The sequence below is a fragment of the Camelus ferus genome, chromosome 9, assembly GCF_009834535.1.
Source record: "Camelus ferus isolate YT-003-E chromosome 9, BCGSAC_Cfer_1.0, whole genome shotgun sequence".
Taxonomy (NCBI): Eukaryota; Metazoa; Chordata; class Mammalia; order Artiodactyla; family Camelidae; genus Camelus; species Camelus ferus.
Window position 1 is genome coordinate 20,208,647 of NC_045704.1, and position 144,179 is coordinate 20,352,825.

At 40.8% G+C, this 144,179-nt stretch overlaps 4 protein-coding genes and 1 long non-coding RNA gene across 11 annotated transcripts in view; 2 read left to right on the forward strand and 3 right to left on the reverse strand.

Moving 5' to 3' along the window:
* The first annotated feature begins 2,111 nt into the window (after window positions 1-2,111).
* LOC102512190 (zinc finger protein 27) lies at window positions 2,112-67,818 on the forward strand. The gene is given in 12 exon segments (XM_032487410.1): window positions 2,112-2,294; window positions 4,654-4,869; window positions 13,605-13,731; window positions 17,688-17,780; window positions 19,040-21,399; window positions 46,622-46,794; window positions 46,898-47,111; window positions 48,480-48,525; window positions 51,471-51,586; window positions 61,818-61,947; window positions 62,461-62,556; window positions 65,641-67,818. Coding segments are annotated over 11 exon segments (4,389 nt in total). The 5' UTR covers window positions 2,112-2,294; window positions 4,654-4,791; the 3' UTR covers window positions 66,597-67,818.
* On the reverse strand, window positions 43,818-46,978 carry LOC116666051. The gene is made up of 2 exons (XR_004322907.1): window positions 46,721-46,978; window positions 43,818-46,617 (listed from the first exon to the last, which is right to left on the reverse strand). It is a non-coding gene; the product is annotated as an uncharacterized LOC116666051 (long non-coding RNA).
* Window positions 67,819-68,662: 844 nt separating the features above from the next.
* LOC102511950 (probable G-protein coupled receptor 158) lies at window positions 68,663-94,786 on the reverse strand. Of its 5 annotated transcripts, XM_032488036.1 has the most exons (5): window positions 94,484-94,784; window positions 93,372-94,273; window positions 90,297-90,320; window positions 80,189-80,494; window positions 79,297-79,424 (listed from the first exon to the last, which is right to left on the reverse strand). In XM_032488036.1, the coding sequence occupies exons 1-4, from the start codon at window positions 94,499-94,501 to the stop codon at window positions 80,458-80,460; spliced, it is 981 nt and encodes a 326-aa protein (XP_032343927.1). In that variant the 5' UTR covers window positions 94,502-94,784; the 3' UTR covers window positions 79,297-79,424; window positions 80,189-80,457. The 5 variants fall into 5 exon arrangements, with proteins under 5 accessions (XP_032343924.1, XP_032343925.1, XP_032343927.1 ...); XM_032488033.1 differs by lacking the exons at window positions 80,189-80,494; window positions 90,297-90,320 and adding an exon at window positions 68,663-69,531 and having other exon boundaries at window positions 78,808-79,424; window positions 94,484-94,786; XM_032488037.1 differs by lacking the exon at window positions 90,297-90,320.
* LOC116666050 (ADP-ribosylation factor-like protein 5B) lies at window positions 84,234-91,108 on the forward strand. The gene is made up of 3 exons (XM_032488048.1): window positions 84,234-84,411; window positions 86,922-87,005; window positions 90,902-91,108. Exons 1-3 carry the CDS (start codon window positions 84,268-84,270, stop codon window positions 90,974-90,976), a joined length of 303 nt encoding a protein of 100 aa, XP_032343939.1. The 5' UTR covers window positions 84,234-84,267; the 3' UTR covers window positions 90,977-91,108.
* An 11,503-nt stretch (window positions 94,787-106,289) lies between the features above and the next one.
* The window catches only part of LOC106731228 (ankyrin repeat domain-containing protein 26-like), a 42,229-nt gene continuing 4,339 nt past the window's right edge, over window positions 106,290-144,179 (reverse strand). Inside the window, exons 3-14 of one of the 3 annotated variants that reach the window (XM_032487981.1) lie at window positions 143,033-143,066; window positions 142,611-142,752; window positions 140,231-140,444; window positions 139,012-139,114; window positions 137,866-138,366; window positions 136,247-136,402; window positions 129,511-129,876; window positions 128,733-128,938; window positions 126,972-127,149; window positions 122,784-122,829; window positions 121,464-121,642; window positions 106,290-106,441 (exon numbers count right to left, since the gene is read on the reverse strand). In XM_032487981.1, coding sequence (XP_032343872.1) covers window positions 121,488-121,642; window positions 122,784-122,829; window positions 126,972-127,149; window positions 128,733-128,938; window positions 129,511-129,876; window positions 136,247-136,402; window positions 137,866-138,366; window positions 139,012-139,114; window positions 140,231-140,444; window positions 142,611-142,752; window positions 143,033-143,066 — 2,101 coding nt within the window. In that variant the 3' untranslated portion in view covers window positions 106,290-106,441; window positions 121,464-121,487. Of the gene's footprint in view, window positions 106,442-121,463; window positions 121,643-122,783; window positions 122,830-126,950; window positions 127,150-128,732; window positions 128,939-129,510; window positions 129,877-136,246; window positions 136,403-137,865; window positions 138,367-139,011; window positions 139,115-140,230; window positions 140,445-142,610; window positions 142,753-143,032; window positions 143,067-144,179 lie in introns of those variants that run through there. The other 2 variants (XM_032487980.1, XM_032487983.1) reach the window with 2 other exon arrangements.

The following is a 144,179-nucleotide window of genomic DNA, read 5'->3' on the forward strand; positions in this document are numbered from 1 at the left end:
CCTTCATTCTAATTCCTTTTCCTAACCCTTCATCATTCAATAGTTACTTAATTGAACACCTGTTATATGGTAGACATTGTGCTATAAGCTGATTAAACAGCAGTGAGTTAAACAGACATGGCCCATCCCTTAGATTTTCGATACGTTGTACTATTATTTCCCTCTTCATCCTAAATAATTTGTAATATCCCTTGTTATGCTGTCCTTAACCCACGAATTACTCAGGTGTGTATATTTTAATGCCCAGGCATTTGGAACATTTCATTATCTGCCTGTTGTTACTTTCTATTTTCATTTTGATGTGGTCTGAGAATATGACTTATGAGATATAAATCTGGGAGCTTTGTAATTTCTTTTTTGGCCTACTTTGTGGAGAATTTTTATGAGTGTTCTATCTATGTTTGGGGAAAAAATGTTCATTCTCCGGTTAAAAAATTTTTTCAATGTAGATGAGTGATATACCAAGCAAACTATTTATATTATCCCAATACAGCCTAAATCCTCACCTTTCTTCTGTTTGATCTGTTTCTGAGAGATGTGTTAATATGCTACTGTGATTGTAGCTTCCTTAAAATGTCCCTGTTCTATCAGTTTTTCCCATATTACAGAACTATATTGTGCAATAAATGTTAGAAGTGTTGTATGCTCATGGTAGCTGCATCTTTTTAAAATATGGAATATCTTTATTAACATTGTTTGCTTATGGCTGTATTATTTAATTCTGTCAACACACCTGCTTTCTTCTTCATAATATTTCTTTGAAAATGTTTTAAAAATGCCTTTCCTTTCTAGTTAAATTTTACTGTGAAAGTTTCATACAAATACTAAAGAAGAGAACGTTATACTAAACTCCATGTACCCATCATCCCCTGCTTCAACATTTATCATCATTCTGTTACTCTTGTTTCATTCATCTACCCCTCTCCAGTGAAGTTTTTAAAGCTAATATTTCACCCATAAATACTTCCATATGAATCTCTAAAAGATAAACTTTTTTTTTTAACATAACCACATTACCAACAAAATTAACAGTAATTCTTAGGCCTCTGATAAAAATGTATGTTCACTAATGGACTTTCACAGGGTTTTCCTTAAATCAGGCTTTGGGAAAAGAAAGAGAACCTGGCATAAGCAGAGTCCAACCCTCTAACTTGTCCTATTTTTAAGCTGAATCCCAGAAGGGGACACAACTGGCCTGAAGATACCCAGGATGTCCACATCAGAGCCCAGGCCCAGTTCCCTCAAAACATCTTCCCCATCTCCTGGGACTGAAACAACACCTTAAGTAGGACATAGAAACTCTTACCATCATCAGGTGGAAGAACATTCTGGAAGAGGCAATATTTAAGCTGGGTTTTGAAGACTATCTAGGAGCCCACCAGATGAAAAGACTTGTCTTTACAACTCCCACTCATAGCCCCCCAGAGTGGGGAACTGGGGGTGGGGAGAGTGTTAGCTGCTCCAGAATTTCCATATAGGAGAAGCTAAGGGAGGAGTCAGAGACTGGACTTAAAGTTTCATTTCTCGTGTTAAAGACTGCACCATCCTTCCTGTAGCGGATTGCTCGTTCTGATATTTCTCTGTCTTGCTGAATATTTTCGGCCCAGGAGCGGACTCCATTCTAAACTCTCCACACTCTCCCTGAGTACTTTCTCCAAAAAATGGATTGTACCATCCTGACCTGACATCCTGATCATCCCCCGGTGATTTCTCCCAGAATCCAGCCGTGGAATATAAGACATCTGTCTTTCTCCTTTGGTGATTTTTCCTCCCTGGCTCCCTACTTCCCGGGTGGTTTCTCCAAGCAGGCAATTGCCCTCCGCACTGTGCTGTATCCCGAGGGGCATTGCAGGTTTTCTATTACATAACATGAAGCTCCGGACCGCATCTCCAATAACTTCCTCCTCCCGGAAGCCTACCTAGCCAAGACCACACTCCCGTATTCTGTGTGGTAACCCCTGCCTACCTGTATGAAAACCGGCAGGAGGCCTATTTCCCCAGTGCACGGAATGGACACGCTTCCCAAGATGGCGCCCCGCAAGCCGAAGCGCCGTTGGGCGCAGCCATGTTCTCTGCCCGACAGCGCCTCTTACGGACACTGCACAAGGTCCCTAGCAACGGATCTTCGCCGGGTTGACTGTTGGCAGAACGCCGCTTCCAAGGTAACTCAGAGCATGCGCAATACCAACAGTCCGTTAGGGGCGGTGCTAGAGGAAGCGGAAGTGGCCCTCGGAGTCGTTTTTGCTGTTTGTTTCAAGAGAATCTTCACATTTTAATTCCGAGAGGTCTCTGAGGTGATTTTGGCTGGTCTTGATTAGGAATCTGTGGGGTCAGTGATGGAAGGATTGTCCGTGGAGTTAGTGATGATGGTTTTGGGGTTCAGCATGAGGGGCGGGGTCTGTGGCGTCGGTTGATGGATGTCAGAGGGGTCAGTGATAGGGTTCTCTCTGGGCAATGAGGATCTTTGAGATGAGTAATTGGGATTTCAGGGCCCAGTGATGAGGGTCTCTGGTGAGTGACAGGGTCTGTGGCGTCAGCATGGGGATCTCGGGTCTGTGACGAGCTTGCTTTATAAATATTCACAAGCTTAGGTGTGTAGCATTTTCTTTACTGCTCACGTCTGAGTGTTGGGGTTTTGTTTTTGTCTTTTTTTTGAATTTCAGTTATTTTTTTTCTTTGACGCATGAATTATTTAGAAGTGCATTCTCTATTTCAAATAATACCTCTGGGTGATGATCAAGTGTAAAAATTGCTTTATGGCCCAGCTCACGGTCTGTTTTCCTAAATGTCATTATCTATTACGTAAAAACAATGTGTTCTCTACTAATTGTATTGTATTGTTTCAGAAATATATTACACAGATTGTTTTGTCTGTTTCATTATAAAGATACACTCACACTGGAAAGGTGATTTGTCCACTTGCCCTTCCTTCTATCTGTTTTTGCTTTATATATTTGAAACTATTATTAGGAACGGTTATGTGTATTTTTAATAATAGATACGACTGAATAATTCAGAAGATATAGCAATTTAAGCTTCCACCAACAATTTATAAGAGAGTTCATTTTCCCAAATGCTTTCCACCATTTTTTTTAAAAGGCTTTTACAATTCTGAGGGAAAATTATATCTAGTTGCCTTAATGCATTTTCCTGTTAATAAAGTTAGCATCTTTTTCTTTAATTGCCATCTAAATTGCCTTTTCTTTGAATTTGCATATCCTTTGTTTTTTTTCTGGGCATTTTTTTTTTCTGTTTGCTAGATTTTTTAACATTAGGGATAACCTATCATCACATATTGAAAAAATCTTTTATATGTGTATCTTGATTTTTATTTTTAAGGTGTATTTTAACATAGAATTAAGAAATATTTGTTTTTTCTTTTGTAGTTTCTGGGTTTTCTCTCATGTGTAATAAGATCCCTCCTACCCCACCACAGTGTTATACAAATGTATACTCTAAATTTTATTTTAATATTCTTTGAGATTTTTTAATTACATAAACTTAAAATGTTTGTTCCTGTTGGAATTCAGTCTAACGTGTAGTGTGGGATGGGGATCTTGTTTGTTTTCTTCCAAGTGGATAGCCAGTTATGTCAGCACCATCTATGCAAAGAATGTCTTGTGTACACTGAATTGAATGTCACTTTGGTCGCGTATATAAATCAGTATTGTCTAGTCTATTGCTTTACTTGCTTTTTATATTTTTATATTAAATTTTAATATCCAGTAGTGCATGGTGGTGGCTGATATTTATTGCATGCTGCTTGCGTTCCAGGGAGGTGATGAGTGCTTTGCAAGCACCAGCTCATTTAATGTTCATAACTCTTTGAGGTCGGCACTTTCATCCTCATTTTTGAAACTGAAGCTGAAATAGCTTCTTCATTTTCTCATAGCCGAAAAGTAGCAGAGCTGCAATTCAAATCTGCGATAACATTACTCTGTATCTCATGATTTTCCCCGTATTTTACCATGACTATCACAGGTTTTTGTTAAACGTGTTCTCCACAGCACTGGTTCTCAAAGTGTGGTTCCTGGAATAGCAGCTTTAGCATCACCTGGGTACTAGTTAGAAATGCAAATTCTTGGGCCCTGCTGTGGTCTAAATGTTTGCCCCCCAACCCCAAATTCATATATTGGAATCCTAACACCCAAAAGTATGGTATTAGAAGGTTGGACCTTTGCGGGATGATTAGGTTTTGAAGGTACAACCCTCATGAGTGGGATTAGTGCTTTTATAAAAGAGATCCCATAGAGCCCCAAGCCCCTTCTACCATGTGAAGATACGACTAGAAGGTGCTGGCTATGAACCAAGAAGGCCTTCACCAAAACATGATCATGCTGGCACCTTGATCTTGGACTTCTCAGCTTCCAGAACTGTGAGCAATAAATTTCCATTGTTTATACGCTCCCTAATCTGTGGTATTTTGTTAGAGTAGCCCAAATAGACAGCCCCTACCCTAGACCTACAGCATCAGAGACTGTCAGAGTGAGTCTGAGAATTTTTAACTGTGTTTTAACAAACCCTTCAGGTGATTTGAATGCACACTCAAATCTGAGAGCCACTGCTTTGTGGTGTCTAGCTCAGGAAACTACATCTTGGTGTTCCCTGGAAATGTTTCTGTGATGACTGACCATGTGGACATTGTCTTTTCAGGTTTCTTGGCGTCTCTGGGGAGCCACTGGGCCAGATCTTCCTCCAGACCCCAGCTCACCTCTCCCCAGCACCTCTGCTGGAGTTCACAGATGTCCACCAAACTTTAGGCTTCTGAGAGAATAAAGGTTGAGACCCAACATGACCATGCCAGCTAATTGGTCCTCTCCCCAGAAATCCCTGGGCCTGGCTCCAGAGGAACATAGCAGCTCATGTGAGGTGAGGAGGAGGAGTCCCGGGGGTGGGAATTCGTCCTGGGAGCACCAGAGCCTGAGGACGGAGGGAGTTGGGCCGCAGGAAGCAGCCAGACTCTCCTCTGCTCCTGAAACATCTTGATCTTTCTGCCGAGAATGAGCAACGTGCAGGTCATGTGTCCACATCTAGAGGCCAATAGTATGACAGTGGAGAGGTATGATGTCAAGGAAAACTCTCCTTTGTTTTGACCTCATGCTATATTGATCTTTTGGCTGAAGATGAAATTCTTGGTTAGAAATCAGTTACGTGCAAGACTTTGAAAGCATTTCTCTATTTCTTCCTAAACTGTTTCCCCTACACAAATACTTTCTCTATTCTCTCTCTGAAATTTGGTTCTCCGTGTTTTTCTATTTATTTATTACTTCTTATTCTGCTAAACTTAATCAACTTTGTCTTCCAGCCCTTCTATTGAGTTCCTCATTACTGCTATCAACATTTTAATTCGGAGTTTTAATTTTCAAAAACTCTAGTTGGTTTTATAAATGATTCTTTTTATTAGCATCCTGTTCTTATTTCACAGATGTAATCTTATTTCTTATCTGAAAATATTGTAATAATTTATTCGGAATGGTTTAATTTTTTGAGTAGATAATACAGACACTTCAGAAATTAAAAAAAATATACAAAGCAGTACAATTGAAAGGCATAATGAAAGAAATTCTGGGAAAGGTCAGGACTGTGGTTGGTGCATCTCTGTCCCCTGCTTGCCCAGGTTGCCCCAATACAAATGACCAGTTTTATTAGTTTTGACTGCTTAGTTTCTTCCTTCCTTCCTTTCTTTCTTTCTTTCTTCATTTTTGGTGGGAGGTAATTAGGTTTATTTATTTATTTAATGGAGGGACTGGGGATTGAACCCAGGACCTCGTGCTTGCTAGGCATGCACTGTACCACTGAGCTAGACCCTCCCTGTGACTGCTTAGTTTCTTTATGTAAATAAAAACAATTATAAACTTTTTTCCTTTCCATTTCACAAAAAGTGGCATACTAGACGCATTTCTGCACTTTTTTTTCAACAACTGATAAAATTCAACACTGTATGGTACAATATCGTGAACAATGTGGCAGGGTAATTCTCGTCTTATCCTCCCTTTCTGTTGTATATATAAGAAGCAGTGGAATACCAGTGCAGGCAGTGCAGATGCAGTGAATCTCAGCTGAATCTCAGTGAACGTCCACTTCCATTGCTGTTGGGCAGTTCTGTGACTGGGCATCTTTATCTAGAAGGTAGGAAGAATGGAGCGAGTCAAAAGCAGCAGTCACTTGTATTAGCTAGAACAAGGGGATGTTTGGTCACTTTTGTGGTTTGAACAATGTTCTGATTTTTGTCTGTGCTCAGACATGATTACAGAGTGGTCTTGGTTTTGTCTTGCGCCATCATGGTCAGAGAGTGGTCCTGTTTGATGTTGGTGTTCTGTGTTTTTTGTGTAACTGGAGAGCACCGTGACCTGGCTGATCCTGCCTGGCCAGCTCCTAGCAACACCCAAGTCTAAACAATAGTGCCAGGCAAGTTCTCAGCACTCAAGGGTTGCTTTTCTCCTTGTTTAAAAATAAAGGAATGGAAAAATTGACTCAGAAACAAAAGCCAAAAGAAAGCTAAGGCTGCAGGTTTAGAAACAGATCAAAAGGAATTTAAGATGAAAAATATCCAAAGGGAGGGAGAGGCCTGGTTCAAACTTACAAAAGTAATAATATACCAAAAAGAATTGTCAATATTTGTTTAATTAATAGTATATATCTTTGAACTATATTAAGTAAAAATGAACAGAAATCATTAAATATACCATTGACCATTTTATCAACTACTCTCAAAAACTTCATGATCAAAGCAGACAAAAAATACCTACCTTTGCTATAATGTTGATTTTATTTTCTGAGCAAGAGCATTATTCTATTATATAGAAAGCAAAAGGCTTTTACACAACATTGTGAGTGGACTTAATGCCACTTAAAATTTCTTTCTTCATAAATATTCTTTAAAAGAAAAATCACGAAATGTCTTCTTACAAAATTCTTTGAGTTGAAGTTTAATAAATACAGTACTAGATCTTAAAGTTGTGTGGTGAAGCTAAACCATGAACATAGGGGAAAATATAGTTTTAAATGCTTTTTGAGGAATCCTGGGAGTCTGGGGAAAAAGGAAACAAAACCTATGGTATGAGTTATACTTTCAACTGAAGAAGTTAGAAAAAGAACTCAACAAATATGAGATAACAATGAGGACTAAAAAAAGAGAAGAAATCAGTCACAAAAAGAATGAAATAATTGATAAAAATAATGGCAGAAGCGCATTTCTGTGTGAAGGTGATCAAAAGGAGTAGAGATACATAGAAAATATGTAATAAAACAGAGACAGTTACTGCTATATCAAATATTAAAATAATCATGAATGTTATATAAAATCATACACAAAAACATGAAAACCTAAACAAAAAGGATAAAATTTTCCAAAAAGTAAATGTCAAAATGGCAAATACAAATGGTTCAGAAGCCTTTGAAGAAATTAAAATGTTGATCAGACACCTCCAACACAGTCAAAAATGTTGGAAAACGTCGTGTGGTTTTACAGTTTGATCTTTACAACAAAGTTTTGGGTCAAGATGGTATGTCAACTTATTCCCAATCTTGTTTTTGGTGTTTGTTTTATTTTGTTTACTATGTTAATCTTGATGCTCAAACCAGTCAACGGCAGTAAAAAAAAACTAGAAATTGTGAACATAGATTCAAAAGTCAAGTGTATCAACTATTTACAGCAAAACAATGCTCAAAAATAATCTAGAAAAATAATTTATCTCAAAGAAATAAAATTTAAAACCTAGCTTAAATGGATAAATTTCTAGGAACATTAAACTTCCAATGAAACCTTTAATTACCATTTACTACATTTTCACTTGTAGGTGTTAAGATTTTTACTTAAAAAATTCTGCTTTTAATTAAATTAAGATTGCATCTTTGGAGAGATTTATTTGCATTGATTTTATTCTACTTTTGGAATACTAACGTGTGTGTGTGCAAGTTTTATGTTTAATATTTCTCAATGTACATAGGCACTTGAATGTTTCTAGATACCAACTTTTTTACAATAAGATACATAGTTATGAGATTTTTACAATATAGCTTTTATTTTCCACTTTATCTTCTTGAGCCAAGAGATACTATTTAAAGTTTTCCATCACGAATATATTTCTATCTGTATTTGCCTGTAGTTTCTGTTTATACATTTTGATGCTATGTAATTTGGTGCAGTGACAGTAATGACATCTAAATTCTTTTTGTCCTTGTCACATTTACTGTTTTTTCCTTAGAATTCAGCTCTGTCTGATGTTTGGATAGAGGCTCTTGTTTCCTTTCTGTTGGTGGATTCAGATGTGCTTTTTGCTTATTCTTTTACTGTCATCCTTTGGATCACAAAGAAATAAACTGTAATCTCTGAACACAATTAAATAAAAAGATAGCTTTCAAGTATCATAATTTTAAACATTAAAAACTGCAAGTATCTTTAATACTTTCTCTATCCTGTCCTTCCTGCACGTTCATTCCTTCCCCTGAATTCAGTGACCTGCTTTGTATATACAACTCCCAAATCTTCAACTCCATACTAGCTCTCTCTCCACCTGCCTAGTATGCAGCCTTGTATATTTCTTATTGCCTAAATCTCACTATTTACAAAATTTATTATTTCTGGTCTTCTTTCTCCTCCTCTAGTTTGTAAACTCATCTGTGACATCGAACCTACAGCAACACAAAACTGATTAACTGAGACTTATATGAGTCCTTTTTCGCACTTTCAACTCAGTATCAGTTTTACCTCCTTAATTATTAACAGCGATCTCTCCTGTAGCCTTACCACAGCCTTACTTTAGGTGAGTAAGAATTTTGTATTCTCTCACATGAATTGTGCAGTGCTTCTTGGGACTGACTTTCCTGTCTTGCCCATTTCAGAATACTCTGTTTCGAGGATAATCTTTCTTCAGTATATTTTTTCAAATTTTTAATTTATTTTGAAATACTTATAGAGTCAAAGGCATTGCAAAATATACTACCGAGAGTTCTCCCATAAATTCCATTTTATTGAGGTACATGGCTCTTTTTATTCATTGCTGGATCTGGTTTGCCAGCATTTTCTTTAGGATTTTTGCATCTAAGTTCACAAGAGGTATTAGTCTGTAGTTTTCTTTCTGGTACTGTCTTTGCACTGTTTTGGTATTGGGGTAATAATACTGGTCCCATAAAATTAGTTGGGAAGTATTTCCTACTCTTCTATTTTCTGGATGAGATTATGTAAAAATGAGACTAACTCTTTGTTAAAAGTTTAGTAGAATTCTCTGGTAAAACTATCTGGGCCTGGAGATTTCTTTTTCAGGAGCTTTTACATTATGAATTTAATTTAATTTAATGGTTGTAGGGTTATTATCACCTTTTCTATTTCATCATGTTAAGTTTTGGTAGTTTGTGATTTTGGAGTTATTGGTCCATTTCTTTTAACTTATTGACTCTGTTAGCACAGTTTTTGTATTCCCTCATTTTTCTTTTAATGGCTGCTGCATCTGTAATTATACTCCTGTTTCATTCTTGGCATTGGTGATTTGTATCTTCTTTTTATCCTTGTCAGTCTGGTTGACTGCTAGGACAGTCAGCAAGGTTTATTAATGTCATTGATTTTTTTTCCCCAAAATAACTACATTGTGTTTTATTGACTTTTCCCCAGTTTTTTTAAAAAAAATGTGTTTTCAATTTCATTGATACATACTCTTTATTATTTTTTTCTTTTTTCTTGCTTTGGGTTTATTTTGCTTTTCTTTCTCTAGTTTCTTGAGGTAGGAATTTAGATTATTGATTTGAGAACTTTCCTCTTCCATTTAAAAAAAAATTGATATATAATTGATGTTTAACACATTAGTTTCAGGTATACAATATTATTTGATGTCTGTATATATTGTGAAATGGTCACCACAATAAATCTAGTTAACATCCATCACCATACATAGTTAACAATCTTTTTTTCTTGTGTTGAGAACCTTCAAGATTTCTCTTAGCAATTTTCAAAAATACAATACAGTATTAACTATAGTTACTATTGCTGTATATTGCATCCCATAACTTACTTATTTTGTACCTGGAAGCCTATACTTTTGACCACCTTCGCCCATTTTGCCCACCATCTACCCTCTGCTTCTGGCAGCCACCAATCTCTTCGCTGTATCTGTGAGTTCAGTTCCTGTTTTTGGATTTTTTTTTTAACATTCTGCATAAAAGGAGATCATACAGTATTTTTCCTTCTCTGTCTGACTTATTTCACTTACCATATGCCCTCGAGGTCTACCCATGCTGTTGAAAATGGCAAGATTTCCTTCTTTTTTATGGCTGAATAATTTTCCATTGCATACATAAATACCACGTTTTCTTTATCCATTCATCCATCATTAGACACTTAAGTTGCCTCCATGTCTTGGCTACTGTAGATAATGCTGCAATGAATGTGAGGGTGCATATATCTTTTCAAGTTAGTGTTTTCATTTCCTTTGAAAAAGTATCCAGAAGTGGAATTGCTAGACAATTTGACAGTTCTAGTTTTAATTTTTTGAGGAAACTCCATAGTGTTTTCCATAGTGGTTGCACCAATTTACATTCTGCCAGTAGTGCACAAGGGTTCCTTTTTCCCCACATCTTTGCCAGCACTTGTTGTTTCTTATATTTCTGGGGGTATTTGTTTTTTGTTTTTATAACAGCCATTCTAGCAGGTGTAAGGTGATGTCTCTTTGTGGATTTGATTTGTATTTCCCTGATCATTAGTGATGTTGAACACATTTTCATGTACTTGCTGGCAATCTGTATATTTTCTTTGGAAAAAAATGCCTTATTCCAATCCTCTGCCCATTTTTTATTTGGATTGTTTGTTTCCATTTTTCTAATGTAATCATTTAATGCTATAAATTTTCCTTTCAACATTTTTATCTGCATCCCACAGATTTTGATATGTTATATTCTCACTTTCTTTCAGTTCTGTGTATTTTCTAAATTTCTTTTGAGGATTCTTCTTTGACTTACAAGTTATTTAGAAGTGTGTTGTTTAGTTTTCAGATATTTTGTAACTTTCCAGATAGCTTTTGTTATTATTTTCTAATATAATTTCTTCAGAGATTTTTCTGTTATTTTTGTTACTGATTTTTAGTGTGATTCCATTATGGTCAGAGAACATACTTTGGATTATTTCAGTTCTTTTCAGTTGTTGAGGTTTGTTTCGCAGCCTAGGATATGGTCTGTCTTAGTCATTGTTCTATGGATGCTTGAAAAAGTTGTGTATTCTGCTGCTGTTGGTTGAAATATTCTAAATATTGATTAGATCCTGTTGTTTGTTCTTCTATATCATTGATGATACTCTAACTATTTTTATAATTTGCTGAATGTGGACTGTTCAAGTCCCTATAATGCCTTTTTTAAGTGTTTATGATTCAAGATGAAAATAGCCATTCCTTCAATTATGCATTTCCAGATTAGATTTTTTTAATATCATGTTTTTAAAAAATAACATTAAAAAAACATTTTATTATGAATTAAATGTAAATGTATTCAAGAGTAAAGAGAATAGTATAAGGAGCCCTTATATCTATTGTGCCTGTCACTCGGCTTTGGTGGCCATCAGTGTTCTATCATCCTTATAATATCTAAAATCACCCTCCTCCCCAGCTGCTGGATTATTTTAAAGTAAATCCCAAACACCATTTTATCTCTGAATACTTCAGTGTGTATTTCTAAGAGATAAAAATTCTTGTTTTCTTCCTTTTTTGTTTAACGTAAGCAGTAAGCAGTGATCACACCTAAAACATAACAGTAATTCCTAGATATCATCTAATACCCAGTTATTGTTTGAATTTCTCTAAACATGTGATAAGTACCTTTTTAATGTTGGTTTGCTTTAATTAAGGGCTGAACAAAGTCTGTAAGTTGCATTTCGTTGGTATGACTCTGACGTCTCTTTTAATAAAAGATTTCCCTCCATGTTTTTTCTGTTGTAGTTTAATTTTTGGAGAAACTGATCATTTGCTGCTTTATGGATTTAACTGATGTTTTGGTCTTGATACTGTTTACTATGTTCCTCTATCCTTCAATTACCTATGAATGATTTGTTAGATCTGGAGGCTTAATGAGATTCAGGCTGGATTTTTTTTTAATATATTTGGCGAAAATACTTAATGGGTGATAGAATGAAATTAATTACTGTATCATGTCAGGAGGCACATTCTTTCTGGTTATCTCTCTTTTTGTGATGTTAAAACACATTGATCAGTGGGTGCAGATGTTGCTAGCTGATTCATACATTTTAAACTTCTCTTCAGCCTTTCACCTCAAACAGTTGAGCAACCCTTAATGATTATTGTCTAAACCCATTATTTCACTAGGAGTTATGAAATGATGTTATTCTAATTCTATCCTAACTTCTAGGATAGATTAGTGAGCAATCATTCTGTATAGAACTTTTCCTCTTTATTTGGTTATTCTGCAATACAGATCTTACAGGGAAATGTATTAATATAAATCTGATTATTACCTTTACTTAAAGTGAAACATTCATACTTGTTCTATAAGCAAACTGCTTTTCCCATAACCACCTTCCTATCATATTGTGCAGACTTCTCTCCACTTGCATAGATCTGTTTGCTGTTCTTCAAATTCACTGTGTGTTTTCCTGTATCCACACCTTTGCTTTCATCTTCTCTGGCCTCCCTCACAACCCCATTCTGTATTACACTTCTCATCTTCCAACTTAAATTCCTCACCTAATATAAACTTACACCCCCATGTAGAATGGACTTTTTCCTGTTTGGGGACCTCAGTGTGTTCCACATGGAGATTTACTTTTTGACACTTTAGTGAACTTGTGTCTTCTTTTTCTTTTCTTTTAAACCTTAGATCTTATTTATTTTCTAGTTCTTTTAAGTTGCTAGAACATTGGAAACATAAATAATTCATTTTTGTGTTTCCACAACTAGCATAATGGCTAGTTCTAAATTGCTCAGAAATTGTATCACAGGTCATTCATCCAGTTGCTAGAAGAATAAGAGAGTCTAGTTCAATCTTCAGTTTTGAAAAACAAATAATTGACTTAGAACCGTATAGAACAAAGCAGAAATTCTTTATTTGATGTCTATCTTCCATAAAATATTATGTAAAACTAGATATTTAATATACACCCTATATGAAATCTTATTTTTAAAAGTTCCTGGGTTATACAGGTGTGTGCATTTGTCAAAACTTCAAATGGTATACCAAGGATTTGTGCATTTCATTATATGTAAATCTTACCTTAAAAAGGTAAACTATACTCTAGTTAGTGATTTGCATTCTGAAGTATTTATGAGGAAGTGTACTGGCATCTGTAGTTTACTTTGAAATGCACTAGAAAGTAAGATGGATTAATGGATGGATAAAAGGATGAGTGACTGTGTGGTAAAACAAGTATAGTACATGTTAGTGATAGATTCTAAGTGGTAGTCATATAGGTTTTCACTATAAAATTCTTCTAAATTTTCTGTACGTTTATAAAATTGCATAATAAAATGTTAGGGAAATGATGGGAGGTGATTTTTTAAAAAGAGGAAGTGTATTAACAGCAGCAAATCCCAAGTTTCATATTTCTAAATAGAGTCTCTCCATTCCCCCAAAGCTAATTATTCATGCTGAACAGGAATGTGCCCTTACAGGGATCAGTGTCCTTCAGGGATGTGGCTGTAGATTTCAGCAGAGAAGAGTGGCAGCAACTAGACCTTGATCAGAAAAACCTGTACCGGGATGTGATGCTGGAGACCTACAGCCACCTGCTCTCAGTAGGTAAGCACAGTCACCTGCATGGCTAAGGGAAGGCCCACTGAGATTGTTTTCTTTCTCAGTTGCTGAATACTGTGAGATATCTGATTTATATGATGGTTTTGTCCTTTATTTGTTCAGGATTCTTTAGCCCTTTGGGGCACTCTGAATATTACAGTTGACCCTTGAACAACACAGAGGTTAGAGGCACCAACCCCCTGCACAGTTGAAAATCCATGTATAACTTTTGACTCCCCAGACACTTAACTGCTAATAGCCTGCTGTTGACTGGAAGCTTTACCAATAATATAAACAGTCGGTTGATACATATTTTGTATGTTACATGTATTATATACTGTATTCTTGCAATAAAGTAAGCTAGAGAACAGAAAATGTTATTAAGAAAATCATAAGGAAGAGAAAATACATTTACAGTACTATACTGTATTTATCGGTACCATAAGTTTACATCATTTACAAGGTGAATCGTCTTCTTTCAGTACCTACATCAATATTGTCTTAAGTGATGCAAAACACTGTAGATGTTATATGTATTACAACACTAGACATCAAAAATGAAAAGATAATGTGAAAAAGAAATTCGTATTATAGGTATAATGAACAATTCACTTATTGGTGATGAAGAAGCAGCAGTGTGATGGCTACACGGTAGCTGACCCTATACACTAATGGACGAAGTGCTGTACAGTTTTTATGGAATATGGTATTACAGTCAGATTCATAATACAGTATTGGAAACAGTTACATTAAAAAAAAATCACTATCTGTGATGATAGGCTGATATGCAGTTTCTCCAGTTACAAGAGAGGCATACCATATGGTAATGCAATTCTTTAAAAGTGAAGTTACAAAACAAGAAAACAAACACATTATTAATTTTATATTAAATATCACTCACCTTATGCCTATGTAAGGATAAGCTGTCGACTTTAATACAAATCTTGCACACGGTGTTCTACATGATGCATCCTTGATGATCATGATGATGATGATACAAAAAACATCTCATCCCTTTCTTGCTGCCATACAGTCACTAAATTTTCACAGGAAGACACATGCACACACAACAGGTAAGTTTATTAACTGTACAGCACGGTGATTATTTACTACTCATCAAACGGCAGTGGAGCATCATAAAGGTCTTCATCCTCATCATCCTCACGTTGAGTAAGCTGAGGAGGAGGAGGAAGAGGAGGCATTGGTCTTACTGTCTCAGGGGTGGCAGAGATGGAAGAAGTGGAGGAGGTGGAGGTGGAAGGGGGAGCAGGCGAGGCAGGCCCACTGGTGTAACTTTACAGAAATACACTGTAATTTCTGTCTGACCATTTTCTTGATTTTTCATTTCTCTAAAAATGTTCCTATGTGGTACCAATCCTTCTTCCACCATTTGCTTCAGTTTCAGTGCCCATATCACAGAAAAGCCCGTGTCGTAAAAGAAGTCAGAAGGAGTCTTAAATAATCAGAACCTTTCTGGTGGATTATCTAACGTCAGTTTGTTCTCTGGCACTGCTGCTTCTGTGTCTTCTTCCTCATCATCTGGCGCTGATTCAGAAGCGCTCATCTTCATCAAGCCGTCTTCTGTTACTTCCTCTGGTGTGACGTCTGTTAGCTCTTGAATTTTTCCAAGATCCATATCTTAAAAACCTTCACCCACCTTTTTTTCCTTATTCACAATGTCTTTCATGGTTTCCCTCATTAGCTTTGTTGTAAATCCTATGAAGTCGTGCACAACATCTGGACACAGTTTCTCCAGCAGGAATTTGTTTCAGGTTTGATGGCTTTCACAGCATTTTCTCTAACAACGGTGGCATCTTCAGTAGTGTAATTCTTTTAGTTTGTCATAGTGTTCTCTCTTGAGGCTCTCTTCCATAGTGTTGACAGCCCTTACCATAGAGTACCGTGTGTAATAAGCCTTAATGGTCCTTGTGATCTAGGGGCTGAATTAGAGATGTTGTGTTTGGGGGCAAGTAGACCATTTGACAGCTTTGGTGGGGGTTCTGGGTGGCCAGTGGCATTGTCCAAATACAAAAGAACTTAAAAGGCATTCCCTTACTGGCAAGGTACTTTCTGACTTCAAGGACAAAGCCTCAGTGGAACCAATCTAAAAAGGTTCTTGTTATCCAGGCCTTCTTGTTTTGTAACCAAGATTGGCAGCTGGTGTTTATCTTTTCCCTTCAAGGCTTGGGGTTAGCCGCTTTACAAACAGATAAAGTCACTCCTGATCATTAACCCTACTGCATTTGCACAAAAACAGTAGAGTTAGTTAGGATTTAAGTTCCTGCCTTAAATCCTGGTGCTCACTTCTCTTCTTTAGTAATAAATGTCTTCTGTGGCTTTTTTTTTTTTTTCCAGAATAGAGCACTTTCATCTGCATTAAAAACCTATTCAGGCAGATATCCATTCTCCTCAGTGATTTTCTTAATGGCGTCTAGGAACTCATCTACTGCCTCCTGGTCAGCAGAGCTGCTTCTCCTATTATCTTGATATTTTTTAGGTTGAACCTCTTTCTAAAATTATTAAACCATCTTCTACTGGCATTAAATTCTCTAGTGTTAGATCCGTCACCTTCCTTTTGCTTTTTTTTAAACACCTTTTTTGTGGTATGGTTCCTGTACAGTAAACTACACATATTTCAGTTGTACAATTTGATGAATTTTGATAAATGTATACACCTATGAAACCACCACCACAGTCAAGATTAGCTAACATTTCCATCACTCCCCAAGAGGTGCAATTTTCAAATTCCCAATTTATCCCTTCCCAACCCCTTTACCCCCGATAACCATAAGTTCACAAATGAACTTACCTACAAAAAGAAACAAATTCACAGACATAGAGAATAAACTTATGGTTACCTTTTACTTTAAGTTATAATGACTTCACTTTTTCTCAAATCATGTTAGAGTCTCTGGTTATGCTTTTCTTATAGCAATCCTGCACCCACATTAAAAACTACATTTTTAGTACAAGATTAAAAAAAAGTATTTCTCAAAAAATGCAAGGTTTTCATGCCTGCTGGTGTAGCTGCAGTGACGCTTCATGAATTTCCTTTCCTTTTCTTTTTTTTTTTAAACAATAGTCCTTATGCTGGACTCATTTATCTTGAAATGGCCGGCAACCGCAGCTGCAGACCTCAATCTATGGGATGAGCAAGCAATTCAAATTTCTCTTGTAATGTCATGGCTTCTCTGCTCTTGGGAGCACTTCCAGCATCACTAGTGGCACCAGTATGGGTCCCATGATGTTATTCTGGGTTTATCATATTGCACTGAACAAAAAGTACATGAGAACCCGGAGAGATCCCTTTTTACTGTTGTACGCAATTTGCTGGAGAGAGGGACTGCTCACATGATGAGGGTATTTTAAGTGGATACTCACAGCACTTGAGCTCACTGCAGTAGAATAGGAGGTGGCTACAAAATTACGGTAGTACAGTACACACTACAGTTAATTTTATGCAGTTAGGATTTAATACCTCATCTTTACATTTGTTTACATTTCTCCACTGTGAATGGTGCCATGTAGGGTCTGTAAGTTTTTGTGGGGGTGAGTTTTGATAAATTTTAACTTTTTATAATAGATTTGTGTATATTCCATGGTAGTAAATGATAAAATAGACTAGTATCTACATGTATTTTATGCATTCATGACATCTCTTTTTCTTAAATTTTTTTGATATTTCTAGGCTATGCAGTTTGTCCGTATTTTCAAATTCTCACAAATCTCCAAAAGATTTTCCGGTATTTTCAGTAAATATAGTTATTGAAAAGAGTCCACAGATAAGTGGACCCATGCAGTTCAACAGTCCCCTGTTGTTCAAGGGACAACTGTACTCTGTTCTCAGAGATATACTATTACTTTCCTAAAGAACAAAGCCTCACTGAATGACAGAACTTTATTGATGGGTCCCTGAAACACAATTAGCTGGACCAAGACTTTTTGTCATGTCTCACAAACAGGGTATCAAGTTCCTGAACCAGAGGTTTTCATGTTGGAGCAAGGAAAGGAGCCATGGGCAATGCAGAGTGAGAGCCTGCGTCAGAGCTGTCCAGGTGAGTGGGACCTGGGCTGATGGGAGACAGGAGAGTAAATCTCAGCTATCTTGAGAAAGCCTGGCATTCTGTAACGCTGTAAAGATGGCTCTTCTCGAGGGTTCTAATTTTTTTGTGTTACTTGAGAACCCTTGACATTGGCCTCTCAAATAACTAAAAGCCTTCTACATAAATGCCTTTGTCATTTCCGTCTTCTTCCTTGGCTTTTTTGGAGTCTGGATCACATGCCGGTTTGCCTCATTAAATATTTACTTTTTTTCTTGGTTCTGCTCCATTTGTCTAACATTCTTTTATCTTTCTGCCTTCCCCGTTATCTGAGATCTTCTTTATGTATCTTTAAGATCTGCTTTCTTTCAAAGTTACTATATGTAAGACACTCCACTCCTACTAGTCCTCTTTCATTTCTCTCTCTCTCACTGTGAGATGCTTTTGAACTTTACCTCCAATCATGCTCTCTTTCTGTTTCCTCCATAGTCACTGACATAAAATTTCTCACTTCCCCGTTCCCTATGCCTTTTCTCCAGCTGATGACTTAGGGGTCGCTGTTGCTTAGCCTTTGGGAGTACCATTCGGACTTTTCCTTCTTATGGTGCTTGAGAATTTACACTGACTAGGGGCTTTCTGCCTGGCTGGCTGATTTTTGTAATTGCTTTATTTCTGTACTTCGCATGGGGTTTGAATTTAATCATGTCTTCATTCAGGACTATCATCATCAGTATGGGTAAGGATTCTCTATTTATTTTTTGATTTATTCCCTTTTCCTTCTTTTCCCCACACTCATCTCACTTCCCATCACAGGCAATTGTTTTATATGATGGAAACATACTTTTAAATTCATATATGTTCTTTTAAAATTTAAAGTAACTTGGGGTATGTATTATTAGTTTATATAAATGTTATTCTGATGTATATCTTATTCTTTGCCTTACTTTTTTCACTTAAGTGCGTAGTGCATTGTCTTCATAAATTTTCCTAAATAAACTGAATTGTATCCCAGAATGTTTCCTGTCACCACTGTCACCGAGCCTTAGCCAATGAGTCACCTCACCCTTTTCCCTGTGTTCAACCTGGATGAGCCATATGACCCTCCCCTCTTGCCTCTGCTAGCTGCTCTTTGAGCTAAAATCATCTCCTCATTCTCCTTTGAGAAGGAGAGTTTGAGTTTCAAACTTCACAGCAGAGAATTTCTGAAAAAGCTTCTTTCTACATTGAGAGGGAAAGTGATGCTACAAGTGACATTTTGTTGTATTTTATTCTAGAAGAATTTTGGCAGATTGGTGACCAGATAGAGAGCTATCAGCAAAGAGAAAAGAAATCTTTAAGAGATGTTGCTTTCATCAAGAAAACACTGACTATAAAGAGAGATTATGAATATAAGGACATTAGAAAAATAATCCATGGGAGCCAAAACATTCCTTCCCCAAAAAGACCCCATCAGTGTGACTTATTTGGAAATGCCTTGAAGCATAATTTAGATTTACACAGTCATAATAGAAACAGTGGGTCAAGGAACATTAATAAGATTACTGAACGTGGTAAAATTTCTTCCTCTACTGGCCGTCAGTGTACTCCAGCAGGGGAGAAATTGTGGGACCATAATCAATGTGGAAAAACCCTCAGCTATAAGCAAGCATCCTCTCAACACCAGAAAATTCACATTGGGGAAAAATCTTACGAATGTGCTGAATTTGGAAACATCTTTACCCAGAAGTCACAACTCAAGGTACATCTGAAAGTTCATACAGGAGAGAAACTCTATGTATGTATTGACTGTGGGAAGGCTTTTGTACAGAAACCAGAATTCATTACACATCAGAGGACCCATACTAGAGAGAAGCCCTATAAGTGTGGTGACTGTGGGAAAGCATTTTTCCAGGTATCTTCTCTTTTCAGGCATCAGAGAATTCATACTGGAGAAAAACTCTATGAATGCAGTGAATGTGGGAAAGGCTTCTCTTATAACTCAGATCTTAGTATACATCAGAAAATTCATACTGGAGAGAGACACCATGAATGCAGTGATTGTGGCAAAGCATTCACACAAAAGTCCACACTCAAGATGCATCAGAAAATTCATACAGGCGAGAGATCCTATATATGTATCATATGTGGACAGGCCTTCATCCAGAAGACACACTTGATTGCACACCGAAGAATTCATACTGGAGAAAAACCATATGAGTGCAGTAACTGTGGGAAGTCCTTCATTTCTAAGTCACAACTTCAGGTACATCAACGAACTCACACAAGAATGAGACCCTTTATATGCAACGAATATGGGAAGCTTTTCAACAGTAGTTCCAACCTCAATACACATAAGAAAGTTCAAATTAGAGAGAAATCTTCCGTATGTAATGAATGTGGTAAGGCCTTTACCTACAGGTCAGAGTTGATTATACATCAGAGAATTCACACCGGAGAAAAACCTTATGAATGCGGTGATTGTGGAAAAGCCTTTACTCAGAAGTCAGCACTCACAGTGCATCAAAGAATTCACACAGGAGAAAAGTCATATGTATGCATGAAATGTGGGCTAGCCTTCATCCAAAAGGCACACTTGATTGCCCATCAAATAATTCATACCGGAGAGAAACCTTATAAATGTGGTCATTGTGGGAAATCCTTTACTTCCAAGTCACAACTCCATGTGCACAAACGTATTCACACAGGAGAGAAACCCTATATGTGCACTAAGTGTGGGAAGGCATTCACCAACAGGTCAAATCTCATTACTCATCAGAAAACTCATACAGGAGAGAAATCCTATGTATGTTCCAAATGTGGCAAGGCCTTCACACAAAGGTCAGACTTGATTACACATCAGAGAATTCATACTGGGGAGAAACCTTATGAATGTAGTACCTGTGGAAAAGCCTTCACCCAGAAATCACACCTCAATATACACCAGAAAATTCACACTGGAGAGAGACAGTATGAATGTCATGAATGTGGAAAAGCCTTCAACCAGAAATCAATACTTATTGTGCATCAGAAAATTCATACAGGAGAGAAACCCTATGTGTGCACTGAGTGTGGAAGAGCCTTCATCCGGAAGTCAAACTTCATTACTCACCAGAGGATCCACACTGGAGAGAAACCTTATGAATGCAGTGATTGTGGGAAATCCTTCACCTCTAAATCTCAGCTCCTGGTGCATCAACCAATTCACACAGGAGAAAAACCATATGTGTGTGCTGTGTGTGGGAAAGCCTTTAGTGGCAGGTCAAATCTCAGTAAACACCAGAAAACTCATACTGGAGAAAAGCCCTACATCTGCTCTGAATGTGGGAAGACCTTCAGACAAAAGTCAGAGCTGATTATACATCATAGAATTCATACTGGAGAGAAACCTTATGAATGCAGTGACTGTGGCAAATCTTTCACTAAGAAATCACAACTCCAAGTGCATCAGCGAATTCACACAGGGGAGAAGCCTTATGTGTGTGCTGAGTGTGGGAAGGCCTTCACTGACAGGTCGAATTTGAATAAACACCAGACAACACACACTGGAGACAAACCCTATAAGTGTGTAGTCTGTGGGAAAGGCTTCGTTCAGAAATCAGTGCTCAATGTGCATCGGAGTATTCACACTTGAGAGGAACAGAATGAGAAAACCTCAGTGAGATCAGATCTGGCTTTACATCACTGAATTCATGCAACAGAAAACATGCATATTATCGTAAGCAGAAATACTGCATCAGAATGTCACACTACAGAAGAGGACCTCTGGAAGGGCCCTGAGTGAGGTGAGCCCCTTCCCACATTGTCACCAGTCTCAGCAAACCTTGGGGCTTTCATATTGAGAAGGAACTTGGTCAATTTGGTACCTTAGAAAAAGCCTTCTCATGAAAAATATAATGGAACACTGTTACCAAATTCTGCATATGAAGCATTACGTGAAGTCATGTTGATGATAATCCTGTTTACTCTGGAGTGGGTAAAGTGCCAACAGTTGAATGGTAGAGTGACACAATATATATGAGAGTGATAAACCCTCAGTTCTGTGAGGTGTTTGTTGCAGAACACAATGTCTAACTGAATTTTGGATGTTATTCTTCTGTTGAGTCTAACATGGTTTTGCGTATCCAGTCCCCTGCTGAATATTTTTATCAAGAAAGAGATGCCACAATAAAAAATTATTTATGTATACAGACATAAACCTCGGAGTGTGTGTTGCCTCCTCCGCTATCCTCTAGCACCATGAGTGGCAGCCACCTTCTAAGCCACCAGTAGAGTGTAGTGTCTTCAGCTCTCATACAGCACGTTGTCTTCTGAGCCCTGTAACAGCATTGTGACTGCCCGTTAGTGCTAAACACCACCTCTGCTCACTACCCGTATCTCCCAGACTCGCTGAGCCTCATTTAGCCCCCAGCTTAGGGTCTTATTGGACTCCCACTACCTTCAGGAAAGCTTCTAAAGAGAGACTGTTCAGGTCACCTCCATCAACTCCTCACCTCAGTCTCCCTTTTACTGTCGTGGTTCTTCCAGCCCATCTGCCTTCCTTAATGACCTGACCTTCATGATGATAGTAACAAATTGAAAGCAAAACTCATCGAAAACAAATTCCAACATGCCTTCATTGTCTTCTCTCCATCTTCATGCCATGCACTCCACAAGGACCTTCTCCCCCATTTGCCTCAAACACATCGTTAGGTCCTGCCTCGGGGCCTTTGCAATTGCCGTGCCCTCTTCAAAGAGCACAGTTCTTCATTATATCTTTGTGGTTTCCTCCTTCGTATTTTTCTTCCAGCGGCATCTCTTCACAGAGGCCTTTCCTGCCCTTCCCTGCCCTTCCCTGCCTACCTGGCTTAAAATTCCAGCCCCCTCCCCTTCCTCCTTTATCCTTCTCCATAGCACTTATTACCATGACACCCTGTATATTTAACTTATTTGTCTGTGATTTCCACTCTAGAATGTTTTTCCCTCTTTTGTCCCCACTGTGGACCTAGATCTATGCCTGACATACAGCAGTCATTCCATGATGCACATTGTGGAGTGTTGACCTTACTCGTCCCTTGACTTCCCTTTGATCCTTTCTACATTGCAGCATAAAATGCTCCAATGAGGAAAACCAAATTGCCTAAAACACACCAGGTTTTTCCACCCCCAGTCTTTACCTGGCCTGTGCCTCCTTCCTGGCCTGAAAGTTGTAACATAATTGTAAACCTTTTGGCCTGGTGCCAACTCATATAAAGAAAGGAGAACTGTGGCACAGGAAATCCCATATAGATGTTTGATGTTCCAGGATTCCCTTCAGTGATTCTGAAATACCACAGTCAGCTTCAAAGTGACCACAAAAGAGCCCCCTCACTCTGCCCCAGCACACAAGTCCTGCCCTACCCTACTTGCACCTTGACAGGCTCTTGCCCACCCCATGCCCACCTACAGACCTGCTTATCATGCTCTGACAGGTACACCCAAAGCCAATAATATAAAAAAGGTCAAGAGCAGGGAGAGGTTTGCCTTCCTTGGAAGTTTGGTGCTCAACCAAGAGTTGGGCAGCAGTGGCCTCACAGATGTGTGAGAGGATCTGATTGAATGTTCAGCTGCTGGGTGGACAAACTGGCACCAGCAAAGTGGTTCCTCCAGGTCAGTCCATTGGCACAAGTTCTTATAAAGTTAATTATATCCTTGCCTACAACACAGCAATCCCAATCGAGGATGGTGACAACCGGGTTGAGGGGACAGGACTAAAGATTCTCCTGTAATCGGCTCACCCAAATTGGGCAGTGTGTAATGACATATCCCGTTACCACACCTTAGCTCCACGTCTAATCCATCGTCAGCTCCCCTTTCTCTCACCCCTTCACAGTATCTGGTGAACCACCGTATGCCCTTCCCTGTCTTAGAACACTATGGTGACCCACTACCCACTTTTCCCTCATTTGGCACTGCAGCTTCAGTTAATGTCTTGTGACCCACCACTATCCCCCAGCTTAGGACAGTGTTAGCTGACCCCTCAGGAGAGTCTGGAGACTGCTCCATTACCCTCTTCTTAACCCACCCCAGCACAAGGTCTGGACACCCTCCATTATCCCCCTTTTACCTGACTCCATCACTATGTTTATCATTCCTTATTAATTCCAAGAAGTAGTGTCTAGAGATCTGACATACGGCTTCTACAGTTACCTCCAGCATAGTGTATGTTACTTTACCTAACTTGTAAAACAGTCTTGTCACCTCCATACTCCCCATTTATTCCCACTTCCACCTAACTAGTGACTAATGACCACTTATTACAATCCTCGGAGTAGGGAACCATGGTATATATACCCCACCTAATCCAGCTTTTAATATCTCCTGATACTTCCATTAAACCTCTAGCAGGATGACTTGCGTCTCCCTCCATTAGCTGTCCGTCACAATGATCGTTTCCAGTTATCTTCCATGACCCCACCTAGCTGTGTTTGTAACCATCCCCAACACGGTATGTGGTGGTGCCCCCAGTCCTCTCTCTGAACACTGGTGTGTGCCGTTAACCTGCTTCCCCTCTCCCCAGGTAAGGGCAATGATTGATAAGGCACCATAAACTCCACATTAGCCATCTGTGTAAGACTCATTAACAACCCACAAAGCCTTTTGATGCCCATTACCCACTAATACAATATCTGTGGCTCTTCCATTAAATCCTGGTAATATCTGCTATTTCCCTATTGGCCCTCACTAACACAGTGTCTGCTGATTGCCGTTGGCCCACATTGCTTCATGAGGCCACTCAGTGTGGCTACTGCAAGTCCCCCAGCATTGCTTCTCCAAGTCCCCACCATTTGCATGGTCAGGAACCTTGGGGGATGGAGAAGGGATGCGGATAGGGTCGTAGCCTCAGAGACACACTCCAGGGAATTATTGGTCTGGAGTAGGCTGGGCAGGATCTGGGGTCCCAGGAGATCACAAACTGAGCTTCCCGTTTACTCCATGAGGAGTGATACAAGCAGAATAGTGAGGGCTGTTGACATGGATTAAAATCCTGGTGCCAGCCCTGATGCCCAGCAACCTTTCTCGAGCCTCAGCTGCTTCACCTGTAAAATAGAATTAAGGAGGATGAAGTGATTTACTATGAGTCACTTGAGGGGAGCGGACTAGTGGAGACCGATGACAGTGTCCTGTCGTTAATAAGATTACTAGTTATAGGTGGACGTGAGCATCAGACCCTCTCTGTATGACTTTGCCCAAACCCCACAGAGGGAAACATATTATCTTACAGTAAATTACTTCCCATTATTTCTCTTTTATATTTATTATGATATAATATCATAGTACTGAGATATTTTAAGTCAGATTTATTGAGGTATAATTTACATACAGTAATAGTCACTCTTAGAGTGTACAGTTCTGAGTTTTGACAACTGCATACAATCATGTAATCAACACCACAATCAAGAGAACAGTTCCTTCACTCCCCTAAATTCCCTCCTATCCCTTTTTAGCCATTCTCTGTACCCACTCTCAACCCCTCGAAATCACTGATCTGTTTCCTGTGTCTATAATTTTGCTGTTTTCATGTGTCATATAAATGTATGTATCCAAATATATGTAAGTATGTATCTCTTTCTGAGTCTGACTTCTTTCATTTAATGTGATGTATTTGAGATTCATCCATATGACTGTATGAGATACACATGGAAAATAAGTTGATGAAAAGACACTCAACATCATTAATCATGAAAATGCAAATTAAAACCATAATGACATACTACCACACACCTATTAGAACAGCAGTCAGTCACGTAGTACCAAAACCTGGCAAGGATGCAGAGCAATGCACAGTTCTGTGCATTGCTGGTGGGAAGGTAAAATAGTATATCCACTCCAGACGAAAGTTGCACAAGTTCTTATAAAGTTAATTATATCCTTGCCTACAACACAGCAATCCCACACTTAGGTATTTACTGTAGAGAAATGAGAAATCATGTATATACTCAAGTGTTCACAGAAACTTCACTCATGATCACAAAAAGATTGGAAACAATCCATATGTCCATCAGTGGGTGAGTAATTAAACAAATTGTAGTACATCTCTACAATGGAATACTACTCAGCCATAAATATGCTGATTTATGACACCATAAAAAGGAAATATTCTGGGGGAACGATATAGCCCAAGTGGTAGAGTGCATTCTTAGCATGCACCAGGTCCTGGGTTCAATCCCCAGTAACTCCTCTAAAAATAAATAAATAAACCTAATTACTACCCCCGCCAAAATGAAATATTCATTGGCACAAGCTACAACATGGATGAATCTCAAAAGTACTATGTTTTACTATGTGATAAATTATGTTTGCTAAAAGATTATTTATTAGATGTTAGGTTATAAATATCTATACATAATTAGGTTTGTACATTAGTTATAATTTTATATTGCATATCATTATATACTATAGTAATATTGTGTATTTATAATATATAGTACATTATAATATCATTATTGTATTTTCCTTATTACAATAAAATAAGATTTCAATTTTATATGATATATATACTATATGATTATATATTAGATTATGTATTTTTTATATTTTGTATCCCAGCTTTTTACATAAAATTTCAGTTATTTGTATTTTTACGTGTCTACATTTAATGTTTTTAGTGAAAAGATATAACTAAAATAAAAGGGGATGTAGGGTCTGGAGAACCAGCAGTTGGAGCTGGTCAACATTTTTATTATTTGTCAAACAAGCCCAGTTCTGGCTATTCTTAACATCAAGGAAGCTTGTTCCCCTTTGGGCCTTTGCCTGGAGAGACTTACCTAGCATACCCCACTTCACCTCACCCCACTTTCCGTACCATACGCCATGCCACACCACTTACTGTTTTACTTAATTCCACAATTAACCTATTCTTATTGATTTGAAGTATAAGTAACACAATTATAATTTATAACTAATATCATAATCCTTGCCATTATTTATCGTACGCCTCTGATTACTAAAGACAACATGAATAACTTCCACTCAGATGCTAAGAAATCCTGTGTCTCTTCTGCTTCTGCCACCTTCTGGTTGTTGTTTGCATTATATTAACACAACAATAGCCTCGCTTCTAGGGGCAGTGTTTTGTTTTTTTTTTTACCTCTGTGAAATCAGCACAATTTAGATTACTCTTTTATTAATATTATTATTGTGCTATTTTAATATTTATTATAATAATGGGCTTTGCTTGTGTTCTCTGTAGACATCTATGAAACAGGAAAATGTAAGCACCACATTAATATAATCATTTGAATTATATTAAATTTATGATTATCATTAATGCCAATTCTGAGAACACAGGGTGGGTTCCACTGCACTGTGGAAAACAGCATATCTATAATACATTGCTGAGTACATTAGCAATCTATTGCTATGTAACAAATTACCCAAAACTTAATGGCTTAAAACAACAGGAAACATTTATTTTCTTACAGTTTCAGAGGGCCAGAAATCTGGGAACAGCTTAGCTGGGTGGTTCTGGCTCAAGAACTCTCATGAGGTTGTAGTCAAGATGCTGGCCAGAGCTATGCAGTCCTCTGAAGGCTGACTGGGGCTTGTGGGCTCTGATTCCAAGTTAACTTATATGACTATTGGCAGGAGACTTTTAAATACCTTACCATGTGGGCCCCTTAAGGCTTCTTGTGTGTATTTAAATATGGTGGCTGGATTGGTTACACTGGTCAACCCTATTCATTATAAGAAAGGACTACACAGAAGTTTGAATACTAGGAGGCAAGATTCATTAAGGGAAATCTTGGAGGCTGGCTGCCATGCTGACATTGTGATTATTTGCATTTATGTTAATATTATCATTATAATTGATACCTCTATTAGGAATGATGACAATCTTGTAAAATCAGAGGGAAATGATCCACACATTACAAAGTCTCTGTGAGGTTTAAATGGCATAGAACCCAGTACACAGTGCTAATAGTGATGATTATGATGATGATGATGATAAGCAAATTTTGTTGAGTGCACCAGTCCCTGTTCCAGGGACTTTAAATCTATAAGCTCATTTCAATCCACACAGTAATGCTTAATACTGGCTCAACTATTATTCCCATTTCACAGATGAGCATCTGAGTCATTAAGAATTAAAGAGCTTGAGGCTGGGGGTATAGCTCAGTAGTAGAGCGTATGCTTGGCATGCACAAGTTCCTGGGTTCAATCCCCAGTGCCTCCACTAAGGGGAAAAAAAAAATCGAGGAACTTGCTCAAAGTCACAAAGCCAGTAAACAGCTCAAGGGAATTCAAACCCAGGCCAGCTGACTACAACGTCTATTATATTAACCCTCATGCAATGCTGTCTCTGAAAGGTCATTATTAGTATGATCACTTATAGTCTTAGTTATAGTGTTGTATACAATTATGCTCCAGTTAGAGTAGTTACAGTGTGGTTGTAAAACTTCTCTCTGAAAAGACTGGTTATTCCTATACCCCTACCCTTCCCCCACCCCATAGAAACATATATTATTAACATCATCATTATTATCTATTATAATCATGCCTAGTATAAGAGTGAGTAACATCTTTATATGGTGTGGCTTCATTTTTTAGTTTATTTTTACCTAGGAGTCTTTTCCTATCCAAGCTTTATATCAGCACTTGGGGGCCATGAAGTCAATGAAGAGCTCCATGGAATCCTATCTAATCAAAATACCATAGACTGGGTGGCTTAAACAGAAATTTATTTTCTTACAGTTCTGGAGCCTGGCAAGTTCAAGATCAAGGTGTCAGCCTGGGTGGGTTCTGATGAGGGCTGACTTCCTGCCTGGCCACCTCCGTGCCATTCTCACGTGGCCTTTCCTTGGTGCACGTGCATGGAGTGAGAGAACGATCTTCCATTTCTCTTCTTATTTCTCTATTGGATTAGGGCTCCACCCTTATGACCTCATTTAATCATAATTACCTCCTAAAAGCCTTATGTCCAGATACAGTCACACTGAAGCACCAGGGCTTCAACATGTGAATTTGGGGGTGACACAATTCAGTTCATAGCACCCTGCAAAGGACACTGTCTTTTGAAATCTGTGGTGTTAACCACAACCATCAGGGGGTGGACCTTGTCTCTGACTGTACAGCTTCAGCATCAGAGTCTGGAGTTGCCTTTGGTTCAGGAAGCCCCCTGTGGTTCTTGTAGAGGCAAGCCCCTCTGGCTTTCAAAGCTGGAGATTTGGGGACCTCATCTTTCAGGTACAGGTCTTAAAAACTAGGATGCTAGATGTGGAGTTCAAACCCTTCACTCCTCAGGGAGAAGCTCCAGTTTGTCAGTCCCTCCTGACTGTGGGTCACTGTGCCAGAGGAGGTCTCTGTGGCAAGACTGTGTCTCAGCCTCTCCTACCTGTTTCAATGTGGATTTTTATTCATTCACTCAACGTGTACGAGTCACTCAGCTAGTTCTGGGGTTTCTTACAGAGGAAATTGTTCTGTATGTAGCTGTAGATTTATTGTATCCATGGGAGGAGGTGGGTTCATGGCCCTCTAATTGGCCATTTTGAACCCTACTAGTTATCTTTTCCTGTGATGTCTTTGACTTTGGTATCAGGGTAAAGATGGAAGTTTACCCTCCTCTTCAAATTTTGAAAGAGTTTGAGAAGGATTGGCATTAATTCTTCTGTCAATGTTTGATAGAATTCACCAGTAGAGCCATCTGTTACTGGGATTTTCCTTCTTGGGAGGATTTGGATTACTAATTCAAACTCCTTAGTACTTACACATCTATTCAAACTTTCTATTTCTTCTTCATTCTGTCTTGGTAACTTGTATGTTTTTAGGAATTTATTCATTTCTTCTAGGTTACCCAGTTTGCTGGTGTATAAGTATAGTAATCTCTTATGAGCCTTTTTATTTCTGTGGCATCAGTTATAATGTCTCCTCTTTCCTTTATATTTTATTTAATTTTATTTATTATCTGTGCTGCCAAAATGTCCAACTTTTAATTTCCTTGATTTTTCTATTCTCTATTTCTAAAAAATTTCTGCTCTAATCTTTATTATTTCCATCCTTCTTCTAACTTTGGGCTTTGTTTTTCATTGTCTAATTCCTTGAAGTGTAAACCTAGGTTTTATTCTGGAGATATTACCTCTCTACTAATATAAGCATTTATTGCTATAAACTTACCTCTTAGCCTGTTTTTGCAGCATCTCATGATTTTGATATTTTGTATTTTTTGTTTGTCTTGAGATAATTTTTGATTTCCCTTTTGATTTCTTCTTTGACTCCCTGGTTTTTCAAAAGTGTGTTTTAAAATTTCCACATAGTGAATTTTCCATTTTCCTTCTGCTATTGGTTTCTACTTTCAATCTATTGTCAGGGGGAAAAAACCCCCAAATCTTACCTAACCATAATGCAAACATCAGGTACAGGAAAGTAACTTTGACACAACCTTCTTAACTCAACTGCAGATCTTATGGCAAATCCACTGTTTTTCCACTAATGTCTTGTTCTCTGCTCCTAGATAAGCATAGGAGTAGGAAGGAATTTCTCCTCAGCTGCCCCCAGCCTCTAAAATTTCAATATCTTCTTGTCTTTCATGGCCTCAAATGGTATTGATTTGGCATAATTAAGAAGAAGGTCTCCTAATGAAAGAATGTCAATGCCAAGCTTCTGTGGAATCAGTTACATCAGTTTTCCTTCTCAGCATATATTTCTGAACGTCTAGGCAGGTGTCTGCATTGACATTCTTGCTACATATAACGTACCTTGACTTTCATTCCAAATCACAGGACAATCTGTACATTGTGAGATGTATATACTACACCTAGACTGTACTTGTCCTTCTAATTCATCATTCTGAGTATTTCATCTGCAATTGCCTTTCCACTCTTCAGTGGTAGATTTACAATTCCAGTTTACCTGCATGTTCTTATTCATGCACACTTAATCTGGCTTCAACTGTTCTCACTGAGAAGTTAAACTTCAGGGCTGCTTGGGATGAGGTTTGCTCCTTTGAAATCACTCCTTTACTGCTTTTTCTCCTCACACTGCCCCCCCTCCCAGCCTCTCGGATCTTGGGTTGGCCTTCAGAGCATTTCCTCTTGTGGACCTGGTTATGGTTTTCATTCATGACAATTGTTGGGGTTCTTTTTGGGGTTCAAAGCATGGCTTGGGGTCATTGTTGGTCCAAGGAGCCTCAAACCTGCCTCTGAAGCACAGTTTTTCCTCTCCATTTTCCATTCTCTCTAGGATGGATATGTCAGACTTACATTTCTGTACCTCCTGCATGTGTTCTTCTTCATTATATTCCTATTGTCCTGGTCCCAGGAGGAAGGTGCCAGGAAAATGGTGTGCCCCACCTGGCAGGAAGTAGTGCCCTCCACGGCCTGACCCTCCGGCCATGCCCAGGAGGTGGTGGGGGTGGTGAACAGGCCAGGAGGGGGAACGTCGAACAATCTCCTGGAAGGTGCTGAGACAGGCAGAGAGCTGTCCCCTGGAATATAGCGCCGAGGCAGGGGCCTCCTCTGTCCACAACTAGGGGAGGTACTGGTACCAGGGAAAACAGATTTTCAGTGGATACCATCATTTCCAGCGGGGACTCGGGGAAATTAATCACCATCAATTCACCATATTCCAGCCCTCCCCGCTCCATCTGACAGCATTCGCATCCACCCTGACCCAAAAATGAGTCCAAAGAGGTGCCCGGTGTGTCTGTGTTTAGTCACCAAGTCCAGCCTCCACCAGGGTGGTGGAGATGCTGGTGTTGGTGGCAGGAGCAGCAGCAATTCAGATGTGTGAGATCTCGGTAACCTGAGTAGAAGAAGGTGGGCACAGGGCCCTCCCTACCCACACATCCCCCCGTTCTCTCCCCAGCACCACCACTTCACCCAGCGTCCCAGGGTCGCACCTGGCCTGGAACTGCGCATGTGCAGGCAAAGAGCGCTGTGTGCATCACAGTGATCACCAGGGTGACTAAGCTGGAGTCCTCCAGGCGCTGGGGGTGCGGGATCGCCCTCCCGCGGAGGCCAGGGGCAGGCGAAAGCTGTGAAAGTTTCTCCGGGGGGTCCAGTCCAGTGAATGAATGGGAGGACAGATATATGGATGGAAAGATAGAAGGATGGACAGATGGATATTTAGGGCTCCTGAAAGTGGAGGAAAGCCGGGTCAGGTTGACTAAACAGGTTCAGAAGCCTAGCAACAGTGTCTCTCCTCCGGATGGTGTTAAGGGTATCCCTGGGGCTGTCTTGGAGAGGTACTGGTCTCAGTGTCCATGGATTTTCGGTTCACACAACCATCACTTTAGTGGAGTCTTGGGGACCTTCATTCCCCCCACCTTGCTAGATTTCATCACCCACCCCCCCGATTTGACACCTTTCCCACCCACCCTGATCTGAATTTGGACATACCCCATTTCCATTTCCTTGGTTTGTTCTGTTTTGTTTTTAACTTTATCGATGAGATTTCATTCCCGTCCAGACTAAGCATTTCCCTCTGTGTCTATGATGAATGTGTGTTTGTACCTCCCCTGTACCTATCAATGAACTGCCTTGTGGCATGATCCACATCAAATGAAAGGTACTGCTTTTCCCTTTTGGTCTGATGAGTTTTAGCAGATGTACCAGGAGGTGGGTGCTGCCACCACCAGGACCTGGGACATGGGGGGGGACAGAGCCTGGCAAGCCTTTGAAAAAACTGATAGTGAGAATCACCGGGGCCTGGAATAAACTGCTTCTTCTTCACTTTAGTTCCTTCAAGAACCATTAGAGCCCTTTCCTGATAATCACCACTGCAGAGGTGACAATGGCTTGACACAGAATTTTAGTCAGTGACCCAAGTGCCCACCAGTGGTATATGTCTGAGCCAACATTCAGAAACAGCTGGCTTCAAAGTCCGGAATCCTGGCAATTTACCAAGCTCTTCTGTCTGTCTTAAGGCACAGTAAAGACTAAGATGCCTTGCCTGGAAATCAACACAGCCAGGCCAACCCCCAGACATACTTAATTCTTACTACAGCATTGGACATATGTCTTTCCTCCAGATACTGCTGCCTCTTGCCCTGAACACCAGGCCTTCAGACACAGCCGATTACCTCATGTGCCCACCTCTCCAAATGATGCCCAGGGTACTTCTAGACAGAAATAAGGGGCTCCGACTGGGCCCTGCTTGCCAACTCCTGTCTGGAGAGAATCAAGGGCATCTCTTAGCTGGCTGGTTCAATGCAGGCCTCATTTCTTCCTCAACAAAACATGGCCTCATATCATGGCTTGGATGTTTCCCTCCAGGAGGGGTAGGATAGGATAGGAGGCCAAGAAAGACTTGCCCAATAAATATGACCACACCAGGCAGGCCACCTAGGGAATGGGGAGCCCACTGGGCAGGCTCTTCCATCAGCAAGTCAAACTCATGTCTCAGGACCTTCCTGTAGGATGAAGACCAGATTTCCTGCTCCCTAGGGCACTTGACTGGGGAGAAATACACGAGTAGGGCAGGAGAAAGGCATCAGGAGACTAGCCACCACGGACAGCAGGAATTTAGAACAAGCCCTCCCCTGGCCCTCTCCCTGAGTCCAGATGTAGGGCAGAAGGAGAGAAGCACCACACGGCTTCCCTGCTTTGTCAGAGGGAGGCCAGCCATGGGGGGGACAAGACAAAGAGGGACAGGAATCTGTCAGTGGGACAACTACTGAGGAAAGAGCCCTGAGTCCTGGGACACTTTGCGGAAGCATCATCACCTCTGTCCAAGGAGGAAGGTTCTCCCACACAGAGGAGGAAGCACCCTCAACATCTCGGCCAGATACTCCAGGGAATGTCCTTTGGGTGATAGTGATGGTGGAGGTGAAGGGATGGGGGAGAATGGTTGGGGAGCTGAGGAGGAAAACGGTGAGAAGGGACTTTGAACAGATTTCTGGAAGGCACTGGGAGAGGCAGGGACCATACCCAATGTGGGTCCAGGGCATGGGCCTCCTCTGCCCACGTCCAGGGGAGGTACCGCTCTCAGGGGTCAATGGATTTTCCAGCGATACAACTATCACTTCCAGTAGATATTGAGAGATCTTCATCACTGCCTGCCTCACCAGATTTCATCCCCTTTCTCCTCCCGTTTGACACAATTCCCACTCATCACGATGCGGATTTATGTCCACAGAGGCACCTGGCAGTGTCTGCATCTCGCCACTAGGTCTAGCCACTGCCGCAGAGATCTGGGACGTCGGTAACCTGAAGAGAGGAAGACTGGCGCACCCTCTCTACCTACCACCACCTCCCTCTGTCCTCTCCCTCTTCCTCCCTGAAAACCCACGGCGCTGGAGTTGACCCCACCCTCCAGCTGCGCAAGCGCCGGACTAAGCACGGCTGGAGCGAGGATGCTAGCGGTTGGAAGGCGCGGGTGAAAGCTGCGTCCCACGCTTTTTGAAAGGGCCTGTGGCCTGGCTTCCAGAGGTCCAGCGAAAAGACGGAAGGATAAATGGATGGGTCAATGGATGGATGACTGGAAAATTGGATTGTTGGGCTCCCGAAAGTAGAGGAAAGCCCGGCCAGGCCAGGTTTGCCAAGCAGGATTAAAGGAGGTAGGGAGAGAGGCTGGTGGGCGCGGGAGGAAGAACCGCTGGGGGAAGGCGCTTCCAGCTGACTCCCGGAAGGCACTGGAAGAGGCAGAGACCCCCAACCCGTGTGGCGCCAGGGCCTGGGCCTTTTCTGCGCTTGTGTAGGGGAGGTGCAGCTCTCAAGGGTCAATGAATTTTCGGGCGACAGAGACCATAACTTAGAGCAGGAACTAGGGATCTTCATCGCACCAGATTTTATTCCCCTGCCTCCCATTTGACACCATAACCACACACCCCAATCTGGGTTTGTGTCCACAGAGTGTCTCACCACCCCAAGTCCAGCCACCTCCCTACCTCCCAGCACTTCCCCTCTGTCTTCTTCTCCCCGCTGCCCCTTCCCCCAAACCCAGCTTCCCAGAGTTGAAGACCTCTCACTAACTGCGCGCGAGCTGGCAACTGGCTTCACAGTGACAAGCCCGGCTGCTGTGCGATACGTTGTCGGCTAGGCTTTGGCAGAACCGAGTGCAGTTTGGCGGTTGGCAGGGTTAGGCGAAGGCTGTGCCCAATGCACTATTAAGGGCTTGGGGCCTGTGTCTTCTAGTTGTCCAGCGGATAGATGGAGGGGTAAATGGATGGATGGATGGATGGAAAGATGGATGGATGAATAGTTGGATTGTTGAGGCTCCCTGCCAGGCCAGGCTTACCAAGCCAAGATTAAGGGGGGTGGGGAAGAGATGTTGTAGGGCAGGGGAGGAAGAATGGCTGGGAGTAGGGGCTTTCAACAGATTCCTGGAAGTCACTGAGAGAAGCAGGCACCCCCCACCTCTTCTGGCCCCAGGGCATGGGCCTTCTCTGCCCATGTCTAGGGGAGGTACCACCCTCGGGAGTCAATGGATTTTCAGGCAACAGGGACCATCACTTCAAGCTGGGACTAGGGGTTTTCTTCACCGTCCTCTGCACCAGATTTCATGACCTGCCCCCGATGTCCCCACTTCTGCCCATTTGACAGCATTCCCACCAACCCAGATCTGAATTTGAGCCTACAGAGCATCTGGCCACCAGGTCCAGCTGCCATTGTGACAGTGGTGGTGTCAGTGCAGGCGGCATTAAAGATGGCGACATCCAGAGAGATCTGGGATGTCGGTAACATGGGAAAAGGATGGCTGATGCACCCTACCTACCTCTCATCAACTCCCCTCTGTTCCCCGGGCCCTCTCGCCTCAGACTACCCAGACTGGTAGAGTTGAAGAGCGCCTTCCAACTGCTACTGTGCGGGACCTGAGCACAACACGGCAGGTTGCTATGCGACAGGTCGACTAGGTTCTGGTGCAAAGGGAGCGCCTCTCGGCAATTGACTGGCCTAGGCCAAGACTGTGTCCAGTGCTCTATAAAGGGTCTGTGGCCTGTGTTTTCTTGTGGTCCAGTGCATGGATGGAAGGATGGACGGATGGATAAACGGACAAGTGGATGGATCGATGGACGGATGTATTGTTGGGTCTCCCAAGAGTAAGAAAGCCAGGCCAGGATTACCAAGCAGAATTAGAGTGGGGGAGAGAAGTTGGGGGGCTGGGAGGAAGAATGACAGAGAGAAGGGGCTTTCAATAGAATCTGGGGAGGCACTGGGAGGGGCAGCGTCCCCCACCCCGTGTGGCGTAGGGCATGGGCTTCCTCTGCCCACTAGCATAGGAACCACTCTCGAGGTCAAAGGATTTTCAGGCGACATGACCCTTGTTTTGAACGGGGATTTGGGGATCTTCATCGCCGCCCGCCACACCAGATTTCATCCTCCCTCTCCCCACCCCCTGTTGAATCCATTACCATCCACCTAGATCTGGATTTGAGTCTAGTTTGTGTCTCGCCACTTCAGCTGCTACTGCCGCTGTGGTGGTGTCAAAGATGGTGTACATATTCAGAGATCTGGGTTATTGGTAACCGGAGGAGAGAAATTCTGGCTCACCTTTCTTCCTACCTCCCATCATCTTCCTAGTATCCTCTCCCTCTTCTCATCTAACAACCCAGTTTGTCAGAGTTGAAACCCACCCTCCCACTGCTCCTGGGCGATGCACAGAGGGCAGCTAGCTTGATAATCACAAGCACAGTTGCCATTGGAAGGTAACCTGGGTTGTAGGGGAGCCCGAGCGCCATTTGGCGGTTGGCAGACGCAGGTGAAGGCTGTGTCTTGTGCTCTATTAAGGGCCAGTGGCCTGTGTCTTCCCGTGGTCCAGCAGACAGGTGGAAGGATACTGTAAATAGTGCTTCTATAAATTTTGGGGTGAGTGTATCTTTTCGAATTAGAGTTTTCGTCTTTTCTGGATATATGCCCAGGAATGGGATTGCCACATCATATGGTAACTCTATTTTTAGTTTTTTAAGGAACCTCCATACTGTTCTCAGTAGTGGCTGCGCCAATTTGCATTCCCACCAACAGTGTAGGAGGGCTTCCTTTTATTATTTTCTCTACAGCCTTTATTTTTTGTAGACTTTTTGATGATGGCCATTTGACTGGTGTGAGGCAGTACCTCACTGTAGTTTTGAATGGCATTTCTCTAATAATTAGCAACGATAAGCATCTTTCCATGTGCCTGTTATTCATCTGTCTTCCTTGGAGAAATGTCTATTTAGGTCTTCTGCTTATTTTTTTGATTGGGTTTTTTTTTTTTTTATTATATTGAGCTGTTTGCATATTTTGGAAATTAAGCCTTTGTCGGTCACATCATTTGCAAATATTTTCTCCCATTCCATAGGTTGTCTTTTTGTTTTGTTTATGGTTTTCCTTGCTATGCAAAATCTTCTAAGTTTGATTAGGTCCCATTTGTTTATTTTTGCTTTTATTTCTTTTGCCTTGGGAGACTGACCTAAGAAAACACTGCTACAATTTATGTCAGAGAATGCTTTGCCTATATTCTCTTCCAGGAGATTTATGGTGTCCTGTTTTATGTTTAAGTCTTTAAGCCATTTTGAGTTTATTTTTGTGTATGGTGTGAGGGAGTGTTCTAGCTTCATTGATTTACAAGCTGCTGTCCAGCTTTCCCAACACCACTTGCTGAAGAGACTGTCTTTTCTCCATTGTATTCTTGCCTCCTTTGTCGAAGATTAGTTGACCATAAGTGCTTGGGTTTATTTCTGGACTCTCTACTCTGTTCCATTGATCCATATGTCTGTTTTTTTGTGCCAATACCATACTGTTTTGACTACTGTAGCTCTATAGTATTGTCTGAAGTCTGGGAGGGTTATGCCTCCAGCTTTGTTCTTTTTCCTCAGGATTGCTTTGGCAATTCTGGGTCTTTTGTGGTTGCATATAAATTTTAGGACTATTTGTTCTAGTTCAGAATCATACAAGTAATTTCTACTTCTTCAACTACATTACCACCTTTTAACATACTTTATACTTATTGCCCAAATCCAGAAAATAAGGTAGGCTTATATTTTCTTTTGTCTCTGTGTGTGATTTAAAAAAAAAGATTCAGAAGTCCTTGTCTGTAGACATGACATGACAAATACATAATATTCTGGCATGACAAGTATACCTGAGAGTTTGGCCCATTTTTGGCAAATCTATTAATCACCCATAGCCCATCACTTTTTTACCACTCCTCTGTAACAAGGAGGAAAGTGACAGAAATTACTTCAACATGAAAGCATAATCAGTTACGTTATGGGCTGGGCTGCTCAGAACACATTAGATAACCTGTTCTATCACTCAGTGATACTTACTCCTTGAGATGTAATAGGCAAGGTGGAAAGAGCATAAATGGTCCTATATAAAGTTATGGGCCCACTCTTAAACTGTACATCTGTGAACTAATCAGCTATCATGGAAGCAGTAGAACCCATATATGAGGATTCAGGGCAGGAAAATAGAAATATCTCTAGGTATCCTAGGTATTTCAAACAGAAGATTTAATATAGGGGATTAGATGCTTCCAAATCTTTGGAATGGCTAGAGGGCCAAGCATCAGGAGATTGCCACTGGTTTTAAAATCACACTAATCAACCTGTAATTTGGAGGTCAGAAATTACAGGAAACTGTAATTTGCTAGTATTTGATGAGTTAGAAGCCTGCATCTGCTGAAATCTGTATATCAAGTAGAAAGGCCTCTACCTCCCTTCTTACTTTATCTTATATGAAAGCATCTCATTGGCAGTAACTAAATTATAGTCAGCGCTGTAGTGGCAAGTAGTCTAGAAAATGAAATTCTTAGATTTCCAGCCCCTGAGACACAGGAGAGGGCATTAAAAAAATAAGTGGTAATTAGAGTGGTGGGGTATAGCTCAATAGTAGAGTGTGTGTTTAGCATGCACGAGGTCCTGGGTTCAATCCCCAGGACCTCCATTAACAACAAAAAGAAAAAGGTGGAAATTAATACTGATTAGAAGTAAACAATATCTAACACTACATCTACATATAGAGGATAGAGTGGGAAAATGAACCCCATAATCCAAACAGGAACAACTGCAATAAAGACCTGAGGTGGGGTAGGGTTTATGGGAAGTAACTGGTACAGTGTTATCTACCTACCAGTGACAAACAGGGCTAGCTATCACTGTAATGTATGGATTCATATTGCCTGAAGATCTCACAGTTGAGGGCTTCTAGAAATAGAAAGGGAATTGCTATTAAGAATCCCTTTGGACAACGAAACCACAACTGAATGCTAAACAACCATCAAAAAACAAGACTGGAACCTAGCAAAAAAGACCTTCTGCGACTGGAAACATAAAGAGGGAGCCACAGCAGGATGGTAGGAGGGGTGTGCTCGCGATATAATTAGGCCACATACCCCTGGGGTGGGTGACTCACAAGCTGAAGATTTGTTAAGTTGCAGAGGCCCTCCCACAGGAGTGAAAGCTCTAAGCCCCATGTCAGGCTCCCCAACTCGGGTCCCTGGCATTGGGAAAAGGAGACTCCAGGACATCTGTTTTTGAAGGCCAGAGGGGCTTGGCTTTGGGAGCCTCACAGGACTGGGGCAAATGGAGTCTCCATTTGCTTGGGAAACATACACGGAAACTCATGTGCATGAGGTCCAAGAGCAGAGGCAGTGATTTCATAGGAACCTGGACCAGACCTGCCTGCTGGATTTGGAGGGTCTCCTGGGGACGTAGGGGATGGCTGCAGCTCACTCAGAGGACATAGAAGCTGGTGGCGGACATTCTGGGAATGTTAGTCTACAGGAGCTTTCCTGGAGGCTGACATCCTGATTGGATCATTAGGATCAAGACCTACCCCGACCCAACAGCCTGTAGGGAAGCCTCAGGCCAAACAACATACAGGGTGGGAACACAGCCACAGCCATCAGCAGACTTGCTAAGCCACAAAGGCCTCTAGACACAGCCCTACCTACCAGAGGTCCAGGACGAAGCTTCACGCAGCAGTGGGCAGGCATTGGCCTCTCCTGCCAGGAAACCTGCATAAGCCTCTAGTCCAGCCTCATCCACCAGGGGCAGATACTAGAAATAAGGAAACAATCCCAAAGCCTATGGAAGGAATCCACAAACACACAGAAAGACAGACGATATGAGGTGGCAAAGGAATATATCCCAGGCTAAGGCAAAAGATAAAATCCCAGAAGAAGAAATAAGTGATGAGGAGATAGGTAATTTATCTGAGAGTTTAAAGTAATGATGGCCAAAATGTTCAGAGAACTCAAGATGTACAAAATGAAGTTTTTAGCAAAGAGATGGAAAATATAAAGGATACCCAAACAAAGTTGAAGAATAAAATCACTGAAATGAACAATACACTAGAAGAAACCAAGAATAGACTAAAGGAGGCAAAAGAACGGATTAGTGAGCTGGAAGACAGATTACTGGAAATCACCACTTCAGAAAAGAAAAAAGAATGAAAAGAAATGAGGATAGTTTAAGAGAACTCTGGGACAACGTGAAGCACACTAATATTCGCATTATAGAAGTCCCAGAAAGAGAAGAGAGAGAGAGAGAGGACCTGAGAAAATTTTTGGAGAGATAAGCACCAAAAACTTCCCCAACTTGGGAAAGGAAACAGTCACGCAAGTCCAGGAAGCGCAGAGAGTACCACACAGGATCAACCAGAAGAGGAAAACACCAAGGCACATAGTCATCAAATTGACAACAATTAAGGATGAGGAGGAAATATTAAAATTAGCAAGAGAAAAGCAAAAATAACAAATAAGGGAACTCCCATTAGGTTATCAGCGATTTTTCAGCAGAAACTCTACAGGCCAGAAGGGAGTGGCATGATATATTTAAAATGATGCAAGGGGGAAACTTAAAACCAAGAATACTCTATCCAGCAAGGATTCTCATTCAGACTTGATGGAGAAATCAAAAGCTTCACAGATAAACAAAAGCTAAAAGATTTCAGCACCACCAAACCAGCTTTATAACAAATGTTAAAGGATCGTCTCTAGTTATCAAACCACAAGGAAAGAGAACAAAAAGAAGAAAGAGAAAAAAAGAGAGACCTACAAAAGATTGCTTTGGCTGTTCAGGGTCTTTTGTGGTTCCTATAAATTTTGGAATCATTTGTTCTAGTTCTGTGAGGAATGTCATGAGTATTTTGATGGGTGTTGTGTTGGATCTGTGGATTGCTTTGGGTAATGTGGCCATTTTGATAGTGTTGATTCTTCCAATCCAAGAGCACAAGAAATCTTTCCATTTCTCTGTGTCATTTCAGCTTTTGGAGTATAGACAACCTCCTCGGTTAGGTTTATTTCTAGGTATTTTGTTGTTTTTGATGTAATGGAAATGTCTCTGCCAGTTATAACATTCCGATTTTTGAAATGAAAAAAAAAAAAGTGAATGAAGGGCCACAAACGGCAAAATGCCCTTCGTTTTTATGGGTACGTTGTATTCCATTATATATATATGCTGCATCTTCATTATCTATTCAACTATTGATATGCACTTAGGATGCTTCCATATCTTGGCAATTATAAATAATGTTGCTGTTTATAGCAGGGTATATGTATATTTTTGAATTAATTCTTATTCTGTGGTTGGCTTTATTCCTTTGATAACTATGTAAGTTTAAAAAGCTAAAACTCTAAATGTTCTTAGAAAAAATGAACAGTACATATATGTAAATTAAAAATATATGTGCAGTTAAAAAAAAATCTATCAAGCCATGAAAGACATGGAAGAAACTTAAAAGACATATTACTAAATGAAAGAAGCCAGTCTGAAAAGGCTATAAATTGTACGATTCCAACCAAATGACATTCTGGAAAAGGCACAGCTACAGAAACAATAAAAAGATCATGGTTTCCAGGGGCTTGGGGAGAGGGAGGGAGGGAGGGAGGAATGAATAAATTGGGCACATGGGACTTTTAGGGCAATGAAATTATTCTGTATGATACTATAGTGGTGGCTACATGTCATTATGCATTTGTCAGAACCCATAGAATGTACAACATCAAGAATGAACCCTAATGTAAACTATGGACTTTGGTTGATAATAATGTGCCCATGTTGATCCATCGATTGTACCAAATATGCCACACTGATGAGGGATGTTGAGGATAGGGCAGTATATATGTGTCGGTGGGGAGGGCTATGTGCGAACTCTGTATTTTCTGCTCAGTTCTGCTGTGAACCTGAAACTGCTCTAAAAGAATAAAGTCTATTAAAAAAAAAATCCCGTGGGCTGAACACAGACCAAAGCGACATCTCTAGTCCAAAGCTACTCTGTTTAGATGGATCTGCTTATAGTGACTATTGTTTCTGCAGGGTCTTGCTCATGTGGTTCTGTTCCCTTGTGTGACTGATTATCTGTGACAGCTTGCTGGTCATTGTCCCTGAAAAATTATGTGTGGAGGCCTAGGCATAAGATAGGTATGCCCTCCTTCAGGGTGTATTCTCATTCGCCCTGCAAGGTATTACCCATCCAGCCCACCTCAAACCAAGTTCATAATATGAAGTTTCTTAATTGATTTAGGTTGTGTGTCCACAATGTCCCAAATCTGGTAAACTTTAAAAATAAAAAAGAACCTTACCCCAGGAAAACCACACCAGAACTGCTGAGAGTGGATCCCAAGCATTGGATTTTTAAAATCTGACTGAATTTAAGATGTAGTTAGAATTGAGAGTTCCTGGACTTGAGAGATGGGCAGAGTTTGGGATGAAGTCATAAAAGAGAAACATCTTTACACTTAAATATGATGTCTAAACATGCTCTTAAGCTGTGGCCACTGGTACATGGCACTGACCATAAGCAAAAGACCAGAATCTACTGGGTTTTTTTTTAAAAAAAAATTTTAATGTAGGGGGGAAAGCAAACATACACAAAAATAGAAAAGATTGATTAATCACCATGTATTCATTACTCAGATTCAATAATTACCAACACTTTGTCAATTTTGTGTTAAGAAAAATGATCAAAAACTGGGAAAGAAGGAAACAATACTGTGTTATCTTGTGTGCCTTTTCAAAGTCATACTCGAGCATACTCTAAAAACCCCACCCAAAGACTAACAAATCATTTTAGAGAAAGATTTCCTAAACTCAGCACTGTTCACATTTTGGGCCAGATAATTCTTTGTTGTGCCAGGTTGTCCTCTGCATGGTTGGAAGCATCCCTGGCCTCTACCCACCACGTGTCAGTAGCATCCCCCTTCCCCACAAACTGTCTCCACAGATTGTCTAATGTCCCCTGGAGATTAAAACTGCACCAGTTTGAGAACCCAATGCTCTAGTAGAATGTGCCTTGTTTGACTGGCTTTTTACTACTAATTAGGATGAAGACTATATAGATAAATTTTACTTGGAGACAATTGGTACATTTCATATATTTTTTATAGACACAAACTGATTCTGTGGAGAAAAGATAACCTTACAGGTCATGGTTTTATTGCTCTGTAGGACATTAGTTTTGTATCTAACTTTGCAGTCTTATTTCAAGATTCTTTATTCCACTGACTATATACCTGTTTACTCTGAACCAAAATTCCAATCCTGCTAATTCCCTCATTATTAAGTTAAATGAATCTCTGAATATCTGTAAGAGTTCTAATTTTTAACTTTTTGGAAAGTATACTTTAAGACTTGTGTCACCAATTACCACCTCCACCCCTAGTTCAAGACAGGACAGGATGGGGTGTGGCCTCTGCTCATGCCAGACTACTCTCTAGATCTACCTTGATCCGGGGGGACAGTCTCATCCCACTGAGATCCAGAACAGTCTTCACTCATACAAGGGCAAAGGCCTATTTCTACTCAGGCCAGGGCACAGTCCTTTCTGCTCCAGAGTAGGAAAGGGCTGTGCCTCCTTATAGGCCAAATTTGGGGCCCAGTATCCCTTTAAATGATGACAGTGTGGAGGGCCACCACAACTGGTTCAATAGGCTGAGACCTGTCAACCCAGGGAGTAAATAAGAGCTGATGGTCACTACGGCTGGGTTAGCCCAGAGCCTTTAATTCGCCAAACCATGAATCCTTGGGGTTCCTTTCTCTCACCCCTCTGCCCAGAGCGGGCACTGTCACAAGCCATAGTGCTGATGATGGCCTTGCCTGGGTCCCATCTTTCCACAGATGATGGTAAAGTTGTGTGACTTCTTTCACATGTCTCACTTTTCCCTAGCCTACACGATCACTCAATAATCTTGACACTCTTTTTCTTCAAAAAATTGAGTTTTAATGTACATAAAATAAATGCACAAATCATAAGTCTTAACTTTGATGAGTCTTGACAATTATATAGACGCACAAAACCACCACCCAAAACAATATATAGAACATTTTCATTACTCCAAGAAATTCTCTTCAGAGTCAACAACTGCTAGAGTCAATTGCTTTCTGATTTATAACTCAATAGATTTGTTTTGCCTGTTCCTGAGCTTCACATACAGTGTGTATGTACTCTTTTGTAAAAACTCTTCTTTTATCTGTTTTCTCTCTCCACCTGTACTCCTCCTCCCCCGCCCCCCCCCCCCCAAGACCTCAGCATCTTGAGTCTCTTTATTTTTACTGGAGACCTCAGTCTTCTCTTTGTTCCCTAATTCATTGCCTTAGATACATTGAAGTAAAAATTTAATAATAATGGTAATGAACCTTTACCTCTATATAAAACAGACATACCTGGCTCTGCTTCCTTCTTTACTTACTAGCTGAGTGATTATGGATTGGACATCTTACCTCTGTGTGCACGTCCTGTGAAATCGTGATGATAACACTGCTTTCATCGTGTTTGTCTTTAAGGTTGTTCCTTAAATATTTCTAGCTCTCCCCATTTCAAGCTTATGGTAAGACTGTATTTATATCGTGGTTGGCTGACTGTTCAATGAGTAGTGGGAGCAAATGACATGTGTCATTTCTGAGGCAGTGTATTTAATTCCCAGCATAAGACACTCTAAGGCTCTCTTTCCTTTTGCCTAGCTGACTGGTGCTAGAATGAGTAGCCCTTGAAGTGAGCAGGCCAGCAACAGGCCAGGCATGTAACAGGCACTTTCCAAATGGTCATTTTTGTTAATTACTATAATCACTTCAAAACACTGTCATATAAACCACTTGTATTAATTCAAATCAGGCAAGACTGTTAAACTCTATTAAGTTTTAAAAATCTAACAGAGCCACAGGCCTTTAATTTCTCTATTATGCAAGATAAGAGGAAATTGCCAATAATCCCCTCTGACTTGACAGAACAATCTCACAAGTTTAGGAACTTGTTTAAGGAATCCAGAGACATCAATTACAGCATTTTTACCCCAGCATCCGAGTTACCTATTGCTGCATAGCAGATTACCCCCAAATCCAGTGGCTTAAAACAAACATTTAACAGTTCACACAGTTTCTGAAGGTCAAGAATCTGGGAGCTGCCAGCTGGGTGGTTCTGACTTAGTCCCTCATGTGGTAGCAGTCAGTCCATTGGTGGGGGCTGCAGGCATTCCAAGGTTTAACTAGGGTGCAGGACCTGCTTCCAAGATGGATATCAGAAGGCACTTGGATATAATAAGGCATCAGTTCCTCCCTGGCTGTTGGCAGGAGTTCTTTGCTACCTGGGCCTCTTCATAGGTGGTCTCTGTCCTCAATGATATGGCAACCAACTTCTCCCAAAGTAAGTTGAGAGAAAGGGCTTGAACACCTCCAAAACAGAAGCTCAGGTGTCATTTACAACTTAATCTCAGTAGTGTCAGGCCATCACTTCTACTGTAAACTATTAACCTCAGACCTGCAATGTGGAAGGGGATGACACAAGGGTGTGAATACCAGGCGTCGGGAATCGTTGGGAGTCATTTTGGAGGTGAGCTGTTATACCAGTTGGTATGACCACCAAATAGAATTGTTTTTCTAGAGAGCTATTTTCATACGAAAAGGCAATCATTTCTAGAGGTGTTCCAAAATGATGCCTGGGATGTGCAGAGCACTGCGTAGATGGTTATAAAAACAGGACTCTGGTGAATGCTGTTGGTACCCCACTTTGCCTAGGCACTCACCATGCCCATATGCTGATGGCTGGCTTCTCCCTGAGCGCCTGCAGGCTCTGCCTGAGACCTGCCCGTGAGGCAGGCTGAAAGTGCTCGAGCTTTAAGGCCCCTGCAGAAGCCCTCAACAGTGAGGAACCAGAGATAACATAAATATCTCAGCTTCATCAGCCCTCGACTGGGAAAACTTGGAGGTGGTTTTCACACCATCTACCAGAGTTCCCCACAGGACTCAACCCCCATTACTCACAGGGGTAATCTGCTTATGGATGCACTCTCTGTTGGTTTCCATCCCTCCCGTCTCACTGACCCATCCCCTACCTCCCAAATAAACTGCTTGCACTCACACCCTTATTTCAGGTGGGCTTCTGGAGCATGAAAATTAATAAAGGAAAATCTCACTCCAATGGAGTAGGGAGGCCAGAAAAGGGAGATCTCAGGCAGTACCACTCCAGGTCCGTTTCAGGAAGAACTGTCAATTAGAGACCCCGACAGAAGAATCAACAGGAAAAAATCATCAATCACAGACCCCAACAAGAAGAGCTGTACATTGCATCTCCCACAGGAAATCCACTACCCCAACAACTCAGCCAATGAGAAGCCGTCTTCACTCTGAACTTTCACTTTTCTCCAACGTACTTGGCTTCAAAACAACCCCTCCCAACTACCTCCTTTTTCTCTGTAAAATAACAGTTCCTGTTTTTTTGTTGGACTTGTCCATCGTTTTTGCTGTGACTTGTTGTCCCGAACTGTGAGTCTCTGCTATATAGGAATAAACTCATTTTTTGGTCAAGTAAGTTGGCTGTTTTATTTTTAAAGTCAACAGGGTCAAGCCACCTGAGAGAAAGTTCCCACTTTCAACATAATCTTTTCAAGATCTTCCTACTGACCCACTCTTGCAGCTCCGCCCACTGGGTGAAGTCCCGCCTCTTCCTCCCGGGCCTCAGCCTCCCCGAGAGAAGAGCTTCTCTTCTTCGCCGTTCTCCCACGCCTAGAAAAAGTTTCACCTTGCTTTATGGGAGGGGAGTTCCTCGGGGGAGATGGCCGCGCTGGTTGCCCGTAAGAAGCGGTATGAACGTACGCGGCCATCTTACCTCACTGCTTGCGCTGCTGGAGACAAAGAAAGCTCAACTGCCGGGTCAGGGAGCCGCTCTGTTGGTCACAGGTGGTATGGGCTTCTGAGATGCTAAAAGCAGCAGTGACGTCTGTGTTTAGGGACTCAGGAACACTTGCTTCTCCCCGTTCTAAAATGGCCCAATCGCCTAACAAAGGGCCGAATCATCCGCTGCACGGCACAGGCGTAATCATGGCCGCCCCCAGCAAGCGGCTGACAAGCGGGCGCGGCCATCGTACCTGCCATTAACGCTCCGGAACCCAGAATCCCGTTCTCTGGGAGGTTGCCAGGCGGCGGCAGCCAGCCTCCAAGTCGCGACTGAGTCTGCGCACGGTCACTCGGGATGGGAAGAGAGAAGAGCTTGTACTGTGGTGAGGCGGCGGGGTGCGACAACCCATTTCAGGTAATGGGCGCGGGTGCAGGGAAAATGGGAAAGGTCCCTGTGAGAAACAGTCAAACATCGGGACCCATGTAATAGTGAGCAGACGACTACGGTGGCCCGACTGGGTCAGTCATGGGTGCCCGTAAGGGTCAGAGACTGAGGGGACTGGAGGGTTAAGTGATTGGGCGTCTGAGCCTCGTTGGGGAGTCTGTGGTGTCGGATTTGTGGGATTCAGTGGCAGTGTCTGTGGAGAAAATGGATTGGGAGTTCTGCGGGAATCAATAAATGAGAGTTCTTGATTGACAAGAGTGCGTGGGGGTCAGTTTATAGTGGTCTTACGGGGTCTGAGGCCAGGTGGGTTTCTTCGAAGACACTGATTTGAATGGCGTTGCGGCTCGGTGATCAGAATACTGAGGGAGTCAGTGATCGGAAGTTCTAAGTTACGTTTGGGTACCTAGAACTGGTGATTGTGGAAACTCTGAGGTTCAGTGATGAGGGTGGTCAATGAGGATCAATGTTTGGAGAAATACTTTTAGGCTAATAGTGATTGAGACTTCCTTTGGCTCATCGATGGGGGATCTGAGGGTATCAGTGACTGGACTTTTGTAGATAGGGAATGTGGAACAGACGGATCAATGAGGGGGGTATCAGTGACTGAGACTGTCATAATTTTCAGGGGAGGTGGGACAATGGGAATCACTGATTGATCCCCAGTCATTGGGATATCATTGGAGATCAGTGTGGGTTCCCCATATGGGATCTGTGTTATTCACCGTTCTGCAATCAGAACGAATCAGTGACCTTTGTAGTCACTGACTAGTGGTCTTCAATGGTCATATTTGGACATATGGGGATATCATAGCTATAAGGACGCCCGAGAGCTGTAGATTGGAGACACCAGGTGTGTCTATGATTAGGAGGCTTAAAGGGAGTTGGTGTTGAGGCTTGTAAAGTGCAGAGGAAGGCAGTGGGAGAGTCAAGGATTTGAGGCTGCAACCCTGCACAGTGGGAACACACTTCACCCATAGGACATACCCCATCTGATGAGCAGCCAGTTCCCTCCTGTTCCTCAGGGCCAAAGCCTACCTCAGAACTCTTTTGGAAACCTCCCTCCCCCTTTTTGTATTGTTCCTCACATTAATGAAAGTGCTTTGAAAGGATTAAGCGTTAAACTCCTGTAAAATAACATGTTATTAAAGATGTGGCTTCTCTTGCTTTTGCCAAGGATTTAATGCATATTTCTCCTAATGCTTCCTTTAAGGTTCTTTCTGGAAAATGTAATGACATATCCATCTGTAACAGCATCCCAAGTGTGAGCCTGGTTTCTGGAAATCTGTTCTGACTTCATGGCAGCTAGGATGGATGTTCCTTTGCCTGTGGTCAGGAAACAAAGAGCTTACTGAGTAAGTATCTAAACTGATACTGTAAAAGATTTTGCTGAAGGGGTAAACCTTGAGAGTGTTTGAAAATCCTTAAAAATAATGTTCTCACCACACACACACACACACACACAAAAGATAATTACGTGAAGTGATGGAGATGTTAACGAACCCTAATGTGGTAATCATTTTGCAATATATACATGTATCAAATCAGGGGATTGAACACCTTAAACTTATACTATTATATCTCAATAAGGCTAGGGAAAAAAAGATGACTCACAGAAGGAAAAGAAACTGGTTCTGGAAGTTATCGTGTTCTAAGAATCTTTTTACTTTGTTCTGTATTTTTTAGGCATGGCATGTTTGACTTCCGTGAACCTGTGCCTTATAAAATCCTGGTAGAACCGTTCAATAAACCTAATACCACAATAACAATGACAAAACCAAAAAGCTACTTTTAGCAACTGCTCTTCACTGAAATTAAAGTCAAAGTACTGGTGATTAAGATGGACCAGGACAAAATCACAAATGAAAGGAAAATAAGATTTGATCAGTAGCTTAATAAAAGGGTGAAATGCTGAAACAGTCTTTTAATTGTTTTTTTTTCCCTCTGGGGGGAGTTAATTAGGTTTATTTATTATTTTTAATGGAGGTACTGGGGATTGAACCAGGACCTCATGCATGCCAGGCAGGTGCTCCACCACTGAGCTACACCCTCCCACCCCTGATTGTTTTAAGTATTACATTCAATCCTTAGGCAATCTTCAGACAAAGCACAGTGAGAATAGCATCTGAAGAAACAAAGGAAGTGGAGAGGTGAGGCAGGTAACATCTTTCAGAAACCATACATGCCAGGCTTTCATTTTTAGAGCAGACATTTCCTATTTTTCCGCTGCACAGAATCAAAGACGGGTAATTTCTTCGATGCAGGACCCACACGCATGGGTAAGGAGTCAGGCATTTTCTTTTTCTTGTAGTTTCCTTCATCACCTACACTATGCCTAGTGCCAGGTTTGGGAGCAAGTAATATTTGTTTTTAAAGTTTTTAACATAAATCTTTCATTGAAGTATAAGATGCATACAAAAGTATGCATAAATATACATACAACTCAATGAATTGTCACAAAGGGAACACCCCAGGGTAATGTGCTTATCAGAAAACAGAAGATTGTAACATCCGGAAAGCCCCATGATACTCGCTCCCAGCCACTACCCTGCCATGGGGACCAGTCTCCCAGTTCTAACATCACTGATTAATGTTGTCTGTTTTTGAATTTGAATTAAATGGAATATTCATACCTGGTCAAGGGGCAATATGTGGCTCCATTTGAAAAAATTCTTAAGTTTGAATCCAGATTATTTCATTTTACTTATGCAATAAACATTTTTCCAGATCATTTCCAGGCATAACACACATACATTTAAGTATCCTTATGTTAACGGCACAGCTCAATGAATTTTTACATTGACGAGAACTGTGTACACACAACCTAGATTAAGATATCTCTAGCACCCTGAAGCCTTATCAGTCAATACCCACTGCCATCCCAGGTCTAATACAATGGATTAGTTTTGCCTGTTTTTGAACTCGAATTAAATGGAATCATAGAAATAATCTGAAGCCAAAACATTCATACAATGGGAAAGTTTTGTCTGAAATTCTGAAACCAGATACACACCAGCACAAAATTCTAATCTGTAGCTCTGGCTTGGCCATTTGAGATTGCCTATTTTGTTTGTTTGTTTGTTTTTGGATATTCCTTCTGGAAGTCAAAAACATGCACATTGAACATTGTGCTGTACACCAGAAATTGACACATTGTGATTGACTATACTTAAGTTAAAAAAAACCAAAAAAACAAATGCACATTGAATTGGACCCTGTGCTTTGTGCCTGAGAGCATCCAGATGATGGTATCTATATAGTAACATACGGTTTTTGAGTTCAAATGTCAGGGTGTGGTGATGAGGATGTATGAGTCACTATCATGCAGGGAAGGAGATGGTATCCCTTCAGATGACTGCCATGCTGCTGTTGGGGGACTGACTGCGTGGTGGTACCGCTTATCAAGACTGACTAGCAAGACAGATGACTGGCTTCATCTTCCATCAGATTATCTGGTGGAATTATCCAGATTATCCACCAGAATCATCTGCTTTTTAATGACAAAAGAAAACTCACTACAATAATTTTACCTTGTTGTTGAGGGAAATTGAAAAAAAATTCTCCATACTTTCACCATATGTACCCAATTACTGTTTCTTATCCTTTTTATTTTAGTCTGTGTGATACTGTGATTTATAATAAGAAATATGTATGTGGTCTTCAGTCCTATTTTTGGCACAGAGCTCCTGAAACCCTTGGAATTTCCTAAGTGATAAGAGGGATAAAGGTGTCTTTTGTTATTCATAACTCAGCCCCTTTCAACCATTCCTGAGTTTGTGTTAAATGAGGTAACTTTTGGAAAGCCCCTAAGGATGGGCTTTTTTTTTTTTAATTAAAAAAAACTTTTTTTTAAAATTTCTATCTTTTTTTGTAGGGGCGGGGAGGAGGTAATTAGGTTTATTTATTTTATGATGGAGGTACTGGGGATTGGACCTAGGGCCTCCTGCATGCCAAGCATGCACTCTACTGCTGAGCTATGCCCTCCCCACCAGGATGGGCTTTTTAAAATTACTATTTATCATTCCTGTTTTCACAGGTGAGGAAAATGAGGCCCAGGGAGGTAAACTGTCTGGCCTAGATTCCTTCAGTCAGTTAAAGGAATCGCTTGGCTTTCAGACATCTGTCCGAGTGACTTGTAGGCTCAGGGTCTTACCAGAAGTTGCCCCTCCCTCAAACCCAGAGCACAGCCATCACTCAGATATGTCTGCTGCTCAGCCCTCTTGCAGGCTTCTTCCTCACTGGCCCCAGAGTATTGGGGGCTGCTGGATGACTTCTCACCATTGGGTCTGCTTATCTTCAGGTTTCCTGAGTGTACACGTTTGGGTCCCACCACCTTGTTGGACAGCAGGGCTCTCCTTGGGGCCACAGGACCTCAGTCACATCTGCAGAAGCCTCTGTCAGTGGCTGCAGCTGAGGGTGAGTTCCCTTTGAGAGATGGAGCTTGAGGGCCTAATGGGCCAGGTAAAAGGCCCTCTGGTCCAGGAGAGGGGATCTTCTTCTGAAGGAGTCACCCAGGGTCCAAATCTCTTGCCAGAGCAAAGACTCTTAAGTAACAGGCTTTTAGTATTGAGGGACACTGACGTCTTTTTATATTTACGTGACAGTTGGAATAAGTCATTTTTAAGTTCCCACGCTTACCTGACACATGAAAGTATATAATTAAAGGCTGTTATTCCAGTTGTGGCCAGTTTTTCTTGATCTCTTCTAGTTAATTTTCCTTGATCTGTGATCAGTTGTGAGACTTTGGCAGTCACTAAGGTTGGAGGGATTAATCATCATTATGTAAAGAAACCTTAGGAGAGTAATTGGCTAGACCTGTTTCTCCAGGGGAGGGCACCAGGATAGTCAAACATTATGAATGTCACTGTATTCAAGAAAAGCTCTTCTCTGTGCCATGGGAAGATTACAATCTCCTCTTTTTGCAGAGGAGAGATATGAGTTGCTCTGTTTTAAAAGTTGTCCTCCTAGACTATTTCTCAGTGGGCAAAGCCTGGATCTGGTGGGAATCAGCTGTGAGGCTGTCACTGTTTGAGTTGCCAGTCATCAGGGCCACAGCTCAAGAATGCCAGTCAGGAAACAAACTCTTGTTGCCCGCGCAGTGGTGGGATGGTTTTCCTGCCCTCAAAGGTGTGAGTCAGTTCTGGTGGATGTAGGAGTTATTTTGTCTACGTCTTGCCGTTTGCTTTTTGCCTTTCTTTTCCTTGTCTCTTTTACTGAGGTATAAAAGACATAGAGCAAAACATACAAATAGTAAATATACAACTTGATGGATTTTTAAATACATACACACATTCGTGTAACCACCACTTAGAGCAACGTTTCCACCACCTTAGAGCTGGGGTTGGCATACGATTGCCCATGAGCCAAATCTGGCCTGCCATCTCTGTTTGTAATTAAAGTTTTATTGGAACACAGCTGTACTCATTCACTGCTGTGTCATTATCAGTGGCTGCTTTCATGCTAGAACAGCAGAATTGAATAGTTGTGGCAAACTCCATAGGACCCACAAAGCCAAAAATATTTACTGTCTGGTCTTTCAAATAAAAAGTTGGCTGACCCCCTACGCTAGCAGGCTCCTTCCTACCCCATCTCAGTAATATCCATCCCCTTCCCACGTTCTGACTCTCTCACCATAGTTTTACCTGTTCTGGAACTCCCTAGAAATGGAATTATCCAGTATATTCTTCCTAAGTTTGACTTCTTTCATTGGACATAATATCTGTGAGATCCACATGGATTGCATGGATATCAGCAGTTCATTCCTTTTTGTTGTTGAATAGTATTCCATTATATGGAGAGGCCACAATTATCTAGTTCTCCTGGGCAGTTTCCGGTTGTGACTTACTATGATCAAAGCTGCCATGAACATTCTTATTCAAGTCTTCATTGAACACTATGCAGTTATTTCTCTAGTATATACCCAGGGGTGGGACTGCTGGGTCACGGGGATTCTACATTCAGCTTTGGCAGATATGGCCAAACAGTTTTCCAAAATGATTGAACCAAATTGCAGTCCCACCAGCCACAAGTCAGACCTCTTGTTGCTCCTGGATGTGGATTTTCAATGCCAGGCTGTAGCTTACTAGCACAGTATATTCAGACCTATTTATAGGTTTCTCACTACTGTGAGTGAAAAGCTTGAATGTTCTTTATTAATGTTTTGTATGAATTTAGTTCCGTATTTCCCAATATGTGTATTTTTTGGAAATAGGGAACCTCCAAGTTATAGTAGTCTTATCTAAATATAGTACCAGTTATTTTAAAAGGAAAATTTTAATATTGTGATTTTTGATTATCACTACATATTTATAGTTTTTATAGACTAAAGCTTTGTGAACATATGCATTCATACGGAACTATGAGGCCATATTCGTGTGTTTAACTTGGGTAGATATGGCCAGTTTTCTCCAGCGCTACTGCTTGCAAGGTTGGAGCCCCTTGAGGCTGACCTCTACTCACCCCCTTGCCTGGACCTATCCCCTGAGGAAGGGTCCTTGCTTTCTGACACTCAAGATTGTAAAGGTGCACCTTGTATTCTTTGTTCCAGATGATGGACTCAGACATTTTCTGAGGAGCTCTAGTTCTTTCTGGTGAGAATGAGTGGTAGCGATCAGAATCTGGGTGCTGGCAGGCTTTTCCAGTCAGGATGACACCGTGCCCGGTTACTTCAGTGAGAATCGCCACAAAAGATATAATTTTTAAAAACCAAGAGTTATTCCACTGGTAATTTTAATATAGTTCTAACATTAAACGTTCAAGTACATCAAAGTATTTATTTATACTCTTAACCTATGACTTGCCCTTTTAAAAATAATTTAAGCCATTACAGTTATTTCTTTAATTAAACATCTTGAGTTGTTTGTTGTCAGCGGTTGAACATTATTTTTTAATGACAACACTGAATAATCTGCTGGGTGAAGGGACAGAATGGGATTTCAAAATTTGTAGATACTGACAGGCATATGTAGCATAGATAAACAAGATTATACTGTATAGCACAGGGAAATATATACAAGATCTTGTGGTAGCTCACAGCAAAAAAAACAATGTGACAATGAATATATGTATGTTCATGTATAACTGAAAAATTGTGCTCTACACTGAAATTTGACAGAACATTGTAAAATGACTATAACTCAATAAAAAATGTAAAAAAAAATTAAAAATAAAACCATTTATTGAAAAGACAAAAAAAATAATAATCTGCTGGGCGAATAACAAGGTTTAGCCTTTCAGTAATTATGTGTACCACAGTTTAAGTAACCATTAGTTTTGTTGAAGTTATACAGTTACTTTGCTTTGCTTTGTGTTCTTCGTGGTATTATCGTAACAGATATGAAAGCCCCTTTTCTGGTATATACTTGGGACCAGTGGTATAAGTTTGAAGGATTTTTGGCTTTTAATAATTTCCAGTTTTCACATGGTAGCGGCTTTTGCTTCCTGGGAAGTCTGTTCTGTGCATCCACATTCTGGGTTGAATGGCACCATGTTTTCCTTCTACCACAATGACTTAAAGCATGGGTTTTTGTGCAGGAGTTATGTAGGGAATTTGCAAGTCCTAACATAAGCCTGGTCTCTCACAGCTCTCTTCTCTCCTTCTCCATCCTCCTCCCTCCAATCTATCTTCACAGGCCACAGATCTTTTTCCAAGAACAACAGAAAATGATTGAGTACCAGGTAAGTATGACATTAACAAGCCTACTTTCCCTTCTTGGGGAAAGTGTTCTAGAAAAAATATATGCACTTCAACCACACATGCTCTGTCATGTGCTGGGTTCTCAGGAAAGCAGACTTGTGGATGGAGATCTGCAAGCAGGAGGTTTACTAGGGAGGCTCTTGGAACACCTGTAAGTCAGTGAAGGAAGCAGAGTGGGCAGAGGGAGTTGTTGAACAGAGGCATCAGCTGATCTTACAAGATGCTCTGGAGTTGGTATGGTCCTCAGTGTTGTCCTGAATGGAGGCAAGGAGGCCACTGCATTCTGAAATCAATCAGTCTTTGGTTGTAGGCTGCCCCAGGGAGGGCATGTAACCTTGGGTGGAGTGGCTCTCTTTGACCAAGGGAAATTCTCAAAAGGTCTCAAGCCTGCAACAGCCAGCCGTCTCCTAGCAGCTGGGAGAAGTACCTTGGTACTCCAGGGGGATTTGGGTGGAACGCCACAGCCTCTCGCTACACATAGATACAGTGGCCAGACACTTATTATACATGCTACTCTACCCTTTTCCCCGCTGATTAAAATGTCCTAGAGATGGTACCATATTGGTACTTTTTTTTAAACAATGTGCATAATCTCCATAATATGCATGGAATATATAATATACCCCCCTCCATTTTTTGGACCTTCTGATAGTTTCCAAATTTCATATTACAAGCAATGATGCAAGGCACATTCTTTGTTGAAACGTGTGATGTACAAGGGAGAGATTCCAGCAAGAGTCACTAACTGTGTGCTTCCTGGTAGCCCAGCAAAAAGGCAGAGACAGCCCATGGTTTGTGCTGGCCATAAGGAAGAAACATATTGTTATTTCCAAAGAAAACTTAGCTTTTTAAGGCACTTTTTTCTAAAGACATTTCCCTGAGGGGCCTTCTTATGACTGAGGCCGGGCAGTACTGTTGCTGACAGCGTGGTCCCAGGACGAGGGCATCTCCTGGAAGCTTTTTAGACATACCGAATGGCACGCCCCAGCCACACCGGCTGGACCAGTTAACTGTGGGTGGGGCCTGAGAATCTTTGCCTAACAAGCTCTGGACATCCTTATGCACATGCAAGTGTGAGCAGCACTGAAAGAATGGACAAAATTCTTAACGATCACTAACAACACAGAAGCATGTTTTCTCCAGGGCTTCAACTCATCCCTCGGAGTTGAGTGTAAGCCCCAAGGCGAAACTCTCAGTTCCCCAGGTGACCAGAACCACCACGGTCTCAGCTTCCCAATGACGTGACTGTTTTCTATCAATGTCAAAGTTGCGGGAAGTTTTAACTCCTCTGTGCTTTGTGGCTCATGGGTAACGGCAGAAAATGCTAAATTCCAGTTAAAAGAAAGTGAAAATACAAATATTACTTCTTCTGTGAGGGGGCAGGAAGATTCCTCCAAGTTTACAGAAGTCCTGATTTTGATCTAAGTTATCGAGATTGAGGAACAGATGAACTGCCCACTGTTTAAGTTTCTGTCTTTCCCTTTAGGTGTCTCTGCTAGTTTGGTAGCAAACAGTTGAACGTCTTATTCCCTAGCATGACTCGGTGTGAGGTCTTCCCAGCCCCCCCACCTTCCTCACTGATTTTGGATGGTGAAGGACCCTGTGCCCTGGCCGGAATCCACGCAGCCCCAGAGCTCCTGCTCTCCTACGTCTCATTCCGGAGACCCAGCTCTCCCCTCTCTGAGTTCTTTTCTCTCGTCCCTACAACCACTGTCAGTGTCTCCAACCCTAGAAACCATTACCATTTGTGAACCAGAACGTCCTTTGCTTTCTCTCCTGGTCTCCTTCATCTCCTGAAGTGAGTTCCTCGCTCTTGCTGTTTCTACCTCCTGTTTCTCATTTTTTCTTGTGTCCAGAATCCTCTCTTCCCACTTAAATAAAACTTCTGGCCAAGGTCCCAGGTGACTTTGCTGAGGCTGAAGTCAGGAGATGCTTTTTGATGGTTGTGCTGAATTCAGCTGTACTTTCTGTCTCCTTCTTCTGTCTGAAAGGCAGCCCCATGTTCTGGGTGAGAGCACTCAGACCAGACTGCTGAATCTGAATGCCAGTTTTTGGCAAGTCCTTGAACCTCTCTGCCTGTTTTCTCCTTTGTAATATGGATGTAGCATTAAATGAACTAATGTAGGTAAAGTGCTTGGAATAGACTTTGTTTATGACACTCAGTGAGGTTAGTCCTCCCTCCTTCATGCCGGGGACAGTGCTTCCCTACAGCTTCTCAACATCTTCTGTGGTTTCTCTTTCCATCTGCTTACCTCTTAGATGCTGATGTTTCTGTGGGGCCTCTGGGGGTGGTTTCATCCACTCTTAGGTGGATACTGGTGAGTCTACAGGTGACGCCCTCCTCTACACCCAAGCCCAGGCCTCCTCCCAGAGCTCCCACCCCCTTTGCCCACGACGTGATCAGCATCGTCCCTGGCTGCCTCGTAGGACTTCACGTTTAACGTGTACAAAGTTGAACTCCTGGTTTCTGTCTCTTCTTCCCTGTTTCCCATCTCAGGAGATGGTACCATCCCACCAGGCAAGCCAGGACCCTGAGGTTTGTCCTTGACTTCTCCCTGCCTTCCACTTGTCTCACTCAGTCACCAAGTTTTGCTAATTTTACGGCCTTAGTGTTTCTTCCATCTCTCTCCTCTTCTTCCCTGTGTTTGGTGAAAATGGCATGGTCTCTAGGGTGCAGAATTATATCTTTTCTGGTTTGCTCTGTTCTGGGCTATTCCCTTCCATTCTGTTCCACCCCACCCCAACCCGTCCCGTCCCAGTTAGCTCTGTTGGGGAAGTGCTGACCCAGAGCCTATCACTGAGCCAGGCCCTGTGCTCTGTGGCGAAGCCTGACTGCTGCTCTCCTGCTCCTGTGGTGCGTTCTGGCATCAAAGAGGCTGTCTGCCTGGCGCCTTCTCTGTGCCATGGCCTTTGTGTGGGTCTTAGGGTCTCCTGGGCCAGCCTGCATGGCCTCCACCCCGGTTCTGGTCCTGCCTTCGGGTCCACCCGCCTGGGCCACTGCTCAGGTAGCGCTGTGAGACCTGACATTCTTCAAGGAGCCCTGAGCCTCTTGAGGGTGGAGAGTGGCTGCTCTCAGCCCCTTCAGCCTCTGCGGGGCCCTGTCAGCACTTCCTTCCTCTGGCCAGTCCCGGAGGGGATGGGCCGGTGTCACTGGCACTGTGCAGTGCACTAGGGCTCCCCACCCCACCGACACCCAGGCACAGACCCTGGCCACCCCCTCTTTTTTTTGTCCTTTAAATTGTTTTCCCTTTCTTAATAGATTTTAAAATATTGATTTACAGTCTTTTCCTCCTTAAATAAAATAGTTACCTTTATACAGTGCTGTTATATGCCAGGCATAGTTTACACATGTCAACGCATGTAAACCACATAACTAAGAGACATACACTATTATCATCTCCATTTAACAGATGAGAATACTGAGGCACAGAGAGGTTAAATAGCTTTCCCAGGGTCACTCATTTAGTGGCGGAGCCTGTAGCTGAACTCAAGCAGTCCTGCCCTGAAGTCCATCCTTTTTGCTGATCTGCTCCATTGCGCCTCATTGTCTGTCAGCCAGTGTGAAGTTAGCGAGCACAGAGCAGCCCACAGAACCAGCCTCCCTTATGACAGCAATTGTAAGTTTGGAGGGTCCCAAGACCACCCTCAGGTTTGATAATTCTCTAGAAGGACTCACAGAATGTTACACTCACAGTCAGGGTTTATTACAGCAAAAGTACACAGATTAAAATCAGCCAAGAAAAAGATACTTGGGGCAGAGTCCAGGAGACCCCTCACACAGCATGTCCATCTGTCCTCTCCCAGCGGAGTTGTGGACAGTGCTGAATTCTCCCAGCCACCACGTGTGACCATGTAGAGTATTGCCAACCAGGGAAGCCCACCTAAGTCATGGCGTCCAGATCTTTTTTGGGGGATTGGTCACTAGGCATGGTTGACTGCTGACCTCAGTCTCCAGCCGCTCTGGAGGTTGACCTGATGCCTGTGACCCATAAATCACATTGCTAGACTTTCTGGTGCAGCCCAAGGGCCCCCGGTGAAAAAAAGAAGCCACTCTTATCCTGGAGGACATTCCAGGGGCTTAGAGATTAACTTCCAGGAGCTGAAGGCAAAGATCAGACCTCTCCTTGGGCAAGATTAAATTCTCTACAGTTGCAAAACTGTTTCTTCTACTTATAGGAATAGAGGAAGTTTTTTCCCCCTATTCCAACAATTCTCCAATTCTGTGCAGACAAGTTAGGGACTCAGTCTCCCAAGACTGCTCACCACTTCAGATGCCAGTCACAAGTCTCAGATTGTCACCTGAACTTCTGGTCAACCAGCTATAAATCGGTGGTTCCCATGACTCCCTCCTCAGTCTTAACTTGCTCTAACTCACAGAACTCAGGGAATCACTTTATTTACCATCACAGGTTTACTATAAAGGATACAAATGAACAACCAAGGGGGGAGGGTGTAGATCAGTGTTAGAGTCCGTGCCTAGCAAGCACGAGGTCCTGGGTTCAATCCCCAGTGCTTCCATTTAAATAAGTAAATAAACCTAATTACCTACCCCTCCCACATCCCCCCCAAAATGAACAGCCAGATGAAGAGGTACTTGGGGCAAAGTAGGTTCCTGAGCACAGGAGCTTATGTCCCCATGGAGTTTGAGGTGCCCCTCTCCAGCCCTGGATGTGTTCGTCAACCTGGAAGCTCTCTGGGGATTTTATGGAGGTTCCATCATGTAGGCCTAGTTGGTTAAATTATTGGCCTTTGGTGATTAGCACAATCTCAAATCCCTCTCCCCTCGCCAGAGACTGGGGGATCTGTGGCTACAAGTCCTAATTCTCTAATCACATTACTGGTTCCTCTGGCAACCAGCCCCCATCTTCCAAGAGTTACGTCATTAGCATAAACTCTGTTACGGCTGACAGGTGCTTGTTACAAGTAACAAAAGACACTCCTATTGCTCCTAGCACTCCGGAAGTTTCGGGGGTTTAAGAAGCTCTGTGCCAGGAACCAGGGCACAGATGCATTTCTTCATACATCACAATATCCCAGGTGCCTTCTTAGGTTAGTACCGCTGGGTCTCCCTCAGCAGCAGGGCCCCAGGGCACTGGGCTCTTTGGAGAATTTGTTCTCTGTGCCCCAAACCAGAGGATTGCTGGGCTGGGAAGCCTCCTTTCCACAGTTGCTCCTCTGGGTCTCCTGCTGAACTCTTCTGCTGTTGGCCTCTTACATATGAGTGTCCCTCGTGGCTCTGGCCTGAGCACTTGGCTCCTCTTGTCTCCTCGCAGACGGATCCCGCACCACGTGACAACTTTAGCTGCCACTTCTGGGCTGATGGCTCACACAGCTTTAGTACGACGCCCTCTTTGCTTCTGCTGTTTTTCTTGACTCCACTTCATCACCACGGTCACCCAGTTGCTTTAAGGGTGTTACCCTTATGCTCTCTTCACCCCACAACCAGTTAAAGCACAGGTTCTGCTCTTCTTTAAAGTGGTTTTTCTCTGTCTCACTGTTAACATCCTACTTGTGAACCTCATTTTCCACCTGGGATATTAGTGAGTCTTTCCTTTCCCTTCCCTCCAGGTCACCTGTCACATTTCTCTTCCCATCCATTCACTTTCAGACTGTGAGTTTTGTATCTCTTGCAGGCAGCATTGCTTTTTTTAAGATCCAGTGTAATTAGATTTTATCTAATCTCTGCCTTTTTGGAGTGTTAGTTGGGGGAGGGTATAGCTCAGTGATAGAGTGCATGCCTAGCATTCACAAGGTCCTGGGTTTAATCCCAGTACCTCCAATCAACTATATAAATAAATAAACCTAATTACCTCTCCCTTCCCTCCTCCCCCCAAAAAACTATAATTAAAAACAAAAGAGGCTGATTTGCTTTACAGTTTAATTTAGGCTTATAAAGTGGAGTGTTAGTCATGTGTTAAATAACCTTATAATTTAATATAGTTTAATATAAATATAATTAAATTATATAAATATAAATAAATTAAATATGTTATATAAATATATATATAAATTATAATAGTTTACTATAAATATAATTAATTATATTTAATATAAATATAATTATGTAACCTATGGTTGGCTTTATATCTGTCTTTTTTGTATTTAGCTCTGTATTTGTCCCATCTGCTTTTGTTTCCGTTTCTTTTCTCTTATGTGTGTGTGTGTGTCTGTTTGTGTGGATTAATTGGACATTTTTTAGAATTCTGTTTATTTACTTCAGGACACCTCTTCGCACTATGATTACAGTGGTTACTCTAGGGATACGGTGTACAGTCTGCTTACGGTTCTCATTGTACCGCTTGACACAGAATGCAGGAAACTCACCCCATGCCTTCTAGAATGGGCTTTCTACACATACTTCTCCCTTTATTGATGTCATATTGTCTTAAAGTCCATCGTCTCACCAGCCTCTGTATGCTCCCCTGTAGCTGAGCGATTGGCCGTCCTTAAGATCGCTATTTGGCCCCAGGCCTTGGTTCATGCTGCTCCCTCTTCAGGGAAGGCAGTTTCTCCATCTTCCTGCAGACAAGACTCAGCTGCACATACCCTGGGCTCTGAAGCCTGAAAAATGTAATGGACCATTCACCTCTCTGTGTGCCGTAGCCCAGATGTCCTGCCGCCCCAGCTCTTACCCTTTCACCCTGATGGCTTTACATATTGCTTTCTCTCCCAGGCTGTGAGCTCCTTGAGGTCAGGAGCCATCCGTGACTGTGTCCCCAGCAACCAGCACTGGGTCAGACACACCGTGAGTCTTCAGTCAATATGTGTTGACCCAAAGTGTAAATGACAACAGCTTCCGGTCCCACCATATGTTGCCCAGAGCCAGGAATATAAAAGGCATCCTAGATAAATGATCGTAATAAGCTCTGACCTGTCAACATTATAAAAAAACCAGAACCATCACTGCTGCCTTCGTTGTTCCCACGTGACTCAGTGCCATTTCATCTTCAGCAGAGACCTGTGTCATTTAAGGACGTGGTAGTGGGCTTCACTCAAGAGGAGTGGCACAGGCTGAATCCCGCTCAGAGGGCCCTGTACCGGGACGTGATGCTGGAGACCTACAGCAACCTCGTCTCAGTGGGTAAGATCAGCTCTGCCACACAATCTAGATGATGCTTGAATGACCACCTTTCCCTTTTTAGTTGCTAAAGGTAACTGAAGTGCCCAGAACCTCTCAAGTATCAAATACTTCCTATGTGCCAGATACTTCCAAAATATTAACTCATGTAATCATCATAGGAGCCTTATGAGGTAAATACCATTGGTACCACTGTTTTACACATCTGGGGACTGAGGCAGAGAGGTGGATTAACTGCCCAGTGTCACCCATTCAGTATGCAGCAAGGCCAGAGCAGGATTTGAACTCCAGCAATCTAGCTGCACACTTTGCCTTCTTAACCCTTACATTGTGCTGCCTCAGTGAGCTTGACTTGAGTTGCAGTGGTCTCGGATGACTAATTCCTTTTGAGTTCTGGACAAGGTGTGTACAGTCTCCTCCCAAGTATACTGTCTGTTGCTCAGCCTTTCATGCTGCCTGAATGGCCCTGAAGACCAAGGAGCTCAGCCTAAGGCCTGGATCATTTCCCTGGAACAGGTTATGAAGGCACCAAACCATATGTGATCCTCAGGCTGGAGCAGGAAGAAGCACCATGGGTCTGTGAGGCGGCGTGCCCAGGCTGCCACTGTCGTGGTAAGTATGATAAATCCAGCTAAAGAGGTACTGTGGGAGGCTGGTACCATTGGAATTTGGTTCAGGGTCCAGCTCTTAAAAGCCTTAGAGCTTTAAAAAAGCAGCTGGAGACGTTTCTCTGAGAGCTTCAGCCTTCTTGTTAACCCTTCAGTCTCCATGTATCCCACCTCCCTGTGTGCTCGTTCTATCTCTGTCCAGAATCCTTGGTCTCTCTTAAGGTTAAAGGTTCACCTTCCCTTTCATAGTCAGGCATTCTTACAAATAAGTTTCTGTGATTAGCCCATTCTTGCTGGTCTCTTACTGTTTCTTTTCTAACAGTTTCTCGGTAAAATGCCTCAGACCCGCCTGCTATGCCCACGGTCTCACTCCCCATCCTTTCCTTAATCCCTTATATTATCCCTCAGCCCCTTAATTTCCTTAAGTCACAGAGGAGGAAGCAGTGGATTCCAGGAGGTGACCAGGGATCATTGGGTAGGGAAGGAGATGGCTGTGCTTGGCCTTTCTTAACTACTTCTATTGAATGTTCAGAATAACTGCGCCTCTCCCATCAGCCCTATAAAATGTCTCAACAGTACCCTGGTACCCTGAGTGTTAGTAGTCCACTCTTTAGGTTGCCTCTGGACTTCCACTTCTCCACAAGAGTCATGGGCTTAGCAAGAAGAGTCAGTGCCATCTGTTCCCAGATCTCTTTATGCCACTTAATAGTTAGTGTTGTAATCACATCATTGAATTAAATATTATGTAAACCCCAGAAACATTTAAGTCATTTTCATGCTTCTCCCCAAAATAATGTCTTTGAGATTACCACCATCCAGCTTTCACTGATTAGTAGTAGTAGCAGCAACGGCATCAGAAGGACTGGCCAGCACTCGGCGTGCTCACTGTGTGCCAGCTCTGTTCTCAGTCCTTTATGGCTGTCAACTCATTCAACCCTTCCAACACCTAGGGGAGGTATCCAGCCTTTATTACCTCATTGACAAATGAGGAAACAATCACAGAAAGTTTACGAAACTTGTCTAAGAATATAAGAAAGTAAGGAACCGAATGGGGATTTGAACCCAGGTTGTCAGGCTCTTGAACCAGTATTCTTCACCGTCACACTCTGGTGCCTTCTGAGGTGTATTTTGCTGTATGTTCATCAGCCTTCCTGAAACCATTGTAACCTGGCTGTCAGCTGCTTTTCTTTGCCCTCTTTCAAGAATTTTATATAATAACTGGGGGGGAGGGGGGAATGTAGTCAGCCCTCCTGTCTCGGTGCTCTGTATCCTCTTTCCCTGGTTGCAGCCCAGCCTTTTCCTTCCCAGAGACGGCTCCATTTTCTGTTTTCCAGCCTTGATTCTCTTAGCGGTGTAAGTCCCACAAAGAAGTCATCTATTTGGAGACCATACGATGCTCACAACTTGGCCTCTTTGCCATTTTGCCTCCTTTTGTCCCCCTCGTACCACCTAGGGCCCCTTCCCCTCATCTTACCAACCAGTGGGTCATCTCCACAGTTGTGTCCACTTATCCCTGTATTTTGCAGGACAGAAACTGAAGTCATCCTCACTCCTTGCTACCTCCCCTCCACCACACACACACACAAAGTGCATGCACACACATACCTCACCTTTTCATTCCAGAGCTTTGCTACCGTGTGCTTATTCTGAATCTTCTGTCTCTGTCACCCTCTCTGATTGTTCTATGCATACATGCTAGTTTTGTTGTTTTTCCTTTGAGGAATGACTTTAAATCTTCCTCACTACTTTGCATTTTCCACTGACGTCTCCTAAAGTTGAACTCAGATTATCTCATTCCTGAATATCTTTAAGTCAGGGGTTCTTAGCCATGGAACTTTTAAGCATTCTGGGGAAGCCTAATAGACCCCTTTTTTACATATAAAAATAAAATAAAATCCGTAAGATTATAGAAGAAATTACTAAAATACAATAGTTATTGAAATAAAGTTAGAAAATGCAGGATCAAAGTATTTTAAAAATATTAATGATATTAGTGATAATAGCAGATGTACTTCCTTTTTTACACATTAAATGAGATCTGGCATCATGTCTAATAACTGTCATGATCTCAGGTAGAGATGGTTGTGAATGTATTTTGGGAAATCTTCCACAACTATAATGTAACATGAACATACCATATTCCCAAACTAGTACAAAGTTACAAGAGTTAATAGTACTGTATTTGGTTGCTCAGTTCATAATCAAAAGAAATGCTCAATTTTGGTTAGAACTTAGGGAAAATAAAGGTGTAATTTTTTTTCCCCTATACAAATTCATAGCTCCCAGATTTCTGTCTACCAAGTTAAGAACTTTTGCTTTAAATTCTAGTTAGCTTTGTTGATTCCTGCTTTTATCTAGTTCATCTTAGAGCCCTTGCCATTTATATTATTACTAACCAGCTCAACATGGTAAACTTTCCTACTGCTATAACAGTGCTTGTCAAACTCTTAATATGATAAGAAGCATCTGGGCAATTTGTTAAAATGCAGATTTTGACTCTGTAGGTCTGGGAATAGGGCTCAAGATTCTTCATATCTATCAACATCAAGTTCCCAGATGAGGCTGAAGTTGACCATTGAGAACCACACGTTCAGTAACAAGGTGTTATGTGACCGTTAGCCCCGTTTCCTCCATAACAGAGATCAGCAAACTGCGGCCTGTAGGTTAGCCACCTGGTTTTGTGAATAAAGTTTTATTGGAACACAGTTGCACCCTTACATTTTCTTACTGTCTGTGTTCCCACCATACAATGGGAAGGTTAAGTACTTGTGAACAAGGCAATATGGCCCATAATACCTGACATACTTACTCTCTGATCTTTTAAGAACACTTTTGCTATAATATCCCCTCTTCTTCAAGATTATTTCTCTCTATACTCTATGACACGTTCCATTGCATCCATGCCAGTTCCTGAATCTCTATTCTCTATTCATATGACGTTCTTCCCTGCATGGGTGATTTTAGTTATGATTCATGCTCTCTATTCATGTACTGTGCACCCCTTAAATTTTGATGGCATTTCTCTAGCAGTTTTATTCCAGATCATAATAACAGATTCATAAAGAAAGATTTGCTGTACTTTCTCTAGAAAACATTTGGCAAGTTAACGTCCAGAGGAAAAGACGGCAAGATGCATTTTTGAGGCAAAGTACATTCATCAGCAAGAAAACACTGCCCAAGGAAAGAAACCATGAACATGATAAGTTTGGGAAAGTATCACATCTGAGCCCTGATCTTTTCCCTTCAATTCAAAATCCCAATAACAGGGACCCTTGCGGGAAAAGTTTGAACCATAATTTAGACTTGAATGGTTTTAAGAGAAACTATTCAAAAAAGCAAGATGAATGCTATGGATATGGGAAACTGTTACAACATACAAAGCATGACAGACGACCTAATGGAGAAAAGCTCTGGGAATGCAGTCATTGTGAGAAAGCTTTCAGCCATAACCCAGCACTTATGTATAAACCAGCAGTCACCAGTTCTCTTGTGTACAAACGTAAGAGGGTTCCACCTACAGAGAAACCCCACGTCTGTACTGAGTGTGGGAAAGCCTTCTGCTACAAGTCTGAATTCATTAGGCATCAGAGAAGTCACACTGGGGAGAAGCCATATGGATGCACTGACTGTGGGAAAGCCTTCTCACATAAGTCAACCCTCATTAAACACCAGAGAATACACACTGGGATAAGACCCTTTGAGTGTTTTTTTTGTGGGAAGGCCTTCACGCAGAAGTCACACCGCAGGGAACATCAGAGAACACATACAGGAGAGAGACCCTTTGTGTGCAATGAATGTGGGAAGTCATTTGGCGAGAAGTCATACCTCAATGTACATCGAAAAATACACACAGGAGAAAGGCCCTATCGTTGCAGAGAATGTGGAAAATCCTTCAGTCAGAAGTCATGCCTCAATAAACACTGGAGAACTCACACAGGAGAAAAACCCTATGGATGCAGTGAATGTGGCAAAGCTTTCTACCAGAAGCCAAACCTCAGCAGACATCAGAAAATTCATGCTAGGAAGAATGCTTATAGGAATTAAAACCTAAGAATTGTCAGAAAGCCTTGAGTAAGATATCCTGTTTCATTATGTGTGGAGGAATTCATCCTTAGGAGAAATCTTACTGATTTGGTGAATTTGAACCAAGTGTTTTACAATAAGGCAAGTCATTCTCCAATTGTGATAGAAAATTTTATACAAAAGATTATAGAAAATACTTTATAATACATAAACCTGGTCACTCTGGCTTATGAAAGTTTAAAAATATATTAATGGAATGATAAAATACAAAGTATATATGAAGAAAAGTAGAGGTTTGTTGTTTGGCCCTTTTCTGAATAATAAAGTAATGTTTTTAATGGCTTTTGTTAAGTTAGCCAAAAACTTTATTAAATGTTTTTAATGTTAAAAAGGCACTTACTTTGTCTTTATTATTTTAATATATAAATATATTATTAACTAAAATAATAAATAATTTAAATAAATTATTTGTTTTGCCTTTATTTGTCTTGAAAAGGCAAAGCCAAGGAATAGTTTCACAACCTGACACTGAGTGAACAAAATGCTGTCAACTTTATGACTCAGCACACTCATTATTTAACAACAACAAAGGAGCATAGCCCTAGTACATTGTGCACTACTCCTGTTTTCTTAGTCTTGCTTAAAATGCCTGCCGCAAATTAGTAGGAGAGACACTTTTTATGAGTCTTATAATTCGGTAATGTTTCGTGCACAGATCAATGAAGGAGAATTCCTTTTTTTTTTTTTTTTTTTTTCCTGCAATTTAAGTTGGCAGCATCCACTTTTCTTCCCTATCAATTTCTCTTTGAATGTCCTGGACACTAAATCCCAAGTTTTTACATCATTCCAATTCAAAGCCCACTTCCCTGAATGAGGTATGTATGTAATCTATATAAGAAAACAAATGGCTACATTGTTCAAGACTTGCCTCCCTATAAGAATGCCTGATCCAGAATGAAAAAAGAAAACATAATCACAGATAAAGATGTGATTGAAAGAATGGTTAAAGGTATTTCATGTAACTCTAGATCAACATATTTTTAAAACAGGAAATAGATGCTTTTTCAGCAAAACATAAGCTATGAAAATTGCAATAAGTAGTGGAAAACTTGATGAAACAATTACCATTGGAAAATTTGGAAAAGTAATTAAAGATTTATGATTGAAAATGCTCTAGGCCTAGATGATTTCATGATTTGTTCTATTTAACTTTTAAAGAAGGTAATACCAGTGTTACTTAAAATATTTTACCCCATAGACTATGACCCCCCAATTTATTTTATGATGTCAGAAAAAGTTTAACAACAAGCCCAAATAAAAGCAGTTGGAAAAAAACAAAATTCCAGACCAGACTGACTCATGAATGTAGAAACAAAAGTTATAATTAAAATAATAGAAAATAGAATTTAGCAATATACCTAAAGAATGATATATTATGATGACCAAGTTATGTCAAGAATGCAGAGCCAATGCAGTAATAGAAAATATATCAGTAAAATTAACAGCCTAAAAGAGATGCTATCAGTAGACACTGACAAAGCATTTAATAGAATTTGTAAACATTTCTAATGTAATAAAATATAAATTAAATTATAATAGATGATAACTGCTTAGTTTCTTTACCAAACCCCACAGCATATATTGTGCTGAAGCCATTTTATAAAAACCAAGAACTTAACAGTTTAATAGATGCCCACTGTCATCTATTTTTAATAAATATTATCTTGGAGTTTCCAGTGAAGTTGATTTAAAAAAAAGAAAGTTTAATAATTGGTATAAACAAGGGGAAAGAAAAGGTAAAACTTCTTTTTGCTGATGATGTGATTGTATACCAATAAATGAAGAGAATAATGATTTTTTTGAGTTAAAAAGGTAATTTTCTAAGGCACAGAAATCAAGAATTTTTCTCTGTAAACATCTAATAATTTGTATGCAGTTCTTTTGGAATTACATGAAATTTCAATGATTGTTTTTTAATTTATGCGAAATGACTTTAAACTCCATATGGAAAAATAAATGCCTAAGTATCTAGATAAGAAAAATACGAAAAAGAAAATTTCATACCAAATGTCAGACTATAACATGAAGTAATTCTAATCAAATTAATATAGTATTGGCAAAAGAGCAGATAAATGCATCAGAGGAACAAAACAGAAAATACTGAATAGGACTCAGTGTATATGAGCTTTTTCATGTATGGAAAAAGTGCAATTTCAAACCATAGATGAAAGAAACTGTTTATTTAAAAAGGCTTCTGGCAAAACTGGCTTTTTTAACCAGGCAGAAAGTAAAGTTGAACCAACAGCACAAATCATATGAAAAAAAAAAATTCCAGGTGGACTCAGGATTTAAATTTTTCAATAACAATAAAATTCTTGAAAGAAAATGAAAGGAGACTACATGTACACAATCTAGGAATTGGGGATTAACTTTATCAACACAGGCGATGGAAAAGCTGTTAAAAAAAGTAATTGACTGTATTTCTCATTTGCATTGCAAAAGATGCCATCAGCAGCCAATACATAAACAATGATTTAGGGAAAATATTTGCAGAGCCAATCAGAGAAAAAGTCGTCTTGAAATTGACAGGAAAAAGATAACAGCAAAACATGGCAAAGAATGTGAATAGACAGTTGAGAGAAGAGCAAATTCAAGTGGCTGATGGCTCTATCAAAAAATGTTTAGCTTCAGTAGTTGTTGAGGGATGCACATTAAAATTGTAATGAGAACAGTATGCAATTAGGCTGACAAAAAAGAGCAGGCATGCTTTTTGTTGTCAGAACAAAGGATATTCTTAGACACTGCTCATAGAAACTGTGAATTGTTACAGTGCTTTTGAGAAGCAGTCTGGCAATATCTATTATAACTTAAAATACTTACACCACTTTGGGGAATCTTCTTTTAGAAGTAAAACCCCGGTACATGAAAGACATGTCCATTTATTGTGAAATTATCCCTAGTGGCAAAAAAAACCCAAAACACTAGAGTCAAAATAAATGCACATTGGTAGGGAAATTGGAAGAGGGAAGGAACTTTAGTATCCATTCCATAGGATGTTTACATAGCCATTAAGGTGGACAAGTTAAAGGTGGGGAGGGCATAGCTCAGTGGTCGAGTGCGAGCAAGCATGAGGTCCTGGGTTCAGTCCCCAGTACTCACACAGAGAAATAAATACATAAGTAAACCAACCAACCTAATTACCTTCCCCCCCAAAAAAAGAAAAAGAAAAAGAAAAAGGTAGACAAGTTAAAACTATGCTAATGGACTTGAATGGAATTCCACAATGTTTTCTTGAGTGAAAAAAGAAAAGTAGAAGTGTGTAAAATATGACTTTTTGTAAATCAGTTATAAAATGCCTGTAGGTGTTTGAGTGAACATGTATCATACATGTTGGTGTAAGATTTTACATGCATGGAGAAAAGTATAGAAGAGTATGCATCGGGCTGGGGGGAGATGGGTGATGCAGGTGGGTAACTGGGGAGTCAGAGAAGGAAAATGAAAACCCAGAAGAAAAAATATGTAAGTAACTGAACCAAGTATGATATGTCAAGTGTGTGATTAAGAAATTTGACAGGGAAGCTAGAACTCTACTAATTTGTGGAGATATTTCTGGTATGTTGTTAAGTGAAAAACAAATCAAATAATGTATGTGAATCTATTTTTTTAAATTAAAACCTATATGTGTATATATGCATGTGTATGTTTATATGAACAAAGAAAATTGTGGAAGGAAATAAAAAATTTGTTAACACTGGTTATGCTGGTAAGAAAGGGAAATACAAGTAGTTGTTTATTTTATATATATTTGTATTGTTTTACTTGTTGCAAACATATTACTTTTGTAATTTGAAAAACAAAATAAGGAGTGGGGAAAGCATTTTGAAATACATGAAACCTTGCAAATGTTTTTATTTTCTGACAAGATGGCACCCTGGCCTGATCTATTGTCTTTCCCTTAGCTCGGTACTTGGAATATCACCAGAGTAAAAGAGTATGTGTAGATCTAAAGAGCAAAAGGAAATACTTAGAACCCCTCAAGTAGAGAGATGCTCTGGTTTTATTTTGAAATAATTTTTGATTTATGAGAAAGTTGCATTTTCCATTATAGCTTATTACAAGATATTGAATATGGTTCCCTTTGCTATACAGTGGGTCCTTGTTTGTCTGTTTTGTATGTGGTGGTGTGTATCTATTAATCCCAAACTCCTATTTTATCCCTCCCCTCCCCCTTTTCCCCTTTGGTAACTGTAGTTTGTTTTCTGTGTCCATGAGTCTAGTTCTGGTTTGTAAATAAAACTTGTATTTTTCTTTAGATACAAAAAAAAAAAAGTTGCAAAACAGTTCCCAAATAATCTTCCAAAAGCTTCCCCTAATATTAATATCTTATATAACCATAGTATAATTATCAAAACTGGGAAATTAGCATTGATACACTAGTAGTTAAACTATATAGCCCTTCCCACTGATACTCTTCATCGAGTCCAAGATCCAGTCTAGCTCCCACGTTGCATTTACCTGTTATTTCTCTTGAGTCTCCTCCAGTCTATGACAGTTCCTCAGTCTTTTCTTGTCTTTCATGACTTACCCACTTTTGAACAATACTGGCCAGTTATTTTGTAGAATATCCCTCAGTATGGATTTGATTCAGTGGGTTATGCATTAATATTACAGAAGTGATTCAGCTTCAGTGCATCGTATCAGAAGGGACATGTGATAAATCTTATTGGTGATGTTAACCTCGATCATTTGGTTAAGGTGCGCAATGTCAGATTTCCCCACTCTAAAGCTGAGATTTCTGCCTTTGTAGTTAAATATCTCTGGCAAGATACTTTGCAGAGAGGTTTTTTTTTTTTTTTTTTTCTTCAATACATATTAGCTCCATAGATTCTGTATGATTAGCTCTGGCAGAGGGTTTAAGCATCCTCAGTAATTCTGATGGTCAGACAAGGGTGGACCTCTGATATGAATCACATCACTTATCATTAGCTCTGAACAAAGCAACCTCCTCACAGGACAGATATTAATGAGAAACAATTATGACATTTGTTAACACTCATCTTTAGCTTTGGTAACCTAAGTATGTTAGTTATCTAGTGCTACCTAACAAATTATCACAAATTGAGTAGCTTAAACCAACACACATTTGTTCTCTCACAGTTTCTGGGAGTCAGGAGTCCAGACACAGTTTAGCTGGGTCCTCTGGTTCAGGGTCTCACAAGGCCACAGTCAAGGTGTTGGTCAGAACAGTGCTTTCATCTGATCCTCAACTAGGGAAGGATCTGCTTCCAAGATCACATGGTTGTTGGCAGAACTCAGTTCCTTGTGAAATATTAGACTTTTAGGGTCTCCATTTCTTGCTGGCTATGGGCCAGAGGCTACGTTCAGTTCCTTGCCACATGGGCCTCTCCAAAGTACAGCTCACAATGTAGCAGCTAACTTCACATCAGGGAAAGAGTCTGCTTCCAATACAGAAGTAACACTCATGTAATATTGTGCAAGTGACATCCTGTCACCTTTGCTGTATTCTATTGGTTAGAAGCAAGTCACAGGTCCCAGCTACATTCAAGAACAGGAAATCATACAAGAGGAATCCCCTTCCCAGACTTCTAGGAGGTATAAATCATTGGGGGCCATCTTAGAGCCTACCCATCTTGCCAGGAAAATAGAATCGAAAAGTAGGAAGAATTCAGGACGGTGATGTGTTGGGACAGAGATCTGAGTGAGCCACAGGTTCTAGATGTGCTCACTGGGAGTTCCTGAACACTAATTAGAAGTAATATATCCATTGAGCTACAAGTGCATACCGAGTGCTTACCATGAACCACACACTGTTCTTTGCACTGGGGTACAAAAGCAGACAGAAAGGGAAACTGATTATTGTCAATGAGCAAAAAATGAATAGGGAAAGAGTACATAAAACAGTAGAAGGGGAGTAAAATTTTAGATATAGAAAGCCAGAAAGGCTTCAAAAGGAAGCTATGCGCAAGGACCTGAAGAAAGTCAGGGACCTAATAATGCTTCTGTCCACAAAAGACTTCCAGGCAGAGGGAACAGCAAATGCAAAGACTCTAAAATAGGGAGTGTGCCTGGAATGTTGGAGACCAGCAAGACATTGTATTATCTATTGTAAATAACAAATTACCCCCAAATTTACCTACCTAAGCCAACAATAAACATTATTTCACATACTGCCTATGGGTCAGATAGGAATTGCCACTGGAGCTTCTTTTCCCCCGCCCTGCCCCTTCCCAAATCTTTGTCCACCCAGGGCCTCTTTACCCACCCCAGCAAGCCAGAGCCCAAGTGCCTTTTGCACCCACAGGAAGAAAGCCCCTTGCTACGGCCTCTCTGGTTTCCCCACCGGAAGCGGACTAGAAGCTGCTTGACACCTCCTCCAAAATGGCGGCGCTTAGAGAAACCGGTTGCAGGGCGCCGCCGTCTTCCTTATGACCAACACCACGTCGATCATCAGGAGAAGCTGGCGGCTCCTGATACAGAAGTGGCAGTGCCAGAGCTGGGGTCCCCGCAAAAAGGATGGGAACAAGTCAGTGTCAATTTTCTATTGCACCAAGGACAGCCCAAAACTCTGGTCCCAAAAAGACTGAGGAATTGTAGGAAACATTTTCGAGAATGGCTGCCTCCAGGGAAAAAACAGCTCAATGGGCGAAGCTACCTGCGTCACCACTAGAGACCCACCGCCTCAGGGTCACGTGCTTTAGAGGTTCTTCCTCAGTAGTTGGCACCACACAGCCCTACATGTGTAACTGCAGGTGGCAGCAGCGTCATAGGCGGGAGCACCAGGCCTGCCCAATAGAAGGTCGGTTTAAAGAAACCATGGCAACAAGTGGGCTCGCAGAGGGATGAGGCTCAGAGTTTGGGTGCGAGGGACTGAAAACAGGAGTTGGGTGGCAGGAATCTGAGGTTTAGGAATTGGGAGGAAGAGGGTGGGTCTGAGGGACATAGTAATAAAGGGGTCTGAGGAGTGACAAGAAGCAGATGTCTGGTTATCATTGATTCAGAAGTCCAGGGAAGGTCTACGATTGATATGGGTGTCCCAATGGGTCAGGTATGTGGGGTCTTATAATTTGGGGGTGGGTGGGAGATTCTCTGGTAGGTGGGCTTCGGGGTACTGAAGGGATCGTAATGAGTCTGAGGAATCACTGATAAGGGATCCAAAGGGCTGGTGATAAGGTGACTTTTTTTTTTTTAATGGTGGTAAAATACACATAAACAAAATTCGCCATTTTAACCATTTTAATGCATACTGTTTAGTGGCATTTAATACAGTCACAATGCTGTGCAGTCATTATCACTATCTAGTTTCACAGAATTTTCATCACCCCAAAATGAAACACTATACTCCTTAAGCAATCACTTCCCATCTCCCCTACTGCCCCCTCCCCTAGCATCTGGAACCCACTAATCTGCTTTCTGTCTCTATGGATTCATCTATTCTGGAATTTTCATATAAAGGAAATCATAGAGTGTATGGCTTCTTTCACTGTGATGTTTTCTAGGTTTAGCCATGTTGTATCATGTATCAGTACTTTCATTCTTTTTACTGCCAAATAATAGTCCATTGTATAGCTATAGTATATTTGGTTTATCTATTTAGGTGGCCATTTTTGGGTTGTTACACATTTAATGTGTTGTTTACACTGTTGTGAATAGTGCTATGAATATTCTTACACACGTTTATTTTGGAACGCCTGTTTTCAATTATTTTGGGTATATACCTGGAAGTGGAATTGCTGGATCATGTGATAATTCAATGATTGATTTATTGACGAATGAACAAACTGTGCCTTATTATATTCCTACCATCAATGCACAGGGCTCCAATTTCTACCCATCTCCACCAACTCTTGTTATTTTTTAAAAGTTTTTTTTTTTAATTGTAGCCATCCTAATGGGTATGAAGTGGTATTGCCTGGTTTTGATTTGCATTTCACTGAGCAAAAGCTGTCCATCTGCTTGGACTGAAACAAATATTAGGCTAATAAAAAGAAAGTTAAAATTAAAAAAGTAAAATCAAAGGAATTAAGATTTCTACTTTAAAAAATACAACTTATTTTCTCCTCTCACACCATCTCCAAGTTTGTTGTGTAGATTAACATAATAAATCACTTAGAAAAATGCTTAGCAGATAAAAAGACCTCACTAAGATTTAGCTGTAATTATGGGTATCACATAATTTAGCTTCCAAACTAGGATGCTTTTGGGAGTGAAAGAGATTCTTTGAAGCAATTATTTTGGGATGGTAAGAATGAAATCTGACTATCCTAGGAAAATCAGGATCTGTGCTCACTGTTGCTGTTAAGACATTGATCATCACTGTTACGACATTGATCATCACTGTTACAGCCATAAAGACTCAGAACAGTACATGCGAAAGCTTGTCAGACTAAAACCCCACCTACGGTCATGTGAATTATTTACTTCATTTAAAATACACTAAGCCTGACAAAATACTCAGGAGAGTTAAAAGACCTCTATAAATGGAGATATATACTTTGTTCATACATCAGAAGACTTGATATTAAGATGTTCATTCTCTCCAAATTGATCTACAGATTCAATGCAACCTCAGTGAAATTCAGTCCCAGCAAGATCTTTTGTAGATACTGACAAGGTGATTCTAAAATTCAGAAGGAAATGCAGAAGACCTGCAATAGCCAAAACAATCTTGAAAAAGCCAAACAAAGTTGGAGGGCTAACACTAACCTTTCTAAACAATTAATTTCAAACTACAGTAATCAAAACAGTGTGGTTCTTCAGCTCACATAAATAGATCAGTGGAACAGAATTGAGAGTCGAGAAGTAAATCCAACTATATATGGACAACTAATATTTTAAAAGGTGTGAAAGCAATGCTGTGGAGAAAAGGATACTCAACAGATGGTGCTGGAACAACCAGAAAACCATATATTTCTTTTTTTCTAAAAAGGAACTTGGTTCCATCCCTTTCATCACATACAAAACTTAACTTAAAATATGTCGTACACTTAAATGTAAATTTTAAAATTTTAAAAATATAAACTTCTAGAAGAAAACACAGGAGGAAAATTTTGTGACATTGGATTAAGCAACGATTTTTTTGATACAACAGCAAAAACATGATTCCTAAAAGAGCAGACTGATAAACTGTACTTTGTCAAAATTTAAAAATGTCTGCTCTTCGAAGTAAGATTACTGAGAGAGTGAAAAGACAAAGTCACAGAATGGTAGAAAATCTCTGCCAAGCATATATCTGATAAAGGACTGGTGCACAGAATATATAAGAAACTCTCAAAACCCAACAATAAAACAAGCAGCCCAATTTTAAAACTGGGCAACAGATTTGAACATAACTTGCCCCTGCACCCCTCACCCTACCTCCCTCCATCCCTTTATGTCTGTCTTTTCATTAGCGCACTTACTAGTGTTTGAGAGTTTGACATTGTTGACTCTCTCTCAACTGGAACATAAGCTGTTGGGACCTGTCCATCCTGTTCGCTGCTGGGTGCCCCACTTATAGGAGAGTGTCCAGCACTCAGTCAGAACTCAGGCAGTATTTCTTGAATTAAGTGAGGTGCACAAGGCCATGTTGTGAGTTACTGGAAAAGCCATGAACTCTGGGTGGGAAATCCCAGTTTAAGAAGCCCTGAGCATTCAGCGTCCAGGGAGTGAATGGACATCAGTTGATTTATTGTTAAAAGGGCTGGCTTCATGGTCCTGCTGGACCTGAAGTACCAGACTCCATCATTCACCACACCACAGCCACGGTGAACTTCCTCCTTTTCCTTGAACACCCCAGCCACTTCCTGCCTCTCGATCATTGCCTTTGCTGCTGCTCCTTTCCACTGCCTTTCACCAGGAGTGTCCCCTGCTTATCTTCCCATCATCAAGAACCCTCCCCAACTGTCTTACTAGAGACTCTGAACCCCCTACCCTGACTCTAACAGTTCTGAGGTTTACAGAACACCTAAGGCTGCCTGAACTACCTTGTTTATTTTTTGGCTTGATTATTATTAGTCTTCTCTAGACAGCTGGAAGGCCTGTGGGAGACCATGTGTATCTTGTCCATCGCTGGACCTCCAGTGTGGAACAGAGCCCCATACACACCTGTGGCTCAGTGATACACACATGTCTGCAGTTCAGCACTTTACAGATCTTCACCCTTGATCTTCCCACTGACCTCAGGCACTCACCCCCATTTTACATATGGATAAATTCACAAATAAAGAGCCTAATAGTTTGTCCAGTTTCATACTGCCAGGGAGAGTAGTGGTTTCTGCAGACAAAGGTGGGAAATGGGTTTGTAGATCAGAAGGACCAAGTAGACCAGTAGTTCCCTGAGAAAAATAGATCTTACTGTCCTTTTATCTGCAGCTGCTAGAAAAGTGCTTGGCACTCACCCTGTACATAACAACTATTGAGTGAAGTGAGCTAATGGATTGTGAGATTTGAGCTGGGGGAGCAGGATGATCTGAAAGACACTAGATCACTGAGAGTGGTTGGCAGCCCCGGCATCAGAAAGAGGTTTCTGAGGTAAAGGTCCACTCCAGACTCTCCTGCCCCAAGGCCCAGAGCATGTCCTGAACCATGGCTTCAACGGAGCTAGACCACCGTTCTTGGGTTTGACCCAGCTCCCTGCTCTTTGGGTAGTCGTAGCACTCGACAGGGTAGGGGCAGACCACAAGCTTCAGCTCTGACAGCTCGGCTACGAGCTGTAGCAGGTTCTCCAGGATGGATGTGGCGATGCGGTTGCCAGAGAGGCTGAGGCTGTAGAGGAGGAAGCAGCATCTCAGGGCCGGCAGGAGGCCCACGAGGTGCGGATCCCTCAGGCTGCAGTAGTCCAGGACCAGTTCCTGCAGGAAGCCCGAGGCCTCCCTAAGAAGAGCCTCCAGCACTCCTGGAACCATCTGGGAAAGGTCATTTTTGCTCAAATCTAATTTTTTCAGATGTGAGGCCTGAGGGCTCTGGGACAGCCAGCAGATATCACGAATAAGAAGAGCACAGGCGGGGAGCTCCAAGGTCACCAGGGCATCAGACAGGTATCTGAGGAGAGATGGCGGCATGGGGTAACTCCCAGAGAGCAGGGCTGGGGCAAGAACCTTCTCAGGAGCCACCAGACCTCCTAGCCCCACAGACCCGGGTTAGCCCAGGCCCTAGACAGGGCCCAGGTCCAGTATGTAAAGACCTGCTCTGTGATCAGGTGACTGTGTCCCGGGACCAGCCCCACCCCCGAATGTGTGACACTGGTCGCTGACTCAACATTTCCAGGCCTCAGTATTCAAGTCTGTAAGATGAATATCTTATTACTTAACATTTAAGTCTTTTTGGGATGTAGAGGTAATCATTTTTAGAAGGCTAAGCACATAAAATAAACAGTAAATATAGTTGGCCCTTGAACATCACAGCTCTGAGCTGCACGGTCCATTTATATGTGGATTTTTTTCAGTAAATACTACTACAGGACTACACGAACCACAGTTCCTTGACTCCTTAGATGTGGAGAGCCTACTGGAAAATTACCCTCGGAATTTCAACTGCATCCCTAACCCACCCAGGTGTTCAGGGTCAACTCTACTAAAATAGTAGCCATGACCAATGCATAGAAGTTTGGGGGCTGCTGTCATCTCTAGCTTCCCTTCCCCTAGTCATCAGACCCAAGACGCTAGATTTCCAAGAGTTCCCTGGAGATATTCTTCAGGGCAGTTGTCACTGGGAGCAGGGGCACAGGGGTGTCAACTATGACCACTATGTTTTACCTTTACTGCTTCTCTTCCCTTATAAAGATTCATAAGCTCCATTGGGCACACAGTGGGTTCCCAAGAATTATCTGCTGAATCAGTGAATGAAGGTAATTTTCCCTGAGAGGTGGTCTAGCAAGTGGTAAAAGGAACAAACTTCCTGGGTTCACATCTTGGCTGTGCCTCTTACTGGCTGTGTGACCTTAGAAAAGTTCCTTAACCTCTCTGGGTCCTGGTTGCCCCCATCTGTAAAATAGGTGTAATAGAATAGACTTGCTGTGAGTACAGGGCCTAGTGGATGTTTCCTGTTGTATGTGTGAGTTTTTTTATCCCCCCGGCTATAACTTGCCCTCTCTGGGAGTTACCACTCATTAAGGGGCCTAAGACTCTCTCAACTGGCTGGGACGTGCATCCGCTGTGTCCTGGCTCAGTCCCCTGCCCTATCCTGACGTGGAGACCATCATTAAGGAATGGGGAGAAGGGTCCCCTATGCTCACCTGAGAAGGCGGTGCAGGTGGTCTGAGAGGTGGGGAGAGGACAGGCGGAGCATCTGGAGGCGCCCCAGCGAGCTCAGGCGGGAGAGGAAAGAGTTGAAAGCATCGGAGGGCAGCAGCCTGTGAACAGCTGTAGTCTCAAAGATGGGCTGAGGCAGCGTGAGATTGCGCAGGTTTTTCATTTGTTCTACTTGTCTGGCAAATTGGCTTTCACCTGAGAACAACCCAAAGCAATCAGACACGTCCAGCTCTTGAATAAATTCCAGTTGCACCAAGTCCAGGATCTCCACAGTCTGGCTGAACACCACATTCCTGATGTGCAACTTCCCACAAAACAGACGCAGGGGCCGGCAGCTGTGCTGCACTTTCCGCAAAATGCAGGAAACTAATGTGTTCCTGTTCAGGTGTCCAAGGAGATGTTTATATATAGATCCAGAGGTTGCCAGTCCTGAGAAGGCTTCTTCCTCAAGCTTCTCCTTTGCCTGACTTTGGTCTTGGGAACCTCTGGTTCCATCCAGGCAGAATATAAGAAAGGGGAGTCAACTGCATCCTCAAAGCTGTAATTAGGCTCTATGAGGTCAGGGTCACGTCTGAAATCGACCACCCTCAGTCTTGATTTCCTGAGGGAAGAGAAGGAAACACAACAACCAGCTGAGGCCAACACTGGACTTTCCATCCCCATCACAAGCCCTGCCTTTCCCCAGCTGCTCTCCCTCTGCAACTAGCCCGCCTCCATCCCTCCCTCCTGGAGTTTTCTCACATGGTGCACCCGCATGAGTGGCTGAAACACTCCCCTTTAAACATCACAGCTTTGCCACTGACCCCAAAAGGTTGCTTGGGTGATGTCAAGGGTTTCCTTGGAGTGGATGCTGTTGGTGTCCTGCACACCCACCACTGTTGTCTGCTAATGACTCATAGCCGCCCCCTTCTCCACAGAACTACCCTTAGCCAAACAGGAGAGAGCTGGCCTGGGAAGCCAAGCGTCTTCTTCCCTAGGGGGCGGGAGGATACTCAACCAATGGCTGACAGGCATGGGGAACAGGGGACAGAACCCTGGTCTCTTGCCCAGTGTGGGACCCTCCTCTGTGGTGCAGTACACACGGGAGAGCTCCCTGTGGGATCAGGCTGAGGTCAGCCTTTAGCAGAGACCACATGCTTGCCTAGCTCCCCTGCCCTATCCTATACGCCTCCCATTCCCCAAAGAGCACTTCCCCACCTCAGTCTCTGCTTCTAGAAAGCTTGTCCAGACACATCCATTTCCTCCATCAGCAGCCATTGGAGCATCACCTTGTGCGGGTGCACGTTCCCTTCATAAGGGTGGACCCTCCTCTCTCTCTCTGTCTTCCTCTGTCTCCCTCCTCTCCAGGTCTCCCAGCCCCCCTACCTGGTCTGGACTCCGCGTGCAGGCAGGGCATCCAGGCTGTGTAGTACAGTCCAGAGGCTGTCCTGATAAGACCTTGGATCCACCAGGTGAAGCCCCAGGTGGAGCTCAGGGATGGGCCAGGCCTGCACCATGGCTCTGAGGAGCTTTCTGTGCCATCCTTTGAAGGCCACAGTGAACACAGTGGGGAAGAGGTTGACAGGGAGTTCATTCAGGGCCCGAATGGTAAAGGCCTCATCTCTCAGCAGGCTCTGGAGGGCCAGGTCCTTGAGTCAGGGTGGGATCCAGCTGTTCATCTCCTTGACCTGGCTGCAGGGTGAAGGGGAGACACTGAAGACCTATCTGAGGGTTGCTCTGATCCTGCCAAGCCTGGATTTCCCTTGTGGTCCAAGTTATGGAGAGGGTTTCAGGGCCCTAACCACCCTGGCAGAAGGCATTTCTGTTTATTTAGTTAGTGTCGTTCACATACTCTGTGTTATTTACGGCTTGTTCTCATCACATGACAGTCTTAGCGCTGACATCATGTATCTAGAAGGTAGCAATCCCTATTGCATGATATTTCAGGGAATTTCTTATATCTTAAAAGTTGCTCATTTCATCACACATTTTAACGATATCCAATTTTCACATGATTAAATAAATGTTAACATATTATTTCACAGTAACACTGTGATGTATTTAACTGCCAGCATTTAGTGCTTCTCTAATACTTTTCACATGTTAGTCTATATACATTGTTTGGTATTCTGTACTAAAATTTCAAAATGAGTTGTTAAAAAAAAAGGGGGGGGGTGTCAGTAAGAGGGTAAACTTTTTTTCTTTGATTTTTTTCTTTCACTTAATTTTTTAAAATTCCTTTTTCATCATTTTTCTTTCTTCTTTTTGGTGGGGGGGGGGAGGTAATTAGGTTTGTTTATTTTTAGAGGAGGTACTGGGGATTGATCCCAGGACCTCCTACTTGCTAAGCATGTGCTCTACCACTGAGCTATAACCCCTCCCCACTTCATCATTTTTCTTGATAGCCATTTTACCCATATTTGTCTACAAGCAAGTGTGCTTACTGATTTTCTTTTGAAGCCTCATCCTGTATAGTCTTTATTCCTTGCTTACAAAAATATATGAGCCAGCTTTTAAGGAAATCCAGGAGAATAAACACCACAGCCAAGCCTGTAGAGAAACTTGTGTGCAAACACTTGGTCAAAATTAAACCAAAGCTCTGTGATTGGACCTTTTCCTTCATTTAATATAAACAAACATGCTTTGTGTCTGGCTCTGGAGATACATCCATGAGTAACACTGGAAATAACTCTTCTCAGACCTTTGCTGGGAGGAGAGGTGCAGCTTGGTCTCTGAGAAGAGATTTGTAGTGAAATAAGATGTCCAAAGTGACCACGTGAGAACTTGTCTGTGAATTATGGCCCCTTTTTTTGACTGATGCGTATGGACACTTTAGGGTAGGAATATCAGCTAATACTTGATGAGATGTATAATCAGGATTTTGACATTCTTCAGAGGTTAACAAGAGCAGCAGGGTTCTGCTGTGAAATGTGTCAGATCATTCACCACAAATCAGCTGATTGTGTGAAGGTTTATGTGACTTCCTTACATACCCTGTTGAGGTTCACTGGTAGCTTTTTAAGCATTCTGCCCTGGGGAGGAGGAATCTTCAAAATATTCTGTATAGATAGGTTCAAATCTAGAAAAGAAGATATCTGGACTGTTCTAAGGAGGTTTCAGAACATCTCCCACTTAACAGACTCATTAGACAGGCGTTAAAAATCCTTAAGAAACAAGTGGCTTGTTTTTAGTGCACAGCAGCAGAACGGAGGAGGGAACTGAAGAGATTTTTTTGTTTTTATTTTCTTTTGTAATTGCTTATTTATCCATAAATTCATGGAAGGAATGAAAACTGGTTGAAATTACGTGCCTGTTATTGACAGGGAAAACTTCAGTTTTATGCTTTCAGTTGCATTTTTTTTTTTTTTTTTTTTTAGTGGAAAAAAAAAATCTTGGTACATGTAAGTGGGGAAAACATCCAGGTGTTTGGATTTAAAAACTTGATAAAAAGCTAATTTGATTGGTAGAGGGCAAACAGGTGTGTAAAACATTTTATTTCTTTGTACTTAACATTTTAAGTCCTTAATGTCTTGGCTTTCCCCCCCAAACTCAGTATAAGTGATGCAGTCCTCTTGTGCTTCTCTAACTCATCTCCCACATTCTTTTATTTATAAGAGATGGAAAAGAATATCATACTAGATTGTCTCACTTAAGGCAGGTAGCCTTGATATCATAAAGCTCTCTTTCCATATCTTAATCCAGGCATAAATATCCAGTGAATGATTCTCATTAGAGAGCTAACTAATAATCATTGTTGGAAGCACGTAATTGAAGTATGCAGCAATGTTAACTATTTATGATTTGCTTTCTCTTTGTAGAACACAAAGTAATCATAGTGGGACTGGATAACGCAGGGAAGACCACCATTCTTTATCAATTGTAAGTATGTGGGTTTAATTAAGGTTTTTGTTATTTTAGTTATTGGAGTTAATTTTGTATAATTAGAATGAGATACCATTATAGTGGGAAAACTTAAGACACGTAGTTTTGTCTTCTAGCAGACACAAAATTTATTAAAAAGTGAATAGGGTAAACTGTTGTATGTTTGCTACAGCCTTCAAAAACATGCGTCTTTTTCCAGCCTTGAAAGAAAGAATTAATATTAAACTAAAACTAAGTGAAGCACAAATTCTCCCGCTGGAATGAAGGGATAAAGTGCGTTTCACTTAGGTCTTCCCACTCTGAGGTGCATGTGGCCAGACAGATGCCTATCCAGGAAGTTTCTGCTACTCTCCTGCCTAATAGCTCTGGAAGTTTAAAACATTTCCAGGCTTGGCAACTCACCAGAAATGAAGATCGCCCCTGAAAATAACTGCGTTAGTAGCTTGCAATAGGAAGAGGCTTGAGCCTTTTAGAGAAATACTTTAATACTTTAAGGAAATTTTAACAGGCCATCAACCCCCTTGTCAGATGACCTCCCATTATCTTCGGTTCCAAAGAAATGATCCTTGTTAAGCAATGGAAATGAATCTGTGTCCCTACGTTGTAACGAATAGTTACTAAATGCCGCGCACCATCGTGTGGCTCTTAACCTCTCCGCGCCGCATCTTAAGTGTAGCAGCTGAGAGCTTTCACTTAACCAGTTCTTCATGTATTTTCAGCTATTTTGCCAGAAAGCTACCAACTTCTGGCTTGTTGTTTCAGAGTTTAATAACCACGTGTTTTTTTTTTTTTTTAAAACATTCATTCATTGGCCGTGATGTATTTTAATATGACTTAACCTTTAGACATCACATCACATTTCAGAAACCTGCCATCACTGTTGAAGTAATTTTGCACATAGCTTCAAAATATGTATGTACATGTATATAAAGCCCAAGAGAGAGTTATAAGCTTTTCCACCACAGTACTGATGTGTTATAGGTAAATATGTATTTGTTGAATTAATTAGTGTAGCTTCACTGGTGATTCTGATAATACATGTGATAGGAGCATCAGCATTCTAATACGTACATTTTCATTTGCCCAAGGTGTTTTCAAGACTGCAGTTTCGGTTAATAGGCATGCAGTAATTTTTATGCCTCAGCTGGGTCTGTTTTCTCACATAAATAGTCTTCAGAATTACAGACAGCCTACTGTGCAACGGTGACTACTTTGCAAGTCGACGACAGTCACCTGGAAACCTGCTCTTTCAGGATGGGGCATTGGTTCTGCTCTAGCCGGTAACAGGGCACGGGGGCTACTGGAATTTTGGCCACAGAGATGCAACTTCTCCTCACAGTTGCCTTCTATCCAGATCAAGCCTGTAGTTTACTCCATTAAAAGAACAAAAAAACCAGCCTTCCTTCAGGATTTGTTCTGTCTAGGTATTTGCAAAAATGTTCTCCGGGGTTCCATTTCTGTTGCTAGTGGTTACCATCACTGATGCAAGTAAGGAAGGTTGATTCATATAAAAGTACAGGGAAAATGTGCTTCAGGTTCTCGGGATTGATGAGCTTTTATGGTGTCTGTCTTTTAACAGCTTAATGAATGAAGTGGTTCATACATCTCCAACCATAGGAAGCAATGTTGAAGAAACAGTCATGAAGAACACTCATTTTCTCACGTGGGATATTGGTGGTCAGGAGTCCCTGCGGTCATCGTGGAACACGTATTACACAAACACTGAGGTACGCTACAGGTACTTCTGAAGTTGAATGAAAACAACCAAGGGGTAAACCCAGAAAACAGACTGGACATAAGGCATAGCGACACTGCCTTTCAATAAGATTCTCTTTTGTGAGGAATGTGAGGTCCTCAAGTAGAAGAGAAGGGCAGGCGGCAGGAGTAACGGGGGCTGTCATCAGTGGAGTGCTTCCTGTAGTCAGGCTTGCTCTCGGCGGCCCCTCAGGGTGATACTGTTAGAGCTCCATTGTTGGAGAAATCGGACACTGGAACAAACTATGTAACCTTTCACAACTTTATAAGAGACCCTGGTTAGGGGAGGAATAAAATATTATAAGTGTAATTTAATACAGGATTTTTAAGTAATATGAAATTGAGCATTCACAATTTTGGGGGGACTTTGGTTTAATTGAAAAGCAAATGGATGTGCAGGCCAGCCCCTCCCCAGTGTTCTCTTGTCATTTATTTTATTTTCCTAGTTCACAGTCAACCTGGACAACAAATCTGGAATATCTTCTACTTTTGTTTTTATTTCTTACAGGTAGGTTTTTTTGTTTGTTTGTTTTAAACTGTGCAGTGTGATTGAGAGAGGTTTGTCCTTGGGAATACTAATGCCCATTTGGGTCTACGATTTTTCTTTGCAAAGAGGTACACAAAATTAATTATTTTTTCTAAATGGAAGCCTCTTAAAACTTGAGTGTTTTTTGAGGGGTGGGAGTGCAGAGGAGGTGGAGTACTGATGCAAGGAATTCTGAGTGAATAAATTGCCTTTAAAAAAAAGAACCATGTATTCCTCTAGGTTTATACTGTAATAGCATATGTGTATGTGCAGATATAGTCCAGGGCAGTGCACGAGTGGTCACACCAAGATGGCATGTCATAGATGTTCAGCAGATGTGGGAGCACTAAGTTTTTTTTTTTTTTTTAATTTGCAGGGGGAAGATAAGTTGGGAAGCTAATATTTATGGTTATAGGTTAGTTTAACATATCTTTCTGCAGTAAAATAACATCCCAAAACTAAAATTTGTTAGAGAATAAGGAAAGAACAACATTGCAGCAAAGCTGTTGGAATGTTTTCAAAGCTGACAGTTAGCTCCAAGTGTGAAAAGGACATTTATCTTTGGTGAATAGGTAAAAGTTGGTTCTGGCTGATCCACGTATATTTACAGCATTACTAAGTGGTAGTTTTTGAAATTGCTGGAACTTTAGAAGACTCTGCGTGGATCCAGAAAGAGGTACATTATTACTGATGCCATTTGCAGGAAATGTTCTTTAAATAAACCATTTCTACAAGAATATCAAAATTACTGCAAAGAACCTTTGGCCTCTGATGTAAGCCCACCAGCATAGCACATGGCACTTGCAGTCAGACTCTTGTAGGGCTCTCGTCTGTGTGGTGGTTCTCCCACCGCCTTGTTCACCCTGGTCTTGCTTCTTCAATTCTTTACATGGAGGGATCGTTCAAAAGCTGAAATGTCTCCACTTTAATACAGCGAGTCAAAGTTGTTGATTAATTCCTGACACCTTCCTCTCATTAATTTATAGTTACCTCCCCATAAGAAAGTTTGCCGTGTTTCTTATATTTATCCTTTCTATTTTCTTTTCTTTTATCATTCTCAGCCCTTTCTCAGTTTATGTACAGGTTCCTATAGTTGTCTCTTTCCCTAATTTTAAAGCCATCTGAATAATCTGATTCTACCCTTCCTGTCTCGATTTCTTTTACATCACTTCTCTCCTATAACTCTTGAAACCACTTCATCTCACTTCTTAGCTTTTTCTTCTGCATAAGATGTTCCATTTAGGGGCCCTTTCTCACTTTACCTTCTTATTTTTCTTATCAAAGATACATTATTTTTAATGTATTACCTTCACCTTTTTTCACACACACCATTACCAATAGCTTTCTCCTGTTCTCTTTGCAGTCTTTAATTTCATCTGCATCTTTAGTATGTTCTTAACACCCAAGTATATTTATACTTAGCATATTTTTCTTGCCCTTTTATTGTTGATATTGTCATGTAAAAATGTCTTATTAGTTTTTTTTTTAAATGTGTTTCTTTTTTTTTCTTTGAAACTAGCCTCTTTCTAAGAGGCAGGAGAGTGTCTTAAACATAATTATCAATTGCTTGAATGAGTACAGAGTACTTTTAAGTTTTAGTGAAAGTTACTTAAATTACTGTGACTTTCTTTTTAAAAACTACTTTTTATTACCTGCATTTAAAAATAAATCTTAGTACATATTAGGGTATATTATACATTCAAGCATCACCATTTGAAAATAAACTTGGGCATGGTTTTTATTTGTTGAATTATGAGTTATTTTTCTTATTAACATTTGGATTTTGCTGCTTGATGTGATTCAGTATAATGTAAACTCCTGATGATGAAAACGCAGTAGACCGTTTTATAGTGATGATGATGCCATCACAGAAAGTACTTCTAGCATTTTGAGTAGTTTTGCAGAGCACCTCACATCCCCTTCAATTTTCTTCCTTTTTCTTTTTTTCACTTCTAGTTCATCATTCCTGTGGTCGATAGCATTGATGGAGAACGACTAGCTATTATAAAAGAAGTATTATACAGAATGTTGGCTCATGAGGTAAATTTTGAAAGCAAACATAAAATAAATGGAGTAAGGTATCCATATACAGGTTTTGCTTTTTTTTACAATGATTAATGTCCTCTGCTGTCAGTTATTTTATTGTTAACAATGTTTTGTATATTAAATTGATGAAAGCTTTCAAGTCAAAATTTTTAGTGCTTTATTAAACTTAATAAAGCCTACCACATTAATTTGGAGATTAATACCATTATTGAAAATATTTTTCAAACTACTTAGCCATACCTTAAAAAGTCTGATAAATTGAGGCAAGAAAGAGGAAAATTTAAGTGCTTTTCCCCCTAGAGCTTATTAAAGCTGAAAATTCTTTAGTGAATAATTTGGGATCATTTTTTGAAATAGTTCTTATACACAAAGGACTTAGATAATAAAATACATTCATGTACCCACCAGTCAACATAAGATACTAAATCTTAGACCTCTCCAATCTGATTTCCTTCCCTTGTCTTCAGAGAATTCTAAAAGAATTCTCCCATCCTAAAGGTAGTGATCATTACTCCTGTGTGTAATTTTATACTTTTATTACTTTTTTTTTATATACCTATCAGTTCTATAGAATATAATATTCCATGTTGATAAAACAACTTTATATGGTGGTATCCTGTGTGTGTGTTTGTGTGTGTGTAATCTTTCTGTAACTTGGTTTAGGGGTTTTTTTGCACAACACTGTGATTTATCTATGTTAGTACATGCAGCTTTAGTTCATTCCTTTTAACAACTACATAGTATTCCACTGTATGAATATACCACATTTCATCTATTCTTCTATTAATGAACACAAGTTATTTCTAATATTTTGGTAGTATAAACAGTGCTGCAGTAAGCATTAATCAGTAGCTTAGGTTATAGAAAGACTAGTAAGTACTGCCCAACCCCTCCTGCAGTACTCTCCTTTAAACTTTGGAGGAATAACCAACCCTTAGTTTCATCTCTTCCATTGCCTTGTTAGTGTCTATTTTGTGTATTTCTGTTCCGATCTCATTATCTCTCCTTCCTTTACTGACTTTAGGCTTAATTTGTTCTTTTTCTAGTTCCTTGAACTATAACCTTAGATTGTTTAAGATTTTTATTGTTTCTTAATGGAAGACTTTATCACTATTCACTTCCCTGTTAGAACTTCATTTGTTGTGTCCCATAAGTGTGGGTATGTTATACCTCCATTTTCACTTATCTCTAGATGCTTCAAAATGTCTCTCTCAGTTTCTTTGTTGACTGATTCGTTGTTCAGGAGCATGTTATTTAACCTCCACATATCTGTAAATTTTCCTGTTTTCTTCTAGAAATTGATTTCTTCTGGTAATTGATTTCTAGTTTCATACCATTCTGGCTTGCTTGATATGATTTCAGTCTTCTTAAATTTATTAAGGCTTGTTTTGTGGTCTAACATGTGATCTATCCTGCATTATGTTCCATGTGTGCTTGAGGAGAATGTGTTCTGGATGGATGTTCTATAAATGTCTTAATTCTAACACACCCCAAAGAGCTACACCACCATAGCAAATTCCTTTAGCCCTTTGGGTCTGTTTCTTCACTGTGCAATGGGAAGAGGAAAGACATAAAATGAATTCCAAAATCCCTTACTGCTCATCAAGTAAGAATTAAGTCTCAAAGTTTCCTTTACCTTAATTTAAATTCAACAAACACTTGTATTCATCCTAGGCACTGAACATTTCCAGCCACCACCAGGAAGGTAACTATGGTTTAGCAAAATGAGATCCAATTCCATAGTACTTTAAGTTCCACACAGAAAAATTCATATGCAAAACTAAAGGACTTAACTTTAAAGAAAACTCTACAAAGACATCACAAACCTAATGTGATAAATAAAAGTAACTTAGGGTATACCTTAAATTATTACTCTCACTTTTTTTTTTTTTTGCTGGAATGGAAGATGAGGCTTAAAATATTTACACTGTTTAGTCTATAACAAAAGACTCATGAGCCATTTAGGTAAAGCAACTAATGCCACTTTTAGGGGGGAAGAAAAAGAAATGAGCAGTAAATTTCTCTTCCAATGGGAGTTTTATGCCAGGCCTTAGAATTTAAGAAACTTGTATCATTCTGAAACAGAGGGGAATAAAACTTATCCTGAGAGGTGTTTTACAGTGATGAGCATTAATATAAGACGATAATTGAGCATGCTCTCCACATTACTTTTGAATTTCATGTATTGGATTTATACTCTCTAAAAATAAAATGTAATTTAAATGCTTGAATCTTGTATGCTAGACCTGAGGAAACTGTAGCTGAAATATTCACTGAAATTAAATGAAAATCTTAACTACAAAGTTTCTTCTCTTCTTCCATAAGGAAATCATTACCAATAGATTTTTTGATACTGATGTTTAAAAGCCTTATTTTTGCAAATAACATTCTGTAGATTCAAAGTGTATTTAAAATGATGATTAAGAGCTCCCATGGCTTCCCAAAAATTCATTTGTGGTTTACCCTGTTACCATACCTGTCATATACTATTCACTTACATTATAAAATTTTAGAATACACATCTTAGATGATAAAACATCAACAATATAAAAAACCTTTGCCTTTTATGAGTTTGAAGAGACAGAAAAGACATTGAAATATTTTTTCTTAAATGTTTGAAGTAAACAATATAATATTTTTTAAAAAATCAGCAGCTGTATAAACAGCTCATACAACTTAATAAAAAGACTAACCATCCAATCCAGAAATGGGCAGAAGACCTAAGCAAGCAGTTCTCCAAGGAAGACATACAAATGGCTAGTAGGCACATGAAAAAATGTTCAATATCGCTAATTATCAGAGAAATGCAAATCAGAACTACAATGAGGTATCACTTCACATCAGTCAGAATGGCCATCATTAAAAAGTCCACTAATGATAAATGCTAGAGGAGGTGTGGAGAAAAGGGAACCCTTCTACACTATTGATAGGAATGTAGTTTGGTGCAGTTGTTATGGAAAACAGTATCGAGATTCCTTAAAAAAACTGAAAATAGACTTTCCATATGATCCAGCAATCCCACTCCTGGGCATATATCCAGAAGGAACTTTAATTTAAAAAGATACCTGCACCCCAATATTCATAGCAACACTATTTACAATAGCCAAGATGGAAACAACCTAAATGTCCATTGTCAGATGACTGGATAAAGAAGTTGTGGTATATTCATACAATGGAACACAATTCAGTCATAAAAAGTAATAAAATAATGCCATTTGCAACAACAAGGATGAACCTAAGATTGTCATGGTAAGTGAAATAAGCCAGAAAGAGAAAGAAAAATACCATACGATATCACGTATGTGGAATCTGAAAAAAAAAAAAAAAGGACAAACTTATTTACAAAACAGAAACAGACTCACAGACATAGAAAACAAACTTATGGTTACCAGTTGGGGACGAGATTAGGAAGGGGTAAATTGGGAGTGTGACATTTGCAGATACAACTACTATATATAAAGTAGATAAACAAGTTTCTACTGTACAGCACAGGGAACTATATTTAGAATCGTAGTAACCTATAATAAAAAATATGAAAATGAATATATGTATGTATATGTATGACTGAATTATGTTGTATACCAGAAATTGACACAACATTGTAAACTGACTATATCTCAATTAAAAAAAAATCAACAGCTGTGTTATATGGGCTTTTTTTTTTCTTTTTGGTCCTAAAAGATGATAGAGAGTAAACTATGCCCCCAACATAAGTTGTGTGCAGAGGTCCAGAGAGCCACAGAAATGTGCTTTAAGCATTTATTTATGGCAAGCATAGTGTGAACCAGAGGCAGAAGGCCTGGATCCTATTTCTGTTGTTAAAAACTTGATATGTGATTTTTGGGCAAGTCACTCCACCTTTCTGATCTGCTCCTTTATCTGTGAAACAGGAGGAACCATCTGACCTAGGATTTCTTCCAGTTCCTATAATTAACATCTGTGTGAATCCTCAATACTGCACCTGAGGGGCACGGGACATGGGCAGAAGCACTCACAGGAGAGCATTTACTCTGCTGGTCATGCATGCTGCCAGGAGGGGCCAGATTCTGTAGAGAGCCAGACACTAAATGGCCTGGCTTCATGCCTTGGCCAAAAAACACCATCGATGACTATGAGGGCACTTAAAGAGACTCAGCAAGAAACAAACTATTTTCTGAACATAGTCCAAGAACTAGGTAGGGGGTATGTGAGCCTTTACAACCTCAGACCCCTTGTGTTTCCAGCCTTTTATCTTGGCTAGCAGAAGGCCTGAGTTCATTTAGGTGACCTGTACTTTCTAAGCCTTAAGAGAAATACTTCTGAAAATAAATGGTTCTCATCCCCAGCCCCTTGTCTGACCCTTGAAAATACATATATTTTTACACAGCAGCTATAATACATGCAGCACTCAGGACACCTTCATTAGACAGGTTAGCATAGTGGTTAAAAGTATGAAATGAGCGCAAATCCTGGCTCTACTACTTAGCTGCTTTGTGATCTTGGGAAAGAAACTTAATCTCTCCGTTCTTCAGGTTCCTTTTCGGTAAAATAGGGAAATTAATAAAACCTAATTTCATAGAATGTTGTGAAGATTGATCAAGATAATGCATGCAAAGCAGTTAGCATGGAGCACAACATAAAATATAATTTAGTAAGAGATAGATAGATAGATAGGATCCATCTTTCAATCCTGGGACCTGGGACTCCCTGAAAAGGCTTATGTGAAGGCCAAAGGCAATTTTCTGAAGTAAATGACATCTGCTGATCTTTCCTCTTCTGAACAAACAATATGGCAAAGATTCAAAGCTAGGCTCAGCTCTTACTAACAGGATCCTGCAGGAATCAGGAGGAAATGAGATTATTCTTAAAAGTAGGAAAGAGTTATGCTGGTTTCAGACAAGATCCTTGTGAAAGATAGAAGGACACACATACACAAAAAAACATTTAATATGGTCCTACAGAATCGAAGGAAAGGGGTTGCTTTTCATTTATGCCTTCTCAAGCATTGCCAGTATTAACAGCTGCAGAATTTTATAACTGGATGGCTCCTTCGAGACCATCTAGTTTAACTCCCTTACTTGATAAGTAGCTGAGGCCCAGAAAGATAAAGCAACTTATTTGAGGTCATTCAGCAGTAAATGACAGTGCCAAGACAAACCAGTTTTCTGACTCCTCCCATTTGCCACCCAGTGCGCCTGCTGGTATCTTTCACCAAGTCATCATCCTGTCCTTGTGCCAAAAGGGCATTAAAACGCGAGCGCACACACACACATTTCTCACTTTTGCCCAGTTTCCCAAGAGGTAGAGAAGCAGCTCAACCCCTAAAACCTTCTTCCCACTGGGATTTGAGGAGGATTCCAATCTATACCCTCTCCCAGGCCCTCTTTGGAGTTTCTGCTCTCCTTTCTGTTCACGGTCACTCTTAAGGGCTCTTAGGAGTTCCTCACCCCAAAGATCAGGCACATCTCAGAGCATAAGTTACCACCTGCTAATTTGCAACTTTGCACCTTCCCACAAATGCTATACCTTGAGGCAGGAAAATACAGAACTATTATTGTTTCCTCCAAGCTCCCTAATTGAATTCAGCGAGAACTGATCCCTATCTCCCTAGGATAACTCAACCAGGTTTGTTTATATACTGCCTGTATGTGAAGGGCAGGAGAACTCTTAGGCATGCCTAACTCTGAAAGCAGGAGAAGGAGGGCACCAAGGAATAGGAGATGGATTGGGGGAAGGAGGGAGATGAGTAGAAGGAACACAGCGACCAAATTGCAAAGTCTGGATCCTGGGGACAGCTATACTGTGAGACTGACTCACCGCTGAGGAGACAGAACTGCTGAGGGGATTGCACTGTTTTCATTATGCACTCTGGTGACTGACTAACAACAAACTGGCGCCCCCAAACTACACATGTAGGAGGAAGCAGGCAAAGGCTATCCTGAAGTAGCAGAAACGATGAACTCTTTTTCCTCCCTCTCCCTTCTCCACTCTCATGAGAGGCTTGTCACTCTGCACCTTGCTGCGTACCCTGAGCTCACCAGATTTCAATGCATCATCCCTGTCGGGGAACTCCTCTCTCTGATCTCCGGAGGGTTAGAGAGAAACAGAGCATATCTCAGCTCTACCAAGAGCTGCCCGTCCTTTGCCCCTTGCTGGGGAACTGACTTGAGAGAACGGCTTTCACAGAGCGTTTGAAACTGACAAACGCGGGGCGCTTCTTGTCCCTAAGCACATACGCCTGCCTGGGGTGTCCCTCAGCCTGGGTCTCTGCTTTGAGAGTGGGAGGCGTTAAGTGTCACAGCCATGCATTCCTTCCCCACACGCTCAACTGACAACAAAACCAGAAGGAAGACGTTGCTTTTATCTTTTTTCCCTCCTTACCTGAATTCCGGGACCAGGTTAGGCTGCAACCTGTAGAAAGCAGCGGAGAGAGTGACCAGCCACCCGGGCTTGTAACTCCCGTTCTCGCACTCCAGATAAGGCGGGGACCAGTTGACATGGCTCTTGTCCCCGCTAAGCCCGTCCCTGCGCCGCCAGCTATGGCCCAGGCCCCGGGGCCCCTGATTGGAGCCGCGGCGGTGTAAGTGGGTCCTCCACTTGCGCCGGAGGCCGTGGAACCACTCGGTCGCCAGCATGGCGTTGGCCAGGTGGTGTGCCGAGGATGACAGGTCCTGGAGCAGTATGCGACTCTCCTCACGTGTGGCCTGGAGGAAGACCCGCAGGGCGGGCGCGGACAGCAACTCCATGCTGAAGGTGATGGCTTCCTGGGAGATGCTGGGCTCACCCTCCAGGAGGCTCCGCACTAGTGCCCGGTACCACTCCAGATCATCCTGCAAGTTCTGTTCCCGCGACTTATTGCTGTGCAGCATCATATTGAGGAAGTTGGTGGCGTGTGTCAGCGTGTCCAGCGCCCCGTGCAAGGAGGGATGGGAGCTGGCTAGGGCAGGCGACTTTCCCGGCAGGCCCGCCAACTCGTGGCGACTGGAGCAGTTGGCTCGCTTCAGCTGGTGGGAGTCCCCGGTGTAGAGGTAAGAAGCCACGTCCATGGGCACCTCCTCGGCAAGTTTCTGCGCCAAGATGGTGCCGTCGGTGGAGCGGCTCCAGGGAGCTGAGGCGTCCGAGGCAGAGGCTCGAGCCCACTGTTGGGAGTGCTGCTTCGCCCTCAGGGTGCTCTCTCGAGGGGAATCCGGCCGACCCGGAGGGTCGCGGCTAGCGCCAACAACTCCCAATCCCAGATGAACGAGCAGGAAGCAGAAGAGTAAGGGGTAAGCCATGGCTCCCATCTGCATGGCTCCCATCTGCCTCGCAGAGCGGAGAGGAGGTAACGGGAGGAGTCACTTTTAAAATTTTGATCGTGAGCCTATCAACAGTACGACTTTTACTAGGGGTCTTGCCCCTCCTCCAGATGGCACCTAGTCCAAAAGGACTTTAGAGTAAAAATGTTACGAAATACGCCTGGCTGACTAAGCTACCGTCACAGGAAATCAAATCACCTGTGTCAACGCTGGCATTGGGTCCGCTCGGGGTTACGCACCTCGCAGCCTTGAGCCGAAAAGGTTACATCCCCTCTCGCTGCCGCCAGCTATAGTTAGCCTGCTTAAGTCTTTCTGCTCAGCAGCTTCCACCGCCGCTTTCATTGAGGTGTGTTTGAGAGCCGCTGCTGCCCTGCCGCCGCCGCTGCCCTGTGCCGCCGCTTGCCGCCGCCGCTGCTGCCCTGCCGCCGCCGCTAAACTGCCGCCGCTGCTAACCTGCCGCCACCGCTAACCTGCTGCCGCCGCCGCTTGCCGCCGCAGCCGCTTGCCGCCGCCGCTGCTGCCCTGCCGCCGCCGCAGCTTGCCGCTGCCCTGCCCCCGCCGCTGCTTGCCCCCGCTGCTAACCTGCCCCCGCCGCTGCTTGCCCCCGCTGCTAACCTGCCGCCGCCGCTGCTGCCGCCGCCGCTGCTTGCCGCCCCCGCTGCTACTTGCCGCCGCTGCTAACCTGCCGCAGCCGCTTGCCGCCCGCCGCTGCCCTGCCGCCGTCACTGCCCTGCCGCCGCCGCCGCCGCTGCCCTGCCTCCGCCGCTGCTTGCCGCCGCTGCTAACCTGCCGCCGCCGCTGCCAATCTGCCGCCGCCGCTGCCCTGCCGCCGCCGCTGCCCTGCCGCCGCCCTGCCGCCGCCGCTGCTTGCCGCCGCTGCTGCCCTGCCGCTGCCGTTTCCCTGCCGCCCCCGCTGCTGCTTGCCGCCGCCGCTGCCCTGCCGCCGCCGCCGCCGCTGCCCTGCCGCCGCCGCCGCCGCTAACCTGCCGCCGCCGCTGCCCTGCCGCCGCCGCCGCTTGCCGCCTCGGCCGCCGAAGACGCTGCTCCATCATCTCACCCGTCCAGGTCGTTCCCGCCTCCCGGCAGTGGCTCCTCCTCTTTGGCTTCGCCCCAAGGCGCGGAACGCGCGCACACGGACCCGCACCGCGAGTGCAGCAGCGAGTCCCACAGAGCAAGGGTTTCTGTTAAGACTTTTGTCTCTCTTGAGCCGAGGGGGCCAGTCAGCTGGCTAATTGGAGCCTTTAGGTTTGGCCGCAAACCGCACTTCTGCCTCTCCGTGCTCTCGGGAGGAAAGCCGGTTTAAAGAGGCAGCTTGGCCGGAACCAAACCCTTGTAGGGCGGTTTCGGTTTCGAGTTGTCTTGCTCCCTGTTTGGCCGGCTTCGCTGTCAATCAGCCGACTGCCATTTGCTGGGCTGGGCGGGAGTCCAGCGCCGAACCCTCGGCGGCTCGGAGGAGGCGGTGGCGCGGAGTGTAGCCGCGCTGAGTTCTTTCAACCCACTCGCGTTCCCTGATGATTCGAGAACCCGAGTGGCGGGGGGAAGGGTGGGCGGGAGTGAGGGGATAAGCAAAGCTTTGCTGGCTCAGAGGGAAGGAAACTTGCGCGTACTGAGGAGGAGAGTGCTGGCGTCTTGCATGCTTAGTTAAAGCAGCTTTTTTTTTGCCTGGAAAAGAGGGAGAAGGTAGTTTCATTGGAGACTTAAATCGGAGGGGAGGGACGTAGGATGGAGACGTCCTCCCAAGCATCTGCTCATTTTAGGCAACTTATCAAATCTTCCTCCTTGTTGTCGGTTAAAGAAATGATTAAACCCTGCTTGCCGAGGTCTTAGCTATAAGGGAGTAATGGAGACACCTACAGGCTGTACTTTAAGAAAAAGTGCCATATTTAAGGAACCTCTGAAAGGGATGAAGGGGAACCTGTGAGAGTGTGTGCACATGTGGGAGACAACATGGGCAGGGTCAGGACTCGGACTGTGAGAGAATGAAAGAGAGTGAGTCTGTGTTGAGTGAGAAGGGAAGGCGTTCTGACTGGGAGTTCCTAGCATTAGTGGATGTAAGAACTGAAACATCTGGTTGGGGTATCCCAGCTGAAGAAAGAAAAGCTGAATAGGTATGCCAAGCCCCCCCCCCCCCCCAAAGTGATTGGAAAATCCCTTAACACAGCCTCATTGTTTTATTTGAAGCTTTAAGAGTGTCTTCTAACATTTTCATTCTGGAAATACTAATTAGTGCTGGATAGGTAGTGTTTTATGCCTTTGCACCTTTCATATGCGCCTCCATTTTCAAATTCCCCAAGAAAAGCATATAGAAAAATCTCAAATTCACTTCAATTCCCAACTTAAAAAAAAAAAAAAAAGTCACCTGTGGCATTTTAAGGTAGCTCTGCTTAGATTTACTTTGCCATTTTATTTTGTTCTCCTTGTTGAGAAAATACCTAAGCATGGAAATGTAAGCTCCAAAGAGCAAAGATTTGTCTGCATTGGTCACCGTAGTATCTTGGGCACCTAGAACACACAGATGGCTGGCATACAGTAGATTCCAAATAAATGTTTGCCAAATTAATGAATGAACCAGAAGAAGAAGATGATGATGATAATTATTTAAAAATCCTTCTCCTTACCTAAGAAGAGAAGTCTGATATGTCAGTGGTGAGGGCTTTTGGAATAAGTCATAGCAATCAGTTTTCCAAACTGCAATGTATGGTCTCCAAGGGAGTTTTTATAGCTATGCAAATAGTCATGATTAGATTTGTGTTTATTTACAAGTAGGTTTCATGTTCATATTTGACTTCTTTAAATTTTGCTTTGCAGCATATACTCCTTTACTAAATAAAGGTCATCTCATTTTAATCCTCTACTATAGTACATGTGGCAATAATAACAGGAATCTCTGTTTCTTTAATTTATCAATGTATACAATATGATTTTCTCTCTATTTAATCATCTGAAGACTGAAGTGTAATTTCTTTATTAATTGATGTTTTTGGAAAGCCTGCATAACTTATTAACAATTTTTTAAATTTTTCTAGTATTACATTTTAAAAGGAAGATGTAATTTTATTAGTAGGTGCTTCTGTAAGTAATTCAATGACTCAGTATTATTGAAAGACCTGGGTTCTGGTCCCAGCATTATTTTAAGCAACATATATGACCACTGGCAAGACATTTAAAGTTTCTGTGTCTTGGGACACGAACTGTATGTGGGCCTCATGATTTGACATTCAGGGAGTCCTGAAATGGCACCTGAGCCACTCTCCAGAAGTGCCAGCCCTTCCCCTAGCACACATCTAACAAGAGTGAAGCAGGCTATGAAAGGCTCTTGCAATTTTGGCATTCCCTTCAGTGGGTCACCTTCAGTCTGCATGGCCAAACAATAGAGGTGAACTAGTTAGGTCTAGAACATCACTGCCCAATAGAAATATAATGTGAGCCGCAAATTTGATCAATACATGTAACCTTAAATGTTCCAGTAGTACATTTAAAAAGTATAAAGAAAAAAATGAAATTAAATGTAATAATATATTTTATTTAGCCTAATGTGTCATTTCAATAGTTAAACAATATAACAATTATTAATGAGATATTCTATCTTTTTTGTACTAAATCTTCAAAATCCAGTGTGTATTTTATACTCACAGCATATGGCACTTCACACTAGTCACATTTCACATGCTCAATAACCACCTGTGGCCAGAGGCTACCACAGAACTCAAGCTCTGGAAAATAGTGCATCATGATCTAGGATGCTCTAGACAACATAGATCCACTCAAAATAAGGTACTACGGTCCAAATGCTCTTGGGGGTCAGGAGTCAAGCTAACTGAGTAGGTAGACAACCCTATGTCTATGTTAGTGCCCATCCCTGAAGGAGATAAATCAAAAGAAGTTTTTATAAGGGACCAAGATATAACACATACTCATACCCCTCTAAGCAGACTGTAAAATTCCACACAAACTCACAGACATATTATTCATTCCACAAATGCTGATTGAACTACGTATCAGGTGTTGTGCTTAGTACAGGGACAAACATCTGCCTGATAGACACACGGACTTTATATGTGTCTTAGGTGGATAGAGAGATAATAAAAAAGCAAACAAATAACTTTTACAATTACATATGGTGATAAGTGCCATGAAGAAATAAACACTGTAAAGTTACAAAGAGTGCATGGTATGGGGGCAGGGAGATTCTTACATAAAAAGATAAAAAAAAGAAAGAATTCAATGAGAAGTTAACACTTGAAGTGAGACCTAAAGATTGAGGAGTAGCTAACTAGGTAATAAGTAAGTAGTAGCAAACTAGCTAAAGGTAAGATGAAAAGAAACTAATCTTGGGTAGAGGGAGTCGTGTACGAGTGCACTAAGACTGCCAGTATTCCACTCTTAGAAGGAAAGAGGAATGGAGAAAGATGACTGCATTAAGATAAAGTTCATTTGTCATATAAAAAGTGCATATAATTGAGACAAAAAGAAAATCATCTTATAAGGTAATCAAGTGATCCTGGCATGATTAGCACCTCCTGACCACCACCAATTACATGGATGTGATTTGTAGAGCAGATAAATACCCTTGTGTGGCCTCAAATTAAGAACTATGTTATCTAAATGCATATTAACACCATGTGGGAGCTTGACTGTGATAGAACAATATATACAAGACCTGTAGGCACTGTGTGAAAAGGCCCAAAGCATTTCCATCACAGCCCCAAAAGTCAATCTAATTGCTTTAGAACAGTCAGATTCATGCTGTTGAAAAAGCAATATGCAATGGAGCTTTGAGTTATTAGTTGTCAGTAGATTATTGATTTACCACTATTATAAAAAAAAATGTGATGCTAGCATATCTTTAAATAAAAGAAATTAAAGGAGGTTAAAAAAACTGCTTAGAGCAGATTTTATGTGAGCAGTATAGGTAAAATTATTTAAAAATTTTAAGTGCTGCTTTAAATCATGAGATCAGCAAGGATTAGGACAGTGGGATATGGTGAAAGGACACTGGATTGGCAGTTGGGAGACCAAGCTCTGCTCTTCTGCTCTGCCGATATCTAGCCATGTGACTTTTGACAGTTTTTTTCAACTTGTCTGAGCCCTTTTGCTTCATCTGTAACACAAGAGAGATGTATTAGATATAGCCACAACTGAACCAATTTTAACTGAGTGATGGATAATGGTCCAGGTGTATTTTCCAGGAACTCATCATTCTTGATAGTTCTAGATTTATAAGGTAAATGTTATTTTTAGATTAAATAGTGCTATGTCTCAGTAAACAAAGTGGCACAACCCAAATCAAACTCTCGATACAGCAAATAAAGCCACAAAGAAGCTGCATAACCTGTTGCTATAACACAAAATCAGAAATCCAGTTCTTATTCCCGGTCTTACTGAGATTCTGGATTTCCCTACGCATATGCTACCCCTGTGCCTCATGTGCCTGTTTGCAAAATGAAGATCACAGTCCTTGTTATCCAAGGCATTGGTTTTGAAATTTCTGGATGCAGAATTATCACTAGAGAATTCCGATCATCGCTTTGGGTCTAGAGGGATGTTAAGAATCTGCATTTTAATAAGCACCACAGGTGATTTTGATGCAAATGGTCCAAGGAGCACATGCTGAGAAAAACTGCCTTGAGCCATGGAAAATAACTCTAAGATATTAGGAAAGAAGGTCTCCTGGTAAACACAAAGCCTTGCTATAAACTGTAAAATGAAGCCTGTGAAGGAAAAAAAAAATAGCACCTATCATCATCGTCATCACCATCAATCATCCTCCTCCTCTAAACATTTCTACAGCACTTGCGGTGGCCAAGCATGCTTCTAAGGGTTTTACACACTTTGCTTATTTAGTCTCCATCGCTGCACTGCGAGCTTGGTGCTGGTACCATTTTACAGATGAGAAACAAACAAGCAAATGAATTGCCCTAAGTAATACGGCCATCTGGCTCCAGACACCATACCCTTCATCACTACACCAGTGGTCCTCCAATGTTGGTACACACTAGATTTACCTGGAGCGCTTTTGTCAAAAGCACAAATTAGTGGCCTTAGCCCCCAAACTGCTGACTCAGTAGGTCTGGAATAGGGCCTGGGAATCTGCATTCCTAACACATTCCCACGTGATGTTGATACTGCTGGTCCAGGGGTCATACTTTGAGAACCTCTGCTCTGAGCTGTGCTTTTCACCATTATAATCTGTCACTCTTTGGTAACACTTTTCCATCCATTTTTATACAAAAAAAGGAGAAAGTCAACAGTAAGGGATGAAAAGATGCCTGAAATCTATTAAGGAAAAAACTCTCTGATTTTTTATTTCCAACTTAGAAAGCTTACTCAAGATGTTTATGTTTTTTCGCTTAGCAGTTTATTCTCATCTGCCTCCAGTTTACCCTTAAAACTCTTCCTCCCTGTCAGCATCACTTCTGACCGCATTCCTCTTTCCAGTCATCTCTGCTTTTCACTGTGAAATCATGACATGCGCTATTCTTGCCTCCCCAGTGAAGTGCATTTTTAGGTACCACTAAACACAGTGTCATCTAGGACTTTGACCCAAATTGCTAATTTCCCCTAATCCCCCTGCTCCCATGCACACAATATAGTTCTGTAAACTAAAGACTCCTGAACAACTTTCTGACCACAAGGGAAGAAAACACCAGGAAATGGCATATATGTGGGAAAATCCTGAGTGTGCTAAGGCCACGTATTTCCCCAAACAACTTCCCGTGACACCGACTGACATTCAGCAGTGGAGGAAGGGGCTGATCTGGCACTCATGGAAAAATCACACCAAATTAGTTAAAGCTCAACTCCATTCAGTGCAAGGATTGGCTGTTTTTCGTATTAAGTAATAAGAACAACAGAACAATCTGAAACAAAATTTACTGAAAAATAGACTTTGTGGCTAGCAAAAGATGGGAGATGGATGGATTTGTCTTTGCTCAATATTGTCTGCTTTCATTGCTGCAGGGAAGCACCTCACTCCCATGTGTATCTATATGTTGTTATAGTTCATGCTGTTGTTTTCATCAGCATATTGCCTTAGGCATAATGGGGGCTTACTTCATGATCAGTTTAGGACTTGGCTCTTCATCTGAACACAGGAGCTTTTGAAAGTTGGGCTCTTTAAGTGCCCAGGACCAGGTACTCATAGGAGACACTATATAATGACAGTTCCTCATTGATGAATAGCAGGAATTTGTAAATCCAAACAAACTTAAAAAGAACAGGTTTAGATAGCAAGTTCCTTATAAAATTTTTGCTGCTATTTTAAAAAACTTGAGAGACATTAATCCAGTAATGTTGATATCACTGAAATTTCAGACATCATCTTAATGTCAGGATTGTATGGAAATGGAAAACAAAGAAACGTAACACAGAAATATATGCCAACCAAATGTAGTGAAAGAAGATAATCACTGCATGTGTTCCAGAAATACCTTCAGGCTAAGAAAATGATGAACCTAAGTATGAGTCCAGGTACAAAATAGTTTTGGAAACCTGTAATTTTATTTTGACAGTAATATTATGTGTGCCTAGTTTTTAAAAATGCTTCCTCCAGACCTCTGCTAGCCCTAAAAAAAAAAAAAAAAAGAAACAAAAACAAAAACATGGAGACAAAGAAATTTAAGATTTCCTATCTAATCTCTGGTCAGTTGATTTCTCCTCCTCTTCTTCTTTCTCTTCCTCTTACAGACATCAAGTGCTCAGTGACAAATTAGCTGTAAGTCTGAATTGTCCCCAAGGAAAGGGAAGAGAGAACGTCCATACCTGTGAGGTAGTTGAAGTTTACTTAGAAGTGCCTTCTTTTGATTGCTTTTGGTACTAGCATTTAAGTAGGTCTGAGGCAGAAGCCCTAATCCTGTAGCATATATACATCATTTCTTCTTGTCCTTTTGATGTACCCTTTAGAATCAATAGTTTTGGGGAAATTTTTGCCTAGTCTTTACCAACAGCCCCCTATTCAGACATAAGAGAATTTTAGAGAAGTTGAGGCACACGAAGCTTTCAGCTCATTTTGTTCACTGTGTCAATGAATGGTCTTCAGTGATGGGGCTGACTTCCAGTAATCATTTATCACAGCGTCTGGGGAGGAATGGGTTCCTCATGAGCAAGTTCTTATATATGGCATAGAAAAAGCAGACTAGGGAACAGAAGGCTAAAAAGAGAAACAATTTTCCAGAATCTGCAGTATATGAGTACCAAATGTGATGAAAAGTAACTGAACTGTTTGTTTTTATATCTCAAATCAGATATTTTAGAGTATAAAAATTAAAATGTAATTAAAATTCAAGAAAGAAATAAGAAAGTAGTAAGCTTTTCTGAATGTCAAGTTTGTTTTTAATTGAAATGGATTAACCAAGAGCAGAAGAGAATAAACTTCACTGAAGAATGATTTGTGATCTTCAGTAGAAACTATATCCATGTATCAGAAGTGAGTTCTATTTAATTCTGCCTGGATAGGCAGATGAACCAAATGGAATTGGAATCTGTTCTTTTCCTACGGCTCTATAATAGACTGAGGAATATATCCTGTTATGTCCCCACAAACAAGAAAACTAGTACATACATATTTAGCCCAAATACTTCTTTTACGCATCAAAATTTAGTCTCTTTTTACTACCATTCCCCTCCTGCTGCATTTCTCAACCTGCCACTCAAGACCACTTACCAACTTTCTTAGCCCATCCCACTAGTCCTCCACCACCTTTTGGAGATCCTCCATTCTGAAAAAGCTGTGCTGTTTACACTATTCCTTTATAAGTAATTTGTACACTCCAGACCTATGTCTGCCTTTGTAGAAGTTAATTCTGTCTATTGAGAAAACTTCCACAAATATGTTTTCTCTCCTTTAAAACCTTTAAAAACTACCAACAATTTGAATAGACATTTCTCCAAAGAGGATATCTATGCATGGCTAATAAGTTCATAGAAAGATTCTCAACATCATTAGTCTTTAGGAAAATAAAAATTAAAACCACAAGAAACCATTACACACCCACTAGAAGGGCTATAGTAAATAAGACAGATGTTAACAAATGTTGGTGAGGATGTGGAAAAACAGGAGCCTTTGTGCATTTCTGGTGGGCGTGGCACAGGCACTTTGGAAAGTAAGTTAACAGTTTCTCAGAAGAGTTCAATATAAACTGTTCTAAGACCCCACAATTCTACTCCTAGGTATTTGCCCAAGAGAAATGAAAACATTGTGTCCACACAAAGACATGCACATGAATGTTCACAGTGGAATTATTCATAATAGCCAAAGTCTAGAAACTGAAGCTACTGAAAGGTCTATCCACTGGTGGATGGATAGACACAGTGTGGTTCAGCCACACAGTAGAATACTGTTCAGCCATAACAATGAACAAATTGCCAACATACGCTATAAACATACGGGATAAAGCTCAAAAACATGATGTTAAGTGAAAGGTGCTGGATGCAAGAGACCACATATTGTGTCTAGATGAAATGTCCACAAAAGACGAATGTGTAGAGACAAAAACATAGGTTAGTGGTTGCCTGGGAATAAGAACCAACTATAAATGAGCATGTGGGGTCTTACTGATGAGGATGAAAATGTTCTAAAACTGATGATAGTAGCTGTACTGCTCAGTAAAGTATTTAAAATCATTGAATCTTACACTGGAAATGGGTGATATGTAAAATGTACTTCAATAAATTTTTTTTTCTAAAAAAAGGAACTACCAACTCTAGGTATTCTCCATAATTCACTTGATTTTCTTGAATCAACCTCTGATTCTATTTAGAATCATCTTAGTGCTTAGAACCCATGATATGACTTACATGTGCTGACTTAATGTGACCTGTGAACATCTAGGTGGACAAGTGAAGAAGGTCTGGGGAGCATTCTCATCTATATTATTTATTATTTTATTTTATTTAACAAATAAGTGTCTGTTGGTGTCCCACTATGTGCCAGACACTGTTCCAGATAAAAGTGATACAGCACGAAACACGTCAAGTTTCTGCCATCGTGGTGCTTACATTCAGCTGGAATAAGTACTATGAGGAAAAATAAAGGGAGATAAAAAGGTGTATAGAGACTGGAGGTCAGGGAAATCACCTCTGATTAAGTGGCCTTGAGTAGAAAGGTGGATGACACAAAAAAGTGAAACATGGGATGACTTCCAGGAGAACAATTTCCCCAGCAGCAAATAATGATCATAAAACCCCTGAAACAGTATCAAGCCTGGTCTGTCCCAGGACCAGCAAAAATTTCTGTCTTGGGAGAGGTCAAGGAAAGATGAGGGAAAAGAGAAGGCAGCCAGCAAATCACATAGAGCTTTTTGCACTGTGGCAATGAGTTTTGGTTTTATTACAAGGGCAATTGCAAGTCATGGGAGGGTTTTGACAGGAGTAACAAAATCATAGGGGTTGCTATACAGACTGACAGAGGAAGGCAAGAGCAGAGAGGAACTAGTTAGGAACCTGTTGCATTAGTCAGAATAAGAGATGATGATGATTTGGACTAGAAGTGGATGGGAAAAGCAGGATGACAATGGTTGAGTTAGCTGAAAATTGTTGAATTCAGGATTATAATTTTTTGAAGGTTAGGAAAATGGTTGCCCATTAATATCCTCTGAATTTCAGATGCAAAGAAGATTATCCTAGAGTAAGAATAATAATATATAAAATTATGTGTGCCAACTCTATTTGGGAATAGAATCCTAAATTTAGAATAAAGATTATTTTTTTTAGAAAAATGACTCTTCCTATGTACCAGTTTAAAGTACTCATATCCCAATTGAAAAATGAGCAGAAGCCATGAACAGAAATTTCAAAATGGAAGAAACATATATGGGCAGTAAACACAAAGAAAATGTGCAACCTCATGATAATGCATGAGACACACAAAACATGAGACACACAAAGTAAATCCATAAGATTGGCAAAAATTGAAGTCCAGTAATGCCAAGTTATTGGCACTAGATGTGGGAAGGTTGGAGGAGATGTGGATCCACAAAATCCTTTATGCTTTACTGGTAGAAATGTAAATTAGTATGATCGTTTTAGAAAATAATTGAGGATTATCTAGTAATGTCAAACATTCACCTACTCTATGGTCTAGTACTTCCACGCTTGATATATACACAGAAGAAACTCTGCACATGTGTACCCTGTGATATTTACCACAATGTTAATAGCATCACTGTTAAAACAGCAAAACCCTAGAAAAACCTAGCTGCTCAACCACAGGAGAACAGGTGAATGAATTGTGTTATTCTCAAACAGATGAAAATAAATGCAAGGAAATTATGAACACAGGATTCAGGGAGATCGCTGACCTCCATGGGTGGAGTAAGGCATTGAAAATGAGGTGGGCACTAGATTCATGACTGCTTATTTAAAATAATTAAATAAATAAGTCAGATCATGCACTGACTAATGATGAAAGCATATTGGACAAAGGATGACAGTAAAGCCAAAGTCCTGAGGTCAATTAAAGGAGCTTAAGAAAGAAAAGGTGAGGGAACAGAAGGGAAGGAAAGAAATCACTGTCACTTTTCATTGCTTCTATAGCCTTGTCCCCAAATAAATTATCCCCACAGGCTATCTGCCCCCCCCTTTGCAATTCTCTGGGCTGATGAATCTGGCAAAGCAATGGTACAAATGTTCTAGTAGTTGCCAACTTACTACTCTTCCTGAGTAACACAGTCAGCTTTTCTGGCTGACTTAGCCCAACAGCCAACCATCTACTTGTGGAAAGTTTCAGTGCTCAGACAGGCCTCTGGGGGAGGTATTTGAGATCAAGAAAGATTGGCAGTGCCTGCCTTCAACTAGATCTCTGTGTGAATGACAGTTGTTCATCTCTGATGCAAACCACTTCAGGCTGAAATTTGATTTCACTTTCTAAGAGTCCAGATCCTTCTTCTCATCCCTATCAGTCTGTGTCCAGAGCACTATTTCCAGGCCCCCAGTGTGTCTTCTCAAAGACTGGCTGAGCCACTCTCCAGATGGAGCCAACATCATCCTCATCCACAAATCATGAACAGAAGGCTGAGGAAATGAGAAGTGTATACCCACCGGGAAGGGAGCAAAGCTTCCAGCACGGGGTACACAGCAAGATCACAGAGGCACAACGTAATTCTCCAGAAAGCCAGTTCGGATCAATGACAGGACAGCCTGGTTCCAGATGAAACTCTCCTGGATTTTAAAACACAAATAAATAGTAACATTGAAATGAGATAAGATTTACCACAAATTGAATCTGACATATTTAATGATATATATTATGATAATTATGGCACCTGAAGACCAGATATAAAGAGGAAGCCACTGACATATTTGACAATATTAGCTATTCCTGGGATTCCCTCAGACAAGAGATGGGAAAGAGAAAAGATAAAGTGCATGAGGTTCTCTCCTGCCAGAAGGGCACAGGGTACTGCTCCAGTCCTCCTTCCTTAAGAAGGATTTAAGGTGTGCCACAGTACCTGGAAGGAGAAACCAGCTTGATGCCCCAGAGGGTCTGATTTCAGTGTTCATTTAGAAGTCAAAGTTATCAGGTCAGATCTCTCTCTGATAACAGCAGAGAGAAGCCCTGCCTGGCGAGGGCAGTGGGGAGGGTGGGCCTTTGTTCAAACATCAAAATACTGTGGGAACAAACTGCTGGTTAGTGAGAGATGGTGGGAGGACAGCTAGATATATCAGCAAGCTGGAAAAATAGCCATATTTTCAGTACAACCTAATAATAATCTTTACTCCTAGTATTTTCTTAAAGTGAAGCTTTTTACTACTTAACACATTCCAAGTATACTAGGAATTGAAATGAGAAAGTCCAGATCCCAGGGTACCTCTTAAATACGGGCAGAGGATTTTAGACTTCATATACTAGGGCAGAGGATTTTAGACTTCATATACCAGTTCCTTGATCATCAGTAAACTAGTCTCTAAAATTTGACCTAGAGGTCATTGGAAGAGTAGTTCTTAGGTTAAAAAAAAAAAAAAAAAAAAAAAAAAAAAGCCCAGAAATAGGTCCCTGTGCTGCCAAATGAGTTCTGAACTGGTGAATTCCTAAAAAACAGGACACAGCTTCCTGCAAATTATTAGGAAGTAGTTTTCACCTCCAATTTACTGGCTTTGTATTACAACGTCTATTGAGGACGCTGGGTTTCCCCCACCCTCACACACCCTTCCTCCTTGGATGGTGGCAGATTTGGGACAAGGACCAGGAGAAAACTGAGCTGTAGTGCTAATGAGTAGATATGTGAAGAGTGAAGAGGATATATATTTTTTTAAATCTTGTCTCTGCATAATGTACCTACCTGAATTCCTCTTTTGGATTCTTTATCCTTATTTAAACTTGTCATTTGAGCCTCTGAAGTAAAAATACGGTCCCAGGATCTTCTTAGTGAGAAAAGCACCTCTTCTCCCCAACATCCTCACACGGAGAAATCAGTTAAAACAACCTCCAATCAAAGGTCGTGAAGAAATCAGAGGGGAGCTGGGGAAAGTAGCAGTGAGAAGGCAGGTGAGCCTGGCCATGCTGGGTCTTTCCAAGATCTCTAAGTTATTGCTCATGAATGATCTTTCCCTGGCTGGGTTTGACTTTTGTGGGTTTTGGTTTAATTTTGCTTGATTTTCTTACTGTCAATAAGTAAGGCATTGCGGTAGTGTAGGATTGGTAAGGCATTAAAGTTTAGGAAGTGAGCCAGGAAGGAAAATGGCCAAGGAAACAGCCTGGCTGCCTTCAGACTAGCCTTCAAAGTCTTGGGGACAAATGGGGTCCTTGCAAAAGCTCATGGTCCAGCTGAACACACCAGGGTCACAAGAGCCACGTGCAAATTGGAGTCAAAGTGCTGTCATAACGAACAACACGTACTCCTTGGGGGTGGTTTTCACCTACACACAGATCTCCCTGGGAAACCGCACTCATTTGGTTTTTTTTTTTAATTTGCACTAGGTTTTTTGAGTTTGTGTTGAGTTTGCATTTGAGTTTTCAGATTCTGGTCATGGCCACTTTCTTTGTGACCAACACTTACTAGCATCTCCCACTCCTGTCGTGCAGCTCTGAGGTGGCTGCGGGAGTGCTGCCCATGAGTGGGCAGGATAAGCTGCGTGCACGCCCTGCAGGTCCCAGCTGGGCAGATCTCTGCCTCCTACCCTGTCCTCTGCAACTCAGAGGCACCTCGGGGACAACAGGGCAACCACATGAGGACATCTTCAGATGCAGAAAAAGGTAGTCATCACCATGCCATCACCCTGAATCCTTAGTTCCACTCCTGACTGGTTCAAACAAACCTTTTTCTAGAGCTCTGACCATTGCGGAAAAAAAAAGTTAAGACACGAATCACCTAGATTTTGAAACTCCAGACTTTTCTGGTTTGGTTTTGCATCATCACAAGGTAAGAATGACAGTTTACTAACTCAGATGTGAATGGAATATGGCTTTAAAATATCCTAGGGAACAATATAATTTTATGTGACTATTTCATCTCAACAATCAAATCAGAAATTCAGCCTCAGACATTTTGGAAAAATCTACCCATCCCACACCAGATTGGACCCTGGTTCGAAGGCTTCACACAGTGACCAATTGGAGGGTCTTAGTCCTCAGTTGTCTGTTTATCTCCACTTAGTACCAAGATATGTGCTGTCCCTGTTTGTGCAGACCCAGACCTGGTGGCTCTCTGACGCATGCCACACTACACGTGGGCCTCAGGCATCCCTGTCTGATGCAAAGCTGAGCTCTAAAGTGCCTGCGATCTAGGGTTGCCAAGTTGAGCAAAAATAATAATAATAACAACAAAAAAAAGACACTCAATTACATTTGAATTTCAGATAAACAGCAAATCAGTCTTTTAAGTATGCTCCATGCAATATTTGGAACATACTTATACAAAAAAAGACTGTCTATGTGAATTTCATACTTAACTGGATGTCCTGTATTTTATCTGAGAATCCCGTTGTAATCTCTGTGCCAATATTCCTCTATGAGATCTTGCTGCCTCCCTGAGGCATCTTCTGTAAACAGGACCTGGGGCGCTACGTCTCTGAAATTATGAACCTCTTCTAACACTAGACGAGGGGAACTTTTTTCTGGGGAATTATTGTTCTCAGTGGGATTAAACTGTTTCAAACAAAGCCAGAACATTCTACAGATGGTTCTGCTTTCCACCTGTTTTACTGGCCAAGAGGCAATGAATTAGTCTATTACCTTGAAATTGGAGGCAGTGGGCAAGGTAGGAATTAAGGTGTCAAATAGTTTATCCATACTCCCCTCACTTTTGTTCTTTCTCTCACTCTGTCCCTCCCACCCCTTTCTCTCTTCTTTCTTTTTGCAGTATCAAAAGAAAATGTTTGGAAAATGCATTTTTCTTTAGGTCAAGAGATCAGGCAGTTTTTACACTATGAAAGAGATTTATAAAAATACAGTAAGGTCATATGAATCCTTGGAAGTTAGAGTAACTTAAGTCACACATACAAAGGAGAATATAAACTCATGTCACACAAAAGTTCTTTTTCTAAATGTACATTTGAAGACCCTACACTTTTTTCCATAACAATGTGATCCCTTGTAACTCAAAGCAGAAGTTACTAAGAAAATGCATGGTTGTCTGGTAACCACATATACATGTTATAAAAATATTTTAAACATATTTTATGTGCATTTGATTTAATTGTTGATTTGAGTATTCCAAAAAATCCAGGAATACATTCTAATGAATGAATGAGGCAACTGCACAAAAGCATGTGTGAAATTATACTCACTGCAGCATTATTTATAGGAAAGAGAAGACCAATTTAACTGTCCTTCAATAAAATGTTAATTCAATTGTGCTATAATTACCTACTATGGCTCTTAAACCTGATATTTTATTTTCATTCAGTCAGAGTTCCTAAAATAAGGAAGAGAAATTAAAAGAGTTAAGTAGTGGAAAAGAAGATAGAAAACTGTCATTTTTCAATGACAACATAAATATCCATGTATGAAATTCAGAATAACCTACAGATTGAGTATTTGAACTAGTAAATAAGTTTAAGAAAGCTGCCAGATATAATGGCAATATAGAAAAATCAGTTGTAATTTTATAGCAGTGTAAATAGTTCGAATGTGAATTTTTTTTTTAAATTTACAGCAGCATCAGAAAAAAGGAAGGGAAAAGATTTTCAAGGACTCTACACAGAAAACTATAAAATATTATTTAGTGGAATTAAAGGCAAAACAGGAGGAGGGATAGATCAAGTTTGTGAATTACAAGACTCCATGTTTCTAAAATGTCAGTTATCCTCTAATTAAAGCCATAGATTCAGTGTAAACCCAGTCAAAAACCAAGCAGACATTTTGTATGTGTGATCATTGACGGACTAGTTCTACGACTACAGTAGCATTGCAAAGGGCCAAGAATAGCCAAAACAATCTTGAAAAAAAAGTGTCCGAGACATGAAAACTTATGATAAATCTGCAGTAATTATGACACCGTGGTACTGCATCAAGGATTGGCAGAGACCAATGGAACAGAATAGAGTTCAAAAGTCAGACCCACGCATGTGGTCACTTGACCTATGACAAAGGTGGCACTGCAGAACAGTGGGAATAGGACACTCTTCTCAATAAATGGTACCGAGTCACCTGGATTACTCAGATGCCCTTTCAGGCCTGAGGTACTCATTGTTCTGGTAGCTGGGAGAGTTAGATGGCTGCTCACTGCTCACAGCTGCCTCTCCTCCTGGGAATTTCCCATAGCCAAAGAAAGCAGCTTCTTCCAAGATGATTCTCTCTCCCTGAGGATACTCCTACATCAATGACTGGTCAACGCAAGTATGGAAAGTCCTGACCCTTCCTGGATTGGCCTCTCAAGGACCATTCTAGTTTAAGAGTTCCCCTTGGGAACAGCTTAGGTCATGAAAGCAACTGCATCCTCAAACTTAAGTCTCCCTCCACCCCATCTAACTCCGTATACTCCCTCTCAGAAGTTTACCCCAGTAAAACTTCTGCACACAAATCTTAGAGTCCCAGATTCTGTTTGCTAGGGAACTCAACCTGGAACACACTGGAAAAAATTAACCTTGACACTACCTCATACCTTACATACAATTAATTCCAAGTGATAGTTTATCTAATGTGAGTCATAAAAGATAAAATTTCTATGAGTATCTAACATAACCAAGCCCCCACTACTTTGGGGTTGAAGAAGGATTTCTTAAACAAGACACAAAAGCACTTACCATACAAAAAAAGACTGATAAATTGGACCACATTCGAATTAAGATCTTCTGTTTATCAAAGGATACAATTTAGAGTAAAAAGTCAAGCCACAAATTCAGGGAAGATAAACACAATGCCTATAAGCCACAAAGGAATTTGTATAAAAAATACATAAAGAAAGACCAAAAAATCAATAAGAAGATAGAAAAATCCAATAGAAAAAAAGAAAAGGGTAAGAGATTTGAATGGGTACTTCCCACCCCCCGAAAGATATCAAAATAGCCAGCAAACAAATGAAAGGGAATTCAAACTTATTAATACTCAGAGAATGCAAATTAAAACCACAATTAAATATTCACCTCAAACCCACTGGAATGGCAAGATTAACACTACCAGGTGTTGGTGGAAAATGTAGAGCACCTAGAATACTCAGACAGAGCCTGAAGAAACTTGTATTATATAGTCTAATGAAATTGCATACTTGCATGTATGTCTCTTTTAGGAATAGCCCCAACAGAAATGAGCCGGCGTATATATCAAAACACTTACATATAAATGCTCATAGAAATGTTATTCATAATAATAAAAAATTAGAATAGTCCAAATGCCTGTTAATTTTTATAGACAATAAAGAAATAAACAAGGCAAGGAAAATAGAGTCAAAACAGAGGAAGCGTAATCAGGAAGTGCCTGAAAAGCAATGAAATTATGTTGAGGTAGAGGATCTAAAAATTAGGACAGTCTTGAGTAAGAGAATGGCAAAGGGGGATAAAAATTTAATATTTTAGATATGGTGTCTCAAACAATTAAAGAATTATTAACACTTGATTTATTTATAGAAATTTATATAATTCATTCCTTCCTCTAACTAGAGTATTATACACACCCAGCTTATAAATTGAAATGAGCCAAACACCAAGAAAGTAGTGCATCCCTTTACTGGGATCTCTGCTCCTCTGAGTTGTTCAGCACAGTAGCAGTGCACCAGACACTCGCACCACGACCACCAGCCTGCTAGCAGGCAGCTGTCCTGAATGTAGGCCCATGGTAGTTAATTTTATATATCAACTTGCCTGGGCTATGGTGTCCAGATATTTGGTCAAACGTTGTTCTTGATGTTTCTTGTGAGGGTGTTTTTTGAATAAGATGAATATTTAATTGATGGACTTAGAGCAAAGCAGATTGCCCTCCATCATATAGGTGGGCCTCATCTAATCAGTCAAAGGGCTCAATAGAACAAAGACCCCAGCCCCACCCTACATCTCCCTAACCCAGCAAGAAGGAATTCCGCCAGTAGACTGTCTTTGGACTTGAACTGCAACTCTTCCTGGAGTCTCCAGCCTGCCAACATATTCCATCAGATTTTGGACTCACAAAGCCTCTTACAATCATGGGAACCAATTCTTTAAAATCAACAGATCAAACTCTCATTCTCTCTCTTTCTCCCTCTCTCTCTTTCTCTCTCTCCCTCCCTCTCTCCCCCTACACACATGCAGACAAACACACACCCCCTCTTGTTTTCCAGAAAAACCTGACTAACACAAGGCCTAATATCTGGGAACAGCCAGTTCCCCCACCTGGATGAGCCTGGCATGAATATTACTGGTTTCCTAGTCCTAAGTGCAGCCTGCCTCTTGAGTCATTTTATGCTCTCTGAAACTCACAGTCTTAAACACATCCTTTCCTCCCAGGCTTTCAAACTCTGCCATTTCCTCTGTGTCTTTACAGGGACCAAGCTGAAGACTCTCTGCATCTGGGGACAGAGTCATGTATCCGTGCCAGGCTCTGGCTCCCCGCTGAGCTTCCGTGTCTGCTCTGACATCCGCTTCTCCTCTGAGCTGGCTTGTCCTATCCTGAGTGTCCCCTGACACATCAGTCTCTTCAGGATCCTTTCCGTTGAGTTTCTATTGAACAGGTTGAAACTGTCTATAAAAGAAACCCTTTTCTTTAGTGTCAAAAGCATCTCAGATTTCAATTTGTTTCTTTAATAAAAGCGCATTCCCCAGGGTCAGTCAGTCTCTCTCAGCGCTGCTACTCAACAAGACTAATATTCTAAGGTTACAGTTTCTTCCCTCTGGCTCACTCCAAGAAATCCTTTGTGGCCCTAAGGTTGATTCACTACCTGATCATTCTTCAGCTTAGAATCACTCAAGGGCTTATAAAGACATGGTCTAAGGCCCCCATTCCCAGAGTTTTTGACTCAGTATTTCTGGCTGGGGCCTGGGAGCTTGCGTTTCTAACATGTTCCCAGGTCAGGCTGAGGCTGTGGATCCAGGGACCACACTGAGAACCACTGTTCTGGCTCTAGTTCTTTAAGTGCTGCTTCCTGTGCCTGTTCCTCCATTGACTCCCTGCAGTCCCTAAATCTTTTATAGATATCTCTCTGGGTCCAGGGTGTAACTCATAGGGGTAAAGGGAATGGGAGCTCTCATAGGCTTCCACCGCAGGGATAGTTCAAAAAAAGAGGGAATTCAAATCAACATTGCAACCACTTTTTTTGGGGGGGGGGTGGCTGGTGTGTTATAAAGCACTGGCGGGGAGGGTTTAAAGAGATAACTGAGTTTCTGTTCTCAAGAAACTTAACATGTAACAAAGGGAAAGCCCAGCATAGCACTAACTATACAACAAGGGAAAATGTAGTATATTACAGTACATTCCAAAGACCTACAGGACTACAGCCAACACTGTTGGTGTACCAAGCATGTTCCCTAGGCCGACCCCACAGGTCAAGGGCAGACTTTTCCTCAGGGTCATGAAAGTTCAGGGTCAGCAAGTCCACAATCCTGTGGGAGCATCTCCTTAAAGTTCACATCCTCAGGGTCTCACTATCCTCCTACCAGTGTTGGCCCTGCCAGAGGTCACAAAAGAGTTCTACGGCTGCTGATGGATTCCAGCCTTTCTCTCCATACAGGTATTTTCTACCAGAGGAGTAGGCCAGGCGGGCCTGAACCACACATACAGTTGGTGGTGGAGCCAAGAGCTCATGTAGTGACAATGCAAAGTGCATAGAGCAAGAAAGAGCAGCGAGCCTAAGGCTGATATGTGAGGAATGTCAGCCTTCCAGGGATGGGATTTAGAAAGCTAAGTGGGGAGAAAAGCGGGACAGTTGGAGATCGGCTTTGATGCCTGATTGAAGTGTGTTAGATGCGGACTTGCCTTCGGAAGCTTCCAGGCTAGTAGGGAAAACAAGACAACTATTCTGGGACCAAACACTAAATCAGCATTAAGGAGAGAGTGTAACAAAGAGGGATAAGCTAAGGCTTGCCTTCACTTGGGCAATAGGATCCTCAGTTCTTCCATTTAAAATCGGTGACAGTGATGTTGATTGCAGAGTGTTTTTATGAAAAAGTACATAAAATAAACTCCTAAGCACAGTCGCTGGCTGACAGTAATCATTCCGTAAGTTGTTTTTATTGTAATTTCTGTTATGATTCTGTTGCTGGTAGTGACGAGTCAAGTTTCCAAGAAAGAGAGGGAGTTGTGGGCTGCGCTGGGGGTGATGGGTGATGGACAATGAGGAGTTGGAATAGTCGGAACATAGAGCAGGATCCACTTGCCTCCTGGGACAGGACACGTGAGCAAGGAGCAAGGTCGGTGATTGTCAAAGTGTAGAAACGAGCCGGAGGATCAGTTGGTTCAGAGTGCGTACTGCGTGGGGGGGAGGCATTAAGAAAATGTGTGTTTTTCATAACTAAGAATGGTGGAAGATGGCAACCAGACTTATGTGGTGATCGTTTCACAATGTATACAAATACTGAATTATTATGTTGTGCATCTAAAACTAATATGTTTTATGTCAATTATATCTAATTTTTTAAAAAAGGAGTAGATAGGGGCCGCACTATGAATCTTCAGATAGGAAGCTTGGGCTTTGTCCTAGAGTTCATCAAGAACCTCTGAAGCTTGATGACAAAAATTAACATATTATTGAAAACAATCTTTTAGTGAGATTAATTTATAAATTGCAAGTAGTAGTTGGGGAGAGTGATGCCACGTAGCTCAGCATGTCAAACATGAGATGATGCAATGTTAGTGGTGGAAATGGAAAGAGAATATTCAAGACAAATGCAAAAGAAAACATCAATTTAAAAGAGAAGACAAAGGCGTTAGGGTTAGATATGGAGGTGTGGGCAGAAGCAGAGGCAACTCTTTCCTTCATACCTGGACTTCCTACCCGGTCAGGTCTCTTAGAGAACATTTGTATTAACCTGCTTGTGCTTTCATAATGGAAAGCCCGACTGGGTGGCTTAAACAAGACATTTATTTTCTCATAGTTCTGAAATGCAAAAATTCAAGATCAAGGTGCCATCACGGATGGTTTCTGGTGAGAACTTTGTTCCTGGCTTACAGGTGGCTCCCTTCTCACTGAGTCCTCACCTGGCCTTTCCGCTATGCCCTTGCTGTGAGACGGGGTCCCTTCTCTTCTTATAAGGAAGCCAGCCCTATTGGATTAGGGTCCCATGCTGTGATCGCATTTAACTGTAATTCTCTCTCTAAAGGCTCTGTCTTCAAATACAGTCACATTGTGGTGGGGGGACTAGAGCTTCATCATATGAACCTGGGCCGGGGTTGGTAGGGGACCCTACTCAGCCCGTAGCAGTGGTGTCATATGCTACATGAGACAAAGGAAGTATGAAGTTTGAGCTAATGGAGAGGAAGATAGTTTTGGCTTTAAATGCAATGTTTGGTTAATTTATAGAGCCATCCAGAATAACATTCTGTAATGACAAAAATGTTCTGTGTCAGCATTGTTTGTTACGGTAGCCGCTAGTCACAATATGACAACTGAGCATTTAAATATGGCTAGTGAGTCCGAGGAAGAGAGTTTTTAACTATATAGAATTTAAGTTTAAACTGTATTGAACAGCACAAATTAGAACTACAGGAACCTAGGCAGCGTAAGGAGGTTTTATCAATATTTAGGTATCTAAGGCTTCTCCTAGGCTGTAAGGCCTTGTACTCTAGATACTCAACTTCCAACCACCTCTTGTCAGCCAAGAAAACTCTGAAGATCTGAAAAGATATATGACTGTTCCAGGTTGACACAGCTGGTTACTAGACCCTACACCATCAGTTAGGGATTAAATATTTTTATGGCAGCAGTCATGCCATTAGAAATGCTTAACAGGCAGCTGGAGATAAATAGCTGTTTGTCAAGGACTGAGATCAGTGCTCGGGAGTCAGTGCGTGGGTGTGAAAGTGTGGATGAAAATGGATACAACATACAAAGAAAAGAACATGGGGCTCCACGTCAAGCCTTGATAAATACTGACATGTAAATGGAAGGAAAATAAAAACAAAGCATAAAAGGAAATAGATTTTCATCTGCCAATTTTATACCAACAATTAGATAGCCCCAGATCGCCACCTCCTCAACATGCTCACAATTCATCTCAGACAGGTGGGCACAGTTAAAGAGCGAGAGCCCTTGCTGCCCGCCTCCCCGCCACAAGAGAGCTGGCTGCCCACAGCAAGGCACTTAACCTCTCTGTGGTTCCATCTCCTCCTTTGTCAAATGGGGTTGATGACAAGACTTCCATCAGAATGCTGTTGAGATTAAGTGTGATGCATGTTCAGTACCAGCAAAGCCCTGGCGCATAATACAGATTCTTTAAATTTTAGATTGAAAAAAACTTATCTCATCCCCAACTTATCCTCTTCCCGTGTCCCTGATCTAGGCTAATAGCCTTGCCCTTCAGCTAGTTGGTCTCTCTGGAAATCTGAGTCATCTTTGATTCCTTCTTCTCCCTTAATCACCACATCCAGTAATTCACCAAGTGTTATTGATTCTAGCTGCTCCGTCTCTCAGATACAGCCACCTCTCTGTATGCCCTCCACTACAGCTCTCACACATGTCTTCTGCACTTTCTGAAAAAAGCATCTCTGTTTCCAATATGTTTGCTATACCCATCCATTCTCTACACCAGGATGGGATTTCTACACCATGGGATCTCCAGAGTGGGATTTTTAAACCTTGAGGTGTCCAGGGGAAGATTTTAAGCCCCAAGTCATTTTGCAGCCTTCCCCAGCAGTTTCTTTTTGCAGACAGGATTAAGTTGACGTTCCTCAGCATGGCACTCAAGACCATTCACAGCCCGCCTGCAAACTACCTCTGTTTACATATTTCACCTTTTACTTTGAACCAAGAATACATAAATAGGAACCCATGCATTTTAAAAGTTCAAATGAATAATAGTCTTGTGACTCAGTGTGGACCTGGAAGGAAGAAGCAGGGTTTGTTTTTGTTTTTCAGTTTGACGTCTAGGGGAAAATGCAAAATTCCCTGTCAAACCTTGCAGAGAGATTCCTTACCAGCACCTCCTGTTATTAGGTACTATTCCAACCCAGCCTTGTGATTTTCTTCTCTCATTTTTCATGGTAGGGAGGTTCCTTTTTCAGTGCCTACAGCTTCAAGCCTGCCTCCTGGAACACACGCTGCGTGTAATGTGGATCGTTCCTAGTCTATGTGACAATGAAGTGAAGAGCCCCATAAAATAAAGGATCCCATTGAATTGGTTGCAGATGGTTTGGTGTCTTTTTCCTAATCCTCCACTTACATGGTCTTCACTTGGAGCTCAGGTCTCCTGTTATTGGGGCGCATGGATCCTTTCTCCAGGGGTTCCCGTGTTAACACTCCATCCACGTAGCCCGGTCTCACACGCACTCGAGTTGGCTTTTTTCTTTCATTTCTCCAAATTTATTCCCTTTACAGGTTTTTCTACAATATTTTATCTTTACCTTTATTTGAAGTATTTTTCATCAGTTCCACTCCTGTTTAATCTTTCTCAGAAGCACAAGTTCTCACACACACACACACACACACACTCACACACGAGTTCCCCACACCTGTGTTTAGGTGCCATTTTACTAGGCTGTCTCTGTGTTTGACTTAACATTTTCATTATTCCTCAATATGACCACATTCCAGGAAAGACAACCATTTTCCTGTGAACTTCGCATTTTGATCCACATGTCTCAGTAAAATGGAGAAAAAGAGTCACAGACAACATGAGTGGTTTGTTTAAGATGCTGGCTATACATAAATACATCGCACCTGTTCCCAAAGATAAGCCTGTGCGTCTGAGCTCTGACTGGTCATTTCGCGCCATCTGCTGGACACAAAGAGTCACAAGCTGGGAAAATCAGATCAGACTTCATGATTATCAGGTGCCCAAAGCTGACCGAGAACTGCGCTGAGCAAATTACTTCCTGCTGGAACAAATCTTTATCTCCCCTTAGAACAAATCTCTCCAACTCCTCATAAATATCTCTTGGTTAGATTATGATGCCCAGTTGTTTGTTCAAACACCAGTTTAGAGGTTTCTGTGAACATGTATTTCAGGTGTGATTAGCATTTAAATCAGTACCTTTGAATACAGCTGATTACCCTCCATAATGTTGATGGGCCTCATCCAATCAGCTGAAGGCCTTCAGAGGAAAGGCTGAGGCTCCCCAAAGTGGAGGGAATTCTTTTCATGACTGAAGCGTGGAAACCCACTCTGAATCTCCAGACTATGGTCCCTTGGAATTCAGACTCAAGACTGCAACATTAACTCTTACCTGAATTTCCAGGCTGCAGGCCCACCCTACAGATTTCAGACATGATAGAAAGCTAGACAGACAGATAGACAGAGAGTTGGATAATCTCCTATTATTTTCATTTCCCCCTTGGAGAACCCTGACTAATCATTTTACTATATCCCAGTGACAGCTGTATAGTTATGTTCATAGTTATAGTAAAGTACATTGCGGTCATCATGTAACGATATGTGTAAATGAAGTCGTTATGCTGTATGCCTGAAACTTATAATGCAGTGCTGCATGTCAATTATATCTCAATAAAACTGGAAGAAATAAATTGCAACTTGGGAGACACAGGTTTGGGTAAAACTGAGTGTCTCAAGGACGGGAGTCAGGGGCTTATAAAGACAAAAAGCCAAGAGGTTGTCAAAAGTTGCCAGACGAGAATTGTGGCTGTTACTGATGTGAGCCAGGCAGGAAACCTTTTCCTTAAGGAATCACAGGTTATTTTCGGGTTGGGGCTTAATGAGTATCTTAAGTTTCTGGCAGGTGTTCCAGATGACTTCATTAAGGCAATGAATGCTCACAGGGTTGGATTCTCTGTGCGCTGAGATGTGCATAAGTCACACCTCCTTAGAGAGCCCTCTCAAGCAATGCAGACTCCATTTTTATTTTTCTTTCACAAAGGCAGCCTTCTGCTGCCAGGATCAGTGACCCCACCTCAGCCTGGAAGACATTCAGGTGAGCTTCAGCTCACTGGCTAGTGCTGTAGGAATAGCAGTGTTTGCCATCGATCTCTTCCCTGCAGGCGAGGCAGCGCCCACGCCAGCTGTAAATGAGCACAGGCTCGTGCTGGGGCGGGGCCGGGGAGTAGTCCTCTACCCTTCTAGGTTCATCTGGCTGGTCTAACATTTAAACTGACATGAGGCAGATTAACAGGAGAAAAATAAACAAAAATTGAATAACACGTGTACTTCCTGTTTATACCCCTGGGAGACAGCCAGGGAAAAACTGAGTGAACTCACCAAGAAGGCTGAAGCCCTCAACTTCAACATCATATTCAGCTAAAGACTGAAGAGGTTGCTGCAGGCAGCGGTCAGTTACAGATGTTGGTTACATGGAATGCCTGGAGGCATGAGAAGTTCAGTTAGACAAGGGCTGGAAAGGTGTCACTTTGATTTAGACGTGGGTGTCATCAGTGACTCGTTGTGTGGGGATGGAGGAAGGGGAAGACACACCAGATGGGTGGGGACAGACTGCTGATTGGGAAGCAGGCAAATCTTTCAGGAAGTTTGTCCTCGGAAGTAAGACTGTCTGTTTCAAGTGAGAGGGAAGAAACAGGGAGATGTTTACAGAGAGGGAAATTTGAAATCATCACTGAGAAGGAAGAAGATGCAAATTAACTAAATAAAAGTAGTAGGATCGCTGGGCAGTGTGTGGTTTTCTTCAGCAGCACTTAGATGCCTGGGGGAACTTAAGGGGGAAGAATGGTAATCAGTCAGTTGTGTCATTGGGAGTTTTGCCAAGTAAGTACACTGCAAGGACAGAAAAGGGAATAAAGGATGTAAGTAGGAGTTATTAAAATTTTAGCTCTTGGAAATTGTTGAGAAGGAGAATATTTCCTTTACTCTCTTAGGTTCAGTGATTGGGAGACTGCAAATTAAATTGACTAAAGCCAATTACTGTGAGAAAAAAATTACATATGAATGCATGCAAGAGTTCACAAAGAAATGTGATTGGAAGGGGTGGCTAGAATTGGAGGCTTATATACAATTTAATAAGTGACAGGAAAAGGAGAAAGGCATTTTTTGAAAAACAAATGACTTCTTGGTGAGAGGGGAGAGAAAAGGCGCTAATGGTAGAACAAGTGACAATTAGGAAAGATAAATATTGCCTTAGGAGAATGAATGGTAGACGTGACAGTTTTGTGACAATGTCCGCTTGAGTCTGGTGCTCAGAACTTGTCTCTAATTTTAAGACTGTTTCCAAAAAGTAAGTAAATAAATGGAGAAGATGAAAAGCCTGAGGCAGGTTTCCTTTCTCCTTGAGGAAATAGCTGTGAATCAGTGTTTAAGGCAGCATATAGAAAGTTTGATGGCACTGTAACGATTGTTGTGATCCATCAGAACGCTGACAGCAGCCACACCAGATCCGAATGCTGTCCATCTAAATCTTCAGGCCTATATACAGTGATTAACACTGGAAAATTCAAAAAACCTAACAATCAACACTGCTCAATATCAATGAGAAGTTTGGTGGGTGGTTGGGTGTTGTTTAAACAGCTGGCATCCGGGCTCAGTTTGAGTATGTAATACCCCAAAGTGCTGGGTTTTATTCCCAAAATCGGCTTACAAGTCAATGAGATGCAGAGAAATGTGGCTTAAAATACCACATTATATGTGCATGAGTTTTAATCATGCACATATAATACAAAAATATTTTCCTTTAATAAACATTGTCTATATCTTACTTAAAGGGAAATAACTAAAGTTTTACACAAACAGCCCAGCAGGTAAATGTTTACTGTTCCTCTGTAACATCGTATAACAGATACTTTCTCTTCAAAACCTCCTCATATTCTTTACATGCTTTCAAAAGCATATCTTCAATTAATCTTGACTCTTTTGAAGATCCTCGAGGAGTTCGGTAGGACTCAGACTGAAGTTTCGTAGTAGCTGGAAAGAAAATGAAGGAATTAGATTCCTTATTTAAAATACTTCATAGGTAACTAAATGTCAGTTTTTTTTTAAGCTGAGACTTTTCTAAATTTTAAGAAGAATGAAAAATACCTACATATGATTACAACACAAACCCAAGATTACTACTCTACACTTTGCCCAGGGTTGCACTTTGAATTAACTGCTCTTGTGGCTGAGGATCAGAGCTCCTGGTTTTCTCATTACTCATTCATTTACTCAGCAGCCATGTGCTAAGGCACTGTGATAAACACTGGAATCGCAAGAAGAAGAGGTCACAGTCCACCTTGAAAAATCATGCACTGTAAACTGGAAAAATAGATGAACAGGCAATTTTGGCACAGAGACATATGTGCCATGACAGGTATAAAAGAGGGCACAGTTGGAACACTCAGAAGGGACGTCCAGCTTTGTGTCAATACTGTCCACTCTTTGGTGGCCGTGATATGTAAGCAGATACCTGAAGGAGGAGGAGAAATTGTGTGGGGGGGGAGAGGTAACAAGCAGACACACAGAGCAGAGGCAGGAAGGTCACCCGCGGAGCTGGAAGCAGTCTGACCAGACTCTGGAGCAGAGGGCGGAGCAGGGGAGGAGACGCGGCTGAACATTTTGGCAAGAGCCAAATTGTGGGTGTTTTTCTTCCAAGCTAAGGAAGTTGGAGTTTTTCCTGAGGGCAAAATGTTAACCAGTGAGAAACTGAATGACAGGAAATGTAACTGTCATCCACCAGGTGACAGCTGCATTAACTGTGATTGCTTGAGTCTGGGGTTGTTGGCCTCAGTCACTATCAGAAACACGAGAAGCTGATGACCTCCATGTGTTCTGAGAACTGTAGCCATGTGTAGGTGACAGGCCCACAGGGCCAGCAGGAGAGGAAGGGTACAGCCAGAAATAGAGAACACAGACTTCTTTTTTAAAGCTATGGATCATGATGAAGAAGTGAGCAATAAGTATATTTATCACTATGAATGAAATTGTGCTTTCACAGTTTTCATTAGATACGTGTAAGAAAACAATTTAACGTAGTATCTGTTATTCAAACAGCAGAAAGTGGTGCCATTTACTGTTTACAGAGCATTTCAGAAATCAGTGTCTAAATTCAGGACTGTTGGCAACATACCTTCTTTTACTTCTCTAGCTGTGTTATTTTCCAACTTCTTGTGCATCTGAAATAAGTCAAATATTAATTTTAATGTTTAAGTTAAACAAGAAACACTATCAGAAGAATGAGAGCTAGCTTATGAAATGTGGCCTTTAAATAATTCTTTTAGAAACTTCACCTAATTTGGGGATTGCTTAAATAGAAAAATGACCACATGAATAAAATAAAATAAATTCCTACTTACTTTGATTTTACATAATAGAGAACATATATATGTAAGGCTTAGATTCCCCTGATGGAAATCACAGTAAACACTGCCCTGTCGGAGACACATAATCTCAGAGGGTGATGTCCAATCTTATTAGCACAAAGAGTTTAAACAATTCAAGTCATGTTCTACACTGAATGCATCACTTTGCACTACTCAGAAAAACTGCCCTTCATAAATGTTCAGTTTTTGTTTTTAACTTTAATGGACTTTTCCTTAAAATGAGCTTTCCATTCCTGCACTTTTATAAAACTAAAATTTTAAGGTGTGTTCTATGCTAAATATGTTTTTAACACAGAATCGTAGATACATAAAATGAAGAAAGGGGTTCTGTTATAATGTCAAGTGAAAATTCTACTGGCAAACAAATTAAACAAATGGATGATGCTCTCTGTATATGACTAAGACATTTATGTCAGAAAACCTGCTTGAAGAAAAGAAAAGGAGAGGCTAGCACCAGTTTTCAAACTTGGTTTCTGATTCACAACTTCCTAGACTTAGAAACAAGGAAAACAATACAGAATTCTTTAACTGTAACTTTAATCCCGTTCTAGAAATTAGGGCCAAATTTATGAAACTTGATTTAATTAGCTATGTATCTAATTATGAAATGTGTGGGGACCCTTCAAACTACAAGTGTCCCCATCTAGAGTGTTCTTTTAAAAATCTTTCTTATAAAAGTCACCCGCTCACTAAACAGGGACTAAAATAGTCCACCAGACATAATAAACACTGTGGTGATATCAGTAACACGAGAGCTGAGGCCTTTGTAAGTGTTAGGGGCAAAGATAAAATTTTGGGCTACCGTTTGCCAATATTTTCAGAGACTGTTTTCCATAACACTGTCTGACAAGAGCATTCTAGAGAGGCCTTATGCAATCAGCAACGTGACAACACTGCCAGGCAGGTCCTGCGAAGTGAGTAATGCCGAACAGATGAAGGGAGAAGCCTTTATTGAAATAATTTCATATAACACTATGCAAAATGTGGATCACACTTTTACATGAATTGAAAGTAAGATTACTATCTTTTCCTCTGCAAAGCTATATTGTCAGTTTGTAACTATTAAATACATGTATTTTACTGCAGAGGAAAGAAATGAGAAAGAATTTGTTGATCAAGGAGCTGAAAAATTATGTATAGAGAAAAGAGTGAATGAAAGAAAAAGAACTGGAGGAATTTAAGTGATTGTCTTACAAAAGATAACACGCTTCCTCACTTGTCCATTCACACAAAATGAAATGAGGGCAGGAGGGAGTCCACAGGGCAGAGAACTGATACCAGAAACAAGGTCATTAAACTGTGCCTCTGCCTTATGAGAAATGAGCTTAACTACTGTGATAGTTTGATTAGAATTAAAATTCAGAGTGGATGTCCCCTGCCTTGGAAGGCTACTTTTAAAAGAAACGTGACCAGATTCTGCTGAGACGCAGTGCTGTGTCATGTAAAAAGTTAAAGTCTTAGGAATATTAATCGTTTTAGCTCTGGTGCACTGGAATAATCCCATTTAGAAAAACGGTTGCTAAACTGAATGGATAGTTGAGAAATTTAAAAATTACTTAAATAAATCATTAGAAAATGTTTGAAAGTGTCAGGATACACCAAAAGCCCAAAATCAATCAATGTAAAATTTAGGCTTCCTATTTAAAATAGATTTGAAGGACATTTATTAACTATTATGGCCATGCTTCATGTTTGGCACACCAATACTTAAAACTCTTGAACATAAAAAAATCTTTAAAACAGAGAAATTCTGTCTGTTATAATATTGTATGGAATTAAGTTTTCAGTTCTTAGAAAAAAATTCTATGTGCAAGAAAATCTAACAGTGATGTATCTGCTCAGGCTAATTGTAACTTTTTGTATTCTATAATAATATAATAAATAACACAATTGACTAAAACTGTAAAATTGCTTCTGACATGTAGGACAGAACATCCCAGAAATAAGCTAGAATGTGAAATCTGAGTGTAAATATTAGCAAAATAGATATGGGGTCCATCTGCTTCCACCACAACGATGTCAAGGGACAAGGCTATACTACATGTAGCAGTAAGAGAGGCAATAAATCCAAGCGTTATGAACTGGAGAAAACTTGCTTCAACAACCAGCACGACTGAAATCACAGACTTAGAGCAATACTTCCATCAAGTTAGAAAAAAAGGCTGAGTAAGCTAGAACTTCACAGTAGGAAGAGTCCAAACTGTTAAAACCTTGCAAATAAAGGAGAATGTTAAATTCAATCCCAATGCCATTTTTAACATTTTGCTTTCTGGAATCATAGCTGAAAAGCTGTGGAAGTCTGTTGTTTTGTTGAGCCCCATCCAAAAACCCATCCCTTCCTGTCATTTTAAACACTATGTTCACACCTCTCATAGCATTACTTTATGTTTTCCCAGCAGAAATCATTACATCCCTAGCAATTCCAGAAGGCACCTTCTTTCTGTATGTCTGACTAAGAATTCTGTAAACAGTAACTGTATAATAACTCCTTTGAGGTGCTCCGTAGTGGTGGTGAAGACGTGGCTTTGCATCTGGACAGAGCAGTGCCTTTTCATCTCCCTTGCTACATCTAGCATGATTTAGCCCCATGGCCTCACAGAAGAACTACGTGTACCTTGGAACTACAACACTGAGTTTAAAATAAATGATTTTCCAACTTATCTAGAAGTACTAAAAAGTAGACACCTCTTTCCACCAAGAACATTAAAGGAAAAACTGTCCTCAGGAGCTTTCTCCTGCACTGCTTTTGCACTCACACTCTTCCACCATCATCCTGTAAATTGACACACTGTCAATTATTTGGTGACAACTAATGGGAACATTTCAAGTTTGCATCATGCTTAGCCACTGACAGAAGTGTTAGCCATGCATTTTGTTTCATACCACGCAGTCCAGTTTCATGACTCTGAAGCACTTAGACTCAATTTACCCACCACACTGTCTATGAAACCTGAGCTTTTTCTTCTTTTATTTTGACATGTAGCCAAGTGAGAAAAAACAGGTTGAGACCTCACTTAACAAGGGCCCATGCTACCTTTCTCTGCATCAAGAAGATCACGAAAACACCATCAAACCATAAACCAACGTGCACTGCTTTAAATGGCTCTTTTAACAATAACGATACACAATGGAAACTAGCTGTAATTTAAAGGCTCCCTATCATTGCCACGTCAGTATTTCTACAGCTGAGGGCAAGACAGAGACATAAGTGAACTTCATTTTAAAAATTTAAATATTTGCTTTACTTGACTGCATATTCAGAAATGTTCTACAATTGGTTAGTAAGACATTTTGTAACAATTAAAATAAAAATGCTATAAGTAAAATAGCAATTAAGGATGTGCTCTTACAGAATAAAGTGATAAAAATTTTAAACTGAAAAACAGAACTTAATCTTTTTAGTGTTACAAGTTTATTGAATTCATAAAAAGAATTTATCTTGGATTCCTTTAAATAAAAACATCCATATGTGGTTAAGTATCTTGATGCCATTTACTTATGCTTAGGGGTAGAAAAAATGGGGTGCGGCAAAACTTGAAAATTACTACGAACCAATGCCAAACCAAAATCAATCAGAAACTAAGCCAAACATTGGAAAGTATATCTCTAGTTATTAGGCAATAATACTTAATTTCTCAAATAGAATTTAAAATGGAGCTTTTTAAGAAGTTTAAAGTTTGTCAGTTTAGTTGCAGTTATTGAATAAAGTTAATGACAGGTATGTCTTGAAAATGAGAAGTCCAGGGACTTAAAAAAATTATAAAATTTCTGTCTCCTTTCTTTATTAGCACAATTAATTATGGCTTTTACTTAGTGTGTGTAAGTCAAATAAGTAACTCAGAATTTCATCAAATTAAAAACAAGGATTATATCAGAAATCTGAAACCCAGGGGAAAAAAGATAATATAACTAACCCTGAACAAGCAATCACTCACGCTAGTTGAAGGTTCTGAAAAAATTCTGAAGTTTGTACTTTGAGTGAGAGTCCATTTGTGCTCTGTGCTATCATGAAATTTTTCAGCAGGCCTTGTAGGAACAGCTTTGAGGACAGAACTCTTGTACTCTTCCGCCATCTGAAGTTTAGTGTTCATCACTACCAGCCTCTCGTTAATCCTGTGAGGATTGCAAAACACAGATTTCATTTATATCATTTTTTTCCTAAGTGATGTGTATTTTTAAAGTTGCTATAATAGTAAACAGATTATCCCATTAAACTGTGTTTTGACAACAAAAATACGTCAGCGCAGACCTACTGTAAACAATTACAGTTTAAAACTGTCCTAAAGAAGGATATATGCGCCTGGGGGGGCCCTTAACTAACAAGTACTTCAAAGTGGGGAGAGTCAGAGATGGAGATGCCTCCACAGAGGACCCCCTCTGCCTTCTGCACCGGCTGCATCTAGACATACTTGCCCTCAAGAAACCAGTGTAGAAATAAAAAATAAACCATCCCTCAAAGCCATTATCAAGTGTTTGCTTTCACCACCCTTCTATACACATTTCACTCATTACCTGGGAGAAATTAAGCATGCGGCACTGAGGAACAGTTTAGAGCCACCACCTCTGGGGGGCACCAGATGGCAGAGTCGGTGATGGGAATAAACTATGACAGCGCCAGGGGCAATTTCAAGTGTCCCCCAATTTCCCAAAGCTCACTTTGTTACTTCGCTATTATGAGAACCTGTTTTCCATAACGAAAAACAATCTCAAGCGCATTTTCACTTTTATGAAAAAAAAAAAGCAAAAAGCCAGAATAGCGCTGGGTGTTTGTTTTAGCCCGAGCCATCAGAAGGGCAACACGCACCCCGAGCAGCAAGAGGGGCCCCACCGAGCTCCTTCCCCAGAACCACACTCAGTATCCCGGCCTCACGCCGCCTCGGCTTTGGACTGTGTCTGTGAGCTCCTGTGCTTTATGCATATTTATTTTGTGCATCCACCAGCAAGATGTGTCCTAAGGTAACTGCCTCTTTGCTTTACACCGACAAGTTTCATAGGAACACTCTACTTTTGGATACCGGGGAGACCTGTAGCTTACAACAATGTTACTCAGGCACCGGAGGAGGGACCTGCCCTTTCTGTCTTCCACACACCCCCTCGGGCAGGCCACCGTATTCTTTTTAGCCACTTTGTGAAATACTACACTGACCTTCACCCCTATGTTAGTTTCCCCCTATTCCCCAAGCATTCCTTTACTAGCGGAGACAAACTTAGAAGGATATAGTACTTCGTCTCAGGGTGCCCACTAGTGGTGATACCAAATATCCCAATCAAGAAAGTAAATTCACCAAACACCAGAATGGAGCACATTGGGTTTAAATTGTACTCTTCCAAGACACAGTTAACTTTAAACTCATTAACATTTCTGTTTATGGGAATTCCAGCTAGAAATTTTGTGATAATATGGCTGTCTAAATTACAAAGTTTGCAAAACCCCCAGCTTAAAGACTAGATCAGGTTAAATATATGCAAACATAAAACATAAAGTCATGTAAAAGCAACAAAAGACAGGGAGACGCAAACTGCCCTGGACTAACATTTTAAAGGAGAGTTCATTTGCTAACATCATTTTCCAAAATTATACTATCTAGTCAGCTTTCACTTGCTACTCACCACATGAACCTGGCTCAGTAAAAATTATGCCTTAGAAGCAAATTAATGACCTAAATTATTCTCTAAAATTGTATGTTTTCACTTACGAGTGTAATTGACTTGCCCATGATGTTCTATCTTCTGGCTCTTCGAGGTACAGTTGTCTGTATTTTTCCAGTTCTTTTTTCTCAGCATCTAACTGAAAAGTTTTACTTTTCAGTTCAGATTCCAGATATTTAATTTTATGCTTCATTTGACTTATTGAAGCATTTTTATATTCTCTTAACAAGTTTTCTTCGTACGCTGCTTGTGTCTAAAGCAAATTAAAAGGATACAGTTTTAAAAATAATTATAGCCCGAGTAATTACAGTGTATTTGTTCTCTTTAGTTTTGAGTCAATGATTCAGACAGCAATTTTAAATGTAAAAAAGCTGAACTTTAAAGTACTCATCATCGATGTCAAGTGAATTAAATATGAATTATGAAATTGAAGTTAAATCACTCGTATCAGTACTCATGTAATGTGATAGTTCAAAGAATAATGGGATCAACTTGAAATTTTAAAAATTGAACAATAAAACCTAAGAGTAATCCAAGAGTGTGGTACAATATTTAAATCACAATATTTTCTTTTCCTCCTAGGAGTCTTGATTTACACCAATTTGCCTTAAAATGATTCTCTAGTGAGAAGTGTTCTGAAAGATCAATTTAGTGATAGTAATGATGGAAATTGAATAATTTAAAGGGAGTAACAAATGCGGCCTTCCTTCCAGAAATCTACAAAACAAACTGCCATATGGGAAGTAGAGGAAACATAAAATGTATACATCCAAACTGTAATTCGCAGCAAGGTGTATTAGAGCACATTAGAGATCAGTGCTTCACCTGTAAAAACTGGCTGAGTTCTTTCAACATTCCTGCCACATCCTGTTTTGCTCGCTCTTCAGCCTCCCGCTTGCACTGCACGACTTGACTGAGTTCTGTCAATTTTTCTGCTACATCCCGTCTTGCTCGCTCTTCAATCTCCTGTTTGTACTGCTCCACTTGACTGCGTTCCACTGTGTTCTCTTCTAGGTGACGTTTGAGGTTTACTACTTCTTCTTCCAACTTCTTTTTCTCCTCCTCTAATGTTTCACATTTCTTTTGCATCCCTTTTGTAGATAATAACTCTTTTAGAAGGAGCTGAGTTTCTGCACTCAGATGGAGAAGGGCTGAAGTTGTCGATTGCAGCTTTGCTGTAAGATCAGCATTCTGCATGAAGAAGGTAAAATTGTTTGGTAATGTGGTTAGCAGACTGAGAACATCCTAACTCTAGCCCAGCATCAAACGTTGAAATAAATTCAGTTGCAATAAAATGGTATCTACTTTGTGGAATGGAGAAACACATATTACTCAGAAAATCAAGAAAAAAGTTCAAACCACCAAGAGTCACAAAAATATATTGTTTATATCATCATCTTTGTTATATATTTGTACTTGATTTAAACTCTTATTGTTCTGTAATTGTTTCATGTCTTTCCTACATAAAATGGCTATAAGGCACCTCTTAGTAGAAAGTCTCTTACCCCTTCCTCCCCCAACTCTTAACTCTCCATGATTTTTAAAGCTTTAGGGAGATCATATTGAGTTCCTCAGGGCTGAATTCATAAATCCCTCCCAAAACAAAACTTTGGAAATAAGACTGCAATTAATACATCTTACAACTATGGATTCTAATGCCATAAGCCTTTCTCTGAACTACAAATATTTTATGCTAGTTTGAATTGCATTCCAAGGAGCAATGAATGACTTGCAGAGTTAAGGAGAAATCCATCTCCTAGTGCAGTGGTTTAGTAAGATGACCCATACATTTTTCTAAACAAACAAAGAAGCCTTAATTCTTGGAATCCCTTGTTACTCTCCACAAAACAAGAGAACATACTCAACAAAAACAAAACAAATCTTGCTGGGATTTCAGTGACACTGACTTGGGAAGAACTACTTTGCTTCAGATAGGAGGGTTATTTGGGAAGACAAGGCAGGCAGAGGTGGTGGTTGTAAAACATCTCTACAAATTCCTTGACACTTCCTCTGTGAAATTCCCTCCCCTGAAATATGGACTGACCTCGGCACCTGGTTTCTAGGGGACAGAATGTGGCGGCACTGCTGTGTGATTTCTAAGGCTAAATAGCTTCTGACTGTCACTCTGTAGAGAGGCTCACCCTTAGAACCCAGCCACCACATTGTGAAGCCCAGGCCACCTAGTGAGTCTTTCTACACGCAGCTGTCCCAGCCTATGGCCCCAGCGAAAGTCCTTAACCAAAGACAGCTCCAACTTCCAGACATGTGCTTGAACAAGCCTTTAGATTATTCGAGGGCCCGCTTGATTCCAAGTGCAGAAGAAATAAGCTGGCTCCACTGAGCCTTGTCTAAATGCAGGTTTGTGAACCAGCCAAATGCTGTTTTGAGTCACTGGGTTTTGAGGTGGGTTATTATATAACTTATTAGCAATAAATAACTGGCACAGATATTGATATTAAAAATGGGGTGCAGCCATTAATAAAAAAACAAAAATGTGGGGATGCCTGTGAACCTGGAGGTAGGTGGAACGTGAAGAGATGTAGAGAAGAGTAAGAATGAAAACCCAAAGTGTCCATGAGACTGTTAGTGGAAGCCTGGGGGCCTTTGAAGGGCTGGGAACAAAGGCTTCTAGGCCAGGGAAGAAAATGACACTGAAACCAGAGGAAACGGGACTCTTGCTACCAAAGGGTCGAAAGTAAAATTGATGAGAGAGATAAACAAAAACAAACAAACAAAAAGATTATTAAATACAAAGGAACCAGGACTCACTGGGTTCAAATATCTGTATCCCATTTAAAGAACTGCCACATGCCCAATGGTCACATAATGGGTAAACAGAGAAATGGATTCTAGGCTAAGGTCAAATCTAGGGTGCTGCCAGGAAAACACAGCCTAAAGGTGAAGCCAAGACTTTGTTAAGACCTTGGAAAGATTTAAGGTGCTGCCTGAAATTCCTTTAAAGATCTTAACAGCATAAGAGTTTTAAAGGCATGGTCCCAGAACAGCTCCACAGGGAGCCCAAGATGGAGAGCTTATCTCAAAAAGACTTCTGAGGTTAGCTTTTCCAATTGCATGAACCCCGATAAAATTCACAGGAGACTCAAAGTTTTAAAAAGAACTGTGCTAGCAAAAACACTGCCTGCTAGCTTGGACTGAAAGGGACCAACACAGTGCAAAATGAGAAGAGGTCTTTGGGTTTTTCTTAGAAGGTCTACAAGGAGGAAGCTGGCTTGAGAGAACTACTCAGCTGTAAACACAGGTCACTGCTCAGGAAAGGGACAGAACCAAGAGCTCAGAGAGGGCAGCGAAGGAGAATTCCTCCCAGGGTTAGGACTAAGTCCTAAGCAAAGAGCCGGCAGCAAGCATCAGGCTGCATTTCAGAACTGCTATGGACCAGTGTGCCTCCCATCTTCCAACTGTGAGTGAGGGAGTTTGTGTGGTGGTAAATATCCAGCCTCCTTATCCTCAAGCTGCAGCACTGAGAGGAGTGTACCCAAGGGGCTGTACTCTAGAAACCACACCCAGGAACCTCAGCCCCACCTGGACCTGATGAAGATGGTAAAGTAAGACCCTGGACTGGAGCCTGAGCCTGACACCCCAGCGAGCAAGACCTGCTGGGGTACTGAGTAGGGATAAGGGTGTTTCTCATATGAAAGCAGTAAGAAATCATTATGGCTAGTGAGTAGATTATGCTGGTTTTTGAATGTCTCCATAAATTTTCAAAATTAATTCCATACAAAAGGTGGAATATGGGCCAACCTTAAGTGACTTGCTCCTAATGAAGAGAATACAGTGAAGGTGGCACTGGGTGAACGGCAGGGTTATGTTTGAAAAGGCATTTCAGCTTCTGCCTCACTCTTAACCCTGGAACCCAGTCTTATGTTGTGGGCAAGCTCAGGCCACAGAGACAGCTTAGGTGTTCCAGGGGAGGGGGCCCAACTGCCTGCCCCACCAGAGCTGCAGCCAACTGCCAACATCAACTGCCAGACATCAGTGGATGAAGCTTCAAGTGATTCCAGCCCCCCACCTTCCAGCGGCCCCACCTGTAGCTGAGAGGAAGAGAGGCCAGCTGTCTTGGCCACACTTTTCCTAAGTGCAGATTGTGAACAAAATAAGTGCTTGTTTAAGCCACTGAACTTTGGGGAGTTTGTTAGGCAGTAACAGATAAACAGAAAAATGGATGCGAAAAGATAATAAGAAATGTAACTTGTATATAGTAGAAATTGGTCTCCTATAAACTGTAATGTAATAAACGTTGAGATTAACATAATGACAAAGTGCTGATGAGAAGAAGCAGATAACTTAAAGAAAGACCTAAGAACTAGAGAGAAGGAAGGTTTTTTAGAGTTCCCTTCAATTACAATTTCTTATAAATAGGCATGTATGCCTTTTTACTATTTCCCCTCAACTTTGAGGATAAGGAAGACTGGTAGGCAAGGAGACATATGATTTGAAGACTAATAATTGAAAAACAACTAGAAATAGTTTACCGAAATCAGCCTTTTTACCTCATTTCAATTAACTGAAACTCTAAGAGACAGGCAGCTTTGAGAACTTACTAATCTGGCACTCACTCTTCATTTTCCTTTCCTCAGAGAGAAAATAAAATATTATGGAACCATTTTTAATCTTCTCAGTAGTCAAACAAATGTAGTGTCCTTTGGCAGTATTTAAATTAAACCCAATTTTTCCTTTCCCATACTTAAAGCTTGTTTGTAAGGGAAGGTAAGACTGTTTCACTTTATGTTGTAGCACAATGCTTTTCCATATCACACAGATTGGCTTTGAATTTTTGAAATTCAAATTACTAATCTGTTATCTGTTTCTGATAAACTGATTGAATATTATCTGATTTTTAACAGTTGTATTCTTGAAAATTTTTCCTTGGATGGGGTGAAATATTTATTTCATCAATAATGCATTAAGCTATAGAATGCAGCTAGGCTTCTCTCTTGTTAAGGAAAAGGAGGTAGACACAGGGAGCTGAGAATGCAGGATCTACATGAAGAGCAGGATCGGCACAAGCATTACACACAAGAATGAAGCCAAAAGAGAATTTCACTGTGAACCACAAGATGATGGGTTAGAGAGGCTTCCAAAGAGGAAGGTTGAATTCATCTTTTCCAGGCTTAACCTTTTGCTTCTAGATAGTGAAACCTATGGATAAGTCTATGAATTATAATGAGTGCCACATAATGAAGTATATTGCAGAATGAGTCAGCAGATCCCATGACCATGATTTGATGGAAACCTGATTGATGTGGGAGGTACTGGGTGAGAAAATAAAGGTCTGAATGGGGTGTGGGGGGAAGGAATGGACTTTATCTTTGCAAGCCTACTTTCTGTCATGTCACAGAGTCAGCAAGGCATAAGCTGGCCACAGGCTTCTTCAGAAAGCAGCAAATCTCCACAGAAGTAGAGTTACAGACATTCCTCTACACCGACTTTCTATTTTTATGTAAAACAACTGGTAATGTGCAACATGACTCAGAAAGTGTTCTCATAACATCTGTCTTGGTACTGGCATAGGACAGACATAGATCAATGCATCACCACTGAGAATCTAAAAGAAACCCTCACATTTATGTTCAATTAATTTTCAATACAAGTGTTAACTAAGTGAATGGGACAACAATAGTCTTTTTAACAAATGGTATGGGACAACTGGATATCCACATGCAAAAGAACAAAATTCGACCTCTACCTCATACTATATATCAGAATTAACTCGAAAGAGCTAAAACTACAAAATTCTTAGAAGAAAACACAGGTGTGTGTCTTCATGCCTGGATCAGGCACTTGTTTCTTAGATAGGACAGTAAAAGACAGTAATAGATTAACTGAACTTCATGAAGATTAAAAACTTCTACTCTTCAAAAGACACTGTCAAAAGGTGAAAAAGCTTGCTCCTAAATAGGAGACAGCACTAGAATATCCTACATCTGATAAAAGATTTGCACCCAGGATACAAAAAGAACTCTTACAATTCAATCAAAAAAGACAATCCAATTTTACAATGGGCAAAAACCTGAACAGACAGGTCTTCAAAGAAGATACACAAATGGATAAGCACATGAAAAGATCCCCAACATTCTTAGTCATCAGAAAAATGCAAATCATAACCACAAGGAGATGCCAACTCACAACTACCAGGAGAGCTAATGACGAGTTTGACAGGAATGCATACAAATTGGGAGAATGATATACTTTTGATAAAAATGTTAAATGGTGCAGCCTCTCTGGAAAACACTATGGCAGTTTCTCAAAAGGTTAAACAGAGTTACCATATGACCCATACGACAGCATTTCCATTCTTAAGTCTATTCCCCAAGGAAATGAAAACATGTTTACACGAAAACTTGGACAGAAATGTTCACAGCAGCATTATTAGCAATAGCTAAAAAGCAGAGGCAAGCCAAAGGTCCATCAACTGACGGATGGATAAATGGTTTAGCCCCACAACCGAGTAATGTTTGACAGTAAACAGAAATGAAAATACTGACAAGCACTATGACATGGATGAACCTTGAAGACGTTATGTCAGATGAAAAAAGCTAATCATGAAGGACCACACAGCATGTGATTCCATTCATGTGAAACACCCAGAACAGGCACATCAATAGAGACAGAAATCAGAATGGTGGTTGCTGGGGGCTGAAGGAGATGGGGGGCTGGGGGTGATGGCTAAGGGATGCAGGCTTTCTTTTTGGGGTGATGGGAATGTTCTAAAATTGATTGTGGTGACAGTTGCACATCTCTGATTATACTAGGAGATACTAACTATGCATCCTAAATGAGTGAATTATATGATACGTGAATTTTTTTTTTTTTTTTTGGTGGGGGAAAGTTCTTCGGTTTTACTTATTTATTTTGAGAGGAGGCACAGGGGATCGAACCCAGGACCATGTGTATCCTAAGCATGTGCTCTACCAGTTGAGTTACACAATCCCCCCTATATTATGTGAATTATATCTCCATAAAGTTAAAAAAAAATCCAAAGGCAGGATCTAGAAAATTTTCTTAATTCTCTATTTTGGGTGTACCTACACGATCTGAACTTCTCCATGCTTTTACAACACGTCTAAAATGAAAAGAAAATGAAGGCAATGCCTAACTCCAACTGGTTTGTGTAATGACTTTTCTGCACAAGTTATCCTGAAATCCATGTAATCGATACACACAGATTCTATATCCATTCACAAAAGTGAGGATGAGACATGACAATTTTCTGGACCATGCCATGAAACATTATCCTCTGATTTTTATCTAGCTTGCCTCACTGTGGTGAGAGATCACTCAAAAAATACTGTTTAATAGGAAAAAATTAACGTCTGTGAGGAAAGATGTATAATTTTCAACTTCTCTAAGGATAAATATTGTAAGAAAAAAATATATAAAAAATGGCAGAATGAGAGTCAAAGTTTAAGAAACAAGTGCATCATAAAGGTAATAAAGCTGTAATTATAATGAAGATGCAAAAGAAAGCTGTCCCTGAACAGCTAGTGTCCTATAACACCATGCGCTGTACATTCACGGCTGACGTGCTCAATTTCATACATACTTGGTCTGCAATTTGATGTAATTTTCTCTCTAAATCCTGTGTCTTATTTTCGACATTAGTCTGATGACGTGCTGTTGTCACCTCCAGGGAAGCTTCCAACATGAACACTTTCTTTCGGGTGTCAGTCAGCTCTTGTTGAAGCCGTCTCACACAGGCCTAAAAGGATAACTCTGTTACTGATTTTTAAGTCACCTCATCATTAAGTTACATTAATAATATATAACTCCAACATATGGACTTTGAGAACTATCCCCACAGACATCAATTCGCCTTCTTTTACCCATAGGTACACATTCCTGTTTACTGACTTTTGTTAAAGACACAGAAGGCATGACCCTCCTGCCTTATTGACAGTAAGTTAACTTAGACAATGGGTGCAGCCCCACCAGCCATTCCCTGCCCCTCCCAGGAAGTGGCTGAGCTTTACCCCCACTGAAGTCTCAAACAGAAAGGGGTGTGCGGGTGGGATGAGTGGTGGTAAATTCCACACTGTGGAACATTCTTTCTCTTTCTCATTAGAGGCTTAAGTTCAGAGTTCACATATTCAATTTGGTGCTTAAGTCCTTCCAATAGACTCCTATCTCACAATAAAAATGAGGTTATTCCAATGGCCTTTGGGGACCCTAGACAACCTGGCCTCCCCTGCCTCCTGGACTGCAGCTCCTACAGCTCCCCCCACCCCTCCCACTCACTGCCTTCCTGCCGCTCAGGACTCTGGCCACTTCTCCTCAGTCTGAAAATGGGACACCACTGCCAGACTCGTACAGCACAGAGCGCCCCAGTTCCTCTGTACTGGACAAACTTAGATCCAAATGACAGTAACTGAGCCTTGGAATGAGAATTGTGAGCTGATTATTTGAAAAAATGTTCAAAGTAAATTATAAATAGATGGGGGGAAGACTAAGGCAAACACAGTTTTGCTAAAATTCACATTAGTCCCAAATTATGACTGAATGAAAAGTAGATGACTTTAAGGAGTGGAGAGGTCACAGCAATACATGATTTGAGATGGAAATATTTCTGAATTTAATTCCAATTGACATGAATAAAAAGAAAATTATATCAACTAAAAATGTATGAAAAGCTACTGAAGGAAAAGTACTACAAGATGCAGCATTTACACATCGGTTCATCTGGGAAATCTGGATTTGACTGTCAAAGTAATCCACACAACTGAACCTTCTCTCTCTCTCTCGCTCTCTTTTCTTTTACTTTTTTTGTTCACACAACTGAAGCTTAATTTCAAACTACTCATTTTAGGTATGAGCATTTCATTTATCTGCTTCATCACGATACTAAAATGTGGTGACAGAAAGATTAAAATGATTTGGGTAGTATAAGACTAAATTGCTAATACCTGCCTGTATCTGTCAACAACTTACAGCTTAATCTCTTAAAATTTCAGGCGACAAGGCATATTTACTCAAAGTAAAGCACCTCTCAGTTCTAATTTTTGTTTACTGGATACAAGATATGCTTTTAGTCTGCTTTACAGGGTATATATTTATAGTCCACACATTTTTAACATTCAACTAGTTTCAACATTTAGCTTTCATCGGACACTGCTTTGAATTTTCTTTGAGGAAGTCTGAAAATTAGTTCTGTTTCTGGGTACTTACTTGCATTTCTGCTCTGTCAGTTTCATACTGATACATTCTGTCTTTTACACATTTGCAGTCATTGATTAATTCCTTGTTTCCTTCCTCCAGCATCAGAAGTTGTTTACGCGCGGCTTTACTCATATGATCTGGAAACGGCTCTGGGATATTAATTGTCTTTTTACTTTTGGCTTCATTTTGAGCAACTTCCAGTTGCTGTCGAAGCAACATGTTTTCACTTTGTAGTTCACACAATCTGTCCTCCAAGAATGCCTGCTTTGCAGCGTATTTATTGACTTTCCCTTGTTTGTGCCGATACAAGGGTTCAATTTCCTTGTTTGAACACTGGGCTTGGCTTTGGTCTCTATGCACACATTCTAATACCGTCACTGGTCTAAGAGCATCTCTCCTGGGATGTAGCTCAATTTCTGGGCCACGGTATTGACTTTCAGCTTCAGGAAGTTGCGGAGGAAGCACCTCGCCGTTATCTTTTGGGTCAGACACCTCAAAATTCATTGTGTCCTGTAAGTGAAACGACTCATCTCTTACTCTTTGAACTGTACTCAATAAGCTGACTTATCACAATTTCCTTTGAAGTGAAAGACTAATCTCTAAGTTTATACAATAAGAAGTTTGCAATAACTGGATATCCAATTGGAAAAACTTAAGGTGGATACAAGTCTCAAACTTTATACAAGCAGAAATCCCCAAAAGTTCAAAAATTTAATTAAAGACCGTGAATCCATGAAAGTAAAAAAGAAATCACAGAAGAATGTTTAAGAAGCTGAGAACTGGAAAGGCTTTTCTTTCTCTGAAATACAACAAACCCAGAAGGCTTACAATAAAAAATGAAAAAATCTGACTACACTTAAAAATTGTATCTCATATCTAATCTTTACAGCTACCCCCTCAGTAAGAGCCTTAGCTCTGATTATATAACAATTTACCTTCCATTCCTTCATTCAGAAAAGACACAGAGCATCTACTAGATGCCAAGAACACCAAGAAATTAGTAAGTTAAGCTGTAAATGTCATAGTTCCTATTTAGGATGAGATAACTTTTAAATTTGCTTTAAATGAAAATATAGATCAATTCAAAAGAATAGTATAAATACTATTGATGAAACAGTGTTAGAGATATGAAATTTTCTCCTAAGACTAATTTACCTGACTCGGTTTATTCCTTATACTCTTCAGTTCAAATTCTAGTGGTTGGAGAGTGCTTTCAAGTTGCTGTTTCTGGAAAACCTGTTCATTGTATTGTTTCTCCCTGAAAATTAATTTTGTTAGAAATTAAAAAGTTCATTTTATGATCTGGTTCTTCACATGCCGGTTTATTACCCTAATGGAATGTCTATGTTCTCATTTTGTTTTTCATTTCTAAGTCTCACATTTTAAATTCCTCACTTCAATCTCTTCATAAAGATATATATATTTGAAAAGTAGCAATGAAAAGACATAATGCTACTGAGTTTCAGTCAAGAGTAACTCTGGTGAATAGTGTGGGAAAGAAATTTTGCAATTATTCAGTAAGTTATGAGTTAAAAATTACCCCTTTTTTCCCACATAGCCATAAATAACTCCTTTATTAGAACAGAGAATTTAGTTCCTTATTAAGAGAAGTTGCTGTTTAGAAACAAGTTTATAAGTTCATGAGAAATAAAATTTCAACTTCATGAAATACTACAGGTACTCCTAAATGATCTACAGTGGGAGGTAACATCCACAGATGTCTTTTCCAGAACACAGATCCCCTAATTAGCATAATCCAAGGCGAGGCTGGGGAGTCCGCTACCTGACTCCCTACACTTTATGTTTCTTCTTTTGCAACACTTTGAACTTACCTTGTTGACTATTATTTATTTAGTAAATCATTTTTAAATCCCTTTGGAAACAAGGCAGGATCCATAGTAAGTAATTAAACAATAAAGAGTAATCTGTGCTTTCAGCATACACCTTTGAACTGATCTTATCTCTGCATGAAGAGAAGCTGAAGACATTAACCAGTAATCACTTTCCACTTTAGTTTTTAGTCCATCTATTCATATGTCAAGAATAAAACTGCATAATTTTTTAAAGTTTCTGCCTTGAGACAATTGTTCATTTCATAATTCTGCAAGTGGGAATGTAAAGTAATATAAACTTTCTGGGGGACAATTGGGAGATAAGGATCAAAGATCTTTTTTTAAAGAAATATAGAATGAGGAGATATATATATATATATTGCTGTGTTATTTCCAAGAGACTCATATTCCACAATACTAATGAAATTTTCTCCCCTGTAAAATCCCAAAAGTTCAGTGAGCAATCATAAGTCTTCTCCTACATATCTTCATATTAAATATAAAGAGTTCAAATATTTCTTTAAATCTAAGGAATTCAGTACCTCATACTGCAGAGCTCTCGTTCCCACGCCACATTTTGACGTTCTAACTGTGAATTCATTTGTCTTGTTTCCAAAAGCTCTTTTTGTAGCTTGTTAACCTTATTTTCCATTTTTTTAACTTTTCCTCTAAGTAGTTCACAGTCAGATTCTTTACATTCTATTAAGCTTCTGAATGAATGAACTGCATTCTGAATTTTCAATAAGGTAGCATAATCTGCATTAGGAAGAAAACACAAATAGAAATAAGATGAATGAGTAATTTTTTGTGTATAAAGGACTGTGCATTTCGCATTCACTCATCCATACATTGAACAGATGGTACTGAGCATCTATTCTGTGGAAGACATTCTTCTAAGCTCTGCAGACATTAAAAGAATGACAAAGTAATATTGTGAACATTATGTAAATAAATTTGACAATTCAGATGAAGTGGGTAAATTCCTCGAAACAGAGAAATTACAAAAGCTCAATTAAGAAAGAACACATAAGCTAAAAAGCCCTATATCTTAAAAACCAAAATGAAAGTCCTATTTACAGACCTTACCACAAAGAAAATTCCAGTCCCAATGGTTACACTGGTGAATTCTACCCAATATTTTAGGAAAATTTAATACCAATTCTACAGAAATTCTCCTCAAAAAATGAAGAGGAAGAAATATGTCCTCATTCTACAAAACTAGCATTAACCTGAATCCAAAACCAGACAAAGGTATTACAAGAAAGAAAACTAATGTCATGAAAATGGAGGTAAAATTTCTAAACAAAACATTAACAAATCAAATCCAACAATACAGGATCATTCATCATGGCCAAGTGAGGTGTATCCCAAGAATGCAGGGCTGTATTAACACGTAAAAATCAATTAATGTTATTCATCATATTAACAGACTAACAAAGAAACATCATATGATCATGTCAGTGGATAAAAAGAGGCACTTCCCAAACCTTAACATCTATTGCTGATAAAAACTTCCAGCAAACTGGGAACTAAGGGAACGTCTTCACTATGACAAAGATCTGTGCCAGCTCTACAGCTGACACCATGCGCAATGGTGAAAAACGGAACGCTTTTCCCAGAAGGAGGGGAACTGGACAGGAATGGCTTCTCTTACTCCTTCTATTCAGCACTGTACTGGAGCCAGTGCAATCAGGCGAAATAAAGAACCAAAAGACATCTGGATGGGAAATGAAGAGGTAAAACTGTCTGCTAATCAGCGGGGAATATGATTACATGGTGCGAGTCAGCTAACTCCAACCTGTGGGCTGGGTTGCTTGCTTTGGTAAATAAAGTTTTACTGAAATACAGCCACATCCATTAACTTCTGTATTGTCTATGGCTACTCTTGTCATAACAGTGACAGAGCTGATTAGCTGTGACAGAGAACGTATTTATTGTCTGCATGTCTTAAATATGGACTATCTTTAGTAAGACAGTAGTTTAAAGAAGAAAAAGCTTGACCACCTTTGGTTACATAGAAAATCTGAGACAATCCATAAAAAGGCTACTAGAACTAATCAATGGGCTCAGCCAGGTTGGAGGGCACAGAGTCAGTATACAGAAATCAACTGTATTTCTATCATCAGAAACTAAAATTTAAATTATATTATTTTAAAACAAACAAACAAATAAAAATATACTACTTACAACCGCACTGAAAAATAAGAAATACAGGTAAACGCATGAAAGACGGAAAGACCCAGACACTAAAAACTCTAAAATATTACTGAGAAAATCAAGGAAGACCTATATAAGTGGAGAAATAAAATTTGTTCAGGGTTACAAATTCCATATTGTTAAGAAGTCAATTCTCCCCAAATTAATCTACAGATTCAACATAATCTACATCTAATTTCTAGGACACTAGCAGACTTTTTTTTTTTTTTTGCACATTGACAATCTGATTCTAAAATTCATGTGGAAAGAAGGGTAATAAAATGAAACAAGATGAATCCAGAGGACTGTGGCCTTTAACCATGGAGATGTGAGAAGCAGTAGCTGGATTTTAAGCAAGGGGGTAACAAAAATCTGAATTTTACAAACTATCTAGTAATCACGGTTGCGGTGTAGACCAAGGTTCCAGGAGGTGGAACGGTGGAGAAAAAAGTCCTGAGGTGATTTCAGTGTTCTAGGAGGGAAGTAGTGATAACCTGACCTTGGGTGAAGGCATAGGAGCGGCAGAGTCAACAGACAGCACAGGGAGTGGGAACGGTCACAGCCCCTGGCTGGCAGCGCACAACACGTCTGATTCTGCTTTAACACAAAGCAGGTTTCTGAGACGCAGCGGACTGTTACGTACCCGCGCTCCCTGGGGCAGCACTAGGTGTGCACACGTTACCGCGAGATACTTCAAAAGGCTTTGTAGTCATACAGGGGCCCTACCTTTACTCTCCAGGCCAAGTCGTTCGATTAGCCTCAGGGTGTTCTTATAATTAGGGTAAGGCGACTCGCAGTCCTCGGAAGCTGTTTCCGGTGACAGAGTTAAGTCATCGAGGTCACCCACAGAATTCACCTGCTCTTTGACCTACAAATAAATAATGCTATTTCACAGTGTCTCCAAGAAAGTTATAAAATATGCTCAGTGTACTGAGGTGATAAATATCCATCTTTTTATGAGAGCAAAAACACAGACACTTCTTGAAAGAACTGATTTTTGTCAAAAGGCTAATTTTATCAATAGTGTTTCCAAATTATTTTTAAGTAAATGTCTCTACAACAAAGGAGGATTTTCTGTTTTTCCACTCTATGTTTTATAAATTGTTTTACTAAAGGATAATATTTTTATAATTAATATTTTTCTATACCTTGTCCTTTTTAGCAGATGTTTTCTTTGAAGACCTAAAAAAAAAAAAAAAAGCAATTCATTTCAGCCAAATACTAAATATTGAAAATACAAGAAATATGTAAACCTATTATTTTTTATATAAAATCTTTGCATTGATAATTAATTTTCAATACAAGGGATTAAACAAAAATGGAAACCATAACATTAAAGGACAAAGAAAGTATATCAATTATATTATTAACAATGTATTAAATTTAGATCAAGTGGACAAACAAAGAAAAAGGAAGAACATAAGGTTACTTGCATTATTTGATAGGAAAAAATATACCAGGATTTTCCTGTTGTTGTCATTTTCAATAAAAACTGGTATTTAAGGCACTAAAACCTATTTGGAAAGTATTACTTAAGTCCTAATATGAAAGAAACCCTTTTCTAATAATCATGGAATTAGCTTTCTCGAGGACTTAGTACGCAACTGCTATGCATTATTATCAGCACTTTACATGTCTTAAAGACATTTTAATCCTCTCAACAATCCTGGGAAATAGGTAATACATTAGGTACTTTACCCAGGAAGAAAATTAGGCACAGAAAGGCTAAGTCACTTGCCAAAGCCCCTGTGTCTGCCCAGAATTCCAACCCAGGCAATCTGGCTTCAATACGTGCATTTCACAATATGCTAAGAAAGTAATATTTATTTTAAGTATTTTTAACTAATATAGTAAATGAATCTCTATTATTATTCTATGTCTAGGTATAGTTATAAATAATAATTTCTGGGGCATATATCCAGAAGGAACCCTACTTCAAAATGACACCTGCACCCCAATGTTCTAGCAGCACTATTTACAATAGCCAAGGCATGGAAACAGCCTAAATGTCCAACAGATGACTGAATAAAGAAGAAGTGGTATATTTATACAATAGAATACTATTCAGCCCTAAAAACCAACAACATAACACCATATGCAGCAACATGGATGTTCCTGGAGAATGTGATTCTAAGTGAAGTAAGCCAGAAAGAGAAAGAAAAATACCATATGAGATCACTCATATGTGGAATCTAAAAATAAAACAAAACAAAACAAAAATTCAAAACAGAAACAGACTTATAGACATAGAATATAAACTTGTGGTTGCCTAGGGGGCTGGGGGTGGGAAGGGAC

What these genes read in the sequence shown, in the direction of transcription:
- LOC116666050 (XM_032488048.1), top strand. Translation starts at nt 84,268, where the DNA reads ATGAATGAAGTGGTTCATACATCTCCAACCATAGGAAGCAATGTTGAA. An exon ending in CGTATTACACAAACACTGAG is followed by an intron (nt 84,412 to 86,921) that starts GTACGCTACAGG and finishes TTTCACTTCTAG; the next exon opens with TTCATCATTCCTGTGGTCGA. An exon ending in ACAGAATGTTGGCTCATGAG is followed by an intron (nt 87,006 to 90,901) that starts GTAAATTTTGAA and finishes TCTGTGAAACAG; the next exon opens with GAGGAACCATCTGACCTAGG.
- LOC102511950 (XM_032488033.1), bottom strand. An exon ending in AACCTGGTCCCGGAATTCAG is followed by an intron (nt 79,425 to 93,371) that starts GTAAGGAGGGAA and finishes CTCTTCCCTCAG; the next exon opens with GAAATCAAGACTGAGGGTGG.